The sequence below is a fragment of the Rhipicephalus sanguineus genome, chromosome 1, assembly GCF_013339695.2.
Source record: "Rhipicephalus sanguineus isolate Rsan-2018 chromosome 1, BIME_Rsan_1.4, whole genome shotgun sequence".
NCBI lineage: Eukaryota > Metazoa > Arthropoda > Arachnida > Ixodida > Ixodidae > Rhipicephalus > Rhipicephalus sanguineus.
In genome coordinates this window covers 221,910,834-222,055,012 of record NC_051176.1, presented here as the reverse complement: position 1 = coordinate 222,055,012, position 144,179 = coordinate 221,910,834, and the positions used below count along the sequence as shown (strand labels likewise).

Genomic DNA, 144,179 nt, shown 5'->3' with positions numbered 1-144,179 from the left:
TTATATTCTAATTACTAGAAATAACACCCCCTATACATTCATTGACATTATTGTCTGTTAGTTCTCATTAATATTGTGTGTAACAAAGAAAAACGAGCCCTTAATAGTCACCTTGTTTCCTTCATTTGGTTTAGAAAGAAGTAAAACCGGCAGTGCACTGGTATGAGTTCTGTTAATGAAGACCACAATATCAGAAGAAACAGCCGTAGACCGTCTAGCAAAACTGATGCACAATGCATGTGGCCCGCCAATCAGAAACACCATTTACGAAATAACTGTGTAAATGGCACATGATTCTTTACATGCAGTATTTCTTCATCAACGTCTATAGACAGAACCAGCGAAACTACTGCTCGCAACGCCCTGACTACTGCGCAATATCTTAAATATGGAGTGCGACTTTCCCACGGGCCTCGTTGGAACGGTCGGTTGTTCGTCCGTCCGTCCGTCCGTCCGTCCGTCCGTCCGTCCGTCCGCAGGTGGCACTAAATCTGTCACTCTGTCTGTGCACGCGCATAGCGTTTTTTTATGCAATGTTATATATCTCGAACTTGAACAGTTGCTGAATAGACCGAATAGGTAAGACTGATTGGATGGGCGTCTTTTATTCAATGCAGCTTATAAATTACGCCGTTGTCAATAGGTCTAATCAAGCGAGCCAGCGGCATAGATTGTCACACGAAGGGCTTTACCTGCATTGTATTGCTTTTACAGTTTATTACTACATTCGTTGCGGTGCTTCAAATGCAATCTACGAGAATGGCGCTTTCGTAACGAACTCTATGAAGTCTTCATGCATAAACATCAGTTTGATTGACGAGCGCTACTTGCGTTTTGTGTGGTTGAGCGTTGCTGACGTTATATTCAAGCATTTCTCGACCACCGCGCTCTCCGTCAAAGCAGCTATTTTAGCGCGCAGCTCTATAGGCGCCCGTTCCGGCGTTGAGCGGCGTCGGTGGCGTAACCGATAGACATGAAAAAATAATAATTGATAGGGTTTAACGTCCCAAAACTACGATATGATTATGAGAGACGCTGAAGTGGAGGGCTCCGGAAATTTTGACCACCTGTGGTTCATTAACGGGCACCTAAATCTAAGTACACGGGCCTCAAGCATTTCCGCCCCCATCGAAAATGCGGCCGCCGCGGCCGGGATCAGCAGTCGAGCACCTTAACCACCAGACCACCGTGGCAGGTGTCACATGAAAAAAATAAAATGAAAAAAAAAATACCCAGGATCGAATGAGATTTGAACCCAGGCGTTGTCCTGACGTTTGAACCCAGGCGTAGTCCTGATGTCCTGATGTCCTGACGTTGTTTGATTACGCAGAATGGAGATGCCCTGACTGGCCACACATTGTTGGTTAAAATTAAACCCTTCTACCCGGTATGACTAAAGAAAGGAAAACTTGGTCAGTCCAGGCAGTACATTGTGTAAAATTAAAAAAAAATCATAATAAAGGAAGGTGAAAGCGCAGGTTTGATGAGGTGCTGTTCTCAGTAATTCGTTTTACTCGAGCCTAATTTATTTATAGTCGCCGTGGTGGTACAGTATTTGCGGTGCTCGGCTGCTAACCCGAAAGTCGCGGGTCCGACCCCGACCGCGGTGGTCGCATTTTCGATGGAGGCAAAATGCTAAAGGCCCGTGTACTAAATTTCCGGAACACTGCACTACGGCGTGCCTCATAATCATATAGCTGTTTTGGCACGCAAAAAAACCCCCAGAAATTACCATTATTAGCCTGATTTATGCAACCGATTTTTTATCCTGATGAATAGGAATAAGATTTGTATCGTTAGTAGAAATTCATTCCAGGGTGATTTTGAAAGTATGAACAACCCTTTTTTTAATGGTAAAAAGATAAAACGGCGCTTTTTTCCAAACACAAGCCGAAGGAAAGAAGAAGAGACACACACTCAGCGTCATAAAAGAACAGTGGACCTGACAACATCACTACTGATATACATCTAAGCCGACTGCGCTAGTTTCCAGTAAGGCGGCGCCAGACACACTGATGATGAACTTTATCTTTTGCCCACGGGTGGTCAATATGTTCAAACGTAAGCACAATACATAGACGCGAGGGACAAGATATTGCTATTTTTTTCCGTCTCGGGTTCGCTTTGTCACCGAAAGAATGTTCATGGTTATCGCCAGGTCAATGCTTTCTAAGAACTAAAGTAGAGCCGCAGAGGGAGGTTAACGTGCCGAGTTATCTTTGCCACGTCGTGACAAAGTGAGCCAATGTTATCGGGAGTCTTCGCGCATGGCTATATACACTAGCATACTGCGTGTTTTCTTGGTTGCCGAGGTCGCGTAGAAGAACACAGTTCTGCCATTTATGCGAGCATCTCTGATTTCTTACCTGTGTTACCAGGTGTCCGTATTTTTTGACATCTTCATGTTAACCTTTGGTCAGTAATGCATCTCTCTTTCTTTCTTTCTTTCTTCCTTTCTTTCTTTCTTTCTTTCTTTCTTTCTTTCTTTCTTTCTTTCTTTCTTTCTTTCTTTCTTTCTTTCTTTCTTTCTTTCTTTCTTTCTTTCTTTCTTTCTTTCTTTCTTTCTTTCTTTCTTTCTTTCTTAAACTTCTGTGTTGTTTTCAAAGCAGAGTTGGAGCGTATAACAACAGAGCTCGATTTCCTCAAGCACAACTGCTCTGCCTAGGAGTCATTATAGTTGAATACGAATAACAGCATCGTTGGTGGTATACGCGTGTATCGAAGTAGCGTCGTTAAATAATCCTCAAGTGCTTCGCAATCACCTTACACATTGACAACAATAACTGCAGTTTAAATTAGCTCTACGTCTCCTCCTCACTTCTTGCATCAGGAGGCATTTGTTTGCTGGGCTGTGGGGTCATTTCTCAGTGACATTGGGAGAGACGGTGAGGCGCAAAATAAAGCTGTACGCCGTGATTGCCGGGATCAGTAGCTACCACCTATACCACAACATGAATGGCAGCAACAGCAACGACGACGAGCTCGGTGAAAGCTCCTGCGGTACTTGCAAGATATAACCACATGAAGCCGTGTTGTGGCTAACAATAACAAGAACGAAAAAAAGAACATCAAAACAAACGGATCCCTTGACCCATTCCCCTTCTTTCGTTCGCTGTTTGGTAGCAGCTCCCACAAACGAGGCTGCTGCTCCCGTCTCCAGCACTACTCGTTTTCTTTTTGTTTAGTTGCAAAAAGATGAGAAGGTCGATGCACACGTTGCGGCCACAGACTGATTCTCCTTTATCCCTGCGCAGAAATAAAGAAAAAGAATTCAGTATGCAATTATGAAGCGGACATCAGGGCAGACTAAGAACCTTGCGAATTATCTTTGACATCGATAAGCCAAGCATTGATTGTTTGCAACGAAACAAAAGAGCATGCAGTGGCACGTCAGGAAGAAGGTGTTGTAAGGCGCGCAGGAAGCGCCTTGAAGAATGTTCATCAAACGCTATTGGCGCCTTTCTTTGATCTGGAAGAATGCTGTCAGGCGGCACCTATCGGTCACGGCTTTGTTTCAATATACCCTCTCCAGCGCCTTTCAGCAATTTCGCGCTTTTGGTTTTTCTCGCTCTGCTAAAAGAAGTAGATGGTGCCAATAAAAGCGACAGCGTCACCTTATATTGCGTATCAATAAAAAAAAATTAGGGTCTCAAGCGTCTCAAGTGCTGTCCGAGTGCTATTGCTGCTTCACTATGAGTTCTGTATGGCGTCTCCTCTTTTAAGGAAATGATGCTCTCTATCACTACGTTTTCTTTTCCGTTCGGGGTCAGGATGAACATCTGCAGCCGCCTGCACAAACGACACTTAGAACCTAAGGCATGGTTCCAGCTTTAGAAGTAAACTAACGTTAATATAATCCATGCAGTAAAAGCCGGGTTTTCTTTCCTGCTTCCTGTGTTCATGGCGTCCAATATTCCGCAGTTCGACAAAGTATACCAGCCTGTTCTCATGAACACTGTGTTATGCTCGTAAACTGTTGCGCGTAAAATACGCGCAGACAAGAACGCAGTGACACACACGGAGCGCAAACTATCAACATTTTTAAGAGCAGAACGGCGTGACCTCACATATACCTAGTTACAGAACCACATTGCGCATGGCAGCAAGTACATCTCAACAACAAGAAGCACTGAATAAACACGTGCCGGGCCACTCAGATGCGCGATTTCCTTGTCGGATAACGAGATAGACGCCTGGCTTACGTATTTTTCTTTTAAACCTGAGATCTTGTGATCTCGCTATCCCACAAGGAAATCGCGTATCTGAGTGGCACGACACGTGTTTATTGAGTGCTTCTTGTTGTTGATATGTACTTGCTGTCATGCGCAATGTGGTTCTGTAACTAGGTATATGTGAGGTCACGTCGTTCTGCTAATAAAAATGTTGATAGTTTGCGCTCCGTGTGTGTCACTGCGTTCTTGTCTACGTCTTTTGTGCGCAACAGTTTACGAGCAATGGCAAACCAACAAGCCCAAGTTGATACCCTACTATGTTAATGTTAGCACTCTCATATTACTCTGGGAGTAGCAGAAATTCTGTACGGGAGCTACATTAGTGAATCCAGTAATTAAAATCGTTCTGTTGAATTGATGTACTGCAACTAGTTCAAAATCGTTATATTTAATTGATGTAAATGTAGCTTGCATACGGTAATGCCAGGCCAATAGAATGGCTGGTTCACTGAATATGGTGCTACTTCATATGTGCCCAAAGAGACAACTTCGATACCGCGTAGGTGATAGTTCGATTGCACTCGAACATCATCGTGATGTTCTTTGGAAAGCTTGCTCTGTCTCTCTCAACGTGTGATAGCGGTATGGGCCCATTATTCACAAACCTAGACCATATGTAATATACATATCTGTGTCGTCGAGAGCGATACGCTTGAGCGATGGCCATTGCAACGAAGCTGCTGTCGGGTTGACAGAGTGAGACACAAAAGAGAGAACCTGTTTCTGCCACTATTAGTGAGGCACGGTGCAACAGGCCACACTTTTCTCGCTGCATGTCATGCAGCATTCTTATGCTGAGGTTGTTAAGGTATAGCCATGCGCACACCACAAGATCACGAAGTAGCCCATATTACTAAAGGGCAAGATAGATGCAGCTGTAACAGGGCGCGGAGTTAAGTGCCAGGAGTGTTACGCAGGCTAAATCGAAACCACGCAGTATTACAGGACAGTCTCAAATCAGGAACGTTATCGTACGCAGGACATCCGAATCACGAACGCAGATTCGACACGCATATTCGTTGCCTGAGTGCTCGATTATGACCTTACTGGTAATGCTGGCTGCATGCACTCTCGTGGCATTTTGACTTTGAGATGATATATACTGCACCTACAGGAGTCTGCTTTTGCTTAAGAACTCCTCGTGCCGGTTCTTATCATCTGCGGCTAAGAAGTGCGACATATTTAGGTGCCCCGTATCTTTCGTCGTTCTTCGATAACATTTCCGACGGGTTGCTCAAGGTGTCTGAAATACACAAGTGCGTTTGTACCTTGCCGCGAACGCTCCAAGGGGATACCGTCGTGGATTGCAGACTAAACACACCCCCTTTTCGCACATGCTTCTTCCTTGCTCCACCGCTGTCGCCCCCGCCGCGTGCGTCTGCACAAGTGCCCGGCTTATCACACGCCCCCTCCCCTGCTTATCGCTTACTCAGCCGACTGGGGCCTCCTTACCCGAGATCTCTCAAGCGTATATATACACGAAGCCGGTGATCCAGTCTCCCACCATTTCGGGAAAAGTGAGTTCCTGTAATCTGCTCAGCGCACCTCACTGACCATGGCCAGCAACTACGAAGGTACGTGTCATTTTGTTGGGCGCCACCAGTCGCCAAGCGACTCGAGTTCGCAGCCACAGTGCGCTGCAATGCTTTCAATTCATGGTGATCTCTTCAGATGCGCCCTGGCGGCTTTGAGTTAAGGCTCAACCTTGCGTGTAAGCTGTCGCGGCATTGGCTACATCTTGCGCTCGCGACTTACATGCAAAGAGCAGGGGTCGAATTCACAAGACTTCTCTTTCGTTCTTGCTGTTGGCGGGTCGGCTTCGCTAATGGTATGTTCTGCACCAGGTGTGGCTGGAATGTTCGATCACGAACATCTTTTGCGCAAGATTTTTTGTGAATTTGCGTAACATGTTTTTTATGGCCCTGAAGAAGCAATGGGGCCCAGATTTACAAAAACACCTTACGTTAGAATTGTTCGTAGAAGGAAATTTCAGACAATCATGATGCAGGGCATATAATTATCGAAACCCTCTGACGGACTGAAAATAGCACTTAAGAATTGAACGTTTCCTGAAATCAGTGCTTAAGGTTGATAGAAAGACACCCATGCAGAACTTCTGCAGTCATTCGACTGAGTACAGTTTGTTATAGCCGAGCTTGCATGAAAGTGACAGTGCTGGCGTCACATTTCGAGCGCATTGCACCTATGTAAGCGGCTGCAATGTGCTTGGAAGCTGAATTTATATTAATGCGGCCAGGAGTGGGTAGATCGAGATGGGGCAAGTCCTCACACGCGGTGCATGTAAACGTTGACGTATCACACCGAGAAAGAAAAAAGAAAGTAGATGGATGTACGTCGGCCAGACCGGACGCTGCATAAACGACCGCTTGCGGGAACATGCGAACAGTGTGAGGAATAAGCATGGCAGTAACCTGGCGATTCACTGCGCCAATGCGGGTGCGCACCTCTGCTTCATAACACCAAGGTACTGCGCAAGTACAATGATGATCGCGCTCGAGAAATTTTCGAGACTTTCACGATGATGCGCAAGGGCTCGCTGTGTGTCAGCGCCCCGTCACTCACCCTTTCTGACAAGGAATGCAGCTTCCTATAGCAATCTTAACCATCTAACCACCTGCTTTCAGTATCAGTACCTCGTGCAACAGCAATCATCTTCTTTCCCCCCCTCCCCCTTTATTTCATAAGCTATATTTTTGTGCACGCACAATAAAAGCTTTGTTGGCAGTCAGCGCCCATCCTCGTATGCTGTTTCTCTGTCCATGTTTAAATTAACGCTGTGTTTTTATGATGGATCCGTACCAACCATCTCGCATCCAAACTCTTCTAGGTCAAAGTGATAAAGCTTCTTTCGTTTGCTCGCCTCCACTCGTCAGAAAAAAATGCACTCGCCGGCAGTAGGAATCAAATTTCCAAAATTGTTGTTCCGCTAGAAATGTTTGCAAGATATGTCAGCCAGCGGTGGTGTTAAACATCATATTAGTCGAGACGGATGGCCGAATGCTAGGAGCACTTGCGACAAAATGATTTCTGAGAACGACCCCACGTGCTTCGCTCGCTTTGGTTCAATGAGGACGCGCCGCATGTAAACGCTGTCGCATAGTACTATGGTGACCCCTAAAACGCGTTATGTCCCTTTCGCATTCGCGTAAAGGCGGCTTACGAATACTCAACAGTAGATCTCTATGTGATGACCGATGAGTTAGGTACAGTAAATCCTCTGTCACTAGCAGCAGAGAAAATGGCATACAGTGAGCGGCCCATGTTTACAACTACTCGGAAATGGCAGTAATATGCGATATTTCAGCTCACAATAAAGCAAAAAAAAGTGTAGCCCTTGACCTTATTTCGCAAAAGCTAAGTTTTAATTAAGTTTTCCGAAAAGCGTCGCTTACTTCTCCGACCATGGAGTCATCCCAAGCCGAATGGATTGAGAGCTTTCGGGTCTTACCGCGCTCCAATACAAACTCGTATATAGTGTGGAATTCTCGACACGCGTGTTTCGACAAGCACCTTTACCTCTCGAATAAAACCGAGTATTGGGAATTTCGTGACAAGTACTCTTTCAATCCAATTACCTTGGGTCCCCCGTACCCTAACAACGATTGTATATATACCCCTGTATATCGCTGGGGCTGATACTTGGTAAAGTAAAGCGTCTGGGCTTAAATGTTAAAGGCTGCTGCGGGGGTTGCAACAACAGTTTCTCGGCCATGTGGAGGCTACTTTTAAGCTCCTATATTGCCCAAGGTGGCCATAGTGTGAGGACAACTGGGTTTCCTTATTTTGATGCTGCGAGAGTGCTGGCAATACTTCACGACTTCAAAAGTAGCAGTCGTAAACATGAGGTAGCTTTGAACTTTTGATGGAGATGTGCGCACACCCGCAGCGCGAATATAGCGCTCAGTGGAAGGAACCCTTGAAGAATCAACAAAACATAGCAAGTCGCGACAATTCAAACGTAAATAAACATGACCTTTGAGAAGATAGCAGAAGTAGGAACTGTGTCTTCAAATGATTACTATACGAAAAGAAAAAAGAATGGGGCCGAGAGTCCGCATTAATGCCCACTTCAGGGCAAAAAATAAGCACATTGCCCTCATTATGAAAGACAGGTTCGCTTCATCATTAGATGTAGGCACATTAATCAGTACCCTGTTATAAAACCTATTAAGGCACCAGCCGAGCATTATGCCATCTTAGAGCGTGTGATGCTCACACGAAATGAATTCCATCGTATAGCCAGCCCAAAGATAGCAAGCGCTCTAATTTGCGTTCGAATGCGCAGGTCTACATACGCGGACATGGGCTTTTTTATTGTCATAAAATTCTAGGAGAAAAATAAAATTTAAGAACTATGAGTACTTACATCACAACAGAACTACGCTTTGCTGAAAAGGATTACTACAGGATATAACGTGTTTCCATACTTTAGAATGACAATTTTGCACATTGTTCTACATATTATTAACGTTCTTGCAGGGCTCTTTCGTTTTGGTATGGCGAATCATCATGACATACTAACTAGCCCAAGCCGCCACCATTCTAAGCGAATTTCAAGTTTAGGATAATTCCAACCCTGGAAATTACATTTAAGTACATCATGCTGCTGACCTAAACCCGTGACGTGGCAGCACATCTATAGCAGCGCTAGAATGGCTACAGGACTGAAAAAAAAAAAGAAGATACGCTGTGCTTTCTCTGCAAGTCTCCCTTTTCTCTTATTCTTTCTATCTTTGGTCAATACAACAAACAAACGAATAATACGTTTAGTGGACCTTATTTTTACTCCCTGTAAACGTAGTCATCCATTCATCTAATGTGTCTTCTCAATCACACAATACTTGTTTGTTCGTAGCTTCACATTTTTTCAATTCTTCATTCGTTGCTTCACTTACCCGGACTACAATTCCTCTGATTATGAACGCATCCCCCAGCTGTGAATTTGTACCATGCTTAGTAGGTTCATAATTTATCTAGCTCTCCAAGATGGGATGAGGAACCTTCTTCTCTTCTTCTTTGGATCGGCAGGTTCAAAAGGGAAATACTACTAATTTTTCTGATGAGGGTAGTGCAGCGGCAACAGGAGAATTTAGCCTTTAGTTCGTTATAGCGTGAGTTCCCTTTTCAGTTGCGTGCATAAACACACCACAGAGCGCGAGCATATCCAGGATGAAGACGACCGTAAAGAGCAGGGGTAGAATACTGTCACTCCACCGTGCAAATTTACCCCTACCCTATCAGCATACAACACCGAGCAAATGGAAGCATTTAGCAATATTTGCTGAAGGCCACTACTCGTTGAATAGGTGTCTCCGAGAAGCTTCAGTAGGAAAGAGAACACTATTCTAAATGTTCACTATACCTTCGGTAGATTGACTCTTCTATAAGAGAATCTTAAAAAACACTGATGTTTCGACCGAAATTCCCCTTCTTTTGTTGTACACTACCTTTACTCGATTGTATAGCTCAAGCATACGCCGCTTACATATCATTCTAACACCTGCTTTGAGAAGGGACTCGTGTGACCCACTTTCTTTTCATCATGGACTCTAGGGAGCGTTTGCGCGAAGCCCCTTGCACGATTCGTGTGCTGGGCTCAGATGGCGAACGAACCCGACGAAGGACGTGGTGCATGTGTTCGAAGTAGCGAAAAACAAAACAGATGTCAGTGAAATGGGCGGGATAGACCCACCCCTTCTCTTCTGGCATTCGCCTGCACATCCCCCTAAAATGCATTTCACCTCGCAAAGGTGGTCAAAATTCAATGCACGCTTCAAAGAGGACTTTTTCATTCTGCCGCATATATGTCGTTCTGACGGATTCTCACGACATTGTTTATTGCTGGATGGGAGTCAATTCTCAGGAAGGAGGCTGACAATTCTGGCGTTGTTACAGCTACTTTTATTCCTCGTTACAATTACTGATTACAATTTTCTGTTACGCGAGGCTTAGTCGGTGCAAAGTCGGAGCAGCCGACTGGTCCTTGCGGAGACTAACCTTGATTTTTCTTCCGTTAAATAACGAGTGGCCCTTCATATTTTGTCTGATTCTTATGGCGCAGTGACCAAGTACCAGCTGTGCTGTGAATGGGTGATCTGCTTCCAGGACCGGCTGCCCTACCACGCTGTGGTTGCGGGAGAGTTGAATGGGAATAAAGTGTACATCGCTCGCGCGGTGCACGAAGGCGAGACACTCATTGGCTGGGCACAGCCCGGCGTCGCCTGCTGCTACGTCAGCTGGGGAGGCGAAGCGCACGCGCACAAGGAGTACCAGGTGTGTCATTGCATTTTGTTTGCCAATAAAATAGACTTTAATGATTTGTTTTCCTAATTCTCTTTTAGATGTGAAGCATCTTATGGCGGAGTTCAATCCGGTGGTGGTGGTGGTGGTGTGCGGCGTGACCACCCTTACTGCGCATGCGCAAACCTTCTCAACTTCCCCTCTCCACTCCCTCTCTCCCCTTTTCCTCTCCACATCACCTCTCCCCTTCCCTTTCTCCCTTCCCTTTCCCCTCTCATTTCCCTTTCCCACCCCTTCTCCACTTCCCCTCTCCACACCTCCTCTCCCCTCCCCTTTCCCATCTCCCCTTCCCTTTCCCCCTCTCCACATCACCTCTACCATTTCCCTTTCCCCTCCCCCTCTCCACTTCCCCTCTCCCCCTCACCACTCCTCCTCTGAAACGCGGGCTCTACATGCCGAAACACCGCTTCGCATGGCCTCATGGTCCCCTTTAGCGGGAGATGGTGTGATTTTTCATTCGTGACCATCCGACTATTTAGGGCAGCACGTTAATAGGAATGTCTAATGCAGCCAGTTTTCTTAATTTAATTAATATGCATCTAATAAAGATAAAAGAAAACGGGGACACTTATTCACGAAAACATCTTACGCTATAATTGTTCATAGCATAAAGTTCTAGTCAGTTTTGAGTGAGGGCATATTATAGCGAACTGGCACTTACGAACTGAAAGCTTCGTGAATTTGGCGCCTGGATCCTAAATTAGATGGTCAAACTATACGCGCTGAATATGCTCTCTAGGCTGTAGTACAGGTAGCCGTTAGTAAAAACAGCTGCCACCTTGTTCTTCACTGCTAGCATTTTATGCATGGGGTAGCTGCTTATCCATTCATGGCGAGAAATTAGTTGAATGAGAAGAAAATAGGGAACAACAAGTGACGCCAGCTATCAATATGCCAGCGCCGACAATATGTCCTAGCTCTTAGATATTTCGCCCGCGGAATCTATGCTCCGACAACTGCTTGCAGAGTTTTAGGTGCGTATAATTGACTCATTTTGAGTCAGCTGTATAAAACCATATGATCATGACGCAACAAGGCCAGAAATGCGAATGACCGAGTCAATTGGTGAATGACTTGCTCAAGCCGGCTGCACAAAAGGAGCCTCAAGTAGAAAAGGAAAAGAGAGAAAGAAGAAGAAAAAAACAAAGGTCATTTCTTAAGTTTCGTTGTAGTGCGGCAAAGGACATGGACACCAGAAAGAAACGCACGACGACACACAGCGCTGTGTGTCGTCGTGCGTTTCTTTCTGGTGTCCATGTCCCTTGTCGTGCTACAACGAAGTTCAAGGAATGACCCACTACCAACAAGCCCACGTATCCACCCTTACTGAAAAAAAAAAACATAGCTCCCTTTGACGATCCTCTATGATTCGCAGCGAGAAATCATAGCGAAAGTGGGTATCAATCACGCTCTTCAGCTTTGTGTGTCGTTTAGCAAGCCCGTAAGATCAAACAAGGGGGATAGCATCGCTGGAGTGCGGAGCCGTAGACACAGCAGCCAATGTTTCCACGCCCACGAACGTGCGCTGGGGACGGCGTGCATTAGGTCAAGTGTCTGAACAGGGACCAGTCAGAGAACCCGGCGATAGCACGAAAGCAACCGGGCGGAGTCATGGTTGGGGGTACTTTTCTCGCGACAGCCGGAGTCGCCTATATCTTGGCTGGCCCGGCGCTGTGCTCTGAAGCGTGTGAAGGCACGTGCACGTGGTTGACGACACGCGTAAACGTGCCAACTGTTGTTCACGCAGTGCTTGGCGACGGAGACCCCGGAAAAATTGGACTGGGTGCCAGCCTCCGGAGGAGATGTGCCTACCGGCGCCGTGCAGGGCGGCAGCACATCCGACGGCGAGCAGCTGTTCGTCGGCCGCGTACGGAGCGGCGACGACGTGTTTGTGGGAAAGGTGCAGCCCAGCCACAATGTCCTCTACGTGGCACACAATGGCCAGGAGCTGAAATTCAACGACTACGAGGTCCTTGTCTGCAAGAAGGTCGAGTTGTGCTAGCTCAGTACGTCTGAGCCGTAGCGCTGTCAGAAGGAGAACTCTAAAGAAAGGCGACATTACCTGAAATAAAAAAAATTAAATAAATAAATAATTCAAGCGGGACGCACTCCGGCTTTTTTTACATGTAAACGAAACTTTCTTAGCTTCGTGTGAACGCGCATTGTAACGCAATACTTGGCATATACACCGTCCAGGTCTCATCCGCCTCATTTTCAAGAAAAACGATTACGGAGTTATACGGAGGAGAAGAAATACAATGAGTTGTTTATGTTGCGGACGTATTTTGTTGCTGTGGATTGAAATGAATAAAAATATCTAGTCTTAAATTATTGAAAATCAGCCTAGCATAGACTCCAACTTTGATTCAAGTAAATGGAGTATCAATGCCTTAATCGTCAATGCAATTGACGGAACGTTTGCGCGCTGGTAATCACGCCTGTATGCATCCCAGAAATCTTGAAGACGAGTGAGCGCCCAATTCTGAGATTATCAGTAACCTCAAGTCGCACCACCTTATTAGGCAACGATCTAGAGCATGCCCATGAACTCGTAGGGTGAAAGGATCCGGCGCCTCGGAGTCAAGGGGTCAGGACGCTTTCCGAGAAGGGGGCAACGGATCGACCTCCGTTATCTTGCCTAAGTGAAACCGTGGATCACTTCTGGACAAACGCTGTACTTAGAAGCCATTAAGTTAACCTATTCGTTGACGGCAACGCCTACATGCGGCGGTATCCATGTCACCGAGTAAGAAGGTGCCGCGAGACGCAGTCACGGAAGTGACGGGGGCACTGCGATGCGCAAAATGGCTATTGGAGTGTCGTTTTAAAGGCTGCAAAGACCGGTGCTGGAGTGATTGAAGAGAACAACCTTGCAATTCGTAGTTTTTTTTTTTAAAGACGATAGTCTTTCTTGGGGAACTTAAACGCAGAAATTTTGGTCTGTCTGTCTTTCTGTTTGTCTGTCTGTCACCCGTTTCACCCACCCGGCCAAAGTTGAACCACTTGCCGAAGGCCCAGCTATCTTGAACTGGTGGCTAGGTTCATACTTGCGTACATTGTCGATCAAAAAGCAAACATTACGCATATGCGAGGCGCAACATCACTAGGTAAGTATTAGGTGGTGTGTTCCTTTACTAGAAAATACATAGATACGTAATTGTAAAGACCCTAGTTTCTTAAGCTGTGCTGAAAATGCGATGCTATGTACGCCGACGAAAGCCCTCTGCCACGGAGGAAGGAAAGAACTTTCGTTCCTCCGTGCCCTCTGTACAAGCTCATGTTTCCCGACGTATTGCCAGATGGCGTCCATATCTCACGCAGCACCTCCTCTATCGTCTTTCGACGACATTTTCAGCGAAGCACGCAGATACGCGGCCAATTTTTTTGTACATATTTAAGCCCTATGGCTATGGCTAAGAACGCTATGGTCGCTATGGTCGTGTCGGCGCGGCAGGACGACACGGCATTCCGCTGTTTCGAAGGAAGAGCGCAGTAGATGCGCCTGCATGCTTGTCACGAATTGATGCATCTGTGTATACACGCACTTAGCCACATTCAGGGTGGTAGTTGGGTAGATATGAAAATGAGCCAGAAGTCAAGTGAAAAGTAACCAAAAGTAGCCATGAGATGTAATTTTATTGCCAAATTTGTAGCCAAATAGAACAGAAGCCGCATTATGAAATTAGATTTTATTATTGAACAATAAATGTTATAATTTTGAATAAACAAAATATACAAATAAGAGCGCAACTTATTTTTTCTGTCTCGTTTGGTCTTCAAAACACAAGTAGGTTGCAAATAAATGAATAAATTAAAAGTTCAGTGCGCCTGCACATAGCTTATGTAGAATAGGTAGAGATCTTGTCAGAGGCAGAGTAATTTTGGAAAATTCCAGCCAAACGGCGTAGGAACACAGAAACGTTGAAACAGTTTTCCCTTGGAGGAGCAGACCGAAATTGATTCCTAGATTTACCATAATAACAGTAAATCTTCAAGTAGATAAATCTGGTCGAAGATTACCAGTCCGGCTGCATTTTGTTGCGGATGTCCGTTTTTGTGAAGTTCACACGAGAACACGCTCTACGCCTCGGCATTAGAATTTGGCGCGCAGCGCCAGCATAGATGGCAGGCAGCATGAGTAACGTGCTTGCCACGCGTTTCCCAACATGCATGCAACTTCGTCACTCCGTCTTTGCAGGCGCGCCACGCGTTGCGCTGGGGGGCCTCGACGCGCTCCAGCCTGCTGGCAGGGGGAGGACACGCTCGCGCATCGGCTGACACGAGAGAAAAGCGTGGAAACAATGCATTTTACCTGCAAATAATAGAAAAAATTGGCTACTAAATGCGACAAAATAGAAGTTCAATGTAGCCAGAAAGTAGCCATGGAGCCAATCTGAAGTTTTCGTCGCCAGTAGGAATCGTAAAGTAGCCAATTTGGCGCAAAATTCTACCAATGACAACCCCGGCCCACATTATTCCTCAATTAACTGCTAAGGAATAAGGTAATACAGCAAGGACTTGTGCAGAAAGACGCGACGCTTTGTGGATGCCAGACATACAGGGAGTCATTCTGAGCGAGAAGGCTAGGAAATATTGTCACCATTCTGCTTGTACGACACGAAGGACAGCGAACGATATGGGCGAAGAGGACATGTCCTTCCAGCGTCCGGCGAAGTGAAATATTGCTCATTTCAATGCAAGCTGAGCATGCAGAACTGCTATATGCTTCAATGAAGAAATGAGTAGACTGAGCTTCATGATGCAATGCAACACACAGGCGGCAAACACCAACGTATGTGCCACACAAATTGGGCAAACCCCACAACTCCCCACTGGTACACCAAAAATGAAGAAGGGAACACACGGGCAGCCAACAGCAATTAAGATCGGGCACGAAAACGCCAAGCGCATGCGGAAAGCCAGACAAGACGACGCATGTCGCGGAAAAAAAGACGCACGGGGCTCAAATGCAAAGCTAAACTCAGAATGTACTCTCTGGATAGATATTTCATATTAGTTGCAGCGTGTGTGATCGGCTAAGGTTCGAAATTCTGTGCCACCTCTGTGACGTGTGCAAAATAGCTTCGCTTGTAATCCACCTTCACGGTGTGGAATGGCTGCTCAATTTTTGTTTTCGGTTTTATTAATTTATTGCCCGAAAGTTTACTTCCACCCTTGTCTCCGCGCTGGTGATTGTGTGCGACAATACATAATAAGAAAACCCTGCAGTGTTTATCCTATAGTCGTCCGCTTGGCAAGTGTTTGGATGTACTTCATGATGGACCGGCAGCGCAACCACACATGGACAGAAAACAAGGAGAAAAATAAAGTGATGTAACAAAAGTGGCAGCCTAGAATCTGTATTAGTAACGAATATTTGGTTGAGATATTTTAAAGATACAAAGACTACAACACTTTCTTTTTTTTTATTGAAATGATGAAATAGGAGAGGTCGGTGCCATTATGGTGGCACCGGCTACTCCTTCTCGCTTAGCAGGCAAAATATGTAGTAAGAGAAATAATAAGGGCACAAAATGTAATACAGTAGAACACACGATGTGAAAATACGCACGCCGATCCATCACATGGCAGTTCAGATACGTCTAATAGGTTCATATGTACACAAGTGTTGTATCACAAGTTCAAGTAAGAAAAGTCAGTTCACATGTGGACGTTCAAACTCAAATATTCTGTATTGCTTGACATACACAGGAAAACACACTGACACAAATGATTACACATAAAATCAAACGCACCATCACAACATCCCACATTTCCTTTAGTATGAAGGGGAAGTCGACATCGTGTACAGTAGGTCAATATTTCCATAAAATATTAGATTCTTCAAGAAACATCTTGAAGGCGACAAGTGCCCTTTTCTGAAGACTTGCCGTTGGCCATGGAGCTAGTATTTTCTTCACTGTGAAAAGGCCTTCTATCTAAAAGTACTAGACTTGCTCGTATTACTTTTCGTTGTGATTCATATTTTTTGCACTCGATAATTAGATGAAGTACATCTTCGTCAGGGTGGACGCAGGAACATTCTGTACTACACGCACGTTTTATCCCATGTAAGAAGTGTCGCGTAAATGCTGTGCCAATCCGTAGGCGGTGGACTAATGTTTCAAATCTCCTATTTTCTCTCAAGTCTGATGGAATGCATAGTTTTATGCGAGAGTCTATTAAATATAAGTCCGAACTTTTAGACTTTTCATCGAACCATTTGTCTTTGGTGAGGCTACGGGTTCTCTGTCTCAGGAGTAGGCGGATTTCATTGCGTGAAATTGGAAGACTAATTGTCTCTTCGTTATTGTGTGCCCGATTTGCCGCGGTGTCCGCTGCAGTATTTCCTAGAATGCTGCAGTGACCAGGTATCCATTGGAATGCGATCACGTGATTCATTGCTTTTGCTTTTGCGTGTTCTTTTAGGGTCTCATATAATAGGGATAAGTTAAGAGAATCTTTTCGATTACTTTGCAGCGACGCTAGAGTGGCCTGTGAATCACTAAAAATGACCCATTTTTACTCCTTTTTTGACTGATGTTATAAAGCGCAACGCGGATAGAATCGCAAAGAGTTCCGCAACAGTGGAAGACGTCACTCTACATAATTTAAATGTCTGCTCTACTGCCAAATGTGGAATGACAAAAGCTGAAGAAGAGGAATTTGCAAGGCCTGAACCGTCTGTATACACGTGACTATACTGCGGATATAGGGTATAAATCTGGAATAGTGCCAGATGCTGCGCGAATATCATGAACATGTCCCCTTTAGATATTATTCCCTCGACCGACAACTGTATTTTTGGTCTTGGCAGCATCCAAGGAGGGAAATTATTATCTACTCTGCTCAAGTCACATCTCGGTAACAGTCCTTTATGTTCTTGAACAATATTGTGAATAACTTGGAACAGTAGCGCAAAAAAACACACAGACGACGACAGAGCAAGATGGGACACAGCGCTAAATTTAGCGCTGTGTCCCGTCTTGCTCTGTCGTCGTCTGTGTGATTTTTTGCGCTACTGTTCCGAGTTATGCACTACCAACTAGTCCACCAGTCTGTCCTCTTAAATATTGTGAAGCTTACATTTATTTCTTTCTATAAGTGCGAGGTTCAATGGATGCGTCTCCTGCTGAGTTAAAATTCGGTAAACATGTCGACAAGTTTCGACTGTTCGTGTCACGGAAAATGGCGGATGACGAGCTTCAGCGATTATGAGAGGATTCGAGGTTGATTGTGGCACTCCTAGGCACACCCTTAGCACCCTTGCCAGTAACCTCTGAAGACGCTCCTCGGTAGTTTGCGATAACCCCTGGAGAAAAGGTGCCGAATAAGCAATCTTTTGCTTTATTAGTGCGTTATGCACTTACAATAGTGAAGATACTGATCCCCCCCATGTTGTGCCAGCGAGTCGATGGATTGCGTTTACAACCATGTTGACTTCTTTTTCTAGTGCACGAATGTGCGACGCCCACGACAGCTGTCTGTCACGGATGACGCCAAGAAATTGATGTTCTTTCACCAACGTCAACGTTTGTCCTTCCAGTGTAAGTTTGAAATTATTGATCTGTCGTCTAGTGAAAGGTAATACCGCTGTCTTCGCGTACGAGAGACTCATACCTTTTTCCTTCAAAAAATTGTCGATAATGATAAATTGTCGATAAGACCCTGTTGCAGCACTGTTTGAACTTCCCGTATATCTGATCCTGAGGCCCATATGCAGATGTCATTTGCGTAGAGTGAATACAGCGATCCAGTTGGTAACTTTCCCGGTAATGCCAACATTACACATTTGAAGAGGAGTGGGCTTAGAACACTCCCTTGTGGAACGCCCTGTGTGACGGAATGGTAATTACTTTGTCCCTCAATTGTTACCATGTATATTTTCCTTTCATTAAAAAAAATTGAAATCCATCGCAACGATCGACCACATAGTCCAAGTTCTAACATCCCAGCCAGCACGTGAATGTGACTAACAGAGTTAAATGCCCTCTAAATGTCGAGAAATACCGCGATTGGGACGTTTCCACACATGCGTTCGTGCTCAACGCATGTGACAATATCTAATACCGCATCCATTGTGCATCGCCTTTGCTGAAAACCTGTCATGCAGTCTCACAGCACTTTTGTATCTTCACACCACCATTGAAGTCTACTGTCTACCATTATCTCCAACTTACAGAGACAGCTTGTGAGACAGACCGGGCGGAATGATTCAAGACATAGAGGGGTCTTTCCTGGTTTTAGGACTGGAATTACACGACCTCATTTCCATGAATCAAAAAGAGTCTCTGATATCCACATATCGTTAAATAGCTCTAGCAGTGCCATTCTACCTGCTGGTCCAAGGTTCTTCAGAATCATATACGTAACGCCATCTGGTCCCGCAGCTGTCTTTGTACGACATAACTCAAGAGCACTCTTTAGTTCGTCTAAGGTAAACTCACAATCAAGTTGAAGGTGTTGCGACATAAAACACGCACGCACCTTTTGATTGGTAAGTGCTTTGGAACTTGTAAATTGTGGGCATGTAATTGTGATTCCCGGTCTGGTTATTAGCCGACAGAATTCGTCAGCAACATCTGCTTGCGGAGTGTTAAGGGCTATGGCAAGAGCTCGGAAAGGATTGCTCTGGGTAACGGGACCGCTGAAGGATCGGACAACCGCCCATATTCTAGGAACAGGAGTGAAAGGACTCAACGACAAGCAGTATTTTCGCCATTGTCTGCTACCTAATTTCTGTAAACTACGGTGTAATGTTGAGTGAGTTTTTTGTGCCGTCTTGTAGTCCTCGAGTTTCCCGCTGTGACGGTAAGCCCGTTCTTCTCGTCTTCTGAATGCTCTTAAGCGTTCGTATTCCCCGTAAACTGCAGCATACTCATTTGGTACAATGACCTGCTTGGTGCTAATGTTATAAGAGTCGCCCAATATAGTTGTAAAAAGTTTATAAGTTTGCCTTTTCTCCTAATGCACCCGTTATGCGATGACGAAAATGCTGCCAGTTAGTATATTTTGAGTAGCGCTGAGTCCTTGTGCTCCGCATAAGCCGATGTTTTACCAGAATCGGGGAGTGATCACTGCCATGTGTTTCTATATCCGTTGACCATTCAGAACCCTCAAGAAGGTCGTGTGAGCACAGCGTGACAACTATACAAGTGGAGTAACGATACCCTCTTAGAAACGTTGGAGAGCTATCATTTAGTACTGTCAGATTGCATTTCTCGGCAGCGCACTCAACAGCATCTCCGCGAGAATCAGTATGTTCACTGCCCCAGGGACTTCAACACTTTCTTAATTGAAAAGCATATCTTGGTCTTCATCTGTCACAACTACCATATGATTGTGATACACACCGTAGTGGAGGACTCCGAATTAACCCTGATGCACTGGGTACCTTAACGTGTACCTAAGACGAGCGCTAAATACATGAGTGGGTTTGCGTTAAAATACAACCGCCGCGCAAGAAAAATTAACCCGCGACCTCGCGCTTATCAACGCAGCGCCAAAGCCACCAAGCCAAAGCAGCTGTATTTTTTTTACTGTTTTATAGATCTTTGAGTTGCTTGCCCAGAAAAGGTCTAGTGAGCCTAAATGCATTAAATCAATGGAGAGAGAATCATGAATTACTTCAGATGACCAAGTTGTGCTCTGCTTGGTAGCTATGCATACACACTATAAATAAAGGAGGCTATGTTGATTTTTACTATGGTGCGCTGAATGAACACTCCAACTTATATTCTTTTGAGTTATCTTGCGCAGTTTCCTTTTCGTTGGAGCTGAGCTTCACAATAAAATTAACTATCCGTGAAACCAGAATATTGGCGATATCCGCAAATGGCTGACGTTTCTCGTGAACTTAACGAAGTATATATTTTCCAGTTGAAGTATTTCACAACCATCGCCCTTGCAGCCGAGGTCTTTGCATCATTGCGAACGCGCTCGCAGAGGCCCCGCGCAGTGCACTAGGCCACTAATGAGGCATGTTCCTCCTTTTTTTCCTCTTTCAACCCTACCATTTAGAACATGCTCCCCTCATCCTTTCAGCCTTACAAAGAAGTCTAGCTATGACATTGTTAATATACAACGGCGGCATCACATAAATCATGACGCCATGATACCAGCATCAAGGAGTGAAAAGTATTGAAGGCCGAACGAGAAAATTATAGAGCTCATTAATTAGTTTTTGTCCCCAATGCTCACGATTTAACTGGAAGCGACAAGCAACTGATGATAACATTTCAACTCCAACCGACGTTTCCGCCGTGAGCTTTGCGCCAAAATGTAAGGGCAACGCGACAGAACAACGTCGGACGGCTTTCACATCAGAACCAATATTCGCGAAAGAGGCCTCGAGTAACATTGACAGTCACGTGGCCTCGACTTCCTTCAGGCTACGTGTGTTGCTCGCCGGGTTGTTCTATTTACTTGGTCGCGCGCTGTAATTCGTGGTGACTAAAACAGCGGCGGCTGTCGTTTCGAAAGGGTGTGCTACCGCATGCTTGTGAATCAGAGGGAGCATCCACTTCTTGTCGCTGACTCATCTCGGCCAGAATCAGGCAGCCGGGAGTACCGCACGCGCTTCTGGAACAGTGCCACGGCTAAGGCGACGTCGGCAATTGCTATACGCGGCCTGCGCAGGGGGGCAAAAAATAATGCAGACGAGGAAGATCGCGCGCAGCCGTTGACAACCGCTGGGACCGTCACCGGCGGCGCGCTACACAAAGCCCTTACGGACACGGCGAGGCAACAAAAAAAGCGCCCAGCGGATCTCCTCGGCGCACAGGAAGCGCAACAACTACAAGAAACGAGCGTACACGCGTGCGCGCAGAAACATTCGTGACAAACGACGGCTTCCCTGCATTAATATGGGAAAGGCGGTGGCGTCGCGAGGGCACAGCGCCTTCCCCTATATGCTCGCTGTTATACCAGAGGCGGGGAGGCTCTCTCTCGAAGCTGCGCGGTGCCCTTAATGGCGTATACGCTGGCGCTACTCAACGTCAGCATCAGGCCTCGTCAACCGAGTAAAGCCCGGGCGTAATTAAGCCCGCGCGTTTCTAGGCTTCACTTGGCTAGTATATAGCTCGCGGCTTAAAGGAACACAAGGCGTTGCCCAAGAAACACGAAACTATAATCTGGCACGTTCCGCCTCCCGTGGTGCATACGCATGCTCAGTAAAGGCGGCGCAGTCGTCAGAGCCCGCGAGTGCCGCGAACGGCATTCATGCATCAACGATGTCCTCGAGAACGCCGTCAAACGGCTTGGCACGCGATCTGAGGACTCCGGTTTGACACGTACGTGCTACGATAGAGCCAAATACGTGTGCGAGCTTTATATCTGTTGTGTTTGAAGTGCAGGCAGTAATAAATGACAGTATTGTGCAAGAAAATCATACGGCTTTAGAAGACAAATGGTGACATAGTCTAGATAGCTATCAGCTTTGTTGTATGCGATCTTGATACAAACAGTGAAAAAAAAAAAACATAATGCGAATACAAGAGAGACGCAGCGCATGCTGAAATCACATGAAATATATTATGAACAAACGCTTGCCAAAAAAGCAAAAAAAGAAGAAAAACAGACAAAGTAGTAAACAACAAAACACCACGCGCTTAATAGTGCGCATACACATACTACATGTCTGAAACATACCGCACCCCTCCTCCCTTCTTCCATGCAACAGTTAGCATGCCCGTATGCCGAGCATACTTTCCTCCTGAATTTATCGTGTGTGCTGTTAGCAGTTTGCTTCCTTCTCACTGATTTATCCGCTTATTAGCACGTACCAACCATCTGTTTTTGCTATACCATATTCAGATGCGTAGAAATATCTAAGAGATTATTATTACCACCATCATCGTCAGGCTAACTTATGCCCACGGAGCGAAGAAGGCCTCTCCAAATCATCCCCAGCCCACCGTGCCTTGCGTGAGCTTATTCTGTTTTATGCCTGCAAATTTCGTAATTTCGTCAATGGGGAGACTCCTTTCTCTGTCGGGATCTTCCTGCTTTTCTTGCGGAGGAATACACTCATGTTGAAACATTCTATCACGTGCTCCATTGTGTTGATATGCACTGCGCGTTTTTCGAGGTAACACGGGTTTCTGGTATAATTCTGTCATTTATTAGTAACTGCATCAAAACTACAAAAAATGTAAAGTTCACTCACCTATCTCATGATTTGAATACAAAAGTTCCAGCTACCGCACTCATCGCGCTGCTTAAAAGTGCTCTGTATTTTTGGCACAATGCTTCTTTGCACTCCTGGTTCTTACTACGTGCCTGAGTGATTCAAACTGACTGTCTAAACAGTGCCAACTGCCAAAGCGTCCACACACGAGAAAGGTGCCGCGTAAAAGGACACGGCGCCGGGCGCACGCAGACGACGCTTCGCTTCCACACCGGCTTGTTCATAGCTTTAAGGCACAAGTTCCACATGGGCAACCCTAGCGGAGGCACGTGCCGGCAGTAAGGGACGCCCACCCCAGCAAGACACATATTCGGAGATCGCCAAGTATATTCACAAAAATCGAACTGACATCTGTAAGCACATGAGCTGGCCACGTATACGTGTAAACTGCACCCGACAAGACGACCGTCATATTACTGTGTGCTGATGGCTGCATTTGTCTATACTACGGTCGAGAAGCAATCGGCGGCGGCGTAACCAACAAGCCCCTAGCGCACCGTGAAATTAATATAGTTGTGCGGCTGCACAGTTATAAATAACAAAGGGGCGACGAATGCAAATAAACGATGCTTAAAAAAAATGATCCCCTTCGGGGCTTGGTAAGTGTGCCAGGATTCTGTCCCTACAATAAGGATGCCCAGGCTTACGGCACACCTTATTAGACAAATAAAGCACGTTGCTAACATGCATGTTGGGTTTTTCATACCCGAGCATAACAATCACGATTACTACGTCATGCTCACGTCTCAGGCATTTCGATATGACCGATTCGTTATTTAGACTCGAGTGACGTCAGTGCCTATCAATGCAGTACTGGACATTATCGGCGGTTTCACCGACTAGCGAGCGACGCCACAACCACACACCACACACACACACACACACACACTTGATTGACGCGAGCGCATATAACGAATACAGATATATAAAAATGTTAACAAAGTTTACACGGGTCTGTTTGAACTCTGGCCCTTTAGTACCGAAGCGGGCCTTTAGCGCCGATGCCTGATGCTCTAACCAATAGCTACTTCACAGGCACATGCTTCGCCAAGCGCGATATAACACCTTTGCGAATGTCCCGAGTGCAAGCAAGCGCGTTTATACGCTTGACGCGTTTTCCACAACTCTGATGGCTTCCTGAAGAGGTTTCTTTGCGCAAGCCGGTGTGTTGAGACATTTGACGCGTTTAAATTATATAGACATTGACTGTGACGAGCCTCGATAGGTGGTTTCTGCTGTATATTTTTTACTGTCTTTCTCTCTCTTCCAAGCTCTTATTTATTTGCTCATATTTGTTGTCGAACTTGTATTGTTGTCTTCCTGTATAATGAACGTCTATATAATCAACGTCTATCATCTCCTTTTTTTTACCACAGCTAGTGCAATTCCTTACACAGCTTTCTTTCAACCCACCTTCCTCGCCTTTCTATTTAAGTCCGGCAATTACCTACGGGCAAATTAAAGAAATTATTTATTTTTCTTTTCAAGGGTGTAAGGAGGCTGACACTCATGACTTTAGAATGTGCGCTAAAGTATCCCGGCCATACTTTTTCTGCTTCTTGAGTTAGGCCTCTTAAATAAGTGTATTCTGAAAAAACCAGCAAAAAGCATTTGCAAAATTATAACCGTACTCTGAGTTCTCGTGATTATGATTAGTGTACTTGAAAATATTGAATCCTGATGACAGGCTGTTAACTTCCATGTACATTTGATCGTACTGGAAATGAAATATGTATTTCCAACTTGCCCAGTGCTAGGTTCTTTTAGGACGCATAATCACATGCAGTTGCACTGAGGTGGAATGATGGTTAAAAATATTGGTGTACAATTCATGGCGTACTTGAACTCTCCTGATATATATATGCGCGAAATTACAGCGAGGTTACAATGGCCAGGAACTTTTTCGGATGACAAAGCTTGAGTGAAATTAATTTCCAACACCTTACTGGACACGGAGACAGTTTTTTTTTCTGTAATTTTGTAGTTGTACCCTTACGTTCAGTGACTGATTATTATTTAAGAGTGCGGATTATATTAAACACTCGCTCTCGTTGGCAATGTCGATTTGTGGCATTGCACTGAGAAAAGTACTTGATAGCAATAGCAGCATTAGGGCTGTTGAAAAGGACTCATTGACTTTTGTGACACAGTATTCACAACTAATTCGACTACCATTTTCAATAACGAGTTGCAGCTGGCCGTTTCGCGAGTTCGCAGAAAGATAACGCCATAATTTGTTGCGATTGAGTCGAAGGATGGAAGGCAAACCACAGTGCAAAAATGTATGGCATTAGCAGCCGTTATTTACTTTCTACTTAGCTCACAGTCAATAGCGTTACCACATTTCTGGCCTACTGCTTTTAGCAACTGTCTGAACGAGGAATTTCTTTTTGTTGAGGTAAGAAGTGTTAATTTCAAGGGCTCGTTTTCTTTGTTATACACAATATTAATGAGAACTAACAGACAATAATGCCAAGGAAAGTATAGGGGATGTTTTTAGTAATAAATGTAAGGTAATTGTGAAGAAAGAAAAGTGGACGAAAAGATAGCTTGCCGCGGGCAGGGACCGAACCTGCGACCTTCGAATAACGCGTCCGATGCTCTACCAACTGAGCTACCGCGGCGGCCATCCCCCCGTCCACTTTATAGGGTATATGTGTGCATTTAAACGTGGGAGCGTCAGTCAGCGCCGCCAGTAGCCATGACGGCGAGTGTGGAACACTCTTTTTCTGCCTGTTGGCGTCACGTAGCACGTGAACTTATTACGAGCTGGCAGCTGACCAGCTCGTAATAAGCTGTTCGAAGCGTAATAAGATATTCGAAGGTCGCAGGTTCGGTCCCTGCCCGCGGCAAGCTATCTTTTCGTCCACTTTTCTTCTTCACAATTACCGGGCTTTTTAGGCCTTTCTTGAATCAAAAGTTGTTAGGGTTTGTTTCACACGAATGGTTCACTTAACAGTACCCTCTTGAATAATTCGAGATTAGCGTTCACAGTGCGACCAAGATAAGTGGTTTCGAAAGTAATGACCGACACGTGCAGGTTCGCTGTTATATTTTTTCGCAATTTCCTCTGTAACTTTCTGGCGATGTCGGACGAGGATAAACATGCATTCGCCGAACAAAAGAAACGACGCAAGCAGTTGTGGTTGGTTCGTCCTGATTTGCAAGACGCGAGAAGCTTGGTCGAGCCGAGGTAATGCTACCCGTTTTGCGAGATCGTGATGATGTATTGCAAAGATGCTAATCGCGACAGCACTTGGTAGTTGTCGAGAGCTACAGGATGATTACGAAAGACTTCGCTGTTGCTGTGGACTTCGACGACTCCGATATCGCAAGCGCGCCGCCATTTTTCGAATGTTCGACTCGCGTTCCAATTGGTTCGCGGTGAGGGAATCCGGCGGCAGCTGCCGCAAAAATCGGTCCAGGACCGATCGACGCGGAATGGGCTTTTCCGGCGGATCTCGCTGCCGCCGAAGCGGATTCCGCGCGCTCTCGCCGCCGAATGTCTCAGTGTGAACGCGCCATTAGCCTTCTTTTATTTTCGTTTTTCTGACGGCGATTACGGTTATGGTTACTAAGATCGGGAAGTACTAAATCACGTACTATGTCGCCAGGAATGTCGTTTAGTTAAAGATCAACGATGTTATCTCAGGCAAGATAACCGCTGGTCATTATGAGTAACAGACTGGATCACACGAGAAGGCAAACTCGCGAGGGGGAGACAGAAACGTTATGTGGGCAGATGAGATCACGAAGTTTGCGGGTATTACGGGGTCGCAGCAAGCGCAGGACCGGGTTGATTAGCGGAACATGGGAGAGGCATTTGCGCTGCAGTGGGCGCAGTCAGGCTTGTGACGATGATGAATGTTATCTCCTCTGTTAGCACTAGCTTTTGCTTTAGCCTGAGAGTGAAGTCTAGAGCCATACCAAGAAACCTTATGGACTTGTTTGACGATGACCGGTTGGGTGCGGATAACAGCGAGACCAGTTAGTATGGGGAAAGAAGCTAAAATCCCAGTAATGACCAATAAAGATACATTTTTGAACATGTTGCTTAGAGAATATGTGAAATCATGCGCAACTGGACGGTTGGTTATCGGGTGGCCTGTAACAGACAGACAATATTGATCCCACGGAGTGGTCGTAAATGCATACTCGCGATAACTTGAGGTTTGAGTGATGACCGATCAGTGCCGATGTTAACTCGTTTTTAAAAAACTGTGATGACGTCACCTCCACTCCTACTTATGTGGGCGTGATGATATAAGGCGGGGTTTTGGGGAAATACTTCGGAAGTGTGCGGACAGATTTCCTTTCCTCTTCTTTCCTCCTTATCCTTCCTGCCATTGCCCAATGAAGAGTAGCCAATTGGACTGTTAAACTAGTTAGCCTGTCTGCCTTTCTGGTTTTGCCTTCTTCCTCTCTCGATATGCCTTTCGATATCCAAGTTTTCAAGATGAGTACGATGTCGGCGGTTAACATCAGTGATAAGGTTGTCCAATGTTCTCCGCTGAAATGTATCAATAATGATGATGATAATAAAAAAAAGTTGTCTAGGTTATCGTGTTTGGGTACAAAATAGATAATGCCAGTTTAACCACTGCTGACAGCTAGTGATATATACACTGTGGTTTGAATGTAGAAGTTACGGTGTGGTTATTTACGCTGCCTCGTTTGCCGCTGTACTCTGCGACCAAAGACAGTGCGGTGTTTTACACTCTTAATCAGGTCCCGCTTAAAGTACTAGATATAGCCAGGAAAGCGGACATTTTTCGTCTGATTTCCTAGGTATAGCCAGCACTTAACGAGGACATGATTCAAAGTGTAGAGGCGTTTTCGGGTGTTTTATTTATGCGGGCTGAAGTCCTGCAGAAAGACAGAGAACCTTCTCGCTGACGCAAGATTTATGGACGAAAAGTCTAAAAGCACATCTTTTCAGGCTTGATAAAATGTAACAACTTCGAGTGCGTATGGCGTGTTGCAGCTGCGAAACATTAGCTAATTCCACTGTATTTTTTTTTCTTCACCGAATGCTAGGATACCTTCATTTGTTTTGTATTGCCCGAGTTTGCGGATAACAGGCCAACAGTAGCAGTGTGCATGCTAGCTATGCGAAAGTGCTAGTTCAAATGGGCGGTTCTTTCCTATTCAGCCGCCTGAAGTAATGTCGTTATAGGACTTTTTAGAAGCCCAACTAAAACAGATGCTACTAAGAAAATGCAAACATGAATGGGTGGAAATGGTGACAACGTAGATACGCGGCTGCAATCTTGGCTTGGAAAACCTAGGACATAAGCAACTAACTTGAAAGATCACAATGATGGGTTAATTTATTGCAAATCTCACTGAAATGCATGCAGTACCAATCGACTCCGCACAAAGAACGCTCTTCGTGCGTTTGAACCGGATTCTTACCTACATACTAAAGACTATTACTGCACATTTGAATTGCCATTAGAAATAAAGTACGTCGTGGTTAAATAAGGAACTCAGTCGTAGGCCCTCGGCGAACAAACGCTTTGTTAGGACGTTTGGACACCGTGTGCCTACATCGAACACTGAAAATTCACTTACGTTCGCTGAAAGCAGAACTTGGTCAATCATCATAAGGATGTTCGACGCCCTTTGCCGGTCTTGAAGGTGCTGCTCATATCTCCGAGTAGTGCTGAGTACTGGAACTGCGTACTGCTGCATCACCTCTGTCGCACAAAAGACTGCACAGCATGGTACAGTCTCGCGGATGAAAGAGACTGAAGCAAGATGTCATGCTCGCCGTGTGAAGGCAGTCCTAAAAGTGATCGATTTTCTGGTGTCTGAAGTTCAGACGTATCGACGAACAGTACACTCCAAGGAAATCGCATGCAGATGAATGTAACTGTTTTCCTGACCCAACGGACAACCAGCTGCAAGTTCAGATGGCGAAGATGCTGGTGCTAGAGCAGCTGCGGTGGTCAGGCAATGTCCATTCGCGAATAATTCTTTCTCTGAATCAGCGTTAAGGCCTCAGAAAGGCTCGAACCATTCAGACTAAACCCAGTAAGAGCAAACGGCAAGCGTTTCTGCTGCATTCCGATTCGCTCACGGCAGCCAATGCAAGAGCCAAAACACCAGTCATCAGTGAGGATGACTCTACCGCGCTGACACCGACGCTTGCTTGCTTCCACTGCCACGATGGGGACCAACGTAGAAAGAAACGGAGACAAAGAAAAAGAAACTTTGAGACAATTTTTTTTCTGTCTATCTTGCTCGTGACATGAGAAAGAAAGAAAAAGAAAAGACGTGGAGAAGACAGGAGCTGGAGACTGAGAGACAAGTTGCCACAAGCGAGCCGCAGCGGAAACAAGCAGGGAAAGTAAAAATACGCGTGGAGGAGTCGCGCGCTAAGAAGAATAAGAAAAAAAGGAGCTGCTGGAGGCTATTTTTAAAGGATTCACAAATCAGAGCGGTTGAAGCACCCGAGGAAAGTGGAAGAGAGGAGGCACGAAAAAGAGAGAGCACGTGGAGGGGACGAAGGCGAGGAGATGGGGGCGCACCCTGCAGCAGCAAGTAGACGCTTTTTGAGCGGAGAGTCTCAAGTTTTGCCGGTCACATTCCTAGACGCCGCTGAGAAAGGTGATTCCAAAATGGCGGGTCCCCCAAAACCGCCTTGACGCAGCCAGGTGTGCCGTTACGTATACGGCGCATGAACAACGGGAGGTGTCGTTTACGCCCAGCCAGGCTGCGAGAATATCCGGCCTTCGGCACGAGCAGTGCTGGACAGACTGTTTTGGGAAGAATCGCACCGCTTTGCCCAATCGTCTGCGAATGATATGCACCACGTTTACGGAGTAGGCATCATTCGTGTGAGCCCCGCCCACTCAAGGTGCTGGCAGCGTAGACGCTGGCAAGATGGACCCGGAATCTGAATTGGACAGTTTTATACAAACAGTTTCAGGCTTTGGATCATGATCGTAAGACCTCGAACTGGAAAGGCGTGAGCCATAAAAAAAAGGCAAAAAAAACAAAAACAAAAACACACACACGCACATGCACACACACACAGTTTATTGGTATTTGTTATTCAAATAATTTTGCAGTCAACATTTGCTAAGCAAGGTAAAACAATAAACGATCCTATGGATTCATTTTATAGTAGCATTCACTCCTAGAAATGAATGCGACAATTTTTATTGACCTGAGAAAAAAGAGGAAATTACAACAAGAACGCGCGACAATATTCTCACACGCTACACAAGGCCCAGGAGGCCGCATTATTGTTTCTAGAGTAAAAAAAATTTCTCTGAAATATTAGCTTGCTTTGTTCTCTTCGCTGACGTGTATTATCAAAGGCGTCAAAATAGAAGCGCTTCTTCCAAAGCATGACGTCATCTTTTATTTCCAACGATAGGTCTGAGAACGGTCGCACGATGCTTGCCCGCCCATCATCTGTGCGTGCCTGTTCTCGCGTATATGGCCATGCGCGAGCAACTCGTGAGCCTGCGGCTGCAGCGCGCGCGTACCGGCGGACGAGCGCCGTCTCCGAGGCATGCCCGCGGCTCGCGCACTGGGCCAACGGCGCGCTTCCCAAAAAGGGCTCCGGTCCGGGAAATCCGAGCTCGGAGCGCGGAGTCCCAAAACGGGCCGCCCAGAGCCGCCCCCTTGCAGCCGGCCGGCGGCGCAGCAAAAAAGAAACGCGGCTAAAGCCTCGCAGGAGCACCTTGTTGGCAGCAGGCGACCAGCACGCCCTCACGCGGCCAAGTCAGCCCTCTGGAAGGACCTTCAAGTGGCGATCCCTGGCTCTGCTCACTTCGACGTCGAGGGCTCTTACCGCTCACTGGTGTGGTGTGTGAGTTCTGGTTCCCCGGTGCGCGGACCCCAGCCTTGCCCACACTTCGACTCCATTTCGACGAACTCGGCTCTGCTGAAGAAGACCGATCATGACTAGCAGGAGCAGCAAGTACATGTACAAGAGCAGCGGAGGCGCTGGAGATATCTCCATCGAATATGGCACCGACCTCGGCGCACTCACCAGGCTTGAGGTAGGCACGCACCGGGCACCGGCCGGTAGCCAGCTGCACGACGAACCGCCGCTCTTTCGCGGGCTGCGGTTTGTCTTCGCACTGCTGGACAGGGGCGCTCAACCACGCAAGGGAGTACAGGCGGGATCTCTGAATGCCTCTTTCACTGGCATCAATATAAAGGGGCTCAATGGGCGCTTACCTGGACGAAGTAGAGCACAAACGCTGGTCTCGCCTTACCCTCTGCCACCGTTTCAGCTAGGAGTCTTGTCTTCCTGACAAAGTCAAGCTTCCTGAACGAAACTGTGGCGAGGGCTGAGGTGTCGCCTCGGTGCGCTTGACGACTACGTAGAGGGCAACGGAACCTAGCTCATTCAGATCAGGACAAGACGTTCGTCGCGGACCTACGTTGACCCGTAATTAAAGACAGAAATCATGACAGGCAAATCGAAAGAAGAGTGTATAGGATAGCTGAGAGGTATTCCATCTTGAGAGCAACAGAAACCGCGACGACAGTACGTTTATACAGTCCTCTTGCAACGTAAAGTGAACGGAATACATATTTGCTGAAGCGCTCACAGTCGCGTGTGAGAAAAATCCCGCCGTTAGACGCAAAACTGCCCTGTGAAACGCTGAAAAGTGCGGGGAACTTCAGACGCACTTAGCTTGCTTGTGAGCCTTCGAACAGGCAGAACACACGTGGTAGTGTACATGCACACTGACTCTCGTTTAACGTAGAAAAGAGAACGGATAAACGTCTGAACGTAGTATCAATAGCTACCCGGAGGACGAGTTTGCACAACTATAACGACAAACAGAGGCAGCGCAGTCGAGCAAATAACCACAGGGAATGCGAATTATAACTTTCTTTCCACATTCCCCTTTGGAAAGACAGGCTATTGAGTTCCCAATTTCCACGTAAAACGAATATGTATACTACTGTGCTTTTTAGCCGCGATTTTCTGTCCTGACGGTGCATCGGGCGGAACGCATACCCAGCACGGCCCGGTGTTGCTTCAGATACTGACATCTGGTGCTTATTCAGTGTTCATTGCCTGCGCAAGGTACCTGGTGTTGTGGAGTTTGGATTGCGCAATGCGTGCTTTCTGTCGAACCTTGCATACACATGGCGACGCCTTTGCTCATCAGCATTGCATAAGTACAGTATATACGACGCCGAGCACGGACAGCTAACACCGCAGATATTGCTGTTATGTTGAGGTGACGTGCATTTGAGGCTCCAAGTTTAAAAAATTGGAGCATGATGTCGTGCTGTATAGAGCAAAATTACAAGCGAGCATTCGTTGAAGCTTTGTCGATTCATCCGCTCGCCTAGTCATTGACCTTGCGTGAATGCTAACGTAAGTACCGAAAAAAACACTAGAGAAGATACAGAATGGAAATAATTCTAGTCTGCACGCCTTGTTGAGACGTCAAACGTTATCGCTTTATATCTTTGGGAGTGAAGACTGATGGCTGCCTGTAGCGGACTTGCAAAATTACACCGCCTGATTTGGTCATGGCATCGGGTTTCTTAGATTTTCGCTTTGTTGGGCATCAGCAACTGAAAGACCGGGTTGAAATGCTGCTTTCTCTTCAGTGCATTGTTTTTTCATGCGCATAAAATATCAAGACGAAAAAAAGAGGCAAAAAAGTGAAATTTTTTTTCTAGTGATAATAATAAAGAAAAGCATCATTTTAGGGAGGCCAAAGTACAGCACCTAAAGCTCCGAAACAAAACATCTGGAGTACAGTAAACACAATACAGCATGTACAGACTGTTAGAATACTTGCGTTTAGCGATTGTGTTCCTAATACTTGGGATCACAGTACAAAAAATATGATATTGGAGGGTGCTTCTTAGGCAGGCTTATTTAGAAAAAGCAATAACTTTAGGATGCGCCAGAACCAATCCCGCCTGGATTTGCAAAAAACAAAAAACATGAAAAAGCAAAAAAAAAAAAAAGAACTTGTGCAGCCCGTTTATTTCGTTTCCGTTACTTTCTCAGCGTAATAAGTACTACTTTTTCCAACCAGAACTGGAACACTGCCGATTACAGTGCTAGCATGTAGAAATCACTTGTTTTGCGTGCGTTAACACTTGTTAAATGGGCAGGCACACATCTACTCTGAATGCAGGAATCTTGGCGGTAGCACCAACTTGCAAGACTCAACAGGAGCTTTGCGCTTTCGAACAACCTGCATGCTCTGACCAAAGAAAATAGGCGAAGCCACGAACGAAGCGGCCGCTTTTTGGGCCGCCAAGTGGCGCTTGTGTGCCTGCATCGTTTTGTCTCGTTTTCGCCAGGCACGGCGTAAGCTTCTCGCACACTGAAGTGCACGCTGCAACGTTTGCGCAAGACAAAAGTCACGTGACCTTCTTTCGTCCTGTGGCGGCATGTCTCTATTTGGAAGCGCTAAAAGAGACTATTACGAAAGGATGTGGCTGCTCTTCGGGCTCGAACGGACTCGGGACCTCCAGAGTCTTGCGTCAGTGGTGCCACCTGGATTACGCCGCTTCCGGAGAAAGTGCCGAAGGGTTCTGGCGATACTTGCAGCAATACGTTACCGCAGGGTGGTATATATAAACTTAGGGGAAAAAAAGGAAACGCAAAGCATAGCCTTCAGTTGATCTACCTGCATTGTGTAAATTATAAGTAAATGGATATAAAAATGGTAATTTTCTGAGTGCGTAACAACTAGCGGTTACATTTAAAAATGCTTTGTCGCAGAGGTCTGGAGGTGCTGTGCCAGCAATATCCCATGTGACATGCGCGCATCTGACTCAATTTCCAAGCTTTGAGCTCCAGCGGCCGAGCACCTGAACAAGAACACAGGTGCACTTATTTTGCCGGAAAGTTCTTGGCGGGAGCTCTGGTCTGAATCACACAGGATCAGCGGATGCTCTACTATAAGGCAGTATGCGGTTTCAAGCAAGGTGCTCGGAGGTCAACGGTGAAAAATATGTGCATAACCCCAACACGCATCCAGGCACCAAAAGAAGGGCTGATCCTTAACATTATAAAATTCGTGGGCCTTTAGCGGCGCCCAGGTTCGAGCCCGGTAACCTCGACGCACAGATGGATATTCTGAGATAAGGCCGCCACTGCGGCTCAAAAAGCAGCGTAGGACTGTGCGGTACTTCATTCTCGCTTCTAGGGTGGTAATTAGGTTATGCTACTAAGGTTAAGCTATCAAGCTAAGCTTAATGCCGTTATGCTATCGTTAACCATAGTATAACGTCTCATTACACTGAACAAGATATTGCATGTACTTTAGTAAGAATATACTGCAGACAAAAGCAATGCTGCAAATTTTGCATTGTAAGCTATATGGTGGAAACTTTTCGAGTTGTAAGGATGAAAACATTCCACAGATAACACGTGCTCTGTCATGCGTTACATGACAGAGCGCGTACACGCTTGACGGTGTCAATAAGAAAGAGCAAAATGTAAGATCACTTATCGATTCATATTTTTACCCAATCGACAATCAACGGATTCATGTCCTATAGCTCCTGACAGAAATGCTGCTTTGGCAGCGGCAAAACGACTCTTGAGTACAGCAGTAAACGTAGCGCCTCCGAGCGGGCCAATTCGTCAGCCTACGATTCTCGTAGCTCCATACGTGTAAAGCGAGGTTTACGCAAGTCTCGCCGCTAACACGTGGGCGAAGGAAAAACCTACATCAATCGTTCCAGCCGCGTTTTACTCTAGCCCCGCGAAAGTGCCCCAAAAACTTAAAATCGGCACTACTCTCTCTGGCGAAAATTATGACTCTGGTTTGTAGAATATGTAATTTGACGTGGGAATTCGGTAACTAGGAGGTAATCATACAACGCCGAATAAAAAGAGCCACACAAGTACGGTTGAGCTGATGTTACGATAGAGTATGCCATATGACGGATGCTGGAATGAAACCTTTCCAACTTTAATGTCGAAGTATAAGTGCGCTGGAATAAGTGACCTACATACTTTGCGTTTTAAGTTTTTTTACAACAAAAAGGCACGGGACTATACAATAAACGTGACGCTTTGAAAGGCGCACATACATTGGTGGAAGGTACAAAATAAAATGCAGAGGACTGTGGGATTCAGTTTTCTAAGTGAGTTCTGCCAGTAGTTATCGTATGCTTTGCAATCACTGTGTTTTGATATGCTGCGAAGGTGGGTCTGGCTGAGATGAGCCGCCTTGAATGCTAGCATTCGTGAACGCCTCCTGTCGTCGATATGCAGAAAAGGATGCAAATGCTGACGTTCATTTTAACACAAGGTGCGTTATTAGAATAATCTCTCCAGTGTTGGGACCCGGAAGAATGCGTGCTCTGTTAATTCAGGTTTCATCCATCGACTCGTATCACACAGTCACAGCGCGTACGTAGAGCACAGTGTTTCATGTTGCCGACCTGTGTGCACCGACTGCGAATCGAACAGGCGTGAAAAGTGGGAACACAACTTTTTTTTTTTTGGTCAGTTCGCGCCAGCGAGCTGTCCCATTGAGCGATTGAAAGGCCGCGTGAGGTGGAATCGGGGTGCTTTACTGTCATATCTAAGATCGCTGGCCTCCAGCAGGTGAGCTGGCGATGCCACCGTCACCAGGGCAGCGACCTTTAGGGTCTTGAGAGGCCACCGCTCTTTTCGACGTTCGTTACCTGCCGGCGAACAACCGACGGTTTGCCAGCAAGACCTCCAGCGAGGGAGCGCGCTCGCCTGTGGGCAGCTCTAAAATTTCAGGCAGCGAGCGAGGAAAGCGGGTGAGGAGCGATCGGGCGTGAGCTCACCAAGAAAGCGCGCGCACACCACCGGCGTAGGAACCGTCGTCAGCTCCGACGCTAAATTTGGCCACTGCCCGGTGATCCCGTCGGGTGTATTTATAAACGTCAGCAGGTCTCCTCGGCTTGCCAGGCCCTCCTGGGCAGCGGGGTGGCGGCGCTGCCTGGTGGAAACAGAGCGTGGCTCTTCGGGCGGCGGCGACTCCTCCTCGCCTTGTCTCGAGCGCCATGCACAACGCGCCGCCACGTCATACGCGACGACCTCTGTCACAGCCGTCCTTTCTGGACGACCTGTCCTTCTATTTACGCCCGCCGACGACGAGGCCCTTCCCGGTTTGGTCGCCGACAGTCTGCACTTGGGATGGCAAAGCAACGGTTCGCGACGCGTTTGTATCGCCCGGCCAAATAATGCTGGACTGCACGAACAAGTCTCACGTCGGTCCTGACCATTGACGGCCGAGTGTCTTTCGTCCGAACGCTAGTACTTGGCGGACAGCAGCGCAATGCCCACGAATACGTCAGAGACCCTATTTATACTACGGATATTGAAGAGAAAAGGAGAGCTGTAATTAACTAAAAAAGAAAGCCTTTTAACCCATCGATCTACTAAATTTAAAAAGAAAATACATAAAATAAATCTCTTAATGCAAATTTTTATTTGTCAACTGGGGAGGGTGGCGTTTAACCTGGAATTGATTTAGTGCACTTTAAGTATCCCATTTGATTCAATAGAAAAACTTTGACCGAAAAGAAAGTTCCTACATTCGCATTGTACTTATGACGTGTGCGTTGATAACCGCTTTTGTAACCACTAATGACAATCAACGTCCGTATGATTGCGACATAAGGGTAGAGAAAGACATTTGCAATTTTCTTTTCTCGCTCTCTTTTCTGTCTCGCACCACGACGGCATCAAAAGACGTGTCTCTACCAAAAACGGAAGCAGCAGCAAAAAAAAAGGGGGGGGGGGGGCTCGTTCAGCGTTGATTATGGAAAGCCCCGCGCTAGTGCCGCGCTTAGAACGCACAGGCAAAAAGGAAGTCGGTAGCGCATTTCCAACACATTCTTAAAGGAAAGGACACAAAGGCCAGCGGTGCATTCTCATTGCCTGAAAGAGGATTCCTCCCTTGTGCGCGCGCGTCCTACGGTGAAACTCGATTTCTAGACTGCTTTCGTAAGGCTAGGCCGTTTCTCCCCTTCTCTTTCATTCAGTCCGTCCCGTGATCCTCTCTCTTTATCTTGCGCTTGGAACACGTTATCTTTGCTTGGTATGACAGCACGCCGTCAGGCAAGACATTGAAGCAGACAATCAAACAAAGAAACGTTGGAGAAAGAGGGAGGGAACTTTCAACCGCGGCAAATAAAAACGGGATACGACAGAGGCAAAGCCACAGAGAAGCGATGTCAGCTCTTCATCTTTTGCTGCGCGATACCCCAATCCCCTTTAAAAGCTGATTGCAGAAGGTTCTGGATTGCAAAACCCACGAAGATTCTCATTCCCGAGAAAGGTAATGGCTACCTAATAAGCGTAACACTAGATCGACAAAGATAGCGCTCTACCACGGCGCATTCCACAAAGGCCGTTAAAGAGAACGAACCCAGAGACAGGCAAGAAGAGGCAAAAATAATTTAAGAGGGAAGGCAAGGACAAATTAAGCTAGAAAGCCAAAAAAGAAAGAAAGAAAAAAAAGAAAGAAAGAGCCAGAGTCTAAAATAAAAGGAAGCTCCAGCAGGGCCTTTTCGGTACCACCGCCCCGAGATCGAGTTGCCCGTCAGTGCAGCCATCTCGCGGCGACCGCTTCCAACATTAGCGTGCGCCTGGAATGCGCCGCAGAGACTAAAAAAGGTTAAAAAAAAGAATATTGTCTAGAGCTCTCGCTTCTAGAATTTTCTTAAGTTGATATTTAATTTTCCCCCAATTTTTGCTAACGTTGGGGGTCTCATTATATGTAATGAAATAGGTGTGCACTTTCACGTTTTTTTTTTCGCCCTCCTTTTTATGTTCGTCTCAGCATGCACTCCGTGGATCGCTTAGATTAAACCATTTGATTGCTGAACGCCTGATGTAATATGTACGAGTAGACAGAGAATCCGGCGGAGTTTCAACTATTATACACCTTGTGCAAGCCCGGATATCATTATACAAGGAGGGGGGGGGGTCGAGGAAATGAAAACAATTCCCTGGATGCAGCATTTCGGCGAAAAATGTAGCAGAAAAAAATTTCAATGAGAGAAAGTACAGCGAAAGCAACAAATGAACTAGACAGAGAGACAACCAAACTTGCCGACATTCTGCTGGAAACTATGATTGAAATAACCCGTTAGGAAAGCTGGCAGACATAGGGTGGCTCGGCAAAGGGCTTCCGGTGCTTGTTCTGGTCCTTATAAAAAGTCTTGCCCAATCAGTCGCCCTCAACGCTTGGAAATGTGCTTTCTTTCTTTTCTGACGGCACCCTAAAAAGAACTAGAGACACGTGTAACGAAACACGATGGCGAGCAGCTATGCGCGCTTCGAATAATATGTCGGCTTTTTGCGTGAGCGCACAGCGCGGCTTCCACATGCAAAAAGAAAAAAAATGCAGCGTTTTTTTTGCCTTTTTTTATTTGGTGCAGCTTGCGTATAAGCGAGCAATCGATGGCTCGCCTGTATACGCCATTACTAAACTGCGGTCTTAGCGCACTCTGTGTGGGTTAAGCCGTAGGCTTAACCTGCAGCATGTTACTGCAGAAATCATGCTCGTTATTTTTTTTGTGTTCACCATGGTTAAAACGCGTTTTACAGCAGCCCCCTTGACATCAATATTGTCTTTTTTCGTTTCCAGGACAAGCTCCGCCTGCTTCAAGAGGACCTCGAGTCCGAACGGGAGCTCAGGCAAAGGGTAAGGGAGTCAGCCTGAATACCTTTCCCAACGACATCACAGTGCCTTTAGTGGGACAGCTCATCTGACCTTTAAAAAACGAAACAAAGAAGCGGCTATAAAAGTGCTGTACCAGTATGTTGTAAAGGCCGCGTGCTTTGAAATATTGTAGTTTCAAACTTGCGCAAATATTCCTGACGAAACGTAACTTGAGATCGTTTCTTGCTTTTTCAGCGAACGTGCTAACCTGCACTTTTCTAACCCTGTTGCCAAGAGCACGAGTACCTTTTTCTTTTTTTTTTCTTTTTTCCTAAGTAAACCCCGAGCACAGGAGTCGACTGTCGCAATTTTGCAGCAATCTATACTTTAGGATAGGTAAATGGAAGTAAAAATACATCTGATGTACGTCATCGTGTTCCAAAAGTTTACGCCATTCTAGGGGACAGTCTTGAATTTCGAGCACGTGGGGCCGTGTCAGATGAGTGGCGTAGCTTTAAATAACGTTATGATGCTCTGTGCACCCTTCGAGCTTAGCGTGTTTGCATGCAAGATGCGCTTCATTTAAAAGTAAAAGAAAAGGAAACGAAAAGTTGCGTGGAGGTAACCAGCTGAGATAACTTCTAAGGTGGCTCTAGGTTATAAGCTCTAGAGCACATATATATTTAAGAAGAATAATCGCAGTGACCCCGCCTGACTACGAACTGGGTGGAACGATAAGAACACGCACAACATCGAAGCCTCTCGTCTGGGCCAAAAATATTCAATCACCACTGTTACTGAACCTTTATCAAACGGTCACCCTACATGTTTAGTGTGCAAGGTGTGTTCCTCTGAAAAGTGAGTGCCAGACAACGGGAATTCTGCCAAATAAGCGCGCGTGCGAACAACGATGGGTGCATGTCTTTAGTGACAGACGACGATAGCAAGAGGTTCACGACGCCAGCGGTCCATTTGCACAAGTAGATTCCCATTTGCCCAAACGGCTATAGTAGTGAATAACAGTGATGTGCTCTATGTGATTAGTTTGAGTTGTGGGAAGAAAGGTATCGATCATGCACAATATTCAATAGCACACTTTACGCACATGCAAACAATAAGAACGACTATTGCAGGGCTTTATAGCAGTCATGATGACACGTCTATGATAGTGAGAAGCTATTCAAGTGCTCTTGAAAACGTGCGGCCTCGATGTAAGGAATACGTTTGCGTGTCTTTTTTTTTTTTATTCGCATGGTTTGAGGGTCTAAGGCGTATGAAGTAAGAAGTGAAAAAAAAAAAAGGTTGCGTCAAACAATCGCATGCAGGGCTGTGTGGTGCAGTGTAGAGATGAGTAGCGATCCCTCTTTTTTTTCTTGCGTGGCTTACAAAATTTACCAATCCGAGATCAATAAAAGAAGATCTATTTGGTGAGCGACAGCTGCGGTGTTGCTGTTTTGGGCGCCCCTCGCATGAATCGTGCGTCATCTCTTCGTGCAGATCGAGCGCGAGAAGTCGGACCTGACGGTGCAGCTGATGCAGCTGAGCGACCGGCTGGAAGAAGCCGAGGGCTCCTCGGAGACTGTGGTCGAGATGAACAAGAAGCGAGACACCGAGCTGTCCAAGCTGCGCAAGCTGCTTGAGGATGTGCACTTGGAGAGCGAGGAGACCGCGCACCACCTGCGCAAGAAGCACCAGGAGGCCGTCGCAGAGATGCAGGAACAGATGGACCTCATGACCAAGGCCAAGAGCAAGTACGTCATAGCGACGCTCATAAGCATTTCATTCAAGCGCCTAAAGGATGCGACCAGGGAGTTTAGCAGAGTGGCTTACCTTTTGAGCGTCGAAACTGCGGCCGCGAGCTTATCACTACCTTTGCTCGGAGCTTCAATTATGCGTTGTGTCGTACCGTACATCACTAGACGGCGCGTAGCCCTTTGTCTTGCGGCATATGTAATGTGCTGTTTCTGCGCTTTGTTCAAACACCCGGACTTGCTCCTCATATAATGTTGGCTGACATATCGGAATAGGTACCGGGAGGTGTCATGCCAAATGACACTATTTTTCTTTGACGTAATGCTAAATGAAGGAACTCGCCTTACACGTCAGTAATGCACAGTGAAAGTAAGGCAATGCCACTTATAGGGCAAGCATGTAGAACTATAAATCCGTGGGCACTAAATTCTGCAAAAAGGCTTCTTCGGGCATACATTCAACCACAGAGCCAACGTGGTGGACCTCCTGCCTGAAGGCGGCATAGTGCGTAGAATGAGTCAGTATAACTGGAGCCATCTTCGCTCTTTTGCCTCTCGTTGCGGAAGGAAAAAAGGGCTATGAAAACTTGTTTGACAATCACTGACAGTGCTTACAACACGAGCTCGACTACCTTCTGAGGGCTAAGTGAGGCTGTGGAAAGATCCTTCACGAAATATAAAGCAAGATAAATTACAGCTCTGAGAGAGGAAATAAGCAGCCGGCGTCTCGGAAATCCAATGGACCTATAATTAGCTGAAACCGTAGATGTATACGTCGACATTGTCCCATTCCTAGTGACATTACACTTGGTCAAAGTTGATGCCTTCAGTTTGAATTAATCGCGTCGATCACTGCCGCTGAAATCTTAAGGGCCGCTGGCGAGCCAGTGGTGCGTCGACAGGGTTACGCGAAAGGTAAAACACGAAGCGGAATTTAGGGAACATCGTATCCTATTCCGCGCTTTTTTTTATTGCTGTCAGAGCGTAACTTGCTCATCTTCTGAAAATAAATGTGGGGTGGGGGACGCTGGAAGCCGAAGTAACTGTGCATTTACGGAGGCGAACAATAGGTTCGTCACCCCACCCCCAATTTTAAGCTGATGACTCTGCTTGCCTAACTTTGGTGTAATGAGCAAACATAGTCCATGCTTTTATTGTAATGACCTTACAAGGACGGTGGGTTCAATTCCGGAGCGAGTGCAACTCAGCGGCAATAATATAATCCACAGATGCGCTGTGCAGAGCACGTGTGTGTCACTTTCCGTCCTTGTCTTCTCCCGCTATTTTTCTTCAATATGCACCAAAGCCAACTGGCTCACCAAAAAGCAATAACATGAATCTTTTTCTTTCATAAAGTAAAGAACATTCACTTTTCATTTAGGGCTCCGCCTTCTTTAACTAGTGATCTCGGTGTCATGTTGTAATCACATATAATTTGCAATTTTTTTCATACTGTGATAACCTTTCCTTTTTTATTGCTGCAGGGCCGAGAAGGAGAGGCAGAAGTTCCAGGCCGAAGTTTACGAACTCTTGGCTCAGGTGGAAAACACGAACAAGGAGAAGGTATCGCACATTCCATAACGTAGTCTTCTAATGGGCGAACGATTTTCAGAGCCGCATAGCGTCTTTAGCTACTGTGTCGTCCTTGTCGGTCGGCATTCTAAACAGATGAGAATAAAGAGAAAAACAGATTCTACAAGCTCTTGTCGTACATCGCGGTTGGCCCCAACGGAGGTGCTAGCAGCTCAATTGATCAAACGAGGACGTGGAACCGTAATCAGCAAGCTAATTTACACTATCAGGTACGCTAGAAGAGATTTTTTAATACGCTGGCAGGTGTAAATTAAGTTGGCAAATCAGGAAATTCAGACCCGCTAAAGAAGTACCGGCTGCCAGGCGTGAAATGACGTTAGCAGTGCGTGCCTGCCAAACATCCGAATGACGATGCACAGCCCGTTCAATCTCAGAGTGAGATAATCAAGAGGCGAAACAAAAGTGACATGACGTGGGGTCAGGAATCGAGGAAATTTAAGCAATATTTTACTAGTACCTGCGGATCACAAGTTGCTAACTCTAAAATACGCCTATGCAGAGGAGGCGCAAGGAGCTATGGAAGTTATATTGCTATAAAAAAAAAACTTTTGCAATTTTTACGACTAGCTTACTTTATGTTAATCTTTAATAAATAATAAGATTGAGTGAACTAAGTGGTTAATTGTAACAGTTTAGGGCAAAACTTGCTACGGATCCCTGCGTACTATGTACTTATAGTAACTTATAAAAACTAGATCCGCAAATCGTCCTCCTATAAGCGCTTTATTACCACTTATCCCCATAACTTAATATACCTATGACGAAGCTCTCTGTAGCTCAGCTTCGTATTCACAAAGCAACGTTATACTTACTCATCGTTTTTGTGCCCTTCAAGCGCTTTAAGGACACACGAACGGTAAGCAGCACGAAAGATACATGCAAGGTTAGTTTCCGAATACTGGCCAAAGAAAAAACCTTATACTTGAAGAAGCCTGCTTTCTTCTTAAATGCACCGAACGCATTGATGAAATGTTTTGGTGGTGCGGCTGTTTGCGCTCAGTTGGACGATGCCGAGCAATAAGAGAACGTTTCTTGTTTGCAGATCACGATCCAGAAGACCGTGGAGAAGCTGGAGCACACCGTGTACGAGCTGAACATCCGCATCGAGGAACTGAACCGCACCGTCACCGAGGTGACGGCCCAGAGGACCCGCCTTAGTGCTGAGAACGCCGAGTACCTCAAGGAGGTGCACGAACTCAAGGTCTCGCTGGACAACGTCAACCACATCAAGAGTCAGCTCGCCACCCAACTCGAGGACACCCGCCGCCGCCTTGAAGATGAGGAAAGGGTGAGCACACGTTATACTACTGTACGCGGTGTCGTAGCCTCAGGAATAGTTACAATGGAGGCGAAAACGATTGAGGCCCGTGTACTTAGATTTAGGTGCACGGTAAAGAACCCCAGGTGGTCAAAAATTCCGGATCCTTAACTACGGCATTCCTCATAATCATATCGTGGTTTTGGGACGTTAAACCCCAACAGTTGTTATTATGAATAGATACAAATCCAGGGTTGGGGTCGTGTGCACGCTCACGGCTGTCAGAACGGGCCCAAGCGCTGCACTTGTGCCAAGGCACTTGACTAGAAGAAGGAAAGGCCCCAAGCTAGTGTACTTCCTTTGTTGTTGCTGGTGTTGAAAGATAACGTAAAACAAACAGCATTTAGGTGAATACTCCTCACGTCTGTACGAAAGATGAATGATTTGACAATATTAAGGAGAAGTAAAACAAAAACGATGGAATTCCCGCAGAAACGCGCCAGCCTGGAATCTTCGCTGCACACTCTTGAGGTCGAGATCGAGTCCCTCAAGGTTCAGCTGGAAGAAGAATCCGAGGCTAGGCTCGAAGTCGAGAGGCAGCTAGTCAAGGCCAACGCTGACGCCGCCGCTTACAAGACCAAGTATGAGACCGAAGTCCAGGCCCACGCTGACGAAGTCGAGGAACTCAGGTACGTGAACCAGCATTACCGTCGCACCAGCAGACTCTTCAAGTTGCTGGCCTTGTCGCAAGCTCTCACAAAGTTCCGCAGGTTTTTTTAATAACCATGTTTTTAAAAGCCCCGTGTTTTTAACCACTGTGTACTGCACTGTACGACATAGTTATTTCAGTAGCGAGAAGGGAAAGTTTTAGCCGATCCCACAACCCCACCCTTCCAAATCCCACTACTTCTTAGTGGTTTCGATTATGGTTATTAAACGAGGGACCATAGTCGCATCAACAAACAAATGCGCCACAATGGGTTCAAGTGCTTGCCTCATAGCAGCTAAATAATTATAGTTACACGCTTAGCGAACGTAAATGGACCTCGCGCCAATGCAGAAATCAAGTGATTCCAATAAACACCGTTATCACAGAGTTTTATAGTCATAAAGCCACGCGAATCTATGTTTAGGACATTCATTAATGAGCAATCGGACCATTCAACAGTGAGTATTACGGGGTACCTTCTAGAGAATAGTTTACCTCAACCAGACAAGGAATATTTCTTTATATTCTTAAAAAATAAACGAAAACTCTGAAAAAAAAATTCAGTATTCACTTCGGTAGAGCTCACCGTAGATTTAAGCTCCTCTTTTCTAATATCTCAGAGCAGACAGGTGAAAAATATATGAATGCGCTTTGTGCTCTATGATTGATTTCTGTTCCATCACAAATTGGAAAGTGCGTCTTATAAGTGCACGTGAGGGTCTGCTTTCAAGTGATTTTTTTATCTAATTTTTTTTTTGCCTCGGATGAGTTTAGTTAGGGTGTCTGCATTTCCTTTAAAAAGCGCTCGACACCAGAAGGAGCAATAAGCACGTGATGCACACAGATCACATGTTATCAGGAAATAGGAGACAAAAAATACAGTCGAACACGTATTTTTTTAATCTGAAGGGAATCACAAAATAGTATGATATAGAGATAATACGATGCGAGACACTAGCTTCAGGCAGTACGCTTTACCGCATTACACAAATGTTTATGTGCTTTTTCGTGTTACACAACTGTGCTGCGATAAAGCATACTAAGGCAAGTTCGTTATTATGGAACGCGATTAAGATTCTGGTTTCAAGGGCTTTCATATTTTTAAACATGCAACATGCATATTTTCACTCCGTGGCGTGTAACTCTGTTCAGACTGAATGTCTGGTTTGACAGCACCCACCGAAAGAGCGCTATTTCGTGGGCTTGGATACTTCTAGACGCGATAAGGTATTCATTTAGGCGGGAGAAGCGACCTTGCAGGGGCGCAACGGCCGATGTGTCGAAAGTGACGGTGAAAGTTTTCGATGCACGGGTAGGTATGATTTTGCGTGTAATCTCCAAGGCAATGTTACAACTGTTCGAAATGGAAGATAATTCAATGTGCGTACATGGGTTCACCTGATGGGGGTTCCACGGAATACCCGTACATCAAGCTTCGTTACTTTGCGCACGCCATCCCCAAAACTGTACATCATGTACATTGCAACACGCGAAATGAAGTTCGTTAAACCGGCGACTAAACTCAGTGGAAAAAAAGTCGAAAAAACTGAAAATTTTCCGACTTGCGAAAGTTGCTTTGCTACAAGAGACGTAGCGACGAGGTGACTCTAACCAGACGCACGTAATTCTTGTAGTTGCCGTGAAACGCTCGTCCCTAGAATCAACTTGGTCAATCAAGTTCGAGCATATGTAACAGGAACTTTGTGTATATTATATTTTACCTCCGGCATTAGCCACTACAACGAACCCACGTCTCCACAAACTCATCTTTTCGGCAATTGCAGTCCTGGCTAGCGTAACGACGTAAATTCGTGAATACGTGCAGAATTATGGTTACGGAGTGAATGAGAGAGAGAGAGAGAATTTCGAAGACGTGTTCGCTGAAACAGTGTCTAACTTCTAAAACACTGCGGTGCGTACGCACTCTTTTTGGGCAACGGGAAAGGGGCATGCAGCGGAGTATATATCATGCGCACGCAAACAGCCCGTGAGTGTGTGATGTATTCTCTTCTGTACGTCTCCTTCGTGCGGTATACGCGCAAGCCTGCTCAGGAAGTTCTCTTGTTTCAAAGTACTGTTTTCTCCAGACGAGAAGTGAACGAAGCAAAAGTGGAATATAGCGTCGTTACTATTACCGCTAGAACACAGGCACGACACCTTGTATTTGATGATGCTCTTCGGAGCTGTTCCACCACACACCACAGATAGACAGCCTGCATCCGTCAGACCTTTCTCACCGCATAAAGTGATTCAGCATGTCTGTACTACTGTCCGTCGCAGCAGAATTTGTTGCGGTTGAGATTTCGATTTCCGCAAGGTGTCGAGTATGAATTATGTATGACGGCTTGGGACATAGAACACATAACGTGTCGCAGATCGTATACGTCGCTCAAACTGACAAATACGGAATACTCGGACTTGACATGCTAAGCTGAATCAAGAAGCTCGGGGCTGCGTGAGTGTGGCCACTCAGTGACGCGTGTATTCAGGCTTGTTTTCTTTTCTTTTTCTTTCTTTCGAAAAAGTTTACCAGCGTAGCTCGCTCAGTAACCGCATTCGCTCTTTCGGCTTAGCAAGTAAACTAAGTATACGGAATTGTTCGCCGACGAACAATTTAAGAAGCAATGTACTTGAAAGGCGGTAAGTCGTGGGGAGAGTGAAGAGCGCTGCGCCCAGTGTAAGCGCTAACCTGCCTCCGAAGCTTATCCGAAAGCGCGTCTTGTGAAAGTGGAAGCGCTCTAGCTTGCTTCCATCGGTGCCCATTTGTCCGCTGGCGAGGAGCCGTGGTCCGTCGCCTTCACCGCCAGCCTGATCCGCTTTATTTTCTCCGGGACGGAGCGCAAAAACTGGAGGAAAGTGCTGATGCCCAAGTTTTGTGCCGCCAAACTGGGGACTGTTGGCGGCGCCACACTTTACCGCCCTTTGCGTCCATCCCACGGTCACGCCGGCGCTTCCTATACAAAGAAGCACTGGGATTTTGTTTTACCCTCGTGTGTGGTTTTGCTTCGGACCAAGTTATCCAATGACCTTTTGTCTAAGCCCTTCCTTTCCAGCACTATATTCGAGCGCTGCGACAACTTTTAGCGCAACGAGTGCTCACAACGCGCTATCTAGTGCTTTGTTGTATAAGTGAAGGCGTTTGAAGATTAAAGCCGATGAAGGGTCTTCTTCTCCATTCCAAGGACAGACAAGTGATTTTGCAGGGGTAAAGCGGCGATGATAACTCAGCGACACAGTCTTATTTGCACGGAACAAATGTCTTTTGAAGAACGACTCGTTCTAGCTTTCGTTAATGCGGAGACATGCATTAGCCATTACCACGTATGGCTATAGCTATTTTACGTGTAAGGAAAACTTCTATGCGCATATTTTGTCAAAACTCAAGCTATGAAGTACTTCCTCGAGCAACTGTAGAGCAGCCTAGAGTATAAACAAGGATTCCGGGTGTGGGACGTTAGGCTCGCGAGAACGAGCTCAAACTTGATCGCGCATGATATACAGAGAGAGTCAAACAGTGACAGCGCTGACCGCATTGAACTACATGAGACTGTTTGACTCTCACAATCAGTCCAGTCGCCGAGGCGGGACTGTTCATTAATTTGTGAGCATCAGTTTATAGTGAATGTCAAACGTATGACAAACATACGTTAGGCACGAGCAGCTTAGACCCCTTCAAAGCCGCGTTTAATGGGCAACGCAAATCTAGTACAAGGTCAACATGATTTCAGCTTATCATATTTTTAGTCTTCACCTCAGTGCTACACACTCCGTTTATGCCACCGAATCTCGAGTTAACGTAACAGATGCTACTAACGCAATCCACGTAATAACACATCCATTCTTAAAGCCTGCGATATCATTTGCCGTACTCTTACTTGCAGAAAGTTACCAAATATGTGTGTATTTTCCCACATTTTCCTGCGCTCTATGTATCACATAGCTAATGCAAATGTTTACAAAGTGTAATCTGCCTTTGGTTCAAAAATCTTGGCGACCGCAAATTTAGCAGTTTTCTTAGTGCGCCTAATTAAAGCAGTTTTATACCGTTAATTATTGCCTTCTCTTCAATTTCACACCCCCTTTTCTTTCCCCAGTATAGGGAAGCCAACTGGAGATATCCTCTTGTTATATTGCCTGTGTTACGTTTGGTTTTGATCTTCTTTCTCTCTTTCATGTGCAGACTTCGTGTAATAAGTTTTGCCCTTTGAGCGCTTGCACGAGGGCTCAATAATTGCGCTAGCTTTATCCTGTTTGGCATCCGCTCCGAATGTGCGTTGTCCTCTGGCCTCACCTTTCTTTTGTCTTTTTCCACAGGCGCAAGATGGCTCAGAAGATTTCGGAGTACGAAGAGCAGCTCGAGGCCCTGCTGACGCGCTGCAGCAACCTGGAGAAGCAGAAGTCGCGCCTCCAGAGCGAAGTCGAGGTACTCATCATGGACTTGGAGAAGGCTACCGCGCATGCACAGAACCTGGAGAAGCGTGTCGCTCAGCTCGAGAAGCTCAACATCGACCTCAAGTCCAAGGTGGAAGAGCTCACCATCCTGCTGGAGCAGAGCCAGCGCGAGCTGCGCCAGAAGGTGGCTGAAATCCAGAAGCTGCAGCACGAGTACGAGAAGATGCGCGAACAGCGGGACGCCCTCCAGCGGGAGAACAAGAAGCTCGTCGGTGTGTGCTCTACGCAAGCATGCTTTTCGCTGCCGCTTTACGTCTCGTCGGGGCTCTCTCCCAATACCACTTATGACTACTTTCTGCATGAAGTAGGATGAAGGTCACGTTTCGAATGCGGCTCACATCAGCAATGCTCGTCACGCGCGACTTCTCGGACTTGGAAAGCTAAGACCAAATCCAAGCGCACGACTCGGTCGTGCGCTTGCATTCTGTCACAGCTAAGCTCCACAGAAGTGCGCTTGTGAAAAGGAGCAAGAGTATTGTCAGTACTTGCGCCATGCCATACAACTACGGGTATTGGCAAGTAACTGCGGCACTCCAGTTCATGCTTCAATTAACAGCATGTGCAGTGACAGCAGAACGCTATTAAGCGCAATCGGTACCAGAACGGTTACGCTGTAAATAGAGACGGATATATTAGTAGTGGCAAAACAACAAAAACAGGAAGAGACGTGGCACGTGATTCTGCGGTGTGTCACAATGTTATTCTTTGGGTGGCCTGACATCAGCGTGATTCTGTTTACGAAAAAAATACAAAATGTACTACATAGCTACAGGATTACTCCCGACAGCGGTTGTTATGATGAAAGACAGTAGGCTAGTTACCCAACTGTTTTCTACTTCTACTAACCTATCATTTCATTTGGTACTGCCAGTAAGGATTAGGCCTGCATCAGAGTTGTGCCTTGAGAGCACAGTACTCCAGCCGGGGGCGAAAAAATTGTGTGCATCCTACGCAAGTCTTAGAAGGATGGATTGTTGGGCGAGTTGTTAATTCATTATGGGAAAAAAGCGCTAGAAGACCGAGCAATAAGATGAGACAAGAAGGGGACAGCACGAGTGCTCCTTTACGCAAGTCCTAGCTCGGCCACGGATAACAGGTATTTCCTCCTTCTTGTGCTTGCTATAGTTTAACTGGTGTACAGGGGCAAAATGGGAAAATCAGAGCCTACAGTCGTTAATGGTGATTGACAACTGTCACTTGTTCTTGGGAATTAATCTTGCAACCTTTCAACTTGTTCAGCAAGTTCCGAGTGTAATTATTCGTCGCCCCACCCGTGATGCTTTTGTTCGAGAAGTAAGCGCACTGCAGCACCCAGCAACCACAGCAAGAGGATAATGGGATAAAAACAAAACAAAACAAAACAAAACAAAAAGCGATGGAGCATTATTTAGAGAAAGCAATTGAGAGGTAAAAGTTGCACATTAGTAAGCAAGCCTAGTAGACTTGTAACTGCCATGACTAAACACGGTATCATGCCACGAAGAACACGATTGTTCCTTAAACATCATGTTGTAATTGCTAATCGAATAGACATTGTTTTTAAACAATGTTTCTTTGTACTTCAGATACTTAACACGGCTGGGTTAAGGTCGCTCGCCACAACCGTGGTATTGCATTTAATACTTATCCATCTCTGCTGTGCTAAGAAACGTCTCAACGAATACTGCGCGGATCTAGATTGCCTTTCGAAGGGTCACAAAACAACAGGGGCTGTATTTTTTACCTCGAGGAACAGGCAGAAATGATGAACAGGAGAAAGTAAGGTTGATTATGGAAATTCGATTAGAGAAGCTATGTTCAATAATCCAGCCGTCTCTTTATGTTTTTCCACCACCTAACAATTATAATTTCGATTTGAAGTTGTTTCATTGAAATGATTTACACTGCATATGCGTAATTTGGTCACGTCACAGTTTACAAGGCCCGAAAGGATAATGATGCGCACTCTTATTCTTCCTTAGTAGCCGTAAAGTAATGTTAGACTGAAACGAGCGTGACGCAATTTGGCGACAACGTTGTCTGATGCTTCCGCTGCTCATAGTATGATGAACCCGTCGTCAAAGTGTGCTTAAGAGCTGTGTCTCGCGCACTGTAGGAAAGAATGACAGTCGCATTCAACCCCTTTTCAACAAGGTGCTGCAGTGGATTCTCGTTATTACGTCTAAACCTTCCTCTATCTTAAACGTGCGTTGTACGCGCACGTTGTAAGCTCGGCGAATTATGAATGGTAACTACCATGCTTATCATATTGCGGCCTCTGAAACGTATCATAAATGTGTACTTGTTGCCCTTCAAATCTTCTACCAGTTCCTTCGGAGCCGTCCGCTTATGTACCATACCGGTTAGTCAGTCTTATCCCCTATATACTGGCAGCTTTATAACATCAAAGAGACCCGCGCGGAATAAAATAGTCTTTATCAGAATAGGGCTATCCTCTCTGTTGTAAGAAAGTGCCGCAAACAGCAGCTAATGCTCAATGCCAGTGAAAGCGCCTTCCATAAACCTAAGCTGTCACGGCCATCTGCCGGGTTTCAAATGTGCGCGGGCTAATACTTCCACGATCAGTGAAGCGCGATCGGCCGGGCCACATGGCTGCGGCTAACCCGCGGCACCACACAACCCCGGTGCAGACGACCTGTCCGAGGCTAAGAGCCAACTGGCCGACGCCATCCGCCGGCTGCACGAGTACGAGCTGGAGATTAAGCGGCTGGAGAACGAGCGCGACGAGCTGGCTGCCGCCTACAAGGAGGCCGAGACCCTGCGCAAGCAGGAGGAAGCCAAGTGCCAGAGGCTCACCGCCGAGCTCGCTCAGGTGCGCCACGAGTACGAGCGCCGCCTCCAGATCAAGGAAGAGGAGATCGAAGCCCTGCGGTGAGTAGGCTTTCTTGGTGTTGAACCCTGCACTGGTTCCAACCTAAAGCGTTGTGCATGCAGTCGCTCAGAAACTTTACCTGAATGCAGGATATGTTTTATGTAAGAAAGAGATGAACGACAAAGAAAACTTGCTATAATATTCTGGCATTACGAAGTTAACGCGTTGACGGAAAATGTCACGCGCGACTCGATCTGCAAGGCAAACAAAAATCTTTCCAAGATTGCCTTTGCAAAGTATGTGGACGACTATGCATTTGATTTCCCTGTTCCCTTACCAGATCGGTGTGCCACCGCTAGCTTGTGTATTGCTGCGGCACGAAACATTAAGATAAACCTACCGAGGCTTCGGCGTAACTTCACACAAGTCAAAATGTTTTGTGTTCTGCCGCGCAAACGGCGAAGAGCCGGCATCCCCTCGCGCACTGCGGTGGTGTGCGCTGCCACCACCGCAGGGGAAGGCACATGGGGCAAGTCAATACGCGCCGGAGCTGCTGGACGTTGTTGATATCACTTTTTAGCGTGGATACGCTGATACCGAATTGGTCGTCGATCTTTACAACACTCATAAACGTTCCGAAACGATACCTCGCCACGCGGCTACTGGGATAAGGCAACAAAACACACATATGTCGCATATGCCTTCCTGGGACAGATGGACGGAGAAATTCGTGAATGTAAAACTGAAGCTTTCTCTACACAGATGAAGACTGCCAAATGTTTTCAATCTGTTTGGCACGTGGGCACTATAATTTAACATTGCCGATGACCATTCAGAGGAACTTTCCTGTTTCTGCACTGCGTGTTGCTGTATTTTGAAAGCAAATTTAATGGAAAAATCTCCACGTCATCGCTAGCACCAAATACAAATCACTGTAATCACTTTCATTATTTTCTTTTATCAATGATGAGTTTGATATTTGTCATTAAAGAAGCGATGGCCGAGGTTTAGCCTTCTCTGGCAAACGCAGTTTTATAGTAGGCCAATGCGCTACCTTCATGCGCGACCTCGCGAAGCCGGGCGCACGTGCACCTGGCCTCTCGGGGCAGCGCACCTCGGCAAGAGCAAATTTACACGTATCGAATCATCTTATGAAAAAAACAACAATGCAATGACAGTACCAGTGTGATAAGTTTAGGTTTACTGCTTATTTTATGTAAACATCGCTGCCGGCGCTAAGCTTCATATTTTAGAAGAAAATGTGAAGCTTGGCCTATCTGGCACTATGCTCGTGCACAGCGGTCTATGTTGCAAAAGGGAATAACCATGCCATAACGCCGTCTGCGACTAGCCTCAGCAGAAAATAATTATCAATGCTATGTTTGTGGAATTAGTCGTGAAGGATACGCGGCAGAAACGGCAGTTGAAAAGTACGGGGTGTAGCGCCACAGAACAATACTTTCCGAGATGAAGCAGCCGTTAAACTCCCCAATGTCTTGTTTCTGTATCTCACACAGCGAGCAGACTATGTACATTTAAATTGAAGGCGGATGGCTATTTGAAGTAGTCATTACGCGAGGCAACACTTCAAACCGTCTGCACAGCCACTGGCACGAGGAATTTCATGCCCCAGTTGGCAGCGCTGTATGCTCAGCTGGCTTTCTTGCGCTTTTTTTTGTATGTGTGTGTTTTCTGTACAGTAGTAAAGCTTAATCGAGGACTGCGCTTCGCGCACGATGTTCCTAGACTTTTCTTTCCGTGGATTCGTGACCTTACCGCGTACTTCCGGCCCCCGACACGGTCTAGTGGTGTCGTTCTCACGAAACCTAAATTTAGAACGACATAAAAGTTCACGGGAACAGACAACTACACATTAGGTTACGCTTGTAAGCGGATCTGACTCGCCGCCTATTTCTGATCCTACTGTGTCCCGAAATTCGCGAGCTATCTAAAAAGGTGCTGACAACCAAAGAACCGAAGCGGCCAGAAGATGGCGGCCTTTTTTGGTGCCAGGCTTGGCGTTGTACGTGTACACGGGCTATATATAGCAATCTACACGGCTGATTTTCCTGATAAGCCACCGCTTTCTGCAAAGTGATGTGGGTAAAAATAGATCCTGCACGGATTGCACCGACACTGATACTTTGTCATATGAAATCGATCATGAGCATGGTTATAGCCTTGTGAACAGCACTCGTGTTATGGTGCTGCTCGCGTATGTACTCACATGGCTGACAAATTCTTAAAGTTGCTATAACTTCATGATTTCATTGTTAATATATAGGTTTAACCAGTGTTGCAAACACGTGTAGCATTGAGAGTGAACTGTTCAATTAACATAGATTACTATCAGGTAATTTCAAGCGCGCAGTTGTCCTTTCATTTTGCTGAAAGCAGCCATGGCAATATTGCGAGCTTAATACAGTATTAAATTTCTAAAGCTCCATAAATACAGTGCACATCTTACTTATAAAAAGAGAGCAATATGCCTTTTTAAATGCAACAGCAGTGTATTTAAGTTGTTTAATGCATCGTGGCATATTGAAACATTAGATACGAAAGCCTCACTAAACTTATTCTGTACAATTAATCAGTTACACACAGCAATTCATACTCACAATTTTTTTCGTTATTCAAACACTGTAAATCTCTGATTACATCTGATTCACAGCAGGAAGTATTCGGACTTTTGCGGCATGCAAATATTTTATAATTAATCGACATAAGGTTCGTCCGATTTAACAATACCTACCGAATAACAAAAATCATGTGCGGTGGCGCAGCACCACTGCACATATCGACGCGACCAGTTCTGACGCAAATTTTGTGAGGTCATCACACACCTTAATATTTAGCAAAACAGGAAAAAAAGCTAGCATTTTATTAAATAACAGAAATCAGGATGAATCAAGCACCAGCCCTAACGGTGGGCACGTTATCGTCTTTGGAAGACCAAAACGCAAGCTGCCACGCCTTTTTTGTTCCTCTGTTCATTTCATTCTAAATGTCTGGTGGTGTGTCCTTGGCCTGGTCTGTCTGGAAAGACCCACTGCGCCCACTGACAACACGGAAGAAACGCCAGGAATTTTGAAAAAACACGGCGTCAAATTTCGCCCACTCGAGCCACGTAACGATGAGCTAACGGCTGAATGCACGCAAGAATGCGTGGAGCGCTAGCCAAGCCAATGCCCCTAGTGTAGACATGGCACCCTCATCTGGAACTGATCCAAAAGCAGCTGTCTTGCTTGAAGCGCATTCTTGCGCATCCCGGAGGATGGCAACATATCAGGTCACCCAGACTCGGGCTGGGGGCCGTGTGAAGAGGACCCACGCTCAGCCTTGAGGCGCGCGGCTGGAAATAGGAGCCGGTGGCTCGAGCCAACGCCTTCTTGGGCAGCGCTCGAAATAACAACAAGTGGAGGCAAGGGGGCGGGGCCCGCAGCCAGCGCCACCGCAGTCGGGTATCCGTCGGGCTTGAAGTCGAGGCTCGGCGGATCCACCATGGGAACCCGTCGACGACAGCCCTACCTCCACATGGTGTACGACCGGAACCAGCAGTACGGCGACAGCCTGTACCGCAAGACCGTGGACGACTTGTACTTACGAGAAGGCATCATGCCTCCGCGCGCTCTGCTCTCCAGCAGGCGCTTCGACGACTCGTACTTCCTTACGCGCTACCCGAGGATCCCCTCCATGTACCGTCTGATGAAGCGCTGGGACACTGGCGACGACTTAGCCTTACGGCGAAGCATATCGCTTTCGCACATCACGCACCCGGAGTACAGCAGGGATCTGCTCAACCGCCTCCTCTACCCCGATGAGAAGCTGTCCCGGCGCTTCGGGAACCAGCACAAGCTGCACGTCCACTCCTCCCACGACCGCCACGTCCGCGCCATGGAGGACCACCGTTCGCTGATGGCCGAGCTCGAGATGCAGGAGGTACAGGACCGACTTCGGCGCGAGCACAACCGCAAGTGGTTCAACCCGGACGCCATTGCCTACGAGGTTCCATCATTCAGAGACGACCCGCTGGCTACCGTGTACCGCCGTCGCAGGCCGTTCAGCTACTACGACTTCTACTACTGGCTCTAGACCTGCCTGACCGCCGTGCCCTTCTCAGTGAACATTTGCGATGACAACAACTGTGAATCCCCAAGACTTTAGGGACAACCGACTGCCCGGTACAACGGGTAGTGTTGATTACTGCCTCGGATACATACTTAGTGTATTCTGTTTCCTCTAGAAGAATAAATGTCTAAATTTCTGGCTTTAAAATGTGTGTTCTGTGCGGTGAATCATGTTTCCGATTCACGCTTGTGCTGTGCTTTAGGCAGTGGGATGGTGTCTACAGGTAAGAGTTTTCGGTTTTTTCATCCCAGTTTCTGATCTTGCACCTGCACTTGCTGATCCAGTTGTGGCATGCGATCTTTCTTTGCAGAAAGAAAGATAGTACGCCCCAAGCTTCGGATTTGTCTGGAAATGCAAATGTTCTGTTTCGCACAATGTTTCTTTGTCGCTGTAACGCTTATTGTACCGATGCTGCCCTCAAACCAACCTTGAGAGAAGTTGCGCAACGACGAATGAGGCTTGTTTGACCACTTCCTGCAGCACATGCGGCACTGTCAGTTGCAAAATGCTAATGTAACAACCAAAAATAAGAAAACATTGCCAATATACAGAGTTATTTTGTTTAGCACTCAACTTTGGCCGCATAGTCTGTACATATGCGCATGAAGCTCTCGCACTTGGCTTTTAGGAACTTTTTTACGACATTATATGGCTTCATATACAAAATTGATAGCACCATTGTCGCTACATATGGACAAAAAGATAATTTCGGCAGTTCTGTACAATCTGAAGGGTATTTCATTTAACACAGAACAGCGCAGTAAAAATAACTAATTACGAAACGCATGATGCCTTTACATGTTTCTCTTGGTTAAATTTATGGATATTTCTCACCAGGAAACCAGGGCAGGATTACATCTTTTGAAATAACACAACTGCAAAGCCAGTACTCGGTTGGATGTCGAGAAGGTCGACTGAGCATGAGAGGAAGGAAGAGGGGAAAGTGAATCCACCATTTTGTGCGCCAACGTCCTTGCGGCTCAACATAGCTCAGGAGAAGTGACATCCAAAATGTCGCAAGGCAGCTCGCAACCTTGACCTCTTCTTAATGTCGTTCCAACGTAAGCATCCTGATTTCGCGTCGACAAACCGTGGGAAAGCTTGCAATGTTAATCACTTCGTATAGCCCAAATGTTCTGTCTGTTTTTTTCTTTATTTGAGGAACTATGTAAAAAATATACACTTCCGGCGTTTCCTTTTCCGAAGGATAAACGCAAGTGTTCTGGGTTACAATATGATGCTAAATTCGAAACAGACGTCTTCAGAAGACGTGTTCTCCGTTAAGTATGCAACAAGCGCGGGTGATCAAATGGCGTCTAACAGCATACGATCGCTTCAACGTCCAGTTAAATAATGGTAGAAGCTTGCTGAGCATTTCGAGGCAGACTGCGACACAGCATTTACATGAATTTCGCTCAGCTGCTTCTGAATGAATTAAAGCAGGTTTTTTCTTGATTACAAGCCAGTGTAGGTTTAGTTAGTTCTCTGGCCTAACCTATCACGCTACATTGGAAAGCTACTTGAAATTTGCGTTTACAGTAATACAGAATGACAGAGTGGGGGCTTCTGGCCGAGAAAGTGCAAACTTTATCAGAAATCCTGAAATTAGTAGGCTCTGTAGGACTTCACAATGCATAGGTTACCTGAGGGGGAACCACTGAGTCACATTTCAGTGCTATAAAAGCATATTACCAAACTGCGTGCAGAACATGACTTAGGTAGTTTTTTTTTTTTCGCTCGCAGTCACCGAGTCTAAAGTATTCTGAGAGCTCAGAGCGAATTCTACGAAGGCGTGCAGCTTATCCGTCACTGAGATCACAAATCTGGATAAATAAGGATACTTGAGCTATACACTCTTAATCAGGTCCTGGTTAAATGCTGGCTATATCCCGAAAACCAGAGAAAAATGTCCGGTTTCCTGGCTCTATCTAGTGCTTTAAGCGGGGCCTGATTAAGAGTGTACGGTCCGGTTTGTTGCATTACCGACATAGCGCAGTTTGTTGAGTGTAAAAATATAAACGAAATTTATAATTCATTTCGTCCACAGCAAGCAGTACCAGCTGGAAGTGGAGCAGCTCAACATGCGCCTTGCCGAGGCCGAGGCCAAGCTCAAGACGGAGATCGCTCGCATCAAGAAGAAGTACCAGGCCCAGATCACTGAGCTGGAAATGTCATTGGACGCTGCCAACAAGCAGAACATGGACCTCCAGAAGATCATCAAGAAGCAGGCCATCCAAATCACCGTAAGCAAGATAGCGTCTCTCGACTTAGTAGCTCCCTTAACGGGTCGGGATCCCCTCTCCGGCATGCACTCTGACACCCAGAGAGAAATAGATGAAAAGGAAGAGGCCGGGAGGTTAGCCTGGTAGTAATAACCGGTTTGCTACCATGCACAGGATTGGGGAATTAGTTGTTGGAATGAGGACAGAGAGAGAGTGAGATAAAATAAACACAAAACACAAAATGCACACATACACACACGTGCAGGACGTTCCTATCAGAGCCGTTCTGATAGACCGGTTGAACGGAGAAAGCGCGTTAGCGCCTGCACAGCCTTCTGTGACGCTAAGTTCTATCGGTGGCGTAGGATTCTTTCTTCCGAAAGAGTTCGGTCGTCCAATTTATTAAGCGGGTTGCAAAGCGACTGTCTTTGCGAACAGTACTGTATATATGTATATCGTTACACCCAAAAAGTCGGTGCGCTAAGGCGCTGGAGGGTCTGAGTGGCAACATCTTGTACCTTAAAAATGTCAAGGTCACACAGCCAATTCACATGAATATGCAAGCTACGTTTAGCAGTCTAGGCTGTGGTTCATAGCTAACTCCAAGCGGGACGCTCCACTTTTGATTTCGAAATTGCCGCCGTGCATATGCGGCCTTCTGTCCTTTTATCGCAACTGGCAAGCCTAAGCTTTCGAGCACAGCACTTGGTACCAAGATATACCACCGAATAAAAGAAAAACAACGTGAATATATAGGAAAAGAAACTCAAGCAACGTTATTTGTCGGAATGTAACCGCATTTCCTCAACGAGAACAACAACTGAGGCCTTGCATGTTATGTGTGGCGCATACGCAGGAGCTGCAGGCCCACTACGACGAGGTTCACCGCCAACTGCAGCAATGCGCCGACCAGCTTGCCATTTCCCAGCGCCGCTGCCAGGGACTGCAGGCCGAACTGGACGAACAGCGCGTGGCTCTCGAATCCGTAAGTTACCGCTCGGGACTGGTCTTACATACTGGCAAGTTTACACTTAGCTCGATGCCTCGGCATTAGCCCTGACGTCGGGCGCTGCTTCAAGGCAGATCCGATTTCAAAGATATGCCTTCAAGGATATAATACTACGAATAATTAACAGGTTTATAGGCATTTTCTGTTTTAACCTGCATTTGAATTATACGATTAGTACAATGCGTTTATTGGCTGAGGCTCTGCTTACCTATGCTCGTAACAAAAAGAGCGGCGTTGCGCGCAACGCCAGCACTGAAGAACAAGTTAGCTGATGTATTAAATTGAAATATCTGGTAGGAGATGTCGAGAGTGCTTTTTAAAGAAATAGAACCGAGGCATACATCATGGGGTTATATGATGCGTTGGGGGGAAAACATGCGCTGTTCTTGTTTGCGTCTGTCGCAGGCTCTGCGCTCCAAGCGGGCCGCCGAGCAGTCCCTGGAGGAGTCGCAGGCACGCGTGAACGAACTGACCACCATCAACGTGAACATTGCTGCAGCCAAGAACAAGCTGGAGAGCGAACTCTCCGCGCTGCAGGCAGACTACGACGAGCTGCACAAGGAGCTCAGGGTAAGCGCACGTCACCAGATGGCGCATTCCTTGCCCGAAAGATGAACCTTGTGATTAACAAGAGATAATTTTCAAGCTAAACACACAAATGTACCTCTAGGAATGACTCTGCTTCTTTTCCTCTCTCTAGGTGGTTGACGAACGTTGCCAGCGCACGATTGTTGAGCTTAAGAGCACCAAGGACATTCTGGTGGAAGAACAGGAGCGCTACATCAAGGTCGAGTCTATCAAGAAGTCCCTCGAGGTCGAAGTCCGCAACCTTCAGGTGCGCCTGGAGGAAGTGGAAGCGAACGCCCTGGCCGGAGGCAAGCGTGTCATCGCCAAGCTCGAGGCTAGGGTAAGCGTTCCTGGCCTTGTGCTTGCCTTGCCGTTGATCAGCAATTTAACCAGGCGGGCCAGCAATTGCTCCGCTTGAGCACCTGTTTTTCTTTTTTCCCCGTATTATAAAGAGGCGCGTGACAAACAGTTAACACGCATAGGCTTGAGCAGCCGGAAGATGAGCCTTTTCAAACATTATCGATTATATTGTGGGGAGCACAAGTTGTTACAGGCAGGATTCTGAGGCTCTAGGACGCTCCATTCGTCTAGGCAACAAAACATCGCAGAAACAGGTGAAATGCGCTGCGTCGCTCACTTAATTTCGTCATCCGCTAAAACAGCGCTATCACATTTTGCGTCCTGACCGCGTTATAACATTTTGTCGCCATCCTGCTTCGTTATGTTTCTACAAGGGCTTCCTGCTATGTGCGCTGATATAATCGGCGTTACCTCTCTCCGGCGTTACCTCTCTCCGTATGCGCAAAAAAGTGAAGCAACTTTACTGTTTTTTCATGTCAGAGACGACGCACCTTGCACGCATTTGACACCCGTTTTATTCGAGAGGTGGCCCTGACGATGCCTTCTATATGCTATCTTGTTTCCAGATCCGCGATATTGAGATCGAGTTTGAGGAAGAGAAGAAGCGCCACGCTGAGACGCAGAAGATTCTGCGCAAGAAGGACCACCGCGCCAAGGAGCTGCTGCTCCAGACCGAAGAGGACCACAAGACCATCACCATGCTCAACGACGCCGTCGAGAAGCTCAACGAGAAGGTCAAGGTCTACAAGCGACAGCTCAACGAACAGGTGCGTGCTTTACCATTTGCCAGCTAGATTGCTCTGAAGGAAACGAAGACAAGAATAACTAAGTGCGTAGGGGCTGCTTCTGTTTCTTTAAAGAACAAAAGGCGCCAAAAAAATAAAGTGTATAGCAACGACAGTTTTTAACTATGCGTGCAGATTCGTGTGAAGTGATTGCTGCAACGCTGCAGAAAATGTATGCACCACTGGCTGAGAAATGACGCGTTGTTATGCTTTCCTTTCGTAGGAGGGTCTGAGCCAGCAGAACCTGACCCGTGTGCGCCGCTTCCAACGCGAACTGGAGGCGGCCGAAGACCGTGCCGACTCCGCCGAGAGCAACCTGTCCCTGATTCGCGCCAAGCACCGCTCCTGGGTGACCACCAGCACGGTTCCCGGTGGCACCAGGCAGGTCTTCGTTACCGAGGAGTCCAGCCAGAACTTCTAAGCCTAACGACGATCCCGAGCGACAGCAAGCACCCTGGCCGCCACAGCATGCAACGTCCGCAACGGCGCAGACCTTATACAACGCCGTTCCCGAAAGAGTCTAACCGCTACAATAAACAGACACCAGGGTTGCTACGCTCGATGTTTCCAGCTGTTCTTGCCTGCCGTTCTCGTCTATGACTGCCATGCATAGAACGAGGCCGACGAATGTGTTGCGTTCTTGCTCATTTATTCTGGGACGGTTGTGAGAGGGTCAAAGTATGGCGCGGGGAGTGAATTATCTCAACTACCACTGCCCTCATCTACCACTCAGCACCCTATGCGAAGCAAGGGTGTGTTTTTGTTTAGCAATCGCGCAACTCTGCCCGCCATATTTATATTTAAACGAATTGAACGCGAACGCTGCGATACTTTCCTCGGCCTTCCTTAACCTGCCTTTCGTATAAAGAGATGCGGTATGGAAACCTTGTAGAAACGGCGTGTAGAACGGCTATCATTGACTATAGTAATCCTGGCATCCATTACAACCTTTTCAGGAGACGCCTAAATTTTTTTGCATAAAAGGCCATAGCGCAGCCATAACGAAACTCTATACTGACTGCTTTGACAAAGCAGTACCGGAGACGTGCTGCCTGCGGCCAGTTATGCGAGCTAGTTGTCTCAAGGAAACCATGCAATAACATAAACGCAAAATTCAAGAAGAAGGTTGCAAGCGCTTTTTTCATTCGGTCTTACAAAACCGGACACGACTTTCCATGGTTATGCTTGACCATATCAGTATAGCGCTGATACCTTTATAAAAAATTGGCCCTTTTCCTTTTCGTCCTTTGAGCGTTGCTCTCAACATGCGTTTGGCCATATTTTTTGTGACTATGAGAGTGACACACACGTTAACGCATTTCATATGCCGCTGACAAATCTTGTTCTATTTTATTCTCTCTTCTGTGGGACTCTTGTCCAGTTTTTCGCTAAAGTTCTCTTTCTCTCACTTTCCTTTTACTCGATGTGATTTGTGTGTCGTAGAGCGTGCACGCTGCAGGTGTAATTTTACAGAAAGAATAAAGGCGCCTCCAAAAAATCCTTTACTTGCTTGCATTTTGTCTTCGGGTCTCACACGACATGAAAATTTCTGACCGCGAACCTCGAGCTCGGAACGTACGAGCCCACATGAACAAATTAAACTATAAAGCGGTGACTATTGTCAATTCGGGAGCCCGCAACTGATACTTTCCAAGCTTTGAATACGCCACCAACCTTGTACCACGTGGGTGACCTTGCGTGAGGGCTCAAGGACACCGTCAGGACCAGTTGTAGATGGACTGAGGAACCATTGATTCTGACGCGATGCTTGCAGCAGCCAAAGAAATCGGCACTCAAGTTTACCGTACTTACAAAAACATTATTATTATTATTGTCACGCCGTTGAGCCAGTTGAAGAACTTGGTTGTACGCGCTGGCTATGTTCTGCAACGCCAGCTGCTTACACTTGTATTCACGCACGAGTGCCCGAATTTGGATGAACGTATGACTCACTATATATTATCTATGTGAGCTACACCTTGGTCCTACACATTGCTTATTGCCAAGGTGTAGGATGAAGTGATTCAGATAGGACTTGGCCAGGACTAATTGATCTGAGATGAGAAAATAAATCACTTTGTCTTTTTTTTTTTCTGGAACTGGACTAACTCGTTTAACAGCGACAGGACACGCCTTATTCAGGAGAACAATTTTAATGTGACATGCACACCACAATTTTGTTTTTCCGCACTATTCGAAACTGCAGTGGTCTCAAAAATGCATGCACCAACGCCATTCTTCTAAGATTCTTTGAAGGGTCCAAAACGTTAGACAAATTCCCAAAGCACAGTGGTTACGATTTGCTGAAGCACACGTCGTTGTAGGAGCTCGAGTTCGAGTCCGTGTAACGGGAACGGTGAAATATTTACTTGAAGCGCGCGTCTATTTCGCTATCGTACGCATATTTTGCTGATGTGCATGTAGCGGGTAGTGTGGTGAATAATAACAATAATAATAATAAAAAAACTTTGAATATCATGTTCTCTCCTAAAAGGGCATACTTCAGAGATGCCTAGGAGCCGAATATATGAGTATATGCAGGTTTACCTGCTTAGTTTACAGCCACCCACCACGGTGCTCTAGTGGTTATGGCGCTCGACTGCTGACCAGCAGGTCGCGGGATCGAATCTCGGCCGCGGCGGCCGCTTTTCGATGGAGGCGATAATGCTTGAGGCCCGTGTACCTAGATTTAGGTGCACGTTAAATAACCCCAGGTAGTCGAAATTTATGAGAGTCGCCACTACGGCGTCTCTTATAATGATACCGTGGTTTTGGGACGTTAAACCCCAACGATTATTATTATTGGTTTATAGCCTTGTTATGCAGACAAGAAAGAGGACAGACCCGCCGCGGTGGTCTAGTGGTTATGGTGTTTGACTGCTGATCCGAAGGTCGTGGGATTGAATCCCGGCCGCATTTAGATGGAGGCAAAATGCTACAGAGGCCTGTGTACCTTATAAGATTACTACTTGTGTCCGCCAGCGTGAGTTTTGCTTTGTGCCAGTGGATAATGCGCAAATCACGACAATTAGAGATTACGTTCCTTCCAGCGAAAAAAGAAAAAAAAAAGAAGAAAGAAAACTATTTTTTTTTACTTCGTGTCGCTCGCGCTGGCGCGTAATAGGTTATAATAACGTAGCTTGCTGGGCGGGTTGGTTCATAGTAACATTCGGATGCAAGTCCGGCGTTTGTCCTGTCTGGTTGTTCTCCGACGCTGTCTTCGTTGTTTCGCTGGTTTCCTTCCCCGAAGAGGTTATAATGTCAGGGTCAGGGAGCCTTGTTTCATTGTTATCCAACCTACTCCAGCCACATTGTTCATGCAGGAAGTAATAACTATATAGCTTCGCACAGGGCAGATTAACTTTACTTGACGTGACATGATGGGCGTGTCGTGATGACACCGAAAAATAACCTGCGTACATGCCAATGGATGGCGTAATTTCACGCGTACAGCTGGCGCCTTGTGTTCTACGTACAGAAAGAAGTAGCACGGTATTTGTGACACGCGCAGAAAACGCTTTCGAGAAAAGGCAAATGCTGTGCCTGCAGTTTAAAACGGATTTAAGCTCCGTGGATACAACAGTAGTTAGCCCGAACTCCGGAAATAGAAAATACTAAAAGGAGGAAAAGCGGCGCTTCCCTAGGGCTGACAACACTCTGAGCAGGTGTGCTGTAAAGGTGGAGTCTAAAGAACACGGTCTTGATCTAATAGCATCCGGGAAAAAAAGAAATGAAGTGAATAAACAGGACAAGGTAGAAACCTGACTGAACTTGGTCGGTTTTGTAGCGCTTTTGATTGCATTAAGACTCTGGTAGCTCTCTCTGCCCTAACGACGCACACGAGTACGCGGCAAAAAACAGCGTAGCTTGAGCGAGACACTTCATTAGAGTCGGCGCCAAGCGTAAGAACGGAATCAAAATTCGCTGGCAAGTCCAAAGTGTTTACAACGTCTCCCCGCTGCACCTGCGCTGCTCGAGAAGACGGGCTTAAGAAAACTAGAGTGCGGAACGTCTACGCTGTGAGCAGCGCGCCTTTATCCGCTGTTACTTTGGAGCAGCGGACCGACGCTAAATCCTCGCCGGTGTTCTAGCGCTGCTCCCTTGTGCCTTAGCGTTGGAAACGGCACGTGTGCGGATCCCGCTCTGCTCTTTATTTCTTTAGTTGCTTTTACGGCCTAATCTGCTTCCCACACTCTCCTGTCGTCAACAAGATGTTTTATATAGAACTCTGGTACGTGGCGTACACGCGGCGACACGGCTGAATTAGGCCGAGCTGATGGCCACTGCGCGCTGCCCGCAGCGTGGGCTAATGAAATGGGCAACCTTACACGGGCATATTTGTTTAAACTGTTTGGGCCAAGACATTATTCTTCCGACGTGGTAAACCAGTTGTTGTTCTGCGCCGCTTAAGCCTTGTACCCTGCGGTAAACTGCAAGCCAGTGATTCTAAGCGCCTGCGCCTGAGAAAATAACAGTCCTGCACATATGTCAGTATTACTGAGAGAACAATGTATAAAAGATACAAAAAAAGCTTTTAATGCCAGCTAGAGCAGCTAGACAGACTAAACCCCTGTCACGAGACTTCGTAGAAAAGTGATAGAAATAATAAAAATGCTAAAGCGTTAAAAAAGGATAGAGAAGAACAGCGATAACAAACACGAGGAAAAATACAAAAGAAAACACTATAAACCCGTATGAAAATGGTCATGTCCGGGAAATGTCCTTTCTGTTTCCCATTGACGTCCTACATGACCTTTATGGTTCCTCTTCCTTTTTGTGACCTGCAGGACGCTACTTTATGTTTACGAAACCCTTCCTCGGCCTATCGAAGGATTCCTTCTTGTCTCCTGTAGGATGTGTCCTTTATGTTTACGGCAGGATGTTACCTGGCAGCGAACTATATGTTACCTGCAGGAGCACCCGAGTTCATGAGTGGGTAGCATGTGGTAGTACAAACACATTTTTTGTCAGTGCCGTAGCCAGAGGGGGGTTTGGGGGTGCCGAAGCCCACCCCCAAAATTTTTGCATTATAACACACACACACATAAATATATATATATTTTTTTGGGGGGGAGGCTAGCCCCCCCCCCCCCGAAATTTTGATGGTTTTGATGATTTCGGGGGTATATATAATAAACACCCCCTCCATCAAAATTTCGGGGGGGGGGCGGCCTAGGCCCCCCCCCGAAAAAAGTCCTGGCTGTGGAAAAAACTAATATATATATATATATATATATATATATATATATATATATATATATATATATATATATATATATATATCAGGCCCGTAGCCAGGAATTTTTTTCGCGAGGGGGGGCCCACTTGATGAAAACCTTGACGTTTTCAGAAAGACACCTACTTCACCAAAATTTCGGGGAGGGGGGGGGGGGGGCCTGTGCCCCGTGCACGGGCCCCACCCCCCTGGCTATGGACCTGATTATATATATATATATATATATTTTTTTTTTTTTTGTCGTCGCACTGGATAAAAGTTGTATTTGATACTTTTTTAGTTTGACATAAGCGCAATCATTGCATAACAATCTCGCGTGTAGACATCTGCACTAATTGTATAACATTAATTCACGACACACGAACGTTTTGTGGCGATTAATAGCATCGTTGTTCATGTGTTCAAAATTTTTTCAAATTTCGCGCGCTTAGATTTCGATTTTTTTTCCGAGGTCAAGACATTGTACGCCTCAACTATTTATGTACATTATATTTACCTAATTTTTTTTAAATATTTGAAAGCGCGAATTCAGGTTTTTAGTTAGAAAGCGCGATGCGCAAATGCGGTATACGTCTGCGGGGCTGATACCACGTGATATCACTTCTTGTTTTGCGCTTGCTGCACGTCGCACGCCGCGTCGCGAAGGGCCGAGCAGGCCAAGTTTGAGTGAATTTTTCCCTTGTTTGAAGTGTGCTTGCGCCTTGTGCTCGTCCTGTGTGTTCTACCGGTGCTGCTTATTACGAGGAGCGAAGACCGGCTGCTTCATATCGTGGAGCACTCACCAGGTATGTACCACGTTGCTGCTGTCAGCGCTTGGTTAACACCGAGAGCGCGATAATAACGCCGTTAACCAAGTTTTTCTTAACCAGTAGACGATAAATGAGCTTTTATTAACGCAGCGAGCCTGTTTGTGTCTATCATTTCACCAGGATCAAGGCACGTTTGTGTGATTTTAAGCGCGGGCGAGCTTTTTCTTTTGTTTGACGCGTAAAGGAGAGTGCGCATGCGCGGCTGTGATTCGGCGGGGGATTTGAACAGAGTTGTGGCGGTGCCCTCCTCTGTCGGCAGTGGTGTTGGAGGGTGCCCCCGCTCGCGGTAAACTACTATTTTGGCTTAATAGATGGACGAAGACGGCGTTTGTTAGCTGTAAGCGTCGATCGTGCCTAAGGCGCGTATGCTTGGACCTGTTAGTAATTCATGCTCACTTTTTTAGCGTACTGAACACTTTTACGGCAGTTCCATAAGCTGCGCGTACTCTTTTCAATAGCTACAGGATCGTTATAATATCAATGTTTTGACTACTATCAGAGAGGTGTGTTTTCCTCCTTGCGGGTGGTCAAACGTGTGCATGTGTATGCATCCGCGCTGGCACGTATCTTTAAACTGCCGTGATACTCGGGTTGATGCGTGTCCGTGATCTTGAAATAGCATGTTGCTTCGTCTTAGGTACGGCTCGCGAAGCTTGAACTTACGCTTAGGTGTTCATACAGCCCGTTTCGTCAAATTCGGCCGATGTTTTCACCCGCAACATAGGTTGCCTGATGCGGCCGGCACCCGTGCGTGTTAAGCCGTACGTTAAACTTGAACTGTACTCCAGTGAATCCTTCATGTCTATTTGGGGCAGAATTGTTGCACCAAACAGTGCAAGCGCTAATTCGAGCATCAGTCCACGCGTTCGAGCACAACTTTTTTATTCTGCTTGTTTCTGTCGTGTTTGGCTTTTGTTATTTTGTTCTGGTTATTAAGAATTGTATGCGCCTCGCCCCACCTTGGCGTTAAAACTTCGCTAAACACTTACTTGTACAGGTACGAACATTATAAACAGCTTGTACCACCACCTCCAGTGACATTTTCTGATAGATGAAAAGCTTAACGGTCTATCGGATAAAGTAAATTCTCTAGGCATGCGCTACAGATGTTAAAAGGATCCGTGGTATGTGCAACATATGAATATCTTATTTATTGCTCATAACTCGCAATAATGTTATACATACATCACGGTATGCATGCATAAGTCATGCATGTGTTGCTGTTCAAATGTAAAATTAGACAATGTATTGTATCTGAGAACACAACAAATCTAGACTGTTTTTTCACGCTGTTGGCATTGAAACAATTATATAACTTCAGAAATAAGTTTCGCCGAATGTTTATTGTGTATTTGCTAAATTGTGGTCAATAGCTTCCAGGATTCTGGTTGCCAGAGATTGTTGCACAAGCCTGCATGCTTTATTGGGATGGCATGTGGTTCAAGATTGGTGCCTTGTAAGTCTTAGCATTTCCACCTTTTTCTCCACATGGCCATTAGACAGCCTGTGATGCATTAGTGAGGAGTATTGCTTTTTTAGCCAACCAGAATCATTGAAACTAATGACCGCAATTTAGCAGCACACAATAGTAGAGTGAAACCAATTTCTGACATTATATAATCATCCCAATGTGAGCAGCCTGAAGAAAGCTACGTTAGTTGTGTTTGCAAGCAGACATAATTTAATTTTAGCTGTTACCTGCAATGGATACATGATGAATGTGCATACTGTAATGTATGTGCAGTGCTGTTGTGCTTTTGTGCAATAAATAAAATATTCATATGGTGCATATTGCATTACATTCCCTTTAAGGAACACATCATATAAGTATCATAATATAGCTACAGGGATACAAATGTGCCTGTGTGAATGCATACTCACACATATGTTTGGCTAGCTGCAAGAACAGAATTTACTGATAGCAGCCAATGATATTACTCACGCACAGAACTTTCAATTACACGTGGTTGACACATACAGCAAACAGGGGGCATCTTTTCCTAAGAGCTGTACCTTTGCGTTAGTATGTGAGCAAGCTAAAATGGTAAGGTTAGATCCTCAACATCAAAAGCATAAAAAGTTCTTCCACAACACGTTTTTTATTGCATTTATTTCGCAGCATTCCCTTTATGTATTTCTCACTGAGTGGAGTCAGGTGCCACTAAATATGGTAGCCGTGCACTGCATCTGTACCCACACAGAACTAAGAACACAATTCCAGCATGATGGGAACATACTGTACGTTAAGCTCTTGTGAAACATTTCGTGACTACTCCTTCTGTCTTTATTTTAGGCTTCAGGGTACGAATGTACTGTAGAGAAAGCACACCCTAGCGCACCCTGCATTATGCAGGAACAATATTCAAGCATATTTTTTACACATCTGCGATGTGGAAATTCCATATTCTTTCATAAGGTTGCGACTGTGTTCACCAAGAATGCATCAAACAAGTTTTTCTTGTAACTTCTCTAGTTTGTGTACGTCCTGCTTGTTTTAAACTTATCTAAAACATATTGTTCCAGATAAGTTAAAAAAGAACGTGTGAGGAATTCAGCTTTGCTAACAGACACATGTGTCACTAAATTGTTATTTTGTTGTTTCCATTGCAGCCTATACGTGCTCCTTGTACAAAGCGAGTGTGAAAGAAATCCGGACAAGCCTGTCATCAACGCTGGCTCATGGACAAGTTCGTTGCTGATGTACAGCAGCTGCGCATGGCTTCTGTTTCCTGTACAAGGGAAACAACGGAGTGGGCACTTCAGCCACCTGTTTGCTGTATTCAAGTAGCTCACATGTAGAGGGTGTTCAAAATTAAGCTTTTTGTTTTTCTTATAAAAAAGTCCGCACTGTAAGTCACGTCAAAGCCACCTTTGCAGATAAGTTATTATCCAGGGGGACACAAAGTGGGACAATAATTATCGCTGTCAGCCATGCAATTATTTAAGATTTAATAATGAACTTTTTTAGTGACTGCAGCAAGCGGGCATGTATGAAGAAGTTTGAGCCAACTGCATTTTTACACGATTCCACTTGGAAGAATTCTTCTAGCATGTCTAGGCTCATTCAGATATCCTGCTGCAAAGTTTAATTCCGGCTTGCATCATTACACATGCAGGACCTTGAGCACTGGCACAAAGCTCCTCCCTGATGTGCCACGTTTAATGTTACAGCGTGTCGAAGGCATAGGCAAACATGATAGCGGTTACCCTTTTCCTGCCGGCTGGTGATAGCAAGCAGTGACGGCTTGTCACACCATGGAGTAATATTTTGCTGATCCTCACCGCCTCGCATCATGCAAACCACAGTTAAACTTTGCAGCGGGATATCTCACAGCACAGACATGCTAGAAGAATTCTTCCAAGTGGAACTGAGTAGAAACACGACTGCCTCCAACTTTTCATTACAAAGATGCCCGCTTGCTGTAGTCACTAAAAATTTCAATATTTAATCTTAGTTAATTGGGCGGCTGACAGCGGTAATGCCTTACTTTGTGTCCCCATGGATACATAACTTACCTGCAAAGTTGGTTTTCATGTTTTTCCCAGGGCTGAATTTTGATGCAACCATAAAGCACAATCCTGAATGTGTCAATGCTGCTTCCTTGGCTTTGTATTTTGTCTTTTCAAAATCTATTGAGTGAGCGGCTCTCTCGACTCGTGTGTCATGTTTTAATTCATATCTTATGTGCAGTTATCATTTTTAAAATTGAACTTTCAGTTTTGTGATAAGGCAGTAGTGCATCAATTCACTATTTTATTTTCACTTTAATATTCACCGTACATTTTATTGTAATATGCTTTTCTAATCATATTTCATTGTCTTCTGGAAATTAATTTCCTAAGTGCAATCATGTGATGTCCCGCTGTGATGCCTAATCATATTTAACTTTGTTAATGATAACTTACAGAAGGCATTCTGAAATATTGAAATGTAAGTCTCGGCATTGGGAGATGAATGGTGGCGACATTTTATAAGCTACACAGTTTTATCTGCTTGCTTTAGTTGTGTGAAGTATAATAGTAATAAGTGTTTGGATTTAACCACAATATGATTATGAGGGACGTCGTAGTGGAGGGCTCCTGAAATTTCGACCACCTGGGTTCTATAAGGTGCACCTAAATCTAAGTACACGGGCTTCAAGTATTTCTTCCTCGATCGAAAATGTGGCCACCAAGGCCGGGATTTGATCGTGTGACCTTCGGTTCAGCAGTCAAGGGCGACTTACAGTGTACTACTTTTGTGTGGGCTATAGTTTCTTGCTTCAAATTATGCATGCTAAGTATGGCATTTTGGTGCCAACCACGCATCTCTGGTAGTGCACTGATGTTGTGTTTGCCACATTCCTCATTTATTGCAATATTTTTTATTTGTGTATTTATTCTGAGTTTGTGGTGAAGTTATGATTGTTCCACTTCTTCCACTCTAGAAGGTTGCACACATTTGTAATTAACCCATGAAGCCCAACAAGTCACTCTGATACACTTGGGTGTGCAAAACTTATCTAAGTAGCCCATAGTGTTTATAATGCCTTGGAAAGTGCCTCTTGGTCATAAATTGCTGTCATGATGAGTTTCTTAAAACATTTGTTTTTGAGTTTTCCAGAAATGAATGTACTCTTCATTACCAAAAAAGATGCAGAACAAGTTAAAACTTTTAAAATGTTAATGATGTGTTCAGGCGTTATGGGGTTAAGGCTGATCTGTTAATCTTATTTTTCTTCAACCGCCGACATATGTACATTGCCAGTTTGAATATTGTCTATGAAGTGCTCTAAACTGTACAGTGTAAATGATAATAAATTATTAATATTGCAGAGTTTTGTATGCGTGTACATCCAAATTATAGCAGCCGTAATATGCTGCATCATACAGGCAATGAAATAGCCTCATTTCTGGTCTGCGTGAAGGGTGGCTACTTATAGGACACATACAGGACGGACACTTTGAGGAGACAGAAAGTCAGCGGCCAAATCGCGACATCTGGGAGACATAAAGGACGGTTACATATCGGATACATACAGGACGGTCACAAATGGGACACATACAGGACGGACACTTGGAGGACACAGAAAGTAAGCGGCCAAATCGCGACATCTGGGAGACATACAGGTTGTGTCCTCATGCTGCCTCGGGGAACCATACAGTACACTTCCAGGACATCACCATTTTCATGAGGGAAACCTTCATGCAAAATGCAGATGTACCCATTACGAAAAAAACAACACTTAGTGCAAACAGAGATAAACATTTTGGAGGACGCTTGAGCTTCGCCTTCAAGAGCAGAACGTGATAGCTTATCCGGCTTCGTTCGCATCGCCTTCTCAATCGCTAGACTGTCTTCGTTTCTCGGTTGGCACCTCAACCTTGCGGCAAAGAAAGGAACGTCTGTGCGCGTAACATTGGCCGTTCTTAGAATCGTAGTATGCCTACTGCAAGGGCTGTGGCGAAGTGCACACTACTTCGTATAATTCTTCCTTTCCCGAATTGGCGCCCACCGCGGTGGTGTAGCGTTTACTGTGCTCGACTGCTGACCCGAAGGTCGCGGGTTCGATTATGGCCGCGGCGGTCACATTTCGATGGAGGCGAAATGCTAGGGGCCCATGTACAGTGCCATGTCAGCGCACGTTAGAGAACACCAGATGGTCAAAATTTCCGGAGCCCTCCACTACGGCGTCCCTCATAAGCATATCGTGGTTTTGGGACATAAAACCCCAACAATTACTAGACAGATTTAGTTGGGCGTCCGCAGCTGCTCTGTGGACGCAGCCTGCCAGCCGTTTCCTATGGCAGGCTTGGTCCGTAAAGCTGTTGCGGACGCTCAACTAAATCTGTCCATTATTTCCGAAATGGCAACGTACCCACTACGCGTCCGTAAGGTAACACGCGCACTAGCACAGCTGCACGCTTTCCTAATGCTGTTTCTGCTGACGATGTCGATTAAAGCAAGGTGTGTGACCGAGCTATAGCTGGTATTCCATCGCTACGTCAACAGCGTGGGAGAGACACATGGACAAGGAACCAACAGCGCTAGCCCTCGTCGGTTCCCTGTCCTTGCGCCTCTCCCGCGCTGTTCACGTAGCGATGTGGATTAATTATGCCTGAGCGCTTTGTAGTTGATGGGCATTTACACTACCTACTTGTTGCGCAATTCACATGTTTTGACGCCTGGTGCGGTTCTGCGCTGCTGCCACGCAAAACGCGATAGTGTAACCGGACCGTGTTCGTATCGCCTTCCCAATCGCTAGCCTGCCTTCGCTTCTCGGTGGAGACCTGAACCGTGGCGCTAGGAAAGCCAAAGTGCCGACGCCATCCAACTCCTATCTTTATTTGCATCTACCTCGAATTTTCGCTCACGGACAACGCTGATTCCTCGCTCACAACCAAATTCGTCGCCGCCGCCGATACCGGAATTTCTGCGAAACAAGCTCTTTAACGCTACCGCGTTAGTTGTGCAAAAAAAGTTTAGCGGATATAATTGTATTAAGAAGAAGCGTTAGCCCGAGAGAGAGAGAGAGAGAGATAAGATCTTTAGCCCGAGTGCTCCTCTCTAAGCATGTGGGAAGGGATCAATTGTTTTTCTGGGCAACCACAGCACCAAATTTGATGAGGTTTGTTGCATTTAGAACAATACGCTAGTAATATTTCTTGGGGTTTTACGCACCAAAACCGCGATATGATTATGAGAGGCGCCGTGGTGGAGGGCTCCGGAAATTTCGACCACCCAGGATTCTTTGACACGCACCTAAATTTAGGCTCACGGGCCTCTGTAGCATTTGCCTCCATGGAAATGTGGCCGCCGCAACCGGTATTCAGTTACGCGACCTTCGGCTGAGCAGTCGAACACCATAACCACTTGTCCACCGCGGCGGGCTGAAGAATACGCTAAAACGTGCTGACTGCAGGAAGCGAAGCTTTTATTAAAGCGGTGTATTTTCATAACGATTGCTGATAATCACAAAATTTTAAAAGTGAAACTACCAAGTCTATTACTTCGTACGTCACGAATAAAAAAAATATCTCAATTCTCTTAAGTTTATACCTACATACATACAGCAGCTAAACTGGGACAAATTATTATACTATCCACCCCTTTGAGTCACAGCACCAATATGGGAGTACCACTTTTACAAAACCAATGCTTGCGTCGCGACAAAATAAAGGAATACTAAAATATAGAAGGAATTTGTCTGTTTTAGATGCCTTAATTAATGGAGTTTACACAACTACGATAGCTGTTTGTGCTGCAGCTTTCGGGAATTTTAAATTCGTACTTCGATTATTTTCGTACTTCACCACTTTTAAAAAATATTTGTGGAAAATCCCAACCCATAAATCAGAATTATGCTTTAAACTCTCTGAAAAAAAATAAATTTCTTGCTCTAAGTCTGCAAGTTACGTTCTAATCGGTTAGGGGGTTCTGTTTCATGAAAAGTTTTTTGCGTTTTACAAGAATTTTCTATAAGCGGTATGAGAGTTGGACCAGACCTTCTTCTAAATGACTGGGATCATGCAAGAAAGCCTGAAGCTCTTTGGTCGCGCGAAAGCCACGAGTAACCCCCTCCCCCTGAAACTATCACGCACTTCAAGGCGTCCATCGCGACGGAAGTTAAAAGAATTCTTTCAGTGAGTCCCTGGAAATCTATCAGACAGTTCCAACTGCCCTGGTGAACTATGGAAGCACGGTACGTTTCATCTAAAACGGAATAATATGTGAAGAATGAATAATGAGTCCACTAATGACAGCAACATTGATTTAAAATCGATACAACCACCCACGAGAACTACGTAGGGCCATGCTGCATGCGACAGTCCATATTCTGATCAACACTGCGAAATCACCAGTATGTATAACCTTTCCGGGTCACACACCACGGAGAAGGCTGGGGGCGCCACGCCAGGTAATACTAGACAAACAGCCGCTGTGTTACGTTGAGTGAAGTGCATACGAAGATGTAGATCCGAGGATTCACTCGGTAAGGCAGTAGATTAACTGGTTAAAATCGACCTCCATAAGTCGTGTATTCAAGATTAATATGCCATGACGATTCCCCGGCGGTCGCAATGAAGACTTGCAACTGAGCCTCAAGCAGTTTGAGTTGTCGCAACAGCGACGTGCGGTTTCACCATCGCATTATAAAGAGACGTGGCGGCGTAAGTGACGGCGAGTGGAAGTCGGTGATAGAGGTTCTATGTAAGTAAACCAACTAAGACGTCGTGGAACGCTATGCAAGAGGTCGCGATCAATATAAGTGCACAGTAAACTCTACTGAGAGGAAGGTTAAGGCGAATTGAGGTTACTTTCGTGTGAGCAAATGGCACTTCTCCAAAGGTCTCGCCGATCTTCGAATAAAACATGCCAGTTAAGCCCTCCATACTCCCCTCCTTCCACCTCCACACTTCCCCTTATATGAATATGGGCAGCACTTTACCACATACTCAAAGGCAGCTCCTGCGCCAATGGGAATGTAATCTGTTGCATTGGTGATAGAAGGAGTAGTTCTGATTTATAGCTTCAAATGTTTTACACAAATTCTTATTATTGTTAAGCCTAAAAGAAGGAAAGAAAGAATGAAAGACTATTAATGAAGTTAAGAAGTCGGCAATTCTAAACCGCAAATAGGCAACCCAATTCTTTAAACTGCATTCGTTAAACCACCTAAAGCATAAAATTTGTTCGATTAGGTGTACAGTTTACGTCAATTCATTGACGTGATATACAGTACATTTACAAAGGTCCGCCACATATATTAGTAACTTAGAGGTGGGCATAATAGATTTCTCATTTTGAATGCATTCTAAGTGCAGCTTACAGAATTGCGGTATCGTATTTCATTATTGACTTGCAGATTGTTAAACCTGATTGTTTTCTTCTTTGACATTTTGCAATTTTCAGTAATGCTTCCGAAGATAATGACGCCATTAATTAAAAAAAAAAAGATTGCAGCACGTCGTCCAACGCAAAGTGTTGTAATCAACGTACATATAGCGAAGCTTATATTCGCATCTTTCTCTTTAAGCCATTGTTCAGATGCGAAAGAAGTCACGTGTTTTCAGAGGCATGCTCCAGTCATTTTCCGTAACTATGACTCACACGATCTCGACGATAACTTATGAGCTAACATGTTTTCGTGGATTTCCTTAGTTGGGCTATATAACTGGTGTAGGTACCTCGGCAATAGTTCTTATGACACCTCGCATGTTCCCCTAACTGCGTGCACGTGTTTCCTCGTAAGAGTTGATAGTTTTATTGCAATTATATGGACACTCTCGGCGGATTTTTGTCGTCGCCGTTGTCGTCGCCATCATGTCCCGGATATGTATGTGTATGTATATATATAAAACAGGCAAAAAGAAAAATAAAGCAGAAGAAAAAAAATCCTGAAGTACCAGCGACCCCTCGCTCCCCAGCGCGCTGCGTTAGACAACTCATCCGCACGCCATGTATGGGCCGGCGAAATAGCGGCGAGCTATTTATGTTCACTATTTACCGCTGGGGGTACGCAGGTCTAGGAGAAGCCTGAGCGTGTTTTCTATCACGCAACGCTCCTACATTTTCTTTCCATTTGAAAACTGCCCTTGAGAAGCGCACGACAATGTGGCCCCTTTCTGTACCCACTCGTGATGTGGAACGAAAAAAAAAAAAGAACACCGGGCACACCTTGCGGCAGACGCCCACGTGTGGCAGGAGACGCAGAGGGGTTACTCCACGCGCCGCATTAAAAAAAATAGATTTCTAAGAGCGTTTGATTCTCTATTGTGGACATGCACTCTTGGCCAATCCCCCAGAGTGGTATGTGCCATAATTTTGTCGGAAGAAACCAACCAACCAACAAACAAACATTGTCGACACTTGCAGCACGGTGCTGCCCCGCCACGATGGTCTAGTGGTTATGGCACTCGACTGCTGACACGAAGGTCGCGGGATCGAATCCCGGCCACGGCGGCTGCATTTTCGATGGAGGCGGAAATGTTTGAGGCCCGTATACTTAGATTTAGGTGCACGTTAAAGAACCCCAGGTGGTCGAAATTTCCGGAGCCCTCCACTACGGCGTCCCTCATAATCATATCGTGGTTTTGGGACGTTAAAGCCCAGATATTATTATATTATTATGCAGCACGTTCCTCAAGAACAAAGACGTAACAACTGTGACAGTTAGTTTGCGCTTGTCCTGTGTATACCTGCGCGTTCATTGTGGGCGTCCTTCATTGTGCTTCAGCGGCGCGCTGCAGGTATCGAGCTGCTTGTCCTTCTTCGTGATGACATTCCAATTTCTTGCTATCGCATTCATTGCTTCGCTCTTGCGGGGAAGCTGTGACTTTTTTTCTGTCTTCCAGCTGTCGAGCAGTTTCTACTTCACTGTCGCTTCCATGAATACACCAGTTAATTCCCCCGTCTAAACAAATAATAAACATACAATAAGAATTGTTGGGGTTTTACGCGACAAAACCACGATATGATTATGAGCGACGCCGTAGTGGAGGGCTTCGGAAATTTTGACCATGTGGTTTTCTTTAACGTGCTCCTAAATCTAAGTACGCGGGGATCTAGCATTTCGCCTCCATGAAATGCGGCCGCCGCGGCCGGGATTAAATCCCGCGACCTTCGGGTCAGCAGTCGAGCACCAAAACCACTATAGACCAGAGTGGCCGCTCACAAATAATAAACAGCTTTTTTTTTCATTTTGCCTAAACACCGTTTAGGTACAGTAGCACACCAGTCAAGCAGTAAATGGCAGACAAATAGCAGAGCGTTAAGTTTTCGAATCTTCCTTCTCCTCGTGACACTACGGTTGCACTTGATAACGAAGCAGTAGTACGTCCCGATAACATTGAATCAACAACCACACAAAAGGAGGTTACAAAAGTGTGCAAATCGACCTCCATTAATTGTTCGTAATAATTAGGAAATCTATTTTGAACAGGGGGAACCCCTGGACAAATGTAAAGCGGATTTTAGTGGAGTGGCTTTGCCTTGGTTGTGAGTGTGCACTGCGCTGAAGGTGAGACACAGGTAGCAGTGGGGCATTTGTAGGGGTGTGCGAATAATATAAACTTAGACTGTCGAATCGAACCTGGTCCTATCTGATTCACTCTTAAATAGAACAGCAGCCGCTATGCGTAAATAGCAGTATTTTTGGTATCGTTTACTCATGTTTTTGAAATGTCAACAGCACCCAGAAGCACGAAATTCACGGAAAAGTACAATAAGCTCCATCCCGTTGGTCACAGTATAGTCATAAAACGTGTAAGCCTACGTAGTGCAGCAGCCTGTGTCCTTCGCACTGCATGAAGAATTCTGTGCTTGCGAATAATCTAATTATCTGTTCCTGATGCTTCTTCGGCAGTTTCAATGCTAAAACTATGAATACTAAAATCTTAACCACATTTTATGTTAACTGTGGAAACCGACGCTCGGTATTCGAAAACAACTCGAAAAGTATTCGACTGGATTCCCTTCTGGCACTATTCTACTCGTATTAGATTCGACCTCAAAAGACGATTGTGCACACAGCCCTACACATTTGGCATACCAGTACTTGCCGGACGCCTGTGTACTACAGCCTTCATGGTGACGAATGTACTGCCGATGCAAGAGATCTGGAAAGCCCTTGCTACAGGGGCGACGCCAGGAGGGGGGAGGGGGAGAGCACTTTCCAGCAGTTTTCGACTGCGCCCACTTTCTGAAACGCTAGACGGCTGACTCTATGGCTAGCTCCTTTACGGCTGCCCCCTTCACTCCTCCGCCCCCCCCCCCCCCCCCGGCCTTCCCAGAGGAGAAATTTTGGCGCCACCTCTGCCCTGCTATGCGCTAAAGCCCCTACAAACGTATAAGCGTTGCGTCAGCGACATCGGAGCCCTTGTTTTGCACACATTTCTTTAGCGCGTCAATACTTCTTCTGTTTAAATATTCGTCGGATGTTTTGGCCTTCGCTTTTGCAGAACTTTTGGTCTTGCGCACACATTTGTAAAAGTGCTTGGACTGAACCTGCCGCTTGTTTCTTTGTAAGCGTGCTTTCTTCAACTTTGCGCTGTCAATAAGAATGGAAGCGCATTTTCTCACTTAAATTTTTTTTATAATGATGGTACTTTGTAAGGAAGATTATGTACTTTAAAAAGCAAAAGCAAATGCCAACAGTAGGGGTGCCGATGAAGCTTACCCACCATTTTTACCTCATATATTATCTTTATTCCAGCTAATTTTTACTATTGACCACATTGAAGAAGTAGAGTAAGGCGACCGCATCAGTCGTACTCCGAACCGATCGCGATGCTTAGGTCGTTGCCGACAATCTCCGTCTTGTGGTACCACAGGTTGGAGTCCACAACGACTGAAAGACAAAATAAGAAAAGAAACAACAGGACATTGACCCTCTAAAACAGCCTTACTGCACAAAGACTAATATTTTTCTACCCATATGAACACTGTGAAATGTAATACATTAAAACACTTGTTTTTATAGTGCTAAGCTGCGATATCCAATTTCATTTTCTCTTTTCCTTTTTGCAAACTGCGTGCGCAGCTTGCAATCAAGCAGGGCCTGCGCCTACGTCACTCTTTGGTTTTCAAGAATAGCACCAAATTTATCAACTCTACGTTCAGGTAGTAAACAAATTTCAGTTTTTTTAGTGGAAGCGCCATTAAAAAACAACAACAAATTGCAAGCCTCAGTGGCAGTACATTGCAGCTAGAAAAGGTCAACAACTCACTACACTCTAAGAAAAAAGAGAGTCGAAAGAGGGTCATGGAACCGTGACTCTCTTCGGGTGTCCATCTGACCCCTTTTGGAAGGTACAGGCAGAGAAAAAGAGTTCGCATTTGGGAAGGAGTCACTGGACCCTCCCGAAGCGCGTTTCGATTGGCTTCGGTATACGGAAGAGCCGCCGTATACGCCTAGTGGATGGATGGATGCTATGAGCGTCCCCTTTATAACGGGGTGGTGACAAGTGTGCCACCAGGCTCGAAAAAAAACAAAAAAACCTTTACTCTTTTTTTTTAGCGTTGGCCTAGTGTCTTTACTTCAATTAAACTATTTTACTCCAGAAGAAAAAAAAAACCTTTAAGTTTTCAGCTCCGTTCTGTGCCCTTTACGGCAGAATGTGCGCGCCGACGGAAGCGCCATAGGCGGCGAACTCGGTCATTACTCTCGGGAAAGCAAGCAGACGGCCACCGTGGTTTCCTACGTCGTTGTACGTGTGTTTCCGCGTTGTTCACGTTTGCGTAGTGAAATAAGCAACGTTCGTCGTATGTGTGGTGGCCGAAACTTCAAGGGATGTCGAATAACAACTGCTGTGGAGTGGAGTGCTCAAACGCCTAAAAAAACGCGCTCGGAACGCGGTTTTACTCACCGCAAGGCCCCCTGAGCAAGAGCGACGGAAGCAATGGATCGCCGCTGTTCGTTGGCAAAGGCGAGCCGCTTCGTCATTGTGCGAGTTAACACGTCGCTTCTTGTTCTAATGCTTTCGTTCTGCCATATCGGTGCTCGCTGGATGCACTCGATCATGTTGACACTGGTAGACGACCAAAGTTACCAGCCTGAGCATGCGTTGGTTCGGTTCCACCGCCGTGCCCCCCTAAGGCACTTCGCTCAAACGTTCTATGTTTCTGAAGTGTTGTAGTTCGGGCGAGTTGGTCATCCATAAACTTAGCTTGTACTAGCGCGGTACATGTACCGCCCTATTACAAAGTTCTATATTTATTATTTACAGAAACAGAAATGCAGCAATGGTTGACTTCAGAAAGAACAAGAAGTGATTGAGACGTCACCTTTGTAAACAAAACAAAGCGGATGTTCACCACGAGCTGCACCTCATAGCTGGGTCTTGTTACGCTGGTCTGCGCGACGCACCTTTAATATTCACCGGCATGACGATTTACTCCACGCGGACGTTCGTTCTCCTCCGCAGTCGGTCATCACATGTCTCCTCGGCGACCTTCTTCAAAACTTGTCACTGCTCCCGCGGCTTCATCTCTTGATACTTTACTCACAGCACTTGATCATAAAACAACACGTCTTCTGCGGTCGAGCGAACGACGCTATCACTAGAACGACATAACTTCTTCGCTGACTAACTCCTCACTGACTGACTCTCCGTCGCCGCGCGCTTGCATTGCCTGTATCGGCTTGCGCCTGGGTTCGGGAAGGTGCATATGATTCGTCTGTGCATAGCACAGCGAAAGCTAGGGAAAGGGCGAGATATTCTCGCCGATTCGTCTGCGGAATCAGACGGCGCCACTGGCTCTGCTTTGCTTTCTCGAATATCCCGATCTTTCGCGTGCGTTGACTGTGTCGGTGGCGTCTTCTGCGGAGTAAGGGGTGCGCTCTTGGCGCCTTTTTATACTTGTTTTTTTCGATGCGCGCGCTCTGTCGCGCACGAACCGTCGGCGCCAGGCTTTCATGCCGTCGTTCGAAATCGGCGACGTGCGCTTAGTTAGGCGCTCATTTGTGACAAACATCGTGCACAAGTCCACTTTCGTAGAGGCCCGCGCCTTTCCTGCAGCTGTCAGTGCAGAATTAATTGTCTGGCGCCCGCACGAAGGGGGAATAGCAGCCGCGAACTTCATTCATCTCCTCACAGCAAAGCTGTGCAAAGCGCTGTCGTCTGCTCGGCTTCCCGCACGTACTGTCGGCGGCGCCCGCTAGGTGGCTATCAGTGGTGCCTCTATAGGCGGTGCACAAGGCGTATACGCCATACATATCGCACGCTCGCCCGCTCGCCCTTTGGCGCCGTTGTGGCGCCTTGCTCGGCAACGTAGCGGGGTTGGCGCCGGGGTGGCGCGCCGCTCTCCTCTCTCAGTCGTCTCAGTCTCCTGGTCTATTGGAATGCGTTGCGTGGTTGCGTAGGTTGCGCGTCTTCGGTGGTGTTGACAGTGATGACGCCGGCTCGAGCCGTGCACGAAGTGACGCTTGGAGGGCGGAATATTCATGGAGCTGCGGACACCGACAACGGGCGCCAGTTAACGGTGAGTGTACTGCTTTCGTAGGTACTAATTATACAGCTTTAGCTGGGCGTCTGCAGCAGCTCTGTGGAACCTGCCAGCCATTTCCAACAGTAGCCTGTATCCGCAGGGCTGTTGCGGATGCCCAACTAAAGCTATCAGTTAACGAGTTGCTACCGTTATGCGCGTTGCTGTACAAGCTCCCATAAAGTGAGCGATGGAAACAATAATCGAGGGTCATTTCTTGCTGATCGCACGTCGTGTCTGCACTACTGAAGGAGCAAGATGTCGTTTTGAGATGCACTTTAGTCTACTTCATAATAACATTTCCATCGACCTTGAGTGTGCAGCGTGCTTCCACGCGTGGGAACGTGAAAAAAAAAAAGAAAGCCTGTGTACAGAACGCTCAGACGCACTATATGTAATGGTTTTTGTTGGCTTAAAGACGGTAGTTTGAGGTGCAGATATAGTACGGTGGCTTCCAGAACGTACGCGGTAGTCATTCAAGTTGGACACGCCTCGGCGGTAAAGTGAAGAAGCTCTAGACTTTCGACGGCGCGCGTTGTTGCGGCCGCCGGCGTGCACTCTTTTCCCTCGTTTCTGTTTGCTGTTTTCGTGGTTTGCATACACTGCGATGACGTTGGGCGCTATAACAGAATCGAGTGAGTGTACGTGATTGGGGGAGTTATGTGCGCTAATTCTAGCATATGACATGTCTGATCTCGACGTAGACGGCGTACGCACGCGCTGGGTGTCGTTCGGGCCCTAGTACTCGCATCTGTTTATCTGAGTATTTAAGGATGGTTTACGTTTGTAAAACATGCGGTCAATAACCGCTCACGGCATGCCCCTGGCTGCCGGAGGATGTACTTTGTTGTTTTGTTGTTAGCCTTTATTATGTCTGTGTGAACCACTTATTGTGTAGGTTTTGCAAACATTTACTGCAATTTCATTTTCTCATCATAATATCACGTCCTGCTTTTCAGCTACCGTTTTTCATGGTGCTTACGCTGGACAGGAGCGACAACCTAGCAAGCCACAAGTCTGATGCCTGAAGCCGTCACCACTTTTTGATTTATTTTTAATCACAAGGAATAAATAAGGAAACATGATGGCGATTTCTGCTGTTCATTTAGCACGATATGACACTGTGCACATCACAGTCACACATTTTAGTTGGCTATACTCATAGAAGCATGTAAATGAGGAATACCCAAACTTCTTAATTGGAAATCACAGACCATCTTTTCGCGCTTTCTATATGACTTTGCTGGAAAATATGTGTTGTTTTCACGAGTTTTATTAAAATAATGCTAAAACTGAACTATTCTTTTTTTACAGTCGCTGGGCAGAACGGCCAGTATTATTGAACTTGCTTAAAATGAATACTCCACTATTTTCAACAGTAGTCGCGCAAAAGTAGAGCAAGGATCAAATGAGTAGGTTAAAATACTTGTGGAGTCGCTTGATGCTTCGGTGTGCGTCCCTTGACCTCCCTAGGAGCGTTACCGTAAAGAGTCGTCTGACTCCCTATAAGTGGCAACGTGATCCTCCCGATGAGAGTCTTTGCACTCTTCCTAGAGGATCAGGGGACTCTCCTAGAGCGAGCCGACCCTGACCCACCAAGAGAGTCACCGTGACTATTTAAAGAGAGTCGTATACGTGGCAAGTCAGAACTCTCCGAAAAGAGTCACGCATACTCTTTTTTTTCTTAGAGTGTAGACTTCCAGCTTTTTTCACCACATTCTGCAATGTCCTCTCTTTTTTTTTTGCGCAACGCGAATGCTAAGTGCATTGGCCTTTATTCCTAGCCTGCTTGTGCCGGAAAATTTACACAGCCGGTTGGTGAGCTGCTGACTTGTTTATCTGGTTATCCTGGCTGAGTCGTTTAATAGGATGCAGCACAAGTCAAGGATAGTGCTTCTGAAGTAAGTCCCCATGAATGAAAGCTCAGGCAGGCACACCGCGAAATTTCAAAAATCACAGACGGCAAAGATGAGAGGACTTACATATTTCTCCCGGATGTACGACTACTTGGAGCTCGTGGCATGTCGAGTAACACTCGGGAACGGGCTTCAGGGTCCACAGCTTCCTTCCCTTAATCTGCGCTTGCCAAGACGGCTTGCCGACATGATCGATCTTCGCGGAGCGCGGGGGTGAGGTGCATCAGAAAAGGAAGAGAAAACCATAAAATCACTTTGACAGGCATCGACGTTTCTCAAGGAAACCTGCATACAGATTTATTTATTTATGTAAAACTGAGCCACTACTCAATGCAAAATTTAACATAGACTTGCCATACCTACCTAGACAAATACATGACAGTCAACGTCAACGCTGACGATGCCGTATTTTCTTAACGCTCTCGCGTTTAGATTACCAATGTCTGTTAAATGTTTGAGGCCCGTGTGCCTAGATATAGGTGCACGTTAAAGAGCCCCAGGTGGCCGAAATTTCCGGAGCCCTCCACTACGGCGTCTCTCATAATCATATCGTGGTTTTGGGACGTTAAACCCCAGATAGTATAGTACCAATGTCTGTTCTCGCCGTTCCTGAGTAGTCATAAACTGTGAATCACCTGTGGCGCATACCCGCACAACGCGACGCGTGATATACGGGTATACGTGACTCGAGGAAAGAGTTTCATGACACGAAAGGACTTTCAGGTTATTCATGTCATGACCAGGCAGTCATGTTCGACAAACCCTCATGCCCTCCTATGTCAATTTTGGTCTATACCAAGTTAAGGAGCGCAACACGACAGCACCAAGACGTAGGCGGATAGATAGATAGATAGATAGATAGATAGATAGATAGATAGATAGATAGATAGATAGATAGATAGATAGATAGATAGATAGATAGATAGATAGATAGATAGATAGATAGAAACTCTCAACGTGCCTTTGGTTCGCTAAGAAATGCTTCGCATTTAAAAACGGAGCACTTGCCGTTATGAGGCAAGTCAAGGTTTAGCTTATCGGTAAACGGTTTAAAAAGTCACAGTTTCGCCGCAAGGGCGAAGCAATGAATGCGATAGCAAGAAACTGTAATGCTATACGAAGTGATGCTCGCCAATGGATACTCTCAGTTTGAACAGCGCTCCTGTTGCAAAGGCGGCCGAAGCAGCGAAGGAAACTAGCGTGCTTCAAGTGTCGAGCTGTGACACTTGATAGTTCGCGCTTATCTTCTGTTTGTTCTTTTAGCGGCGTCCCTTGAACTCGAGTGACTTTTGTACGCTCCGTAACATCAGCGCGGACATCACGGTGAAAGCTCGAAACATCCCTCCTCCCCTCACCACGAGATAACCGCGCGAGGAGACAGCGGAATGGCAAGGTTCTCCCTGCGCAAATATCAAAAGAAGCGAGCGAGCTGGCCGGCGACGTTTAAATGCGCCCGTTGCGCTTCTCGCGCCATGTCGCTGGTAATGAAGAAACGCTTATAAGCGCCTGCCGTCTAGGAGTACTATCTATCTATCTATCTATCTATCTATCTATCTATCTATCTATCTATCTATCTATCTATCTATCTATCTATCTATCTATCTATCTATCTATCTATCTATCTATCTATCTATCTGGGCGCTCTCGCGGCCGTCTCGTTAACTTGACACATACCAAAATTTGCATGGGAGGGCATTAGTGTATTGCGAACACGATAAGCAAGTATCTCACGCTATTCCTTACATGAAAAGCGTGAGATACTTGTCGAGTACGTCAAGAAACCCTTTGCTTCAGTCACGTGTGGCACATACCCGTATACCACGGCCCATGGAATGCGGGTATGAGCCACAGGTGATTCATAGTTTGTATCAACCCAGAAGCGGCGATAACAGACTTTCAAAAATCTTTACGTGATCGCGTTATGGAGCCTGAGACGCAGAAAATGCGGGGCGGGCATCGGCAGCCTTCTTATTGAGGAAAACACCAGAGGGACCGAAAGGTTGAAAATCGCGATTAGAGCCGCAATCATACGCAGGCATCCCGCATGGCAGTCAAGTATTCATCCACGGAGCTACACCTGTGCTTGAAACTGCTTACGAAAAGGACCCTATAATGAGGTCATATCGCGACAACGTCAACTGTGGTTTCAGTGTTCGCTATCGGCGTTTGTAACAACGTAATAAAAATTACATATTAACTCTTATGACTCGCCAAGCTGTGGTCAACCATTGCCAACCCGGAGGAATACGGCAAGAACCGCTTCTTATGATGTGCACATTATCGCACCGTAGCGTGCAGTTCATTTCGATAAAACTGACATATGTGCTCTGAGGTGAGTACCAACGTCGCGTCGGACCATAGGATACTCTTTGGGCTAAGTGTAGTAGACGTGCCTGTCAATCCCGTAGCGAGGAGGGGGGGGGGGGCTCCTTTCCCTTGGCTACAGGATTGATGTTCTTGCTTGCTCAAATTGCCCAAGGCCTTGACTATTTGAGGAAAGCACCTATCTGAGGAAGCAACAATTTGAGCAAGCAACAAAATCCATCCTGTAGTCGGGGGGGGGGGGACGCTCCCCTTCCCCCTGGCTACGTGATTGATCTTGTTACTCACTCAAATTGTTGCTTCCTGAGATGGGTGCTTTCCTCCAACAGTCAAGAAATTTAGCAAGTGCTTCTCCCCCCGTCCACCACTTCGAAAATATTCCTCGCTACGGGCCTGCCCACGATATACCTAGAACTACTCAAAATGCACAAAGAAGTCGGTCCAACTCATAACGCTTGGCTCAAAGCAATAAAAAAAAATTCGGTATAGGCCACTAATCAGCTACTGTTTCGCATGAACTTTTTCCCGGTCATTTCTTAATAATAATTTTGGGGTTTTACGGGCCAAAACCACGATATGGTTATGAGTCACGCTGGAGTGGGGGAATTCGGCTTATTTTTACCACGAGGGGTTCTTTAACGTGCACCTAAACCTATGTACAGGGTGTTCTTGTATATCGACCACATCGATATGCAGCCGCGCCATGGCCGTGAATCGAACCCTCGCCCTCCTTTTAGCATCTACTACTATATTAAAATGAGGTCGTAGCTGCGTTATCAGTTTAAAACGAATAGATATTTCATTTGAACAAAAATAAAGATTTGAATGCTCCAAACGCAAGGTATGTCTTGTACTCACGTGCAAATGAGCCCCATAACCTGGGCTTCCCATAAAGATCCAGTCAAGCGTTGACCCCTCCGAATATGCTGGCAGAAAGTACGGGGTCTGGTAATGCTTTCTGAGAACATTTGCCACACTCGGGTTGCAATTGCTCCTGAAAAAAAGACGAAGAATGTTTTGTATTGGTGATGAGCAGAGCGCATGCGCAGCCTGACTCGCTGATATAGTATTGCACAGTAAACTGCAGAAGGAAAACGAAACGTAAGCTGCAGCCGACTTGCATCGAATTGTGTAAATTATTCTTATTGTCGGCTTATGTGATCTGTGTAGCAATAGGCTAAAATAAAACAAACATATCTCTTGTCATAAGGGTAGCTGTTTGGGCTTGTTGGTTTGGCATGACACAGGTTGAAAGCGCAAAAGACTACGACAGAGAAGAGGCTTGACGCACAGCGCTCGTGTGTGTCAAGCCTCTTCTCTGTCGTAGTCTTTTGCGCTTTCAACCTGTCTCTTGTCATAAATATCCGCCTAACATTTTTTTTTGAAAATCCCACTGTACATTTACAAACGCCACAGACGCCTGGTACATGGGCCTGGGCAATCTTTACGAGAACTTGGAACTGTGTTATCGGCACCTGTAGACAGAATCCTGGTTTGAGCTGTAGTTGGTACTGGTTCATAACTGAGGAAACTTTTCGGCGCAAATTCAACGAGGACGCATAACACAAAGGAACAGGATGGGCGCCAACTTCCAATGAATTTTATTTCACAGAGGAACGAAGGACTTTATAGGGCAGTCGATTCACATGCTCACGTGCGCGCGCATCACAGTTTTTTCTTAACAACCAAAGAATTGCAAGGTGCTGCTTAGAAAACTCATATCTTTATCTTTAAGTGATAGTGAAGCGGTGCTGATGCACGCGTCGCCCCTTTGTCTTATGTAATATGCCTCTATTACTTCTTTTTCCGTATTTTTCTTTTGCTCTGCCTATAAACTTTGCCTGCCTATAAACTCAAGATAAAAAGATGAGTTTTCTAAGCAGCACCTTGCGGTTCTTTGGTTGCTAAGAAAAAACTGTGATGCGTGCGCACGTGAGCAAGTGAATTGACTGCGCTATAAAATCTTCGCTCCTCTGTGGAAAGAAATTAGTTGGATGTTGGCGCCCGTCCTGTTTCTTTGCATTGTGTGTTCTCGTTGAATTTGCGCCGAATGGTTTCCTCAGTTATGAACCTGTGAGCACTTCGAGGAGAATGACAATATTCAAACTTTTATTAAACACACGTCAGACGTAGAATGCTTCTCGCGTCGAGCTGCCTCTTCGATGACATATGCAACGGGCTCCCCTAAAATTTTGCGGCATACAGGTCCGCACGCGTACTAAGCCGGATAAATTGCCCCAAAGTTTGCGTATTTTCGTGTTTCAAATGTCTGAATTTGTTTTTTTTATTTTATTTTTACCGCGTGGCCAACCGGATCATGAGCTCGAAAAAAAATTGAAAGTTGAGCCGATCTGAAGCCGGCAGCGTGTAGGTGGCTTCGAATGGGGGAGAGAAGGAAATTTTGGCGAAAGAGAGAAATTGCCATGACACAGAAGCGGTGTTTCAAAAAAATTTTCCTACAGTGGGATTTTTTTTCCGGGTTCCTATTACCGCAACCGGATGCTTCAACCACTACGCCACAGCCGAATATAATCATGCGGAACAGAGCACCTTTAAGAATGCTCCGCGGGCAAGCAAGCACGTTCACAATCGAGGTGCCAGGCCTGCGCTACCACTGCTGTAGTCTAGAGTCGCTGTACCACGCCGTTGCCCCATCCCCCGACGTAACGCTAATGCAGATCTCTCGCACCTACCGCCAAATCGATACCAACTTTTTGCTTATTTGTATCCGTTTCTATTAAATAGAACACCTTATATGCCTCATGAGTCGAAACATCCGGCGTACTTGGCGTCAGCGCGAATGGTAAGAAATCAAAAACAAGAAAACTATCAAGGCGTGGCTCGAGGCTTGCGAGCTGCGCGCTCACTTCGTCTTCGCGAAAGCAGAGGCGATAAAGTAGAAGCGTTTGAAGGTCTTCGGGAAAAACCGTTGAATTTAAAAATGCATTCTTCTGTCAACTCGCGCACGTGTCTTAATGGGTTGCATGAGTAGCCACGTTCGTTCTGACGTGCACGTCGTAGCATATAGAACAAGTGGTGATGCCGACATAAGACTTTGAAAAAAAAAATGTCACCAAGTACACTGTCATGTATGCCTAGTATCTTCCTACTTAAGTAACCTTAGCGTTAGTTAAGAGTCCCCAGATATTTTTTTAGCCACGTCAATATAGAGTACAATGCCAAACGGGCACTCAAGGAATCCTCTGCGGTTATTACCAGAATTTTGTTTTTGCTTTCTTAACCTATGCTGAGAAGGTATGAGTTCATTTGTTGCTTGTTTTCAATACGCCCTGAGACCTCGATTTCGCCACGTATTCGTGCGCGCGAGCACTCTGCAGACCCCATTGCTGTTTACTGATAGCTGCTCTGGCAGGCTTCTAGTTTACACCGCAGAAATTGAGAGCCCCCCCCCCCCCCCCCCACAAAAAAAGAATAAAAAAAAACTACTTTGAACAAATATTAATTCTGCGGCAAAGCAGAACCAATAATATCCATCTGTAGTTGACGTCTATATCTCGAATATTTTTTGTACAATACACGGGAAATTAAAATGATGTGCACGGGAGTCACTACATGTGTTTATTTTGTCCGAGAACTTATAACGAGGCGTCTCTTGCGATTTTCTAACTTAAATATATGGATATGTTTCGGACTAATATACTGCTGTGTGCTGGTGTTTTGTACTTTTAGGACGATGAGCTGGAAGTTTCGGTGGATTAGGGCCAAGGGTCGCGAAAAATTGTCCACAAGGTCAGAGGCAAAATCTTATCCTCATACTTTCAGCAGCTATACACAAGTAGAGGAATGAGTGTGGCGTCACATATTCAGAAATGACAGCGTTTATGCTGCGCATACATCAGTTGTTATGCTTTTCTTTGGACAGCTGAATGCATGTAAGTAAACGCATTGCAACTGCAAAAAAAATTTTTTTTAGATATTATCCATTGGCAGGTTAGAAATCATTCCTTTTAGGCGCCCTGCGATGAACAACACATCAATGTTTGTCTGTAATAACTTAGAAAAAGTACAAGGCCACAAGTGTAAAGAGTGTCTACAAACAGGTCTCTAGCAACTGTCTAGAGGTCATCTCTAGGCAAAAATTCCGAAAAAATACGGCACTTTGTCCATAGACAGTGCATACACGTCTACAGAAAAGTTTAAACACAGTCAATAGACGTTTGCCGATAAATATGCTATAGGCAGTAGTCTACATACATGAAATGCCAAATCACCACTGAGAACCTATAGATAGGATATAGACGTTCCTTCAGAAATTTTCGAAGCCATAAATCTAGGAATATGTCATAGACTACTATTTACAACCAGTGCATAGAGTGTGCATAGACTAATACTAAGCTAATAACTTTGTAGACAATCAAATAGTGAAACGGCCGCTCTGTAGACTGTCTCTATAATAGTAAAAATACTTGGCTGTAATCTGTCAACAAACTTAACCTACAGACTCTTTAGCCAAATCTTTGTTAGTATATTTAAGTGCTCCGCGTTAATAAGGACTCTTTGAACATGCAGCTAAAGCGGACTATCCTGGCTTCAGTGTAATGCGCCCTATCAAAGTCTGACTTCACCTATCAAAGTCTGACTTCAAACCATCTTATAGCTACCCATGTAGGTGGTGATTCTATGTATACGCGTAGATGTAGTTAAGATAAGGCTACCCATATGCCGCGAGTAGTGTAGATGTAGTTGCGGGTTTTTTGTCATACTGTTGTGTGCCCTCTTCTCGCTTTCCGCAGCTCTTCTCGGTATTTTCTGCCCTTTCCCCTTTCTACGTTCGGCCTCACGTACTCGATTAACGTGAGCGTTTGGGCGAGTTGGTGATTCATCGGCAAGGAAGATTTCAACAGAGCGGAAAAAAGCGCGAACGGACAGCGCTTGTCCGCGTCGCCTCCCTTTTGTCCGTTCGCGTTTCTTCCGCGCTGTTGAAATTTTTCCTCACGTACTCGGACACAGAGGGCGCTAGTGATTTTCTTTTCGCTACACGAACAGATCGGAAGAAATCGTGGCAATGAATGATCCGCGTTGAAATAAATTAAGGAAAAGCATGACACGATGCCTCCTTTCTTACCATCCTATGTACCATGGAAGTCGTGACCGCTCAGCAGACATGTTGAAGACTTCTTCCAGGCTTCTGAACTCCGTTTTGTAAGGAAAAAACTGACAGGCATTTCTAGACATTTTGAATGCCTCATTCCGGTACACATTTTCAAAAAAGTTGAGCGAGAAAGTCTGTAGAGCAGTCCAGTTCGAAGCCCCGTCGGTGACGACGACGGGTATTCCGGTATAAGCGTATCTGCAATAGAGAATTGAATTGAAAATTGTATTGTCTATATTTGCATTGTGGATTATTACATATACTACAACGTTGCGACGAAGGGCGTTACAACATTGAAATTATAAAATTCATGCACTCGTGAGCGACGACAAAGTCAGTGTGCGACCACTGTATTTTGAGCGTGTGCTCATATACGTAGACTAAACGCAAGAAATATAAACAATAACTTTCCTCTTTACATCTTACGAGCGTTGCAAATGGAGCGGTCTAAATACTTACTTGGTCGGTTGTCACTGACAAGTACATTGGAGGCGCTTATTCGTTATTTTCTGCATTACTAAACAGTTGCAAAAACCCACTGTGTTCCGACCTTTTGGCTGGACCCATCAAAGAACCTGTGCCCAGTAAGCGGAAACTCTAAGCACTTCTCGCTCAGTTTGGCTGTAAGGAGTTCTTGGCAGTCGGTGCTGGTTTCATGTTCCTCCTTGTCTGTGTTTCTAGGCGCTGTTCACTATGAAAGATGCGTATCGACAACCTCGCGCTCGTGCCCCCTCTAACTCTAAAGAAGCTTTCTTTTTCGTTGTCAGAACATTCACCTTGACAACACTAGTTATGATGAGCTGCATTTAAATGCGAAGCATTTCTTAGCGAACCTTTGGCGCTTTGAGCGTTTCTGTCTACGTATCTATCGATCAATCTATCTAGCCACCTACGCCTGGGTGCTCTCATGATCGCTTCCTTAACTTAGTGTAGACCGAAATTGGCATGGGAGGGTAAGAGGATTTGACGAATATGACTGTTGGGTCATGACATGAATAACGTGAAAATCTTGTCGCGTACGCCGTCAAACCTTTTCCTCCAGACACGTGTGGCACATACCCGTTTACCACGGGCCGCGGTGTACAGGTATGCGCCACAGGTGATCGACAGTTTATATCTACCTAGGAACGGCGAGAACAGACATTGGTAATTTAAATGCGAGAGCGTTAAGAAAAACCGACATCCGGCAGCGTTGACCCGACGAATGGAAAGAATAAAAATTAGGACCGCAGGAGGAATCGAACCCAAGCATTCTGCGTGGCAATCAGGTATTATACCACAGAGCCATGCCAGTTCTATAGACTGGTTTGGAAAAACAGCCTATGCAAGCGTAATGTCGGTGCAGCGTCAATTGTGGTTGTAGTGCTGGCTATCTAATTTTACAAGAAATCAATAAACACTTCATATGTGCTCCTACGATACAGGCGTTATATCAGATTATTGTCTGTGGTTCCAGTGTTAGCTCCGCTTTTATAGCAGTCTAATAAACGTTACATTTGTATTCCTATGATTCAGCAAGCTATATTCAAGCACTGCTCGACCCCGGAGGAATACATTAAAGAAAGTTATGTATGATATTCACATGATTGCACCATAAAGTGCACTTCGTCTCAATAGTACTGACGTATGTAATCTAACGTGAGTGCTGACGTTGCGTCACACCAAAAGTTACCTTTTAAACGCCAGTGTTGTCGACGTGCCTGGTAAGCCCGCGATATGCACACAGCTACTACACTTGCAAAAAACACGTCGATCCACCTCGCAGCGCTTGGCTCAAAGCCAGAAAACACAGCATAGAAGTACTCGCTGATTGTTTCGCATGAAACCGATTCCCACAACGCGTGGGATCTGCCGATTTTTTTCAGTTTTACCTCAATGCCTGACGGTTCGGCGATTTTATTACCAAGCTATCTCCTTAATGAAGGTGACAAATTTGCTCGAATAGATTGCGCGGTGCTCTTTTAAAAAGAGAGCGAGAGAGATAAAGCCCACCCACAATGGCGCTTCGAGATGTCCAATGTCAAGAAGTTCAAACAGCGGTGCTGAAATTATTCAACGACATTTATTTGCCGTCACATATCAGATTGAATCAAATCATGCGCATGCGTATTCGTGTGTAAGCGATTATATAATCGCTTACAAAGTACACGGTAGATTAATTCAGTTCATTTGGAATCCTAGGAAACCATCTAGAAACGACACGCATTTGAAAATGTGGCGTTTTTTCTTTTTCAGAAAGAGCCAGATCCAGAAACCGAAACTAGGTTAAATTTCACGAGGGCGTAAGGCGCGCCTAAGTATTTTTCACTTTTAAAATAAATGCAATCAAAATGGGGCAATTCCTTATTGCAACGTGAACTCAGAAAGGCAGTTTCACATAAAAAATGAGTCAAATCCTGCATCTGTTTGAATCAAACTGAGCCAGATTCATTAAACCAGCGCTGCTTCAACAATCGTGACCCAAACAACCAAGATGACCTCAACCAGTCTGTTTCATTTGTGTCCCAGTTGCTTTCCTGTCGTGCTTTCGTTTGTTTCACAATTAGCTTTTCTTGGGCGAGTTGACACTTACTGAAGGACATGATGTTGTAAGGAAAAACACGAATATAGAGAGACAGAGACCGACTTTCCTACTTCTTTCTGCCTTTTAGCGTTTCTCTTCGAGTTTTGCGCTGCAGTATCATGTCGTTTCGCTCCAAGGCGGTATATTTGAAATGGAAGACAACTGAAATGAAGGTACTGGGCACCGATATATTCCTTGAAGAAGAAGCGATCCGGAACGACCCGGCATAAGATGAGCTAAGAAGAAGAAGAGCTGAAGCATATCTTGAAGGCCTCCAATAGACGTCAAGGACAAGTAAACGCGGCCGACAGTTCAGAATAGTGTGCCTTTTGCCAGGAAGGACCACTCACTCTTCAAGTCTATTCATCGCCACTACGCCCATGAAACAAAGAATGGCACCGATGGAAGCACAAAGATGGTGTTAAGTTTGACGCAAAATATTGGTATATCGTTAATTCGCTGCGATTTAGACTTCTTTTACGAGCTAATTCAAGCACAGATGAAATATTCCGATCTATAAGAGCCAAATCCAAATTTTACCCCTGAATACCGACGATAGTGGGGTACATAGATTTCAACCGCAATATAGATTTTAGGTATTTGGGTAACATGAACACACTGGAGAAAAATTGTGGGACCAGGCCCGGCCACATTGTCAGTAGCGAAAAATTGCGTTTTTCTCAGTTTCAGTTACTTGGCTCTTTTAGGAAAAAAAAACGCCACAAATAATCGTCACAGTTTGCGAAGTCAGCGGCACCCTTCCGAAAGACGTCTTTCGACAACTTCCCATGTTAACCCGGCGCAAGCTTGCACAAGTATTACGCAAAAAGGCGCGCTCTGCTATATAGAAATCTTCAGAATAAAAAAAAAGAGAGAAAAAGGAAATTGGAGGACGCTTGAGCTCCGCCTTCAAGAGTATAGAACGCGATAGCGTAATCGCGTCCCGTGCCCATCGCCTTCAACCGTGGTGTAAAGAAAGGAACGTTTGTGCGCGTAAGATTGGTCGTTTTAGACTATCCTAAAATGCCTACTGCAAGTACAGTTGCAGAATGCCCACTACGCCATAATTCTTCCTTTTGCAAATTGGCAAAGTACCCACTACGTGTCTGTGAGGGGCCACGCGCCCCCACGCAGCGGCGCACTTCGTAATGGGTGGGCAGCTTTAAACCGCCCACTCGTTGCGCAGTTCACATGATTGGACGCCTGGTGCGATTCTGTGATTGTGCTACGCAATATTACATGCGTTAAGGCGACTCCTCCCGCTACATGACACTGTTATAGCGTTGTTTTACGCAACAGTCTCAAGCACTGCCGTGGCTCCGCTAATAGGTTGCAGTTTGTAATGTCGATTGTTGTTGGACCCCATCAAACATGTGGACTGAAAGGCCGTTCTATACAGAGTAACATCGACATCGCTCGTACTATTCTAGATTTTTGCTCAAATTCTTTTGACCAACTTGCATTACTGCAAGTTGACCTCGCAAAGGCATTTGATCGTGTTTCTCACTCGTTTCTGTTTTCCCTTTTACAGCAAGCTAATGTGGGCTCAACATTGTTAAAAGGAGTGAAACTTTGTTATAATAATTGCTCTACCCGCCTAATAGTGAACGGTCATCTCTCGCAGCCTATATCTATTAGCTCTTCTGTTAAGCAGGGATGTCCTATGTCGCCGCTCCTTTTGTCTCTATACTTAGAACCGATGTGCTTGCATATTATTCAGTCTCACAATATTCATGGCTTCAGACTGCTAGAGAATGAAGTTAAAGTTTTGGCATATGCAGATGACATTGCCTTTTTTTTGTACTGACAAACCCAGTATTGAAAGGATTGTTGATGCAGTAGAGCAATTTGGTAGCGTCTCAGGCGCACAGGTAAACTATTCTAAGAGTTCAGGTTTGTGGTTTGGGTCATGGGGATCTACACCTGATCAGTTTGCCGGTATTGAGTGGTCTGTGGTGCCACCAAAATATCTTGGTGTTCCACTAAGTGCACACAAGTCAAGCGCACAGTACTGGAAAGATAGGGTGGCAGGCCTTGAGCGTTATGCTAAATCTTTTATACCACATAACCTTTCAATTTTCGGTAAAGCGGAAACGTGCAACAAGTTTCTGGCTACAAAACTTTTCTATGTACTACAAGTGCTGCATTGTGCTAGAGCGCATATTCAGAGCTTTCATCGTAAATTTGCAACATTTATATGGTCATCCACATATGAATCCATGAGACGAGACAATCTATTCAGACCAGTTAGTGCAGGTGGGCTAGGTCTAGTACATCTGTACGTGTGGCAAATTGTATCTCGCTACTTCTTTTTCCGCGACGCTTCCCATCCTATTATTCGAGCATTCTTGCAGGTAAACCTGGTAAATGTGCTACCTGATCTAGTAGTATCATCCGATTCTTCTCCACGACCATGTTTATGGGGATTTATGCGAGAAGTTTATTTCTCTGTTCGTTTTTTAACAGTTAGGTTTTCAAGTGAATATTTGTACTGTGTATCACGCAAAAATCTTTACAGAGATTTAATAGCGATGCTGTTTCCGCCACCACTTTATCGTGCAAAATACTTGGGACTGCCAGGACATGATGTCTTGGATCGAGTACGTAAAATGCCGCTGACACCATCGACAAAAACGTTCTTTTTTAAATTACATTCAGAGACTTTGCCTGTGAAGACTTGGCTTCGTTCAAGAGACATTTTTGTGTCGTCCGTTGATTGTCCTCTGTGTGATGTGCCAGAAACAATTGAACACTGTTTTATAAGCTGCAAAGATGCAATCTTATTTTGGGATGTGCTCCAACGAACTCTTCAAAAAGACTTTCTGCTAAATTCACATTCCGTGCGATATCTCTTGCCAGCGAGTTCTCATTGGAATGCATAGTCTGTGGAAGACGCACATGTTGCAGAGAAACGCAGAGCCGATAATTTCCTCAACAGCCCACTTCATTAGGATGGCCACTCAGCTAAGAGAAGTATACGAGCAAATCGAAAGTCAGCCAGTATGGTATCCGGTATTGGTGAGGTGCTTATCCTTACCGCTGTTCTAGCATATAATTGGAAAAGGCCGCTGCTATAGCGTTACTTGATGTATTCGCTATAGAGATGATTCCGAATTCGATAGTGCCGTCTGTTAGTCATTGTGTCGTGTTAGGAGCATAATCAACATATTAGTTTTTTTGTATTGAATTGCGTTCAAATGCCATGTCTGTGTTGAATAAATACCATGAAAGAAAAAAAAAATGCGGCAGATCCCACGCACTGTGGGAATCGATGTAATGCGAAGCAGCCAGCAAAGTGCTGCATACATCGCTTTGTTTATTTTTGAGCCAAATGAAGTCATTCATGCCATGGCAGCTAGTTCACCATATATAGCATGTTTGCCATGCACCCGTGCATGCACAATGCGGTATATACCATGCCAATGAAACGTATATTCTGGTATATACACTGCATGACCGGTCATTTATGTTCATCATGCACTCCTGTCATGCCATACCAATTTTGGTATATATCCAGTTATGTAAACGGCCGGATGCGCACCATAAAACTGCCATGTAAATCATACCGTACATGACATTCATAACATAATTCGCATGCTAGGACATGTAATTTATGTTCGTCATACAGTCACATCGCACAATACCAATTTTGGTGTATATCAAACGAGCGAAATGGCCGCGAGTCCACCATGAGCGTGGCATGCAAATCATGCCATACATGACATGCATGTCATGGTTTTCATGTTACCACCTCTCATTTACGTTCGTCATACATTCGCGTGACGCAATGCCAATTTTGGTGTATATCAAGCTAGCGAAACGGCCGCGATCGGACAACGACCGTGGCATGTAAATCATGTCGTAAATGATATGCACATCATAATTTTCAAGTTACCACTTGTCATATATGTTTGTCATACAGTCAGGTTGCGCAATACCAATTTTTGTGTATATCAACCTAGCGAAACCACCGCGAGTGCGTCATGAGCGTGGCATGTAAATCATGACGTGCATGAGACGTGTGTCATGATTTTCATGTTACCACGTGTCAGTTATGTTCGTCACGTCGAAATGTCTCGTCATACCAGTTTTCGTATATATCCATTCATTTAAACGGCCGCGAGTGCCCCGAGACCATGTCATGTGAATCATGCCGCACATGACATGCGTGTCATGATTTGCACGTTAGGACCTATCATTATGTTCGCCATGAACCCTTGTCACGTCATACCAGTTTTGGTGTATATGAAATTAACGGAATGACCGCAAGAGCCCCAAGGCTCTGGAAAGTAAATCATGCTGTTCATGACATGCATATCATGATTATCATGTTATGAACTGTCATTTATGTTCCTAATATGGTCATGTTATTCCATACCAGTTTTGGTATTCATCCGATTAACGAAACGGCCAGGAGAGCACAAAGTCGTAGGCGGCTAGAGATAGATAGATAGATAGATAGATAGATAGATAGATAGATAGATAGATAGATAGATAGATAGATAGATAGATAGATAGATAGATAGATAGATAGATAGATAGATAGATAGATAGATAGATAGATAGATAGATAGATAGATAGATAGATAGATAGATAGATAGATAGATAGATAGATAGATAGATACGCTCAAACTCGCAGAAGTTCACTAAGAAATGCTTCACATTTAAAACTGCCGTTGCTCCGTGGTAGAACACCCGCTCGCCATGCAGAAGGCGTTGGTTCCAGTCTCACTCGGACCAATCATTTTTATTAATTTATTTATCTGCATCAATTTCAAATTTTCGCTCGGAAAGTGTTGATTTTTCGCTCACAGCCAACGACACCGACCCCGACGCCGACACCGCAATTCCTGCGGAATGAGCTCTTTAAAGCGCTCACGTTAAAACTTTCTTTGTAGCTCAGTGTAGCGTCCTGTCTTTTCTCGTTATGTGACCGTCTAGTCGCATGAACAGTACGTACGCTGCTTCGCTTGGAGTTAAACAATGAGGCCTCTTAATGTGAAAAGCATACTGAAAGGCTCACGTATCTTGCGTGCGATTGAGAAACATCGCTGGGGTAATTATACAATTGGGAAATCGCATACTTTTGTGTTGGATGTCAGCGCCCGTCTCTAGAATTTGGGTGTGCCTATATGAGAACTCTCAGAGAAACGTCGTGGCTTCTCAACGTAAGAACAGCAATCAGGAAAGCAGTACATTATAAGCCAGTTTCGATATGACTTTCTTGCAATAATGCGTATATAGTCTCTTTATTCAGTAAAATGTTCGCTCAAAGAGCGCTTTAAGAATACGTACATTGCAGTCTGGATTATTCAAATGTGAACCAAATACTAATTAGAACAATGATGGCCGAAGCAAGAAAGTATAATTATGTGATTCGTTCTGACATCATCTCTTTAGACGTGTTTCTTGGTTAGCAACAACCAATAACGCAGTTATCGGAGCTCGAAACTCACCGCGTTGGCGTTAGTGCTGGGATAAAGTTGGTCATTCCTCTGTCTTTCCTAGTGCGTTGAATACATATAATGTGGTGCGCACGTTAAAGAAACGATTGGAATTAACGTTTAGTATGACTACAGAAATGCTTCTGCATACATACCACGTGCTCGAAATCCTAGACCGGCAAGAAACTCGTCGTAGGCTCAAATCTTCCCTCAAAAATATATTAATGTCATATGACGTTGATATGCTAAGTTCAACGTACGAATTTCTCCCTCGTCTCAGATAAAATTATGGAGGAGCTCGTGACGTAGTTGCGAGTCTCGTGATCCCTTCAGTACGCTCTGCGCGCCCCATTACTTGACTGCCTCAGCCCGAGCAGAGCTGCGTCATCCCCGCATTTTAATCGCCGCTGGGGTTGCAGCATGACGTATCGTATGTAATGCCTGCATCAGAAACTCATTTTACTAGTTTCATGTCTCCGGCGTAAGTCTTCAAATTAATAAAAGATATCTTATGGCGTTCCTGGGGACGTGGTGTTGTGGTGTCTCCTGTTCAGAGTTGGGGTGTCCATAGCAAACCGAGAAGTTTACCGGTAAGCACGGAGCAAAAGCACTTTCTGTCACACGTGTTTGCAACAGCTTTCCGAATTTTTGAGCATGTTTGAAGTAGAAGCATTTAACTAGCCATTAACGAATATTTCTACTAACCAGAAGCGGCGGAGTGCACAGCAGCATCACTGCTGACATATAGATTTACCTTAACCGAGTTCCACGTCGCGTGCAGCCGCCGCTCATGCACTAACCGACGCGACACATGTCCTCGTCGCATAGCTTGCATTTCACCACATATGTTCTTCATATAGCTCATTATAGTACTTTCCTTTTTTTCGGGGAACTGTGTTTCATGAATGCGTCATCAGCGTTACATCGAAGCGCCACGTTAGGGAGCGTGACTATAGGAAACATTTTCATTGGTTTCGCGCGCCACTTCATATAAGAGCGACGAAAAGGTTCAACAGTCGACATTAACTTACGTGGTTTCATGTGAACTCATGCAATGGTATATGCTCCAGATATGACCCTGCGCGAGCATTTGTGACATTCCTGCGCAGCAGACTACCTGAACGCGCTCACTGTCAGAACGGCATGCATTTAGACGCACTTGGAAGTGCCTGTATGGGCGTCAAATACATCAAACAGTTGGCATTACCATACAACGGAAGAGGAATTTACGGCATCATCAACCCATCATCGACGTCATCATCTACAACAACAAGAACAACCGTTTTCAGCCTATTTTATGGCCACTGCAGGACAAAGGCCTCTCCCGATGATCCCCAATTTATCCTATCTTTTACGAGCGGATGCCATTTTATGCCAGCGAACTTCTTTATTTGTCATTCGATCTAACCCTTTGCCTTCCTCGGCTGCATTTTCCATCTCTTGATATCCATTGCATCTCTCTCACTGGCAATCGGTTATCCGTCCTTCGCATACGCTGACCTGCCCAGGCACCCTTTTTTCTCCTTAACGTCAGTTGGAACGTCGGCTATCCCTGTTCTAAGTATTCGTAAGAAAATCAGCAATGTACGTGCAACGTGCACATACAAAAAAAAATCTTAGCAGACTTGTTCGATATATTCGTTTATAAATAATAGCGAGTACGTTTTCCGTACCTTTAGACACTTCGTTTCTTCAATGGGGGAACAAAGATTGTTATTGCGGACTTAAGACAACTGTTGAATCCTTTTACAACGTTGCGATTAGTGTTATCGGCGCATGCACATGACAAACTTCGTTGAAGGCAATATATGCATCTCTCCCATTTTGAAGGCCACTGGTTAGTCCTTCAGTATCATTTTTTTTTGCTCATCTACTAGTGAACAATACACAGTTTTATTCCACGATTCGTGAAGCCATTTTTGCAAATTGGCTCCCGCAGTATAATTGCGCTATATGATAGTATATTCCAAGGATATTGTCTTAAAACCATGCACACATGCATTCCAATAAACGTCATCACAGCATGCAACGTCCATCAGATAATGTGCGACAAAAAAGAACTCATGAATACCCGCCTGCTAAAAGTTTCTGGCAAGAATATTTTCACAGGTTTTAGTCGAATAAAAATTACAACAGTGTAATACGCAGAATACTTGCTCTGTTTCGAAGTCGTATCGGCTCAATGATGACCTTCTAGACACTTTCTTGAGGTTCTTGCAGATGGTGCAGTCGACAGGAGGCATCATGGCGTTCTGAATTTTAGCCGGCATGTCCACGATGCAAGGCTCGGACTCAAGCTTGTTCCTCTCGACAAATAAGGAGACCCAGCCTTTTTGGGTATGAAGACTACGGTACCAAAATTGAAATACCACTACAACCATGAGTAGCCCAAACAGGAACCTCACGCACCGGCGAGACGGCTTCACGGTTCGAATGAACCCAGTGACCTGGCTTTGCAGCCGTGTTAAGGAGTGAGATGAGCCCACACGCTGTAAGCTTTTTACGCTAGGTAGTTCGCACAGCTCCTTCGGAGAGAGACCCAGCGCCAGGGCTTTGCTGTGAAGTTCCGCAAACCTGGCTTCGTAATCCAGCAGTTTTTTCGCAGAGGATCTTTTCAATGTCCTCTTGTGGGGGTGCATTACGATGAGATACTGCTGATGGCTACAAGTGCCCGGAACTTCTACACTCTAGGTGGATCCCTACCACGTTCAGCTTATACAGTTCGCTTTATTTGATTTTTATTTAAATTCCCGTCAGCTATGATTGACGAGGAATCACGTGCCCGCGTTTTCGAATGAAGAAAATAACAAGATTTATCTTCCAGGACAAAAAAAAAAGAAAAAGAAAAACGCGCCCTCGAGAAGTGGATTCTCTCAGCAATTCCCCACGGATAAGTACACTACGAAAATGAAGCTCCAACAGGCTGACTTTATCCACTTCTTCACGCAAAGGAAAAAAAATGAAACGAAACGGCCAGGCCTTACGCGACCTACCTTTCGCTAATGGAGAGTTTGCTTCACTCACCCAGTGGACGCCAAAATTTTTGCGTGAACTCCCCGGGAGGTGTTGTCCGCCAGAACGCCTTTGTCTCAAGAACAGCTCAAAACTCAAATTGGAGCGGACCAGCGGGAGACGAAAAGCCGCTTTTGCAAAGAACCGACGGACAAGGACGACGTCAAGCGCTGACGGGTCGAGTGAACCAGCAGGCTCCTTGGCTTTACGAAGTCCCTCGTGAAAGGGCGTGGCGACACGAGCCCCTCCAGCACGGCATGCTCTCGCCACCTCTGGTGCAGCAGGGTACTACATGCGCGTGCGTTTCCGTGAGTGGAACGCTCACGGTCGTCTTAGCCGGGCGGAGCGCAAAGCTGAAAGACACGATTAGAGCACGGCGGACTTGCTATCTACCCTCCGCAGGAGCAAAGAACAAACGTGACCCTCGCTCTTTGCGGAGGCACATGGAAGCTAACGGGAAAAACGATACAAAATATATCTAAGGAGGACAAAAAGTCATGCTTGGAGAAGGAGCCAAAGCGTAGCTGGCCGCAAAGACAAGCATAAGTGAAATCTATTAACAGTAACTCTACGAACAGATAGAGTACACAGAGGGCGCTTGAAAACAACACGTCCATCATTTTCGTTTTATTGAAACATGAGCAACAGCTTTGTCTAAAATAGTAGAACACATATGCGACAACGCGATTAGTATGGATTTTGTCAATATGATGAGGCCAGTTGTGGTCTTCAGTTGCGCAGCCTTCATGCTGTAGCAGCCGCCGCAGTCGGCTTTAATTTACTTCTCCCAACGTCATGCCTTTTTTTCTGATCGATTTTTTTACTCCACTGATATGGATATTTAAGGACCGGATCAATAAGCATTGTTCCGCGTCCATAAGGCGCAATTACGAGGGAGAACCACACGAACACCGTTACCATATACGGAAATTTGTTGACAAGGTAGACGGTGTTTAAGGATTATTTAAAGCAATGCACTGCTTCATGCATGGCTACCAAAAATATCATTAGATTCAGTGAGCGACAGAAGGCCGCGCGGCTGATGTGGTAGCCTAACGACGATCGCAAATGGCATCGCCACACACACACACACACACACACACACACACACACACACACACACACACACACACACACACACACACACACACACACACACACACACACACACACACACACACACACACACACACACACACACACACACACACACACACACACACGCGCGCGCGCGCGCGCGCGCGCGCACACACACACACACGCACACACGCACACACACACACGCACACATGGTTGAGACGTACTGTAAGAACGAGCTCACATGTCATCCCACACCCCCGCACTCAACCTCAATGATGAAGTCCGCGTCGTAGCGCGAGGTCTCACGAACCGCGCCCGCAAAGACAGATCTTCTCTGGGGGACGGAAATCCAACAGAGGGATGGATAGAGAGGGACCGAATGACCAGATACTGTGACATTACAAAATTTTCTCAAAAATCCAGGCACGTTTATCCACCCCCAAGCCCAAAACTCGACAGGACCCAAGCGGTAGACTACAGGCAGTTACAGACCCAGACCTTCCCAACTCCGTTCATCTAGGGAGGGCATCTTTCCAGACGACAACTGCAAACTTTGCGGCTGCAGCTGGTTCACACATCTCTCAGGCAGATTCTCTGGGAATGTGAGGCAAATGAAATGCAGTCTCCTGGGATGAAGATGCGGCGCGGTGGACGGCCGCGTTGCTCCGCTCAAACCTCTAAGATCAACTATGGGCCATCCAGCAAGCCCTTGAGGCGGCGAGAAGACAGGTTCTTCGGACCTCCTCGGGCGCCGCCTAGGCCCAGGCCACGAATTTGCCAGAGTTCTGAAGGAAATTGCTACCACCACCACCATTTGTCTCACGGTAACTGTCGTGGTGTAGAAAGCATATATTGAAGTGCGGCAGATGCATTGCAATACACGTCTACACATTACATTGCTATAAGAACTGATCGTCAACATTTGGAAGTGCCGATATTACGCGAGGGTTCACAGAAACGATACGATGTTTAGCAAAGTAATTAATGCACTAGTTCAATATCATCCCTGCTGTAGTTTGTGGGAATGGCCGCCAGAGGGACGCCGAGGAGAAGAGATGACGACGAAGTGTACATATGTGCGCGGTGCGTGGCGTGTGCAGTGGCCGAGGCTTAGCTGGATCGACGCTGCCGGATGTTACGCGGGGCCCCGGCTGCGTTTATGGAAGGACCATGTTCGTGGAAGAGGCCACGTCGCCCGTTCAGCCGCACGCGTGTGACCGCCGCCCGGGCTGCGTGATCATCTTCGGCAGCCATACGAGCTAATGAGCCATGCCGGGCAACACACGAGCAAAGGCGAGCGGCTGTGCGTCGGCTCTCCCGCAGTTCGCACAGCAAAAGCCATGAGTTCCGCCGGCAAGCAAGCCGACGTCGCGACGCAGCAGGCCGACAAAGTCACCTAAGCCAAGGAGAAGGACACCGGCGACGCCAAGAGGAAGAAATCTCCGCAGAAGGGGACTTCGGCTGAGGCGTATGAAAACGACGTGAGGAAGGTTTAAAAGACGGACCACCAAGACAAGAAAGTACGGGGAATCGGACGCAACTACAAGGAGGGCGCCGGAGATGACGACGTGGCTGATGGCGATGGCGATGCCATTCCCGACTACACGATCGAGAACATGAACGAGGCGCCCTTAGCTGGTGCCGCCTCCGACGTTCTCCGACACTCCAAGAAACTACGCGCTTATTTAGAAAACGTAATTAGTTTCCTAGTGTATATATTGTCTCTATTGTTGTTTCAACGTATGATAGCTTTTATGTCCTAACTTACGTCATTACATGATTTTTCCCGCAATTTCAACTCGAGTTTTTGTGTATCTAATCCAGAAGCTGCTCCCCGTAGTATGCTTCACAGTAATAAGAAATTGCGGACGATTACGACACTCCCTAATGTGAAATCTGAGCGCATCTGTACGAGTGTTTTCATTTGGTGATATATTCAGGCAAATAATTTGAGAGAGCCACCATGTGCATAGTTTCCGTATTTAACGCAATAATTTAGGGCTAAGTAATCAAAGCACTCGTTCTTTTAGATGCGAAGCAGCTCTTTGACTCACGTGTGTAACGCCGTACGTTACGTGCGTCCGTACGAATGCGCCGCAACGCGTTCCCCTCACCGTAGGTGTTGGAGCGTTGCCAAGTAGGTCACGCCACAGCTTTGCGTTGACGTCACGCTCCCCTCGCACGCTTCCCTTGCAGGTGCGCGCTGACGTCACTCTCTCCCTCACCCGCAGCATGCTCGCCGTAGCGCCCGCAGCTGCCGGCTGCTCCGCCCGCTCGCAACACCTCTGAACGTGTCACTTCTCTCTCGCTTCACCCGTGGTAGTCAAGGCGAAACGCGCGCCTCCTCCGGTCCAGCGCCCGAGTCTCGACTCTGAAGAAACAACGACTACGAAGTCTTGCCAAACGCTTTAATGAAACTTACACGAAACCCAACCCGCCGTCCGTGTCTTTGCGTTTCAAACAAACGTTTACTCGAGTAAACGCTACACCGAGTTTCGCTTCAAACCGTTCTTCCAGCACCCGCGTCGACGCCCGTTTCAACCGGGTCAGCGCCGTGCGCACCGCTGCTGCTTCGCATCCCATCAGGGTTCCCTTCGGGGAGATGGTCCAAGTTTTTTTTTTACACCATCGTGTATATCGGCGTAATTTCGACTCGTGAACACTTATATCAGAGCCAATGTTGCCTTTAGCGACCAGATTCCTAGCGACATGACGCGGTTATCTCGAGCAATTGCGGACACCAGGCGTTATACTAAAATTTTGATGTCGCGTTTCGAGCCATGACCACTGTAAGTACACATACAGACTACTCTCTATTTTCGCTTTTTATTATGTTTTGAACACTTCTTCTCATGTTTGTTATTTTTTATCGTCTCTTTGTCACATTTTCTTATTAACAGCGGCGTCGCCATCGCCGTTACCATCGCCATCGGTGGCGTAATCGATAGACATGAAATGTAACCGATAGACATGAAAGAAATAAAGTGAGAAAAAGCAGCCACCATTGAACGGGATTTGAACCCGGGCCCTCTACGTGGTAGTCGAGTATTCTACCACAGAGCCACGCTAGTTTTAAATGCGAAGCATTTCTTAGCGAACCTCTGGCACTTTGAGCGTTTCTATCTACGTATCTATCTATCTATCTAGCCGCCTACGTCTGGGTGCTCTCATGATCGCCTCCTTAATTTGGTGTAGACCAAAATTTGCATGGGAGGGTAAGAGGACTTGGCGAATATGACTGCCCGGTCATGACATAAATAACGTTAAAATCCTCTCGCGTACGTCGTCAAACCCTTTCCACTAGACACGTGTGGCACATACCCGTTTACCACGGGCCGCGGTGTACGGGTATGCGCCACAGGTGATTGACAGTTTACGTCTACCCAGGAACGGCGAGAACAGACATTGGTAACTTAAATGCTAGATAGTTAAGTAAAACCAACATCGGCAGCGTTGACTCAACGAATGGAAATAATGAAAATTAGGATACCAGCAGGAATCGAACCCAAGCATTCTGCGTGGCAATCAGGTATTCTACCACTGAGCCACGCCAGGTCTATAAATTGGTTTGGAAAAACAGCCTACGCAGGCGTAATAACGGTGCAACGTCAATTGTGGTTGTGGTGCTGGCTATCTAATTTTACAAGAAAGCAATAAACACTACATGATACTCCTACGATGTGTACTCCTACGATACGGGCGTCATATCAGATTGACGTCTGTAGTTCCAGTGTTGGCTCCGATTTTATAGCAGTGTAATAAACATTACGTTTGTATTCCTATGATTCAGCAAGCTATATTGAAGCATTGCTCGACTCCGGAGGGATACATTAACGAAAGTTACATATGATATCCACATCACCGCACCGTAAAGTGCCCTTCGTCCACCAGAACGACACAGTGTCCTCTTCATTTCTTAAGAGGCTGGGCGATGGCCTCATGCTGACCGAGGATGATGTCAGATTGATTGAGAGCCATTTGTAGACTAGGCTACGTAGGCCACGTACGCCCAGGTAATCTACGAATAGAACAAACACCATCCACTGATGTTGGTCTACGCAGCACTATCCAGGCCAACCAGCCTCGACGGCCTATGCCTCACCAACGCGAAAGGTGGCTTCAGGTTCCGACATGTCACCGGCTCTGTTGACAGACAACTTGTCGACGAAATGACCGAGGCATCCACGAATTCTAACAGCTCTACTATACCACATACTTCAATACACATGGACCCCTCTTCACCACGATCACGACCGCATCCTATAACAAGTCATGACCAGCTGCTGGTGCTCACTGATCACGGTGATGATGCCCTTGTTCAAGAACTGTCAAGAACGTCTTGCACACATGCACACGGGTTCGTGAAACGCGCGTGTGTTCTCGGGACGCGTATAAGCACTACATATCAGCTTACCGCTTCAGGTGTTGGTAATACCCACGTTGTCATTGGCAGCGTTACCCAACCGTAAAAACTGCTTATATAACACATATGAAGCTCTTCAACATATATATGTGTGCGTATAAAATATATATAATTCTTTAGCGTCATTTTGTAACGTGTCGCTCAGTAAAAAAAGTTACGCTACAGTCACCTACCCGCCGCATGCTTCGCATAACATCGACTCCCACGGTCCGTGGGATCTGCGAATTTTTGTAACTCCTTGTCGAAAAGACCCTATATAGGGTCTTTTCGAACAGGCGTCATGTCGGTAAAGGAATCACGTTAACTTATGTAATATAGCGTGACACTAGAGTAAAATAACAACCACTCATCACACAATGCTAATTGTGCAACGAGTGTGTGGGTTAGTACTTCCCACCCACTGCAAAGTGCTCAGCCATAATTTTTCATCGTCATCAGCCACATGCAGCACTAACACAGTAGGCATAATACCTTATATATGTGTAGCCGGTACCTCGCTTATCCTCAGAAAGACGAATAATGGCGTAGTGGGTGCTGTCCTACTGCACAAAAATGATGATTTAAGGCGTAGTGGATGCCTTGCGGAAAGCCAAAACTTCAAACACAGTTGGCCTTGCTCCAACACGAAGCTGCGCTCAGAATTCGCATTAGGCAGTATCGTAATCGTCGGTGAATTTTTGTAGCGTTAGCTACACTTGCCTAGCCGGAGCCGATTTCGCGTGGAGGGTCATGAGCCGTGCTGCGCATGCACGAGGATCAGTGATGTCACACAGCTGGGTCACCGGAGCTGGCATCTCACGCGCTCTCCGACACAGCCGCGCGCGGCTCGCCACTGCTGGTCTGCGCCGCATTCGAGAGGGGTGACAAGGTCGATTCAAATAGGTCCCGAAGCTTCGGGTGAAAAGCGGTTTAGAATCTATTGCCAACGACACCAGCAAGGGGAAGTATGGGTGCTGCGATTGAAGAGCGACTATGTTTGGAGGGAACAAAGACTAATACCGAACAACCAAGTTTTATTCAAGGGCGAAGCAATCTTGATGTTTTACAAGTTACATTTATTTCGTGAACAATATTATGTAGGTGCAATGTGCCAAGAATGTAAGATAGTGTTTAATTATTACGAAAAACCTTTTTCTTAGCGCCCCCTGAAGAGAGGCGCACGTCATTGTTATTCAGTGCAGCCCTTGCGGTGCATCGAAAGGCGCGCTCGTAAACTCGTCTGCAACGACACGCCCCCTCACGTGTTCTGGTGTTTCACACTTGCATGCGTTCTGTGAATTATTGTGGTGAGAATTTGATTTTGGTGTTCGCGAAGTTGCGAGGTGCGTTTCATCGTTGGTGAACGTGTTGGCTGCGGTGTTCAACGGGCAACGGCGCGACGCGGCTAACATTTCACGCCGAACGCTTTCCTCGGTACTCGCGGAAAGTATGTGGTGTTTCAAGGAGGCAATAGCAACACGCGTATGCCTGGCGAGCCTTCTCTTCTAGATAAGACACCGGGGCAACGGTTCGGAGTTGTGTGCTTGCTGGATTTTCATGGATCAGTATTCCTGCTACCCGGTTTCCTTCGTGAACACGCAGTGCCTACTTTATTTCCTGCTATCGGTGAGCAGATCGCTAAGTTATCTGTCGCGCTACAATTCGCATGTCTTGACACGTTACACGTAAGTTTAATTTATCGGAACCTAAGGCAAAACATGGTGCATGTAGTGTACGCACTTTTTGTACTTATTACGAGATTTGTTGCGCATTGTGTAGGGTGTGATAAAATTGCGTTATTGTGACCATTGAATAAAACTGAAATATCATTATTTTGCCGTGACCAGGAGTCATTTCTTCTCATTAGAACTGAAGCACACATGCAATGCGCTCTTTAAGTCCCCTGCGCATGTGCGAAGAACATCAGCAACGTTGCAAACCTGAGAGGTACGCTGCTGCCTACTTTATTCACCCTATGGAAGATGACACGAACGCAGAATAAAAGCTCCAAGAATAAGGTTTCCTAGTAAAGCTAAGGCGAATTGAACGGCGGTACACTTAAACATGCTGTTTAGTCACTGGTCGATATTAGTTTAGCTAGCATTGGCTTCAAGCACACTCGCCAAGGGGTTGCCGGCTCGCCGTAGCACGAGTCCTTAGCGATTAGGGGCCTAAGAAAAATGTTTTGAGGTCAAATTTCGCGCTAGTGTCAACAAAATGACGTCACTTTTTTACCGAATATTGCATCACATCCGCTTTATTTTTTGTTCCGCCGGAAGTGTTCGCTCCTCACACAGATGGCGCTAAGCCCCATGAGCAGCTGATGAGCCGCCATTTTCTGAACGTATGGGCTTCTATGGAAGCTTCGCTACCATTTACATTTACCTTGGGAATGACGTCGTAGCCATAGACACAGTGGCGCCGGCGCGCGCGCTGCTATTCGCCTTCGCTGTGCAGTCGCCGTCTGACACTGCGCTGGGGCCGCTTGATAGCGCCTCTGACTGGCGTTTGCAGGTGGGTAACGCCATGGAGAAAGAGGGCGCAAATGCTGCTCGACGGCGCAGAAGAGCCGAGAAGCTTATCTCATCGGATCCCGAAGTAGTTGCCTGGCAATTAGCGGTTCAGCCTACGAAGAATGAACAGAAGAAGGTTAATAATCCTAGACAATCTGGAAAGCTAAGAATAATCGGCTGAACCTTTGCTAACGCTACGTATATCCTGGCATAGCCGAGCTAAGCCACTGCAAATTTTTTTTTTCACATTTCCTTTTTACTTTCTGCTTCAGAGGCACAAATTACCGTTACAAAGAAGGCTTTGTTTTTTATTTCCTATTCATTTTTTTTTCTTTTTTCCGGTTCTTGTTTATTTTATTTATTTTTATTTCCTGTTTCGGCGGCGAAGGTTTCAGATCAATACAGCCGCCCTCGGCAAATGAAGAATAGTGGTGCGTGGCTCGCGGCGCACTAGAAAGGCGCCTACGTCAAGGGCCAACAAGGGATGGCGCTACAGTAACGACGCTCAATTTAGGAACGGGAGCCTAATAAGAGATGCGCTCTAAAGCGTACTAGCCGAGGCGTGGCACCGGCTCGACTATAACTGCGCCACTCAGGCGGATGCCTTTGCTTGTGCAGGTGCTCGTCACTTCAATTTCCTGCCATTGCTTCGCAAGTTGGCAAGGTGAATCTTGGAAAGCTGCGTCTCCGGCCGGCGATTCTTCCATCGCCTGTTTTTCTTGGGATGGCATCGATGGAGGCAACGACATTTGTGACGCACGGATCACCCCCGCTTCTTCTGCACTCTGTCCGATACCAGTCAACGGACCCTGGAACGTCGTTGTGCAGCACTACCAAGTGAACTACAGCTTACAAATACAACGGCATCTGTGTGTCTCTGGGGCGTGGCACCGACTCGTCTATGTCTGCGTCGCTCACGCGGATGCTTTTGCTTGTGCAGGTTAGTCTGAACGCCGCATGCGGTACTAATTACTTCGTCATTGTGGCTCTTTGGGCTAGTTGGTTAAATGCATCAAAAGGTACCATAGCGCCAGCATACAGAGACGAGGAAGGCAAAACGGGACAACTGATTGTTTATTCTCAGAAGTAACGGTATATGTAGATCGTACACAGAAGGCCCAATCACCGCACATGGAAACCTTCCGCGTCCAGAAAGGCGAACTCATTTGCAGTCAGTGCCAACGAAGGGCAGCTGACACAGCTGTTACCGGCCTTCGCTATCAGGGCGGCTTCCACAATCTCTCGCGTATTTTTATCGGCAATCCTATGCACAACGGTGGACCCTTTAAACAAGGCTTCGCATCCACAAACATTACAATGTACAGTGCGGACCACTGTAAGAGGGAACACGCGATCGCATGGCCGGCGGCCGGTGTGGCGCAAACTGGCGGCGAGATTTGTAAACACGGCGCACGCGCATAAAGGCGTAAGGGCGGCGTTTGCCGCTGTTCGTCTGCTACTTTCCGCCCCTGCGCTTGGCGAGCGCTGGACAGCGCTTTCGTTTTTCAGCGGTGCCATTCATGTAGTCGCAACTCTACCTGCGCCTGGTCAGGTAATCTGCAGGCAGAAAAGAAAAGGTGTTTGTTGCTCTGGTTTCTCGCGAGTTTTGATGCCATGCGATTCGCGGCCGTAGCGGCCGAGTTTCGACTGGGGCCCCCAGCTGTGGCATTCTGTGAAAGCGATAACGAAGCCTGTCGCTTGCGTAACCTAGTGTAAGTTCTCATTATGAGGGAAACTGCGCAAAAAAGAAAAAACAACGTCGACAAAAAACGCCAGGCCTGCGCTGAAACCGCAGCACAGTCACAGCGAAAGCTGGAAGAGCGGCGTTTCTAGAGCCCGTTAAGCTCTCTTGGGGCTACAATACAAGTACACTAGAAAGGTACCCACTACGCCATAAATCTCAATTTTTGTGAAGTTGGGAAGCACCTACTAAGCCATTATTCGTCTTCTGCGGAGAAACGAGGCACCAGCTACACGTCTGTAAGGCATTATGTGCACTTTGTTGACGCGACGACTGATGACGAAGAATTATGGCTCAGCCCTTTGTAATGGAATGGAAGCTTTAAACGGCCCACCATTTATGTAATTTGCTTTGGGTGACGCCCGGTTGCTATTTCCCTCTCCCGTCATGCTGTATAACATACGTTGACGTGGGAGAGAGACGGGGGGGGGGGGGGCGAAGAACTTTACTGAGACCCTGAGGAAATTGATCATGCGCTTATGGGCTTCCTTGGCAACCAATGCAAGTGCACTTGCGAGGAACCCACTACGCTCTAAATCATTGTAATTTTTGAGAAGTAGGGCAGCAGACACTGTGCCATTTTTCGTCATTCTACGGAGAGCCGTGGTACCTGCTAAACGCATGTAAGGCATTATGCGCACTTTGTTGATGCTCTGCCTGATGACGACGAAGAATTATGGCAGAGCCTTTGTAATGGGTTGGAAGCACTCAACAACCTACTCGTTTCGCTATTCGTATTGTGTGACGCCTCGTTACAGAATTCGCGTTGTGCGACGCTTGGTGCTTATTTTACTCTTCTACCACGCTATATTGCATATGCTAATGTGGTTCCTTCCCGACATGAAGCCTGTATAAGACCTTTTTGCAAAGCAGTTTCAAGCACCGGCATGGCTCAGAGGTTGAATACTGGGCTCACACGCAGAGGGCCCAGGTTCGAACCTCGTTCCATCCTGGAATTTTTTTCTTATTTCGTTTTTTATCTTATTTCGAGCGATACTGGTTACGGACACCGGCGGCGGCGGCGCCACAAACGGCCGGTGAAATGATCTTATAACAGCTTTCGCTGTAAAAGGAGAACAGAAAAGCACAAGCGCATACGCTTGTGCACAAGCACATGCGCTTGTGCTGTTCTGCTCACCCTTTGTCAACGTTGTTTTCTTGCGCCGTTTCCCCCATAATGAATTGCCAACTAGCCCAACAGTCTATTCTTGTAAGTGCTCACCGAGAAGTTAGTGGTAAGCTTTCAACATGCTGCTCGCACCAGCTGGCTGCTTTTGATAACAGACAAGCAAGTTTATGCCCGATGCAGAGATCATAGCACTCTTGTCCTTCCAACCATATAAATATAGAATTTCGCGAGCGCGCGCCGAACGCTGGGGCGAAGAAGTAGCAGACGACACGGGACACGAACCGCCCTTGTAATTCTACGCGCAATCTCAGAGTTTCCAAATCTCGCCAGCAGACAGCGCTCCGCGGACCGCCGGCCGCGCGCTCGCGTGTTCCCTCTAAGTGGACCGTACTGTACAGCCGCCCAAATCTTTCGCTATCCTGCGCGAGCGCCGACTTTTTTGTGCGTCAGCGCCGTACGACGGAACCAAGTTGCAAACAGGGCGAGAGTAAGCGCATGCCCATGAAGCGCGCTCAGCTGGGCCCATCGTCTGCTTGGCCGTTCCTTCGTGAGAACGTCGCCCCGCATTAACTCACGGGTACGTCACACGCCCCCGCGCATGATATAAGCTGACAAATGTGGATCATGCGCGGGGGCGTGTGACGTATCCGCGGATTTCATTTTCTCTGTTGCTTGCTGATCTTCGGAACATAAAATACAGGCAAGATGGGCTGTCTGTCCGTCTGAAGTGAATTAATGCGGGGCGACGTTCTCACGAAGGAACGGCCAAGCAGACGATGGGCCCAGCTGAGCGCGCTTCATGGGCATGCGCTTACTCTCGCCCTGTTTGCAACTTGGCTACGTCGTACGGCGCTGACGCACAAAAAGAGTCGGCGCTCGCGCAGGGTAGCTAAAGATTTGGGCGGCTGTACTACAGACACGTGACCATACCGATGTCGACTCAACTTCTGTTTGTGTTCTCTTAGCCTATCGTTTAGGCATCTCCCCAACTGTCCGATGTAAACTTTCCCGCAAGAAAATGGGAAGCGGTACACCACATTGTTTATACATGAGACAAATGAAAAGGTTGATGAGCACATAACAGAAATATGTGAGTCGAAACTACACTGTAATAAGGTTTCCATAGACAAAGCACATCGTCGTGGAAGGTACAGTCCGAACATCACTTTTATTGCGTAAACTTCTGCAATTCACTATAAGAAAAAACCGACCCATTGACTTCTGGATCCTGTCAATCCGCCCGCACAACCTGGTCCAGGGCATCATCGTAGACGTACTTTACCTTATTAATATAAAGAGTAGTGAACTTACGATTTATTTTGTCATTCTTGCCTTGATTCTCTTTAGCGCAATCCCAAAGGCGTTTACGCATTCTGCGTACGTTCTCTGAGGAGTCTTCTGATATGCTAATAGATCTGCTTTTTAATTTCCTGGCATTCGAAAGTACTGACTGCTTGTTTTTGAATGAAAGGAACCTGACAATTAATGACCCTTTGTATCATAGCCCTTTGGATCCAAAGCAGGCCAGTAGCCAGGGGGGAAGGGGCCTAAGGGCCCAGCGCCCCCCCCCCCCAAAAAAATTTTTTTTGGTGAAGTAGGTGTATTTCCCAAAAATAATGAAAATAGGTGTTTTTCTCAAATAGTCAAGGTTTTCAGCAAGTGCCCCCCCCCCCCCCCCCCGAAAAAAATTCCTGGCTACGGGCCTGATCCAAAGGGCTATGATTGCTATCGTAGGGATCGAAATTGTTTCGGAGGGGCAGTGCTTGTCCTAGTAGATGTGACAATTAGTTCGCATATAATTGATATCTAGTGTTTTGGAAGCGAAATGTTATGGGTACAGACTAGGCTGAAAGACGGTAGATAAGTATCGGTATGTTCGTTCTATCGTCCACATGAAAGTAAGGTTAACGTTCTTGAGGAACTTACCAACGCAATTGAAAGAGTGAGCACTGATTACTTAATTACGGGTAGAGATTTCAATCTTCCAGAAATGAACTGGCCACTGGCAGATCGCAGTCTTAGTGCCTGTAGCCATTCAAGCAAAAAACTGCTAAGGTCATGCCGCCTCTTCGGGTTAACATAGCCTGTTCTGGAGCTCACGAGAGCAACAAATATTTTAGATTTGCTTTTCACCAATGCGCCTGAGTCGGCGCGATCAACATTAGTGCTACCGGGCAGGGGCGTAGCCAGAAATTCTTTTCGGGGGGGGGGGGGGGGGGGGGGGGGTTCAAACATACTTTATGTATGTTCATGCATGCGTTTGTATGTGCGCGTGTATATATATACCAAGCAAAACTGGAAAATTACGGGGGGGGGGTGAACCCCCCCCCCCCCGGCTACGCCCCTGCTGCCGGGCATAAGCGATTATGACGCTGTCCTGTGTGATATGAATTTACAACGCGTAAAATTTCCAAACGGTGAAGCCCATCGAATTTGCAGCTATGACAAAGCACGCGTCTGTGATATATCTCTTGCTCTAAACTCTTTCTATGATACAATTGAAACACAGGCGGAATTTATGAATGTTGAAGAGTTGTGGCAATCATTTAAACGAAAAATGCTGGAACTGCGTGAGAAGCATGTGCCAGCATGGGTTCTGACTGCTCGGCGTAGCAAGAGTAAACCGTGGTACTCACGTGATGTGAAACGCAGGGCTAGGCAACGTGCGCGTGTTTACTCTGCTTATAAGCAAAAACCTTCGCTAAGTATTAGAGATAAACTGAAGCAAAAAACTGTAGATACGAAAGCAGCTTTGAAAACAGCGAAAGATAAATTGTTTCATACATTTCACCTACGTATAAAGAAGCGCCCAAAAGAGCTGTGAAAATTCTTTTAAACAAACAGCAAAGATGTCCTATCGATTCCGGCCCTTGATAGCAACGCTTCCACCATTCATAATGATGTCGAAAAAGCTGAGTGCTTTATCTCATTTTTTAGTTCTGTGTACACCCCTCGTGTTAATATGACTGACACTTTCGCACGACCCACTGAGGTTGTGGCGGAACGAATCGGCAATGTAGTGATTGACCAGCATGGAATAGAGGCTATTATCAAATCCATGAATGCCTCTAAAGCCACTGGGCCTGATGGTTTGTCGCCTGCATTGATATCTTTGTGCCCGCGTCAAGTATCTAAATACCTGTTCGTCATTAGAAGAAGTCCTTAGAAGAATCTTCATTACCCGATGATTGGAGACTTGCTAACTTAGTGCCTGCCCACAAGAGCGGACCGCGAAGTAAGTGTTTTAAACTATAGACCCATTTCACTGACAAGTGTTGCTCGTAAAATACTTGAACATGTTCTATATACCAATGTTATTAGCTTATTACTCATACGAACACGCATTCCTTACTTAATCCTCAACACCATGGCTTTCGTAGTCGTTTTTTTCTGTACGACACAGTTACTTGAAATAACACACGTCTTATCCTGCGCTTTAGATAAGGGTTTCTCGGTTGACTGCTTGTTCCTAGATTAAAAAAAAAAAAAGCCTTTGACGTTGTACCCTACTAATCATTGACTGAAAAAGTAGAAATGTATAATGTGAACGATACGGTTGTGAAATGGATAAACGAGTATTTAAATTTGAGAAGGCAAAAGGTTGTTATTGAGGGTAAGACAACCCGGGAAGTCCTCTGGCGTGCCCCAAGGTCAGTCCTCAGTCCGCTATTGTTCCTCGCCTACATTAATAACATTCGTTCCAGTATTTTCTCACAAATCAAATTATTTGCCGACGGCTGTGTTTTGTACATAAATATATATAGCTCCCATGATTGCACTATTCTTCAAAACGATCTCGACGGAGTCTATGAATGGCGTGGAACGTGGAGTATGTATAATCATGAAAAAAAAAACACAAAAAACAGTGCGTATGTGTTCCACTAGGAAAAAGGACCCCCGTGACTCATTTTATACTGTAGATTCAATCAGGCTGCCATCAGTTCCGGAACACAAGCATCTGGATGCATATTTTACACCTGACCTTTCCTGGAGCCGTCACATCGATCACGGCACAAATAAAGCAGGGGTTCTATGCAGTATGGCCCGAGCTTCTCGGGAACAAGAGTTTACTCCGAGCTCGCACTACGGCGGTCATGATAGGAAGACAGCGCGAAGCGCGCGATAGCAGCGTTGATAAAAAACGGCTACAAGAACGAGCATGGGGTAGCAAACGCATGTGCGGCGTTTGGGGCGGTTTTCAAAGAAACACCGCGTGCGAACTAGTGCGACCGCGTCAGCGCCGCCACTCAGTCAACATTTCAACGGTGCAGCGATGTCAGCGCGATTGTCGCGCTATCTTTTTCCCCACTAAACATCTCGCCTCCCACAGGCGTGTTCGTGGGCGTTTGTCCTAACCAGCCGTACAACTTAGCATAGGAGATCAGATGCTGCCGGAGAGACAGACGATGAGAATATTAGTAGGGGTGTGTGAATATGAAATTTTTCGAATATGAATCGAATACGAATATCCACCTTCGAATATCGAGTCGAATATCGAATATCAAAGGAAAAATGCCTCCACAGTAACAATATTTTATTTAACATGTAGCTATTTGGAAGAAAAAAAAACACTAACAGCCTGACTGGCAACACAACATACACTGCTATCTCCAGAGCACAATGTCCAGGCTAGCACAATGCATATCACAACACAAGCAAATATCACGGCACAATGAAAGTAATGACTACATGTTATCATGAAGAAATATGAGTTGCTCCACATGATCAGGCAGCAGGCGCTCCCTTGTAACAGAGACAACCCCCCCCCCCTTGCCACTGAAAAGGCACGCTCGCTTGGAACAGAAGTGGCTGGTATAGGGAGTTACATGGAGCAAAGCTTTGCCAGACTGGGGTATCTGAAGGTGTCTACAGTCCGCCACCAGTCTCGTGGGTCACTGTCTTTCTTCAGAAGTGGCCCCGCATAGTGAACGAGTGGTAGTGCAGCACGTTACGGCCGCATAATATTGAAAATGTACGGTTACAAGATCGCCAACAGCGCTGCACGTCGGAGATGCACCAGCGATATCGTCGCAGGCAGATATCGTACCTCCGTGTACTTGCGATGTTTATCGCTCCTCTCGGCAACATTTTTAGCGATACGAACGCAGCAGAAATGTGGAAGACGAGTTATTTTACGCATGATAATCAAATCGCATATTCGAATTTTTCGAATATTCCAAGTTATCGAACATTCGAAACTCTTCGAATACATTATTTTCGAATCGAATACGAATATCTCGAATGTAATATTCGACGAATATTCGAAACTTTCGAATATTCGCACACCCTAAATATTAGGCTTATGGTTGCAAAGCAACGAAAGAGCAAGTTATACAATTAAAGTCCTTAAATGTACAATGAAAAAAATAGCTCGAATGATTCATAGGATAACAAAGAAGGGCAAAGGTCTGAACGAAGGGGAAACCCTACGCTTGGTACAAGCTTTCACTCTTAGTAGAGTTACAGATGGACTACCATATCAGGAGCTCACAGCAACGGAAATTAAGGAGATCGACTTAATCATACGGGGAGCATACAAAGCTGCCCTAGGTATACCGCTTAATGCATCAAATCAAAAAGTAGAAGCGCTAGGTGTATACAACACTTTCGAAGAGCTTGCGGCAGCAACGCTTCTTTCGCAGAAAGAACGACTATGCCTGACAAGGGTAGGCAGAGAAACCCTCATTCGCTTGGGATACCCTACTAGACCACAATACTGCAAGGCGAACATTACTACTATGGCTAGGGAAACACGACAACACATAACTGTCTGCCCCATTCCCCGAAACATGAGTAAATTGTACCACGGGGAGAGAAGACAAGCTAGAGCTCGACAGCTTCAAAAACAGTTTGGCCAGAGTCACGAGGTGGTCTACACCGATGCGGCCAAATCAAGCCAGGGCAGTGTCATAGTAGCAGTTCAACCACTGCCACATACCGTTAAAACTGTCGCAGCGTCGGTTAACACGAGCAGTACCGCAACGGCGGAAGCAGCGGCTATTGCGCTAGCCATTAGAACTAAAGAGGCAGAGAATACCTCCGAGCTAGTCCTGTCTGATTCGCAGGAGGCTTGCAGAATGTTTTTACGTGGAGGACTACCGAGTGTCGCATCGAGAATACTCGGCGACAAGCTGACACAGGACCATGGCATAATCTGGTGCCCAGGCCACGAGGGTATCTCGGGTAATGAGCTGGCGCACACTTTAGCTCGTGATTTCACCAACCGAGCGAAGAAGGACGGCGATAACCAACACGGCCCTCACTCTGCTCGCGATATACTGGAGCATCAACGTAAGACAAGACAGCGGTATGCCCCCCCCCCCCCCCGCACAAATCCCTTGAAGTAAACGAAGCTCGCAGCCTTAGACAAATTCAGGTTAACAACACATTTGGAAAGGTTTCATCATATAAACCCCAATGTATATCCGAACCAATGTCCGTCACATGGGAATGTCAGAGCAAACTTATGGAGGCACAGTCGCCTCTGATACTCACGATGCTGGTGGAGCCTTGGGAGGCCGTCCTCGCCCGAACTGACCTGAAGACCCAAAGGGGTCTCCTGGATCAAGCCGGGCGGGCAGCGGCGGCCACTGGTGTCCTGGAATGGGGAATCCACCCTTGCAATTTCTTCCTCCTTTTATTTTTATTTATTTTTTCTTGACATTAATAAACGTTGTATCCTCCTCCTCCTCCTCTTTCGGGCACGTTCTTTCGTTCCACCTGCAGCGTGGAAATTTCCACTCTCGAAGGCAACAAGGGCGCACACGCAGCACTCTCGTGCAGCTCGTTTCGCTTCTTTCGAATATTACAGATAAATAAATGGACAGGTTACTGCTACTTACATTAAACATTTAAAAATTTTTCTGCAGTAACGAATCGGTAGAAACAATGTCTCCACAAACAAGTAAATAGTAACATTTCTCGCCGCAAATGCCACCAAGGGCGCTTGCTTCATGGCTGTGAGTGGTAGGTCGTGAGCGTGGTGAAATTGAATGCGAGACATCGTAGCCACGTGATGATATAACCTTTAGTTCTTCGCGCTTGCGTGCATGCATAGTCTGTGCGATTAATCTGATAGATGAATCGTGCCGCTCGCTGGTGATGCGGCGTGAGCACTGCTGCTCGGCAAGGGCAAGAGCGAACGCGGTGGGCGGACCCGATCTTCGCCGCGGGCGTCTCTCAATCAAACTGATTGACGCGCGAACTTGGGTACTCGTTGATTCTGAAAAGGCCCCAGTTCAACTCGTGACTGTCATAGCGCCAGTGTGGCTGTCAAGCGTTTCATGTGGTGGACGCTAAGCAGCTTCTTTGCATATAAAATAAATTGGTCAGCTCGCACTACTTGTGCAAGGCTGGAACCATCGGATGAGCTTGTGATCACCTAGCATCTTCCAGCTTTTTACGTGGCTCCTCTACTCAGTCTGCTCGGTCTGCTTCGGAGTGACGACCACGCCAGTTCGGTGTCAACTTTGATGGTATTAGTTAGCTAGGTCTTAATGAGCATGACGTTGAATAATTATGTCTTAATTGATAATGATTTAATCAACACACTATTAATTACTCGTATTTAATTAGCACTGTTTTCTTAGTATTGTACTAATTACCATAATCCTAATCAGCACGATTCTAGTTGGCACGACTTTAGTGAATAAGGCCCTAATTAGCTTTGTTTAGTTATTGCACCCTAATTAGCGTCGTGCTAATTATAATGGTAGTAATTAGCTTGGTCATAGTGTTACACGGCTTCATTATATATCTACAGCCTGATCTTAGTAAGATGTGGCTTAATTAGATCAGTATGAGCTTGACATAGCTTAGTTAGCTAGGCCATAGCATGTCCTGACTTAATTAGCTAGGTATACCGCCCAGCCAACTAGCTAATCAGCCGGGCGCACGTGCTCGGGGAGCGAGCAGACTGTTAATGGGACGAAGATGGCGCGCGCCGGCTGAGCAACACGAATGTAGCGGCCGACCATGATGATTACACACGTGGCCCCGGAGATTAGCTCCGGCCGCGGTGTTGTAAGGCGCTCAGTCGGAGCTAATCTCAGAGGCTGCGCTGCAGATTATAAAGGATACTTAGAGCAGACATTAAGCACTTGAAAAGGAATTTAAACAGCCCGTACCTCTAAAAAATATTGTTAGTAAAAGTTTCTGACACTTTTCTTGCATGGGTGCACTTCTGCACTCAGTGGAACGACAAGCAAATGAAAGAAGATGCCTCTGGTTTGAAGACACCGCCCAACTTTGTCGACCGCCCTTGACGTAACGCCGCGTTCCATCGTCACCAGTGGAGTGCAGCGGGCGCTGAGAGATAGATTTGACCTTTCCCCCGGTGCAAGAAATACTTTAGGTGAGCGAACGCCAAGACTACCCATTCCGCGACAATGTTCTGCTTCGCAAGAAGCCCGAGAGTTGGCGCTACCAACTTCAACCCGGTAGGCTGCCTTGACAACCGCGCGCATCGAGGCACTCTACAACTCGTGCAAGCGGACGCAACGTCACAGTGTGCAGAGCGGCCGGAGCCTGCGCCTACTGTTGAAGCTCTTCCAGTTAACCAGTGTGCTTATAGCGAATATGAAGAAGGCACCGGTGCCTGAAGTATTTAGTAGAAGAAATAGCACCCTCTTACCACGTTATCTTATCGCGTTGTTAGCTGGCGGCGTGAAAAGCGCGTACTTCTCTTTGCAAGATTGGTAGCCACTTTTGCAAAAGGGCACAAAGCACTTGCCCATTCTTCCGCAGCACAAAAACACTTGACCACTATGACATTTTCAAAAACGAGCTCAAAAAGCAACGGCAGCAACAAGAAAAAGTACGTGCACTGCACGGCTAACGTAGCATGTGGACAGAGAAGGCCAAATCCCATATGCACGAAAATGCACTGCACAGCGACGAGCGACGCTATGAGCGACGAAACGGGCCAATCGCACGACGTGTCGGGTGGTCGATATCGCGCGATAACTCGGTTTTTCAGATTTGGAAAGCGTCGCCCACGTGCCGGAGATGCTTTGCGGAATTTGCCAGCAGCCCGCCACGGTCCTCAATCCGGCGCGCCATCTCTCGGCACGCGGAAAACGAGAACATAATCCGCCTTCCCAACAAGCGCTCCCTTCGCATCGTTCGCTCACCTAAGTATTTCTTGCACCGTGACCTTTCCGTACAGTTAGCTCGTTCAAGAGGGGGTGTCGCCAGAGCTCGGAAAGATTCCGAGTTTCGCCAAACTCGGGCCATCCTGCATAGCACCCCAAGGCATGTTCTAGGCTTCCGGCGCAGAAACGCAAAAAAAAAAAAAACGCCAGGCCTGCGCTGAAATCGCAGCACAGTCACAGCGAAAGCTGGAAGAGCGGCGTTTCTAGAGCCCGTTGTAAGCTCTCTTGTGGCTACAATAGAAGTACACTAGAATGGTACCCACTAGGCCATAAAATCACAATTTTTGTGAAGTTGGGAAGCACCTACTGAGACATTATTCGTCATTCTGCGGAGAAGCGAGGCACCAGCTACACGTCTGTAAGGCATTATGTGCACTTTGTTGACGCGACGACTGATGACGATGAAGAATTAAGGCTCAGCCCTTTGTAATGGGTTGGAAGCTTTAAACGGCCCACCAGTTATGCAATTTGCATTGGGTGACGCCCGGTCGCTATTTCCCTCTCCCATCGTGCTGTATAACATACGTTGACGTGGGAGAGAGACGGAGGGGGGGGGGGGGGGGGGCTAAGACTTTTACTGAGACCCCGAGGAAATGGATCATGCGCTTATGGGCTTCCTTGGCAACCAATACAAGTTCATTTGCGAGGAACCCACTACGCTATAAATCATTGTAATTTTACTGAGACCTCGAGGAAATGGATCATGCGCTTATGGGCTTCCTTCGCAACCAATACAAGTGCACTTGCGAGGAACCCACTACGCTCTAAATCATTGTAATTTTACTGAGACCCCGAGGAAATGGATCATGCGCTTATGGGCTTCCTTGGCAACGAATACAAGTGCACTTGTCAGGAACCCACTACGCTATAAATCATTTTAGTTTTTGAAAAGTAGGGCAGCAGACACTGTGCCATTTTTCGTCATTCTACGGAGAGCCGTGGTACCTGCTAAACACATGTAAGGCATTATGCGCACTTGATGCTGTGCCTGATGACGACGAAGAATTATGGCAGAGTCCTTTGTAATGGGTTGGAAGCATTCAACAACCTACTCGTTGCGCAATTTGCATTGTGTGACGCCTCGTTACAGAATTCGCGTTGTGCGACGCTTGGTGCTTATTTTACTCTTCTACCACGCTATATTGCATATGCTAATGTGGTTCCTTCCCGACATGAAGCCAGTATAGGACCTTTTTGCAAAGCAGTTTCAAGCACCGGCATGGCTCAGAGGTTGAATACTGGGCTCCCACGCAGAGGGCCCAGGTTCGAACCTCGTTCCATCCTGGAATTTTTTTCTTATTTAGTTTTTTTTCTTATTTCGAGCGATACTGGTTACGGACACCGGCGGCGGCAACGGCGGCGGCGGCGGCGGCGGACAACTACGGTGCCAAAACGGCCGGTGAAATGATCTCATAACAGCTTTCGCTGTAAAAAAATGTTACCAAGGTCAAGACGCAACTATACATGTCCAACGTCCGATCAATCTTGGATTACGCTTGTGCTGTGTGAGATCCGTGGAACGCATGTGACGTGTCCAATTTAGAAAGAATTCAAAACATGGCTGTTCGCTTCGTGGGCTCCGACTTTAACGGAAGTTTTAGCGTTTCAAAAGCAAATGAAACCCTCGGTTGGGAACTTCTATACAAACGAAGGTAATATTTGAGGTTAAAACTTTTTCACAAGATATTTCATAATCGAACAGGTCTGGACCCCCATAGATACTTTTGCAAACCGGATTACGTTTCAAAGCGGCTGGACCATTGGCATAACATAAAGGAAATAAACTGCAGGACTGCAGCATTTACAATGTCTTTTTTTCCCAGGACGATAGGCCAGTGGAATAGGTTGCCTTCAGAAGTAGCAGAAGTTACTTCACCTGATGTATTTTCAAGTTCACTGCAGGATCTGCATTAGTGTACACGCGTGGTTGTGTAAGTACGAAACGGTATTACCAATCTGCATTAGGTTGTTTTCCCATGTGTCACTACGTAAGTGCACAGTGAACTGCTCTTTTATTGTATTGTTGAAGTGCTAGCATCTGTATTCTATACTGAAATACTGTATCCCCCCCCCCCCCTACTCTAGTACCCTCGGGTGCTGTGGATACTGTGATAAATAAATAAATACTATGTGTCAGTTCGCCGCATGCACTTATTTGCTGGAAGAAATGTCGCTTTTTCGTCTGCGTTCTTTCCAAGAAACCATCCTCTTCCGGAGTAACGCTGTTTTTTTCTTTTTTTCCAATGGAGAAAATGGGCCTAATATTCCTAAATATATGCGTGGAACTTGCGCAGTGCCGAGTTTCTTAAGCAACTTAAGTATAGGCGATCAATTTTAGTGTCGTATATGATTGCGGAAGATTACAATGATGATTGTAGTAGCAAATTGTTTAAGCACAAAATTTAGGTCCATGCATGTGTGCATGCACTCTAATGCCATGTAAGCGCCTTAAGCACTACATTATTCTGTCCGAAAACAGCGAATAATGGGTGTTGTATTTCCGGGAACAACGGCAAAATACGCAGTGTTCTCGCCAGTAAGTGCAACCACAAGTGCAAATTTCGTCGGCGAGCCAACTTTAGTAAAGCTCGGTGCGATGAGGCAGGCTGTCTTCTACGAGAAGCAGGATCGATCGGTCATGATTCGTTTAACTAATTAGGGATGCGGCAATAGAATGACACACCTCACCAACGAACTGAATTTTGCTTTGCTTCAAAAGTGGTTATGCGATAGCTGAAGCCACTCGGTCATCGATTTCTGTTATTTTTCTTTCTTTTTTTTGGTGCCTGACCTTGCATTCCACAAAGGGATATGACGACGTGCTACTTGAGATAAATAGAAACCGAGTTTATCAGTCATAAATGTGAACTCATTTCTAAATTCTACTTTATGCAGTGGTTGCTTCTCAACTCGTTCTTTAGTCTAGCACACACACACACACACACACACACACACACACACACACACACACACACACACACACACATATATATATATATATATATATATATATATATATATATATATATATATATATATATATATCAGATAAGTTATCCAGTATTAATCGACTCCCACCACTGAAACTTGGCACATGTTTGAATCAACGTTAATATAGGTAAATTTTCTGTTTCCAGTTATCAGCATATAAGGGTCGTACTAATTCATCTCGGGATTTTGTGTCCACGTCAGTGCGCATAGAACCGAAAGCGCGTCAAGTCATTGAGTACTTTCAGAAGAGTCGAACCCGTATAAGTACACCGCGTTCCTATACGTACAGCCGCAGCGGAAAAAGATTGGTACAAGTGACCGGTGGCTTGAGCGTCAAGATTGCGACACGCGGCGCTGTTTTTTCCGAGCATGCCGATATCGAGAGTGCCAAGCAGATTCCATTTTCCAAAGCAGGGGTGGCCGGCGTGAAGCACTCCAACAAACAGCTCTTTCGGGGCAACTGCGATAAAGATACGGTTGCTCGCAACTTCAGCGAAAAAAGAAAAAAAAAAAGAATTGTGCATAGCCACATCTGCCGATAAGCAATGAACAAGCGTTTGTTTAAAGGGACACCAAAGGCAAATATTAAGTCGACGTTGATTGTTGAAATAGCGGTCCAGAAACCTCGTAGTGCTACTTTTGTGCCAAGGAAGTGCTTACTTTGAAATAAAATCACGCTTTAGTGGTCCGCATCGCGCACTTCAAACCATCCGCCTGAAAGCCGTGCCCAACGTTGCCCGCCTTTACTGCGCGGCGGCGTGCAATGGCGGCGTGCACCATTCGGTCATCCGGCAACATTCATGCATGCATGCCGTAATTTGTCGAACTTTCTGTCAGAGCGACTTTCACGAGCGTGCAAAACACACGCGGCAGTACGCGATACCGAAACTACCTCTGAGACGCGACGTACCGCGTGAGCGAAGCAGGGCGCCGGGTGAAGCGCAGTTCGGCGAAAACGGAACTTTTGAACCACGCGCGCCATTCCCCATGGCAACGCCAAAGAGGTTCTTTTTTCCGTGAATCAAACAGAAACGAACAAGTAGCATTTTATTACGTCTCTTGATGCACGGAAGGTTCTTTTTGTATTGCACCTAGTTTGATTACTAGCGATTAATTGTATTCAGACTCTCCTACGTCATTGGGATCACTTCCAAAATGTCCCACTCGTGGCGCTCATCGTGTGATACATTTAGCTTGATTTCTCGGTAAGTAGGGCACTGCTGTTGATAATACTGCCGTTTTAGACGTTGTCATACATTGAGCTTTCACTCTGACATAAATTATTTGCCTTTAGTGTCCCTTTAAGATATGGGCTTTCGGATGGGCCAAGGGCAAGACGGGCTGCTTTCCGCTGGTCCGTCGGCCTCCCCTGCTTGGAAAATGGAATGTGCTTGGCAATCTCGCTATCGGCGTGCGGCTCCGGCCACCGGTCACTTGTGCTAATCTTATTCCGTTGCGATTGTGCATGTAGCATCATGGAGTTTAAACGTTGTAGTCCAGCATAGCGTAATCTACATTTTATCGACTTTGATGGCCAAGTTCAGCTCCAGTTAGATCTGTAGCAGCTTTTACTACAGCATGAAATCCGTCAGTGGAGATGGAGACAGCATGCATAACCTTCTCCCAGTTACCTGAACTCCGGCCACTGCCGAAGAGAAAACGGAGCTACCTGGCGTGACCTACTTCGATGCGTCAGACAACTTCCGCAACCACCGCGACGCGCTATCCATATCAGTGTGTCGCTTGAATTCAGTTGTGATCCGTGTTTTCGAAACTCGTTCAAGTAAGAGACCAAACATTATGGTGAAATCAGACGTTTTCCTGCTCTCAATCGACGATGCGTAAACAAGGTGTACTAACAGATACAGTGTATACGGCATTAAAGTGCGCCACGTTGATCGAATTAACAGTCGAGCATGCTGCATCGTGAAAATAATTGAATGCCCACGAACGTCGTCTCTACCGCAGCAATACACGTGCAAAGAGCAAATTAAAGTGAAACTGAAGCAGCCCCCACGAATTATGGGTGCACAAATGAACTTTCAGTGCGTGGTGAAGCAAAATAATATGTTTAGGCGAATTGGTCCGACACAAAGAAGACACAAATGTCTAATTAATTCTAGCTGACTTGCGTTCTGCGAATGAATCTTAAAGATGGGCAGTTATATCGATATACTTCTTATTTTTTGCAATGTCCTGTTTTCACATAAAAAATATTCCTATTTTTGTGCACTCCTAGGTGATGCGTTTCAGGTGGCATGTTTGACAGACACTAATGACAATAGACGCTAAAGAGATCCGAGCCTCCATGACGGACAGGTATATGTGACAAAGGCGAGTGATCGTTACCTTTCAGGGAATTATAGAACGGAGTATAATTTTACCGCGAATTATCGAGTAGAGTTCATTACCTTTTGTGAGCGGAGATCAATCTCAGTTTCCGTGACCTGACTTCATGTTTTATGTATTTCGCAAATCTAAGAAAACTAGCTTTGCGTTTTAATGCTTCATAGGTCTTTCTTTTTTGTAATATCGTTTTTATACATTTACGTGGAACAACACTGCTTAATGTGTTTTTGCGATAGTTGGAATAACACATCTCGAGCTAGTTGGTTGGTCGCAACGAGGCAAAAACAGCGTGCACTTTGCAAGGACGGACAGAAGGAACACAGGACGCAGCGCCGGTGCCCGGTGTTCCTTCTGTCCGTCCTCGTCAAGTGCGCGCTGTTTTCGCCTCCTTGCGATGGTTGACGTGAACTGTTTCAGCACATATACGTTCATCTGACTGACTGACTTTTTAGTTCGTGTTATCCGTTTTTTAGGTTCAGTGCCAGCTTGTCATTTCGTAATTATCATAACATTTCTCCCATCGAAAAATGAGTAGCGAGTGCTGCTTAAAGTGCCAACATCTCAATGATATGGTGCACGAAAAAGAAAACAAAGAAAAACAACAACAACAACAACAACAACAACAACGAAGGAACGTAAAATAAAAGAAACATGTCGAGTGTCACGGTAAATTTAATGAAATAGACCACCCAGGACAGGTGAAAGAAGACAATCTTTCCAAAAGGATTACTTCGGAAGCGTAGAGTGTGGAACACAGTGAGCAAAAGTTCAACAAGTAAACGCAGAATGCTGGTGGAATCAGCTCGAGGAAGAGAGGAAAAATTGGAGATCATTGTGAGAGGCCTTCGTTGTACAATAATAATAAAAAAAGGAAGAGTATTGTAGTTGATGTTGAAGGTGGTCGTGCTGGTGACGACGATAATGGTTATGATAGGGCACAATGCGGAGTGCCTATTCCCTTTGGAACAACCACCTAAAGTCAGAAGTGTCTTTACCTGCGATGCAGCAATCAAGCTGGGAAAAGAGAGCTGACGAAAAACGGCAAAAATCCGCAAAAATGTCTAATTATATTCAACGAAGCCCATAGCTTCAAGGCCATTGTGAAGAAAAGCCTTTACGCGAACAATTTCTGGGATAACTGCCAGTGCTGTACTGTGGAGGCCGCAGAATGCCGATTTGGTAGGGCTCGACTTACGCGAGCGGCCAAAAACAGACAGCGGTGCGCGCTTCTGCGTAAACGAAAGACGTAAGATAACACAACAAGGCCATTTTTAAGCGACGTGACTGACACTGCAGACTTTGTCGTACAACTTGTGAGCTCCTTTAACACGTGGAGGCCAGCTTAAAAGCACTAAAGTGAGGCTGCATTACTTTGTGTTTTTTTTTTTCTTTTTTTTTGTCTCTTTCTAAGCGTAGTGCTCGCGAGTTGTGACCAGGAGCGGTTTCCTAGCGGAGGCCTTCGTCAAAGTGAAAAGCTCGCGTAAGGTGAAATTCAAAAGCTACAAAATAAGACAGCACAGTCGGGCGTCGGTCGGAACGGGGCGAGCGATGCGCCTCATGCTCCGAAGAACCTCGGGCGATGAAATGACGAAACGGCAGCGGGCGCCAATCGTCTTCCGCGGAGAAAACGCCGCTTCCCTCTGGAATTTCACTCCACCCGAGCATCGTCTTTTGCGCACACGGCCTCGCGTTCACGGGGAAAATAGATGCCACAGCGCAAATGCGAGAACGATTTGCATCGCGAGAGAGATGAAGCGAAAAAAAAAATAAAATGCGGAGGGAAAAAGATTGTTGCCCCGCGTCGGCGCGGGCAGGTAAAGTACTTTTCCTCCGTCCCACCTTTCTCAGCCCGCCTGAGTCGCGTTTATTATTTTTTTCTATTCCTTGTGGTTACTATTGTAGCCCCAACGAGCACTCCTATTCATTTCAGGGGAAAGAAGGCACGGGCAAAAGAAAGAGATTTATTTTCCGTTCACGCCCACGGCTTCTCTGTGGGTTATTTCGTTGCGAAGCGCTCGATACGCGGCCACGTTTGAAGGCTCGCACCAAAACTCGGCGTCTCTGTGGAGGACGCGAGCGTCGCTTTTCACTTGACGAAACAGGCCACGTGAAAGGCGGCAGGAGGACGCGTCAGGAAAAAGTAGGCGAGAAATGAAACCCCGGTGCTGTGGCGAAGAATGACGTGAGAGGCGCCGGGTAAACGATCTCTCCTTGGCAGGGCTGCACGCAGTTCCAGGCGTACAACAACGCTTTCGCCCACGGTGACAAGGCGAACATAAGGTAAACGGCGCTGATGCTGCGGGGACGCACAAAGTGAAAATCAAACACGATACGGGAAACGGCGAACAATCAGGCAAACAGCACACATGTAGCGACAATAACGCTGTCGATGTGGTATTTGGTACCCTGCTCTTCAATAGCTGACTAAATGTACATAAGGAAAAGAAAGTCGTGTTTTCTTAGATTTTGTCGTTTCTTTTGAAATTGAAGTTTCGTTTTCTGAAACTAGTGCTGTTCATTGGTAGTGATACGGATCTTTGTATCAACGGCTCTTGTAAAAAGCACGCAAACGAGATCATGATACCGGAAGATATATCCACGCTGTCTTTTTAATGCGACAGCGCTGAAGAGGCAGTGTCTCAGAAAATGTGGTGTCGGCGTCGGCGGCGTTGTCGGCGAGCAAAAAATCCCGACTGATGCGAAGAATAAAAACCGGGGTTCGAGCCGAAACACAACTCCGGCAGTCTCCGTGTCGGTCAAGCATTCTACCAGAAAGCAAGGGCCAGTGCTTGAATATGCTTCGTGAAAAGACTCTATACAGGTGTAATGTCGGGCGAGGAGTCACGTTAACAGATGTAATGCCTGGCAGAAGCATAGAATACCAGCAGGCGTATAACACCCATTAATTGTGTAACGAGCGGCGGTTCAACGCTGCCCACTCATTACATATGCCTCAGCCATAATTAATCACCATCATCATAATCCACATCTTCAACAAAGTGTGCAGCTACGTAGGTGCACGCAATGTCTCGCAGACGCGTGGCGGGTACTTTTCCCCTTCGAAAAGGTGAATTATGCTGTAGTAGATAATTCGCAACTGTACTCGCAGTAGGCGCCTTAAGGCCGAGACAGACGGCACGATTTTTCATAGATGCGACGAGCGGCGTCGGATGGTCCGGCATGCGGCGCACATGCGGTGAACGAGCAACCAGCCGCAGGCTCTACCCACATACGGCGCCTCGGCATGCACACTCGGAAGACTTCGTATCCTCTTAATGAAGCACAAAACAAAAAAACTTTGCGCAGCCACGCTTCGTAATTAAGAAAATAATCAATAAAACTACGCCTTCGCGAACGACAAGCACTGTAGCACATCGCAACAGCCCGCCGTCACTCACGACTCCGATAGTAGGCCTAGCTTGTCGGACGCTGGCCGTCGCCTACGCCATTCGCGATCACACGCGATCTCTTCATAGAACAAGGGCGTAACCAGGGGCTGGCACACCGAACCCGTGCCCCCCCCCCCCCTGATTCTTTTTGAGTGCATAGTTATAGCGTAACATTGCTCAAGCAGTGTGTGTGTGTGTGTGTGTGTGTGTGTGTGTGTGTGTGTGTGTGTGTGTGTGTGTGTGTGTGTGTGTGTGTGTGTGTGTGTATATATATATATATATATAATTACTTTTTGTGCATTTTCTGACGTTGGCGTCCTCCGGGAAGCACAGGCTATCGCTCACTGCGTCGTGTATAAAAGCTCGAGCACCTTACCGAAAGAAGGCACCACGCTATTCATGCAGAACGAAAGGCTACTCTTTTTTTTTTCCCTGCTCAGGCTCTTTGTACCGGGTATTTAGAGCATTTAGAGGTTACAGCATCACAAATGCGAAGCCTCTGCTTAACGTCCGCATATGCATAAGAGCTCCTGTGGGAAGCGGTCGGTGAGCGAGCTACTCTGCGCTGCTCCAGAGATTAGGCGGCACGCGAACACTTTAACACGCACCATACTCTCGTGTGACTGTCGACGCTTTAGGTGCTCAGGGCTCTGTATGTAGCGAATGACTGACAGCCCACATTTTCAGGCCACCGGACGCGTGGAGTGACAGTGACTGACAGTGACTGTCAGTCGTGTAGTGGCAGTGACTGTCAGTGATGTTGCATTTAGCGGACGTCGTGACATCATAGACCACAACAATCAATATCAAGTGTGCATATAGCTGCAGGTCACATATTTCTACCTTTGTCGCATGACTCCTTTTCTATTCTTTTTTCGAATGGACACATAGATTGTCTTGCTGTAAGCCACCATGCTACGCACTCCCATAGAACTTTCATTTGACATGAGTAAAATGTCGACCAACACTGGCAAATACTCAACCGTTGACTAGGGACTTAGCACCCATATAGTAGGCGCATTTTTCTGCCGCGTGTTCCGCGTTTTTCTTTAACATCGCACAGTGTAGGTAACAGGTATATTCGCTGTGAAAAAAGACTCAGAAACAATGAACATCACAAGTCGACGAGAAATGCAAGCCTTCCCCATGGTCTGGTTCACGCAAGGCATAAGCGAAGAACTTATAAGAATTTTCTGTAGACACAGCATACCTCAATGTATACACGTGTAAATTACAACATCCCGCATAATTACTGTGATGCATTTTAAATTGATAATATTCACACGAGAAACAAGACTGCAATAAGAGTAAACAAAAGATTACTAAACGACACAATTAAGTATAACAAACGTGACAAGGGAGAGTTCCCTGCTCCCTGAAGAGTTCGCACACGTGCGCTTCTTTTCACATTGAGTCCAGGGTAATGAGCAGAGAGCTTCGCTTGATTCTGAACTGCTGTCGCACATATTGTGATAACCCGGGAATAGGATGCAGTCGTCGGGCTAAAGAACTGACTTATCTGTCCCCTGAAACTCCTCACGAACTCAAGGGCTTCATTGTCCTTGTCGGATCCTTTGATGCGCAAGCTAATGCCGGCTGTGGTCCAACGACCGAGTAAGAACCAAGTGTTGATACAGTAAAAAAAAGGTATATTCCTAATTCATGCAGTGACAAGCATTTCATATATATGCACATCTGACTGATTACACCACCGAAAATTTCACACGGTTTTTAGCAAATCTAGATACCACTAATTGACCAACACTATAAGTACAAGCAAACGCGCTAGATGAGGTTCAAGAACTCGAAATGCCCATTCATATTCACCGATGCACGTTCACAGTCGACAGCCCACGGCATAGTCTAAATGCGTTTCTCGAGGCACTTCTTCTGCAAACACGAAAGTACATCACGCTGACTGTAGCGCTAGTCGGGGATTCCATATTCGCAGTAGGGCTGGTTACATGCCTCTTCTCGGCGTCCCATAACTTGGCATCTTGGCGTGCATTGAGCACTGACGAAGAACGTAGCCAACTTTCTTGATTTTAGATACGAAACAGCTTTTGCTCGGGGCTGTGTCCGTTCCTTGGCGACAGTCCGCTTTCTACCACCTAGCATAGCCATCTGTAACATATTGAGCACGCGCTCGCGCTAAGGAGAAGTCTTCCGCTTGTTCCATGACCGCCCCGATGATGATAGGTGCAGAGCACTTTAGGGGACCGGGCTGCCGTATGCTGTCCTAGCTTGGCGTAACGCAGGCAAAACCATGTGTGCTGGCACGCGCTAGCGCGTTCGGGCCTGTGTAAGGGGTTGGGTAAGACGCTGTGGCCTCTCCCCCTTACACTTTCTCAGCAATCATGTGATGGCGTCGGGGAACGATATTCTGCAGACGTGCGATGAACCAACGCGTTCTACTCTAGTCAGAACGCGCTGGCACGCGCTAGCGCGTTCGGGCCTGTGTAAGGGGCTGGGTAAAACGCTGTGGCCTCTCCCCCTTACACTCTCTCAGCAATCACGTGTTGGCTTCGGCAAACGAGATTCTGCAGACGCGCGATGAACCCGCGTGGCGTGCTCCAACAAGAGTTCAGGACGAGTAACAGCAACAACAACTACAGTGAATTCATGGTGTACTCCACTTGCAAGGACGCGTTAACATCGGGCGAGGTGCCCATGATGAACGGAACATTAAGTTGACCTATGCGCTGCTTCGCATCCCCACATGGTTCCCTTTAGTGGGAGATGGTGTCATTTTTTTTAACCCTAGCAGCACTTGGGTGATGTGCACCAGCATATTCTTCGCCTGCGCTTACATGTGGAATGTAATGCACAAAAAAAGAATGATACAAAACAGTGCGCTGATACAAGGTGTCGTAAACAAGCATAAACCAGTTTTTAAACCCGATTTGAACCGTGAATAATTTTCTCCGTCGTTAAAGAAGAACTGAACCATTTTTGCTAAAACAGAAAAAAAAAACGGAAAAGAAATTGGTTCGAAACTGTGCCCTTTTACTTTGACCGTGTACTACCCCGGCCCAGCAAGTTTTCGTCGACCATTAGTTGAAATTAAAAGTATGGTTCACGTGTACACTGAATAGGACACTGGCAAAGATACTTACTGTATTGGGCATCCCTATCGCAGTAGTTCCTCAATGAAAAACACTGTCGTTTACCTATACAAATTAAATACATGTTCGAGCCGAAGTACAAACTTCTGTGTACCATATGAAGAGAACAGGCCAGGGAACAGGTTAAGTTTCAAGCAATGGAGCAGCTGTTCCAGATGCGGGAGATAATGGATTCTTTCGCAACGGGTGTCAAGAGTTTGTTTTCCTTTCCAAGAAGTACGATTGCAGCCCGCCGGGGGCTCCATTTTCGCCTGAGTGAAAATGTTGAGAGTTAAGGCGCAGGGAGCCTTTGGCTCCCAACCCCTTCGCGGGCGATGCCCTCCGCGGGTTTTTAGGAACCCTCGTCCCATGACACAATAAAGTTCCTCTGTCTGTCTGTCTAAGGCGCAGTATTGCCGTTTTCGCCCCCATGACTTCTCACTTGACGCTTTCAAGTGTAGCCCACGTACTGTAAATCACTCTATGCCGACAGAACTATGCGTGATAGACGATGCGTGCTTGGAGTATAGAACATGCAAGACGGCGAGCTGCCTCGCTGCCAGCCCCGCCTCTCCTTTGCGCAATCCTGCGTATTAATTGCATAGCCCAGGTCGTCGAGTTACCTACTTGATTACGCCAGCTCACGCTAGAGCCTGAACAGTGTCTTGCATCGCTCTCGAAATGTCTATGGCTTAGCATAATTACGAAACTCAGTATTTGGATTAAACGACAGCCGGTTCGAAAAGTGTCACCTTTTCCTACCATACTGGGTTAACTCCCGAAATGAGGCCACACCTCTCCAACTACGATGACAGAATTTCTTAGCAGTTACCAGAAACTTCCAGCTTTGGAGTCTGTAGTTACTGTGCGTCTTGTAGTTACTGTGTACAATTCAAAGGCGCAGCTGTTCACAGAAAAAGAAGAGGAGTCGCTTTCATTAGACTGAAACGCCCCGCTACTCGAGTTAGTCTCCGGCACCTACCCAATGGGCATTGAAACTCCCTTGGACATCCAAATAAAATCCGAACGTCCACGTCCTAAGCAGTTGTCCAGGGGACATCCGATGGATACCAATGTCGGATTAAATTTTTAAGTCCGTTTGCTTTTCTCCATCGGACGTCCTCGGGACATAACGTGCAGGACATATCGCCAGTCGCGTACGATGTTAACTTGTTTCGGGCTTTATTTGCGAACTTCTGGTTTTCGGTACTTATGAATCAAGGATGTCTTTGAGGGCCATCATGCGCGCAATAGGTCGAATTTTCAACAGAAAATGTAATGTACATAATTCACTACCTACGCCTTTCAAGTACTTATAATTACAGCAGCCAAGCCTATATATCGCTTTCAAGAACTCCTCGGTCATTTCTCACAGCGCAGAAAGCGCGCCACGCCCGCGAAAACCCGCACGCTGCCAGTATGGCCACAACGGGTGTTTATTGGAAGCTGCAATCAATGTCGGGGATTAGCATTATGCTTTAAATCATTTTTATTGGCGCGGAGCAAGGGAACAAAGGCGGCGAATCCGCCTCCCCTGTAATATATTGTGAGGATCCAAGCTCATGGAGCGCTTAGTAATTTTGTTCTGGAAGTATTAAGGGAAATAAATTTTAAGTAAATGTATTTTCTTTTATAAAAAATTGGCCGCATATCTGCGCGCTTCGCTGCAAATGTCGTCGAAAGACGATATCTTCTGCAGGCCATACTACTGGAGTCCTCCTCTTCCTCTATGTTGAATCGGCGCATCTGGCTCAGCGTCGAATTTTCACCACAGCACAAAAAACACTAGCATTTTCAGCGCAGCCTCAGAAACACTACGTTCTTTAGAATTACGTGCCTATATATTTTCTACTAAAGGAACGCGCCATCTAATACTTACGTATTGATGTTGCGCCTCAGATATGCGTAATATTTGCTTTTTGATCGAGAATGTTCACAAGTATGAACCCCGCTACCAGTTCAAGATGGCTGGGCATTCAGAAAGTAGTTAAACTTTGGCCGGGTGGCTCAATCGGGTGACAAACAGACGGACACCAAAGTATCTGTGTTTGTTCCCCAAGGAAGACTATCGTCTTTAATATTTGACGATATGGCGTGCAAATTAAGTCACGCCGAGGTGGCGACGCCCTTTAAAACAAATTACACATATTTTGAAGCTACAAATCTTACTCGATCGTTGCAAGCGACTACGGTTGATCTGCGGTTGCCACGGGCATTTTTTCCCCTCCATGGCAATGAAAACATAAATACAATAAAAGAGAGCTCCTGCGTCCGTTGAACATCCGCATATCCGCCGTGGAAATCCGCAGGACACCTGCTGGATTGCCAATTAGTATGCGCCTTACAGTCCTGCGGATGTCCGCTGTGCGTCTATCGGCCATTTGCGGATGACCACTGGACGACCAAGACATCCCGTGGTGGATATCCAGTGGATGCCCATCGGAGTTTAAATGCCCAATGGGTAGTAACAACAAAAAAGATAGATTCTTTACCAGTAGAGCTACAGGACATACACAATGCCACAATAGCCGTTCGCCACTTGACTAACATTGACACCATTCGCATTTATATCGACTCGCATCTATAACGCCGTAGCTCAGTTGGTAGAACTTCGCACGAGCAGTGCTAAGGTTGTGGGTCCGGTCGCCACCGGCGGCGAGCTGTCTTTTTCGTTCACTAAACTTCATTTTCCCCTTTATCTCGTCATTTCTACACTTGAATTAACAATTAAAAATGACGCCCCCCATGCTTTCCTTGGCTTCGTTGTCTGTTGGCTTGATATGGCTGCGTCCAACATAGAGAGGGCCCCTCGATTCATTCACCTCGTTTCGCTCGATCCTTTGAAGCAACTAAAACAATTAATGTGCCAAAACTGCGCGTGTCTGCGATGAGGTTAATGGACTTTACGTGTTAATACCAATTCACCGTCAAAGTTCACTATGTGCACGGACATGGTCTCGAGAATCATGACAACATAGCTGACACGATCATTCGCTATCTCACCTAATAGTTTACCGACTTCCTTTCATTTGCCCTGTTCCATCGTTGAAGGCCGGAAATATCTTCTCCGACGAGACACGCCAGCTCTATTACCCTGCTGTGTCAGCTCCGGTCCTCCTAATCTCACTCGGACGGGAGGAATTCTCTCTCCGGAGACTTCGAGCTAGGACGGCTCTTGCGCTCGCATAACGCGTATCTGGGGCCCAGTGAATTGAGAAGCCCGTGGACTGCCTGGAATACGTCATGTGCTTTGTCCGTGAACAAAGGCCACGTGGGAGAAGGAGCTTAGAGGTACTGATTTACGGAAAGATCTGACTACAAACGATGGGCGCTTGAATCACTGACATTAAGTTCCACACGGCAGTTCTTGTCGTTTAAATATGCCGTCCTTGTTCTACGCGGATAAGGACTGCATAGTGAGGTGCGATATTATGCCATACGGCAGTCTGTGCAAAATAAATAAATAAAAAAATAAAGAGAAAGAGAGAAGAAAATAAAAACAATTGCAGAGGTGGCGTCAGGCTCCTTAGATTCAGGTCAACGCTATTAGAATTATCCCAAAGGAACAAATTACTGAAACAGCCAATTCACGAAATTTCAGCGAATTATTGTGTGAAGCGTAAAATCTCAAGATTTTGCTGCAGTATGCAATATCGATCTGAGGAAAAAAATAAAACAAAACGGAGAAGCTAGATGATATTCAAGCCATTCCGATCGGGAGACGTCTCGAAAAACATTTTACCGAGCGCAGCGACTAGCCCGCAATTTGCCTACGGCGGGAAGCCTGTCGGGCCTCCCGACGTGCTCGCCATCGCTGACGAGCACGTTCCAGCGTCGATACGAAGCACGTTAATCTTCGAGCCATTTCTTACTTTCTTTTTGTTTGCCGCAGCGTGGCATCGCAGCTATCGGTGGCACGCATTTTTGCGATGCTTTCTTTTTATCCGGCCCCCTGTTCATCACAGCTCCTTCCGGGAATGTAGCGTGCGTTCTTTGCAGCTGCGGCACGTGAGGTTGGCGGCAACATTCTTGAGTCGGTAATCAGAATGCACACTCATTTGCAAACAGCGTGTCTCGCGACTTATTGGGGCCATATTTTATTTATTTCGAGCGCAACAGGGTGGGCCTTCATTTTCCCCGACGGTATGCCGTGTTTTCATCTCTTTAGGAGAGAAGATAAATTAACGAGCCAACCCAGGGAGCGTTTATAATAGTGCTCAGGAACAGATAAGAAGCCTTTGTAGAGGTGCTTTTAATAAGTAAAACTCAATGTATAAAAAAAGACTAGCCTAGTAACGAAAACAGTGTAAAGACAGAAAAAGAAGGGAAAAGAAAACACTGAAGAGAACAGCGAGGAGGCAGGAGTAAAAATGAGTTAAGCAGGGAACAAGATTACTTATGTTTGTACAAAACATGGGACATAAACCTACGCAATTGGGTAACTATGTGGTGATGGAAGAAAGTATGTTCGTTCGAGTGAGCTCTGCAATGGGGGGTTCATAGAAAACCGCATCAAATTTCTGGCTTAGGTCAAAGAAACCATCATATAATTGTCCCCTATCATATACCACTCTGGAAGCATCGGCCATGCATGTAACCGAGTTCGTCGTTGTGGAGCCCCCCGCCCTCCCCACTCCATGCAAAGTGTAGCTGCCAATATGATAAAACGTTCTGAATTGCTGAGAGCACGGAATGCAATGCACATTCAAACACCTTAGACAAAGCGCCCACAATATAGATGAGAGCCACTCCAGCGATCGATTTATATAAGGGCACTACCAGTGTTACCTTACAAGCACTAGGAAACTAGACATTAATAGTAACAGCAATATTACCATTACCAGCTTAGCAGGTAGGTCGTCGTGGTGCTGAGGTCCAGGAAGCGGGTTCGATTCACGGTCACGTCGTCCGCACTTTGATTGGGCGAAGGGCAAGAAAGAAAAAAAAAAGCACTCGTTTACTGAGATTTAGGCGCAAGTGAAAGGCGCAAGTTAAATCCCGTCATTCAGCGCGTTCTCAATGGTGCTAACGAGGCCGGTATTGAATGCGCTGGTACCTCTCGGGCATAGAAAAGGTGCAGACCTATATCTGCGAAACACGCAACACAGTTCAAGCGAAAGATGGAGGCGCGGCTTCGTATGAGCTGGTCGAAAACTGTTTGCGCTTGATTACTTCATGTACTAAGAATAGGAAGCCGCGGCCTGATCTGCATAATTTCATCTAAATACAACCAGCCCTGCTTGAACGGTGCAGAGGCCATGCAGTGTGACTCTATGGACACTCTGCTGTTTATGAACACAAAGTCCGTGCATGAAAATGGCAAGGTCGTGGTAAACGAGAGTCGTGGCTTTCTGTGCAATGCGGTGGATAGCGTGAAAGCACCCGGGTTAGCGTTAGCCGTGCCACAGAGAAAAATATGACTTGGTCGCCTACGATGATTAAATGTGACGCAGGCCTTCACAATGATTGGCAGCTTTATTGTACCGACATGTTCTGATGATGATGATGATGATGATGATATTTATTAGTGTCGCCTTTAGAAAGGGAGGGACCAGTTGCCATGTCGCTAGTTCACTACAACCATATATTGTTCCATCTGCCGCTGTCTAGTATCCTGGCTATCTCTTTTTTATTTTTAAATGCGAAGCATTTCTTAGCGAACTTCTGCGAGTTTGAGCGTATCTATCTATCTATCTATCTATCTAGCCGCCTACGACTTCGTGCTCTCCTGGCCGTTTCGTTAATCGGATGTATACCAAAACTGGTATGGAATAACATGACCGAATTACGAACATAAATGACAGGTCATAACATGAAAATCATGACATGCATGTCATGAACAGCATGATTTACAATCCACGGCCTTGGGGCTCTTGCGGCCATTCCGTTAATTTCATATATACCAAAACTGGTATGACGTGAAAAGAGTTCATGGTGAACGTAATGACAGGTCCTAACGTGCAAATCATGACACGCATGTCATGTGCGGCATGATTTACATGACATGGTCTCGGGGCGCTCGCGGCCGTTTAAATGAATGGATATATACGAAAACTGGTATGACGAGACATTTCGACATGACGAACATAACTGACACATGGTAACATGAAAATCATGACACTTGTGTCATGCACGTCATGATTTACATGCCACGCTCATGACGCACTCGCGGCCGTTTCGCTAGGTTGATACACACCAAAATTGGTATTGCGCGATGTGACTGTATGAAGAACATGAATAACAGGTGGTAACATGAAAACCATGACATGCATGTCATGTATGTTATGATTTACATGCCACGCTCATGGTGCATTCGCGGCCGTTTCGCTGGCTTGAAATACACCAAAGTTGGTATTGTGCGATGTGACAGCATGAAGAACATGAATCACAGGTGGTAACATGAAAACCATGACACGCGTGTCATGTACGACATGATTTACATGGCACGCTCATGGTGCGCTTGCGGCCGTTTCGCTAGATTGATATGCACCAAAATTGGTATTGCCCGATGTGACTGTATCAAGAATATGAGTAACAGGTGGTAACATGAAAACCATGACATGCATGTCATGATTTACATGCCACGCTCATGGTGCACTCGCGCACGTTTCACTAGCTTGATATACACCAAAATTGGTATTGTGCGATGTGACTGTATGACGAACATAAATGACAGGTCCTAACATGCGAATTATGTTATGCATGTCATGTACGGTATGATTTACATGACACTGTTATGGTGCGCTTCCGGCCGTTTAGATAACTGGATATATTCTTCATACAAGTCTTTTTTATAACGTACTGTTATCTACGCCTGTAACCGCACGTGTTCTATCACTATAAACCCTAAGCTTTTTTTAAAACCAATATTCTAAACGTCTCGGGCTGATATTAACCGATGACCAGTCAATGTTTCCATCCACTTTAAGGCAGTTCGAGTGGCGTGACGTCTGGTGCTAAACTACGCAACTGCAATGTTTGCAACAACGTAGCTGCACACACGACCCCTCGCGCGATAGAAGACCGGTATTACTGCTGATGACGATGATGGTGAACATGATGACGATCGTGATGAATCGTGGCTGAGCCCTTTCTAAAGGATGGGAAGCTTCAAATCACCCTCGCATTACGCAATCCAAATGACGTAATATAGTGAGCGCTGTCGCTGACTCTTCTTTGTCAACTGGACATATCATCATCATTTGTACAACTTCCTTATCTGTATATATCATCATCAGCGTGTGTCAGCTCGGGCTCGACACGAATAAAGCAGCAGTCATGGTCTGACGCTAGCAGTCATGGCCTCAGTGCCGTTCTCCTGCAACGTGAACCACCGCGCGTAAACGAGTCGTCGCTTACGCCAGTCATGCTCTGACTGCTACAGAGAAGAATTACACAATAACCGAGCAGGAGTGCCTAGCTGTTGTTTGGGCAGTATAAAAATTTCGCCCATATCCCCACGGCCGCCACTTTACAGTCGTTACCGACCATAACGCACTGTGCTGGCTTTCGTTGCTAAAGAACTTATCGGGTCGCTGGGTGATTCGCTTGCAGGAGTACGATTTCTATGTCGCCTACAGGCCTGGAAAGAAGCACCAAGACGCTGATGCTCTCTCTCGCTGCCCTCGGCCCAGCCGTGATAACTCACCATCGCCACTTCCCAGCGAGACTGCTTTACCCATCTCAGTTCTCAGTTGGCTAAGCTCCGGCCGCCCATCTGTCCTTGTGTCGCATCAGCGAGTCGACCTTTACTGCCGCTCTATTCTAGTACGCGTGGAAGGTACTTCTGCTCCTCCGAACGCCCGACTTCGTCGACAACTTTACGAATTCAAGCTTCGCAGTGGTGCTTTACATCGCTACGTTTATCACGTCGATGGAAACAAATGAGTACCAGTTATAACACGTTCTCTACAACGTGAAGTTCTTGAAACATTTCACGATGATCCCACCGTTGGTCATCTCGGCTATCACAAAACGTACGACAAAATACGATGTCGTTGCACCTGGCCTGGCCTCTCTTCAGCCATTGCCAAATATGTTGCCTCATGCGTCTGCTGTCAAAGCCGCAAACAACCCAACACTGCTCCTTCGGGCTTCCCGCAACCTCTTCCTTGTCCCGCTTTGCCTTTCGAAGTCGTCGGAATAGACTTGTACGGCCCCCTTCCCGTGACCTCCCATGGGAATCGTTGGATTGTGACGGCTGTTGACCATCAAACCCGCTACGCGGCAACAGCCTCGATGCAATCTGGGACTGTCACTGAAGTCGCCGATTTTTTTCTGCGCAACATATTTTACGCCATGGAGCTCCACGCGTTCTGCGAAGGCGGCAAAGTCTTCCTTTCTTCTAACGTTGCTGAGGTTCTGCGCTCCGCCAACACCATTCACAACTTCTACTTACCATCCGCAGGCCAACGGCTTGACAGGGCGCTTTCATCGCACCCTCTCGGACATGATTGCCATGTACAACCCCGACCACACGAACTGAGATGCAATTCTGCCGTTCGTGACGTTCGCCCATAATACGGCTACGCAACGCACCACCGGCTTTTCTCCCTTTTTCCTTGTCCATGGCCACCTGCCAAGTTTCGCTCTGGACGTCTCGTTCCTCTCGGCTCCAGCAACCTCAGTAGGTCCTTTATTAGTACAGTGTATTGGTGTATTAATACAGTCGACTGAGAAAACAAAGCAGAAGAAAAATAATATGGCTTTCGCCTTCGAGTCGTCTTAGGCAAATGCACAAGCAACCGTGTGACCTTTATTCCATACAGTTCATGGCATGAATAACATGACATGGCTCTCGCGTACGTCACGGAACCCTTGCCCCCAGTCAGACGTAGCGCATACCCGCATACCACGGCCCATGGTATGCGGGTATGTGCCACAGGTGATTCACAGTCTATATCAACGCAGGACAGCGAAAATAGACATTGACATTAAAAGACACTGTGTTAAAGATTTGTGTTTACAAGACTTGTGCTAAGCAAGAGAAAGACATGCCGTTCGTTAAAGTTTGCGAATTTAATGTAGCAGTAAAATGCTCACAAACGTGCTGCAACGACCCTTAACCAGCAACCACGCGGTACAGATCGTAAATTGTGGTTGCAGTGTTGGCTATCCCCTTTACAACACCACAATGAACATTATATATGTACTTGTATGGCTCGGCAAGCTATAGTTCAGCGTTTCTAGCCCCCGCACGAGTAAGCCAAAGGATGATGCTTACACTCAGTTCCGATAAAAGTGACGTCCGTGCTGTAACGTGAGTGCCGACGATACGTCGGACCATAAGGCACCCTCTGCATGCCAGTGTGGTCGATGTGCCTGGTCAGCGCACGATATGCAGACTACTCAGTTTGCACAAAAACTTCGATCCACCTCGTAAGACTTCGTTCAAAGCCGAAAAAAATCCTGCAGATACCACACATTGCTGAAATTGATTTCATGCGAAGCAGTCAGCGAAGAGCGAGCTGCTTATGCCGCATATTGAGCCGAGCCTTACGAGGTGTATCGATGTCAATTTTCCTATAAATTAAGGAGGCGACCACAACGGCAGATGTAAGTGACTAGACTAGCTAGACAGACATATGGAAATGTCCAAAGCGACTCTCGTTCCTAAAGAAATGCTTCGGATTTAAAATGCAGCATAAGCAGCTAATCGCTGACTACTTCGCATGATATTGATTCTCACAATCCGTCGCATCTCCCGGATTTTTTCTTATAGCTGCCTGCTGTGCAAAGCTTAAGCGCCTGTTTCTCTTTTCGATAAAGAGACATTTACACATCCCAATTAGACTTGTACCATGGATGTAACTCCGGAAGTGCGTGTGCACGCCCTGTGTCACGGAGTGAACAGCGGCACAAAGTGAGTGGTGTATTTCAGGGGAAACAAAATCGTCTACTTGTGCACCCAAACTAGCTATGTGCGTATTTTTAGGCCCACATGGCCGACAGGCAGGCCCGACGTAGCACGCGCGGGGTTTTTAAACGCCCTCACAGGGGCCGCGGGAGCTTCCGGTGACGAGAGATATTTCGCGCATACGGCGACAGCTTCTATGAATTTGCGCGGGCCGACCGCTGAGCGCCGCGCCACCCTTTGCTGGAGGAACCGCCAAGAGAGTGGCATCGCGCCGCTTCGGGGGCCTGAACGGTTAGGCACGAGGGGCTTGCGCGCTTGCTCTAGGTGCCTTGAGCGTAAGCGATGCCGGCGAAAGGGACCCAGATTATTCGGCGGCACTCGCGGACGGGCCGGAACTGCGAGGAAGGGGAAAAGGCTCATAACAAACGAGCGTCCGCGGGCACATCGTCGAGTATCAAACCGGAAGCCGAGTCGGAAGCATCGGGGCGACCCGGGCAACGTCCAAACAGCCCTTTCGCGACGACTTGGACCGTGAATTATTCAGTGGCTTGCTGCCGCGGCGGCCCGGGCCGCCGCTCGTCTTTGCCGCTTTGCTGCTGCTGTGCGTGTGCCCATGCAGAGCTCACTGCGGTCCGGCGCACAGTCGTCCATTGGAAACGAGAAAATGAGGGGAAGGACGCTTAGAGCCCGCGCTCACCCTTACCGCCAGAGCCACCAGAGCTGCCGCCAGCAGCAGCAGCACGGACTGGCGGTGGGAGCGACGCGCTTACACCGCCGCGGCGCGCGCGCAATGAGCCGGTGCGGAATCGCGCTTCTCTTCCAAGCCTCCCCCATCTTCGCTGCCCTTTCCGGTGCGCGCCTCATAGGAGCACCAGGGAAAAAAAGTGCCAGTACGCCGTCCGATAATGCCTTTGCAAACAGCGCTTCTAAGCGACCAGGCATCTGGAAACGAAGTGACACGTCGGCTGCATGAGAGAAAGCCACTAGGAAGAGAGAAGAAAAAAAATTACCCAAGCCAGCTCGCAAAATCAGACGAAAGTGAACGTAAGTAGCTTAGCAACGACGGTTATTAGGCACCTGCAGCTAAAGCGAGAAAGAAAG

General features: G+C 46.3%; 4 protein-coding genes and 1 long non-coding RNA gene across 5 annotated transcripts; 4 read left to right on the top strand and 1 right to left on the bottom strand.

Annotated features, from left to right (window-relative positions):
• Positions 1-5,772: 5,772 nt before the first annotated feature.
• Positions 5,773-12,605, top strand: LOC119372764 (uncharacterized). The gene is made up of 3 exons (XM_037643155.2): positions 5,773-5,806; positions 10,315-10,526; positions 12,301-12,605. The coding sequence occupies exons 1-3, from the start codon at positions 5,788-5,790 to the stop codon at positions 12,553-12,555; spliced, it is 486 nt and encodes a 161-aa protein (XP_037499083.1). The 5' UTR covers positions 5,773-5,787; the 3' UTR covers positions 12,556-12,605.
• A 17,879-nt stretch (positions 12,606-30,484) lies between these two features.
• On the top strand, positions 30,485-60,546 carry LOC119372748 (paramyosin). The gene is made up of 14 exons (XM_037643154.2): positions 30,485-30,758; positions 38,331-38,387; positions 39,843-40,096; positions 41,581-41,659; positions 42,732-42,977; positions 43,440-43,636; positions 47,971-48,320; positions 50,739-50,979; positions 57,096-57,291; positions 58,127-58,255; positions 58,685-58,849; positions 58,980-59,186; positions 59,773-59,973; positions 60,215-60,546. The coding sequence occupies exons 1-14, from the start codon at positions 30,657-30,659 to the stop codon at positions 60,410-60,412; spliced, it is 2,622 nt and encodes an 873-aa protein (XP_037499082.1). The 5' UTR covers positions 30,485-30,656; the 3' UTR covers positions 60,413-60,546.
• On the top strand, positions 54,358-55,195 carry LOC125760071 (uncharacterized). The gene has a single exon (XM_049419711.1). It carries the CDS (start codon positions 54,422-54,424, stop codon positions 55,010-55,012), a length of 591 nt encoding a protein of 196 aa, XP_049275668.1. The 5' UTR covers positions 54,358-54,421; the 3' UTR covers positions 55,013-55,195.
• Positions 60,547-65,972: 5,426 nt separating the features above from the next.
• LOC125760076 (uncharacterized) lies at positions 65,973-70,850 on the top strand. The gene is made up of 2 exons (XR_007417737.1): positions 65,973-66,012; positions 68,647-70,850. It is a non-coding gene; the product is annotated as an uncharacterized LOC125760076 (long non-coding RNA).
• A 7,384-nt stretch (positions 70,851-78,234) lies between these two features.
• Positions 78,235-100,997, bottom strand: LOC119387684 (bifunctional arginine demethylase and lysyl-hydroxylase PSR). Its single transcript, XM_037655160.2, has 5 exons — positions 100,518-100,997; positions 90,326-90,550; positions 86,098-86,233; positions 82,984-83,113; positions 78,235-78,365 (listed from the first exon to the last, which is right to left on the bottom strand). Exons 1-5 carry the CDS (start codon positions 100,739-100,741, stop codon positions 78,280-78,282), a joined length of 801 nt encoding a protein of 266 aa, XP_037511088.2. The 5' UTR covers positions 100,742-100,997; the 3' UTR covers positions 78,235-78,279.
• Between the last annotated feature and the right edge of the window lie 43,182 nt (positions 100,998-144,179).

Coding starts and splice junctions, on each gene's coding strand:
- LOC119372764 (XM_037643155.2), top strand. Junction 10,527..12,300: donor ACGCGCACAAGGAGTACCAG/GTGTGTCATTGC, acceptor TTGTTCACGCAG/TGCTTGGCGACGGAGACCCC.
- LOC119372748 (XM_037643154.2), top strand. CDS start 30,657: ATGACTAGCAGGAGCAGCAAGTACATGTACAAGAGCAGCGGAGGCGCT. Junction 38,388..39,842: donor AACGGGAGCTCAGGCAAAGG/GTAAGGGAGTCA, acceptor CTCTTCGTGCAG/ATCGAGCGCGAGAAGTCGGA. Junction 58,850..58,979: donor AGCTGCACAAGGAGCTCAGG/GTAAGCGCACGT, acceptor TCCTCTCTCTAG/GTGGTTGACGAACGTTGCCA.
- LOC125760071 (XM_049419711.1), top strand. CDS start 54,422: ATGGGAACCCGTCGACGACAGCCCTACCTCCACATGGTGTACGACCGG.
- LOC119387684 (XM_037655160.2), bottom strand. CDS start 100,741: ATGGTTGTAGTGGTATTTCAATTTTGGTACCGTAGTCTTCATACCCAA. Junction 83,114..86,097: donor GTTATGGGGCTCATTTGCAC/GTGAGTACAAGA, acceptor CGCTCCGCGAAG/ATCGATCATGTCGGCAAGCC. Junction 78,366..82,983: donor CGTACATCCGGGAGAAATAT/GTAAGTCCTCTC, acceptor TTTGTCTTTCAG/TCGTTGTGGACTCCAACCTG.